This window comes from Leucoraja erinacea, chromosome 23 (assembly GCF_028641065.1).
Source record: "Leucoraja erinacea ecotype New England chromosome 23, Leri_hhj_1, whole genome shotgun sequence".
NCBI classification, from domain to species: Eukaryota; Metazoa; Chordata; class Chondrichthyes; order Rajiformes; family Rajidae; genus Leucoraja; species Leucoraja erinaceus.
Genome location: NC_073399.1, coordinates 8,643,275 through 8,787,453, shown reverse-complemented (window position 1 = coordinate 8,787,453; position 144,179 = coordinate 8,643,275). Strand labels below are relative to the sequence as shown.

The following is a 144,179-nucleotide window of genomic DNA, read 5'->3' as shown; positions in this document are numbered from 1 at the left end:
AAGTAGTGCCTTTCAGCTTCAAGCCAAAGCAACCAATCCACCATTTGCAGTAAGTAGTGCCTTTCAATTTCATGCCACCATTTGCAGTAAGTAGTGTCTTTCAACTTCAAGCCACACCCAAGCCATCATTTGCAGTTAGTGCCTTTCAACTTCAAAGCTCCCAAGCCTCCATTTGCAGTATAAGTGGTGTCTTTCAACTTCAAGCCACACCCAAGCCACCATTTGCAGTAAGTAGTGTCTTTCAACTTCAAGCCAAAGCAACCAAGCCACCATTTCCAGTAAGTAGAAGTAACCGGAAGTAGAAGTAGCCGGAAGCCTGCAGTCCGTTTCTTTTTACTTTTTTGTGTTGTTTTTTTTTCCGTTTTGTCTAGTTAAGTTTTTGGTTTTTTAGGTTGTGTTTATGTGGGGGGGGGGGGGGGGGGGGGGGGGGGGGGGGGGGGGAAACGGGGCTTGCTGCTGTCTCTCCCTTCTGGGGAATGCAACTTTCTTGTCGTATCCCTCTTCTCTGCCTCCGTCTGTGCTGAGGCCTAATGGCGGAGTTGGCGACCTCGAGACTCCGGAGGCAGAGCCAGTCGGGACTTGCCCTGGGCTCGCTCCCATGAGGGCGGCCCGGCTCGGGGCTGGAACGGCGCTCCCGTGAGGGGCTGTGACGCTCCCGTGAGGGCGGCCTGGTGCGGGGCTGAGACTCTCCCGTGAGGGGCTGTGACGCTCCCGTGAGGGCGGCCCAGCCCAAAGGTGGAATGGCGATCTCGTCGGGGCGGCCCAGCTCGAGGGTGGAATGGCACTCCCGTCGGGGCAGCCCAGCTCGGGGGAGGTACGGCACTCACGTCGGAGCGGCCCAGCTCGAGGGAGGAACGGCACTCACGTGAGGGCGATCCGGCTAGGGGCTGGAGCGGTGCTCCGGTGGCTGGGACGACTTTCTGGCAGCGGTGACCTGAGTCCGGGGTTCAGCCTCGGGCCAGCGGCTGCGTCCACTGGACTGGAGGGCGGCAGCTTCGACCACCCCGGGCCGCGGTGTTTGAGCCGGCCCGTTTGCGGGGTTCGGTGCAGAGGGAGAAGAGGAGGGAAGAGACTGCAGCCCTAAGATTTTTGCCTCCACCACAGTGAGGAGGTGCTTGGTGGACTCACTGTGGTGGATGTTAATTTGTGTTTATTGTTGTTTATTATTGTATTATTGTATGTATGACTGCAGGCACGAAATTTCGTTCAGACCGTAAGGTCTGATTGACAATAAAGGTAATTCTATTCTATTCTATTCTAGTGCCTTTCAACTTCAAGCCAATGCACCCACGCCCCCATTTGCAGTAAGTAGTGCCTTTCAACTTCAAGCCACCATTTGCAGTAAGTAGTACCTTTCAACTTCAAGCCAATGCACCCACACCCCCCATTTGCAGTAAGTAGTGCCTTTCAACTTCAAGCCAATGCACCCATGCCCCCATTTGCAGGAAGTAGTGCCTGTCAACTTCAAGCCAAAGCAACCAATCCACCATTTGCAGTAAGTAGTGCCTTTCAACTTCATGCCACCATTTGCAGTAAGTGGTGTCTTTCAACTTCAAGCCACACCCAAACCACCATTTGCAGTAAGTAGTGCCTTTCAACTTCAAGCCAAAGCAACCAAGCCACATTTGCAGTAATAGTGCCTTTCAACTTCAAGCCAATGCACCCAAGCCACCATTTGCAGTTAGTAATGCCTTTCAACTTCAAGCCAAAGCTCCCAAAGGAGGGAGGGAGGGAGGAAGGCTTTCTGGAGCGCTAGTATGAACCATTTTAGAACCAATAGATATTTTTCTGCAAGCTTTAGAACCAATAGACACTTTTTGCAAGCTTTAGAACCAATAGACATTTTTTTGCAATCTTTAGAACCAATAGACATTTTTTTGCAAGCTTTAGAACCAATAGAGACATGTTTTTGCAAGCTTTAGAACCAATAGACATATTTTTGCAAGCTTTAGAACCAATAGACACATTTTTGCAAGCTTTAGAACCAATAGACACTTTTTTTTTGCAAGCTTTAGAATCAATAGACACTTTTTGCAAGCTTTAGAACCAATAGACATTTTTTGCAAGCTTTAGAACCAATAGAGGCACTTTTTGCAAGCTTTAGAACCAATAGACATTTTTTTTGCAAGCTTTAGAACCAATAGACATTTTTTGCAAGCTTTAGAACCAATAGACATATTTTTGCAAGCTTTAGAACCAATAGAGACTTTTTTTGCAAGCTTTAGAACCAATAGACTTTTTTATTTTTTTTGCAAGCTTTAGAACCAATAGACATTTTTTTGTAAGCTTTAGAACCAATAGACACACTTTTTGCAAGCTTTACAACCAATAGACATTTTTTGCAAGCTTTAGAACCAATAGACTTTTTTGCAAGCTTTAGAACCAATAGAGACACTTTTTGCAAGCTTTAGAACCAATAGATATTTTTTGAAAGCTTTAGAACCAATAGGCATTTTTTTGCAAGCTTTAGAACCAATAGACATTTTTTGCAAACTTTAGAACCAATAGACACTTTTTTTGCAAGCTTTAGAACCAATAGACACATTCTGCAAGCATTTTAGAACCACTAAGGGCACTTACATTTGAGTAGACATGTGTTCAGTGTTATTCACAGCTCAGAGAAACGTGACCCTCTGCCTTCCTCCATCTTAAAGAGACTGTGTGGCACACCACGTCCTGGTTTTATAGTCCCTCTCCCCTGCCGCCAGCGGGGGCAGCAGAGAGAATGGGGAATTTTGTAAAAATATTAATATCTCTGTCATTTTTAATAGACCGGAAAAATCCTCGGCACATATGCGGCGGAGGGGGGCTCTGAGCAAGGTGGCCATAAATGACGGCTGTAGGTGGCGGCGTTCTCTCGGAAATCGCAGCACAGATGGCCAAAACCAGTCAAGAACAGACTTTTAGTAATATATAAGATTGTTAAGGGTTTGGACACACTAGAGGCAGGAAACATGTTCCCGATGTTGGGGGAGTTCAGAACCAGGGGACACAGTTTAAGAATAAGGGGTGAGCCATTTAGAACGGAGACGAGGAAACACTTTTTCTCACAGAGAGTGGTGAGAAATGTTACACATTCCTTCTCTCCAGAGATGCTACCTGTCCCGCTGAGTTACTCCAGCTTTTTGTGTCTATCTTCGGTTTAAACCAGCATCTGCAGTTCCTTCCTACACATGTGTAGGGAGCAGCACATTAGAGATACGTGTGAGACCATCTCTCAAAGTGCCACATGATGGGGATATCGGGGCTATTGCTGGCCACAAGGTTTTTTTTAAACTGCTATCACCATGCCCACCACCAGCGTTCACAGGCAACCTCTTACGTTGAGCTGCGAGGCGATTCTTGTTCTTCTGGAGATGCTGGTGGAAGACGGGTTTACGAGCACAGCAGTACACGGTCTCAGTGAATCTTGCTTTATAAGGTACGTGGGCTACCTATCACTCTGGGACCAGAACACTATAATAGATGTGTATAAAATCATGAGTTGAATAAATCAGTAGATGCACATAATCTCTAGCCCAGAGTGGGGGAATCGCGGACTAGAGGACATAGGTTCAAGTTGAAGGGGAAAAGATTTAATAGGAATCCGAGGGGTACATTTTCACACAAAGGATGGTGGGGGTATGGTGCGATCTGCCTGAGAAGTCCCAACGTTTAGGAAACAGACAGGTACATGGATAGGACAGGTTTGGAGGGATATGGACCTAGCACGGGCAGGTGGGACCAGGGTAGCTGGGACATGTGGGCAGGTTGGACCGAAGGACCTGTTTCCACGCTGTATCACTCATTGACTCTATTACAAAGTGTACTCACCTGGGCAACACTAACCGGGGTACTGATAGATTTCTGTAGCAAATGCGAACTTTAGAGAAAGCCTTCAACGCTGTGCTGAGAGTTGTCGCTCAATGTAAGGAACTCTAAGTGGATTGGCATGTTACGCCAGGATTCGGTACAGGGATGGAAACTAATGGAACATGTTCACGGCCGTCACACTGGAGACAACATGTGCGCACTCTTCAGAAGGAAGGAATTGCCCGAGACTGAAGACCGTTCTGAAATACAGGTCTCAGTGTCCGCGTTTAGTTTAAAGATACAGTGCGGAAACAGGCCCTTCGGCCCACCGACCCCCACACACTAACACTATCCTACACACACACTAGGGACAATTTACAATTTTACTGAAACCGATCTCGGAGAAAACTCACGCGATCACGTAGAGAACGTGCAAACTCCGTACAGACAGCCCCCGTAGCGGGGATTGAACTCGGGACTCCGGCGCTGTATTATTTTACTAGACAATTTTACAGCAAGCGCTGTAGGGCAGCAACTCTACCGCTGCGCCACCATGCCGCCCTGTAAAGGGCACTCACAGTTTTTAAAAGGGGCAATGGTAATATTTATTTCCTTCACAGCTATTTCTGGTTTGACCTCCCCCCCTCCCCTCCCTCCCCTCAGGCAACAAGGGTCCCGACCCGAAATGTCACCCATTCCTTCTCTCCAGAGATACTGCCTATCCTGCTGAGTTACTCCAGCAATTTGTGTCTATATTTGGTTGAAACCAGCATCTGCAGTTCCTTCCTACAAAGTATTTTAATACTAACAGACTACCCCAACATCGTGTAGGTCACAGTAGCGCAGCTGCCTTACCGCAAAATGCAGCGCCAGAGACCCGGGTTCGATCCCGACCACGGGGGCTGTCTGTATGGAGTTTGTACGTTCTCCCCGTGACCTGTGGGATATTATCCGAGATCGGTTTCCTCCCACACTCCAAAGACGTGCAGGTTTGTAGGTTAATTGGCTTGATAAATGTAAACATTGTCCAGTATAAAATTGTCCAGTGATGAGTGATGATCTATCAGCGTATTACATCTAGATCTAGGTTTCGGAAACAAATTTTACATTAACGTACAAACATGTACGTCTTTGGAGCGGGGGAGGGAGTGTCGGCGGTTGGAAACAAACTATGTTCACACCTGTGTCAGGTTTTTCATCTTTGAAATATGATAAATCTAGTTTTCTTCTTTCACTTTTGTTCCTTGCCTATATACGTACTGCGAAGTCTCTTTTTCAGCACAACAGGAAAACACTCTTCCTAGGCTACATATCAACGTTCGTGTCAAAATGTTGAGAGCTATCACCATGGTTTTAATGCTGCTGCTATGTAAGTTTATTGCAAAAGTCCTTTTTAGTATTTTGACAATGTAAATGTGGGAAGTACTGCACAGAATATATCTGCAGATGCATCTACATATGCAGAAGTCTTACAGGCATTTCGGGAACTAGAAAAGAGTCAAAAAGCAGTTAATTGAACAAACTGCAAAAGACAAAGTGCTGGAGGAACTCAGCGGGTCAGGCAGCATGTGAGGGAGGGAAATGTTTGCCGTCAGGACCATATAGAAGATGCTGATGAGTCCATTTCCTCCCTGGATGCTGCTGACCCGCTGAGTTCATCCAGCACTTTGTGTTTTGCTCAAGAATCCAGCATCTGCAGTTTCCTGTGTCGACATTGAAGTTATTAGTTGGTGGAGGGCTATCAGTATCGTATGCTTGAGACTAAGAAGATGCAGGAGATGAATGTGTGGCTGGAGGGACAGTGGAGGAATAAAAGCATTAGACTGAGATTAATTTGAGACCAGCTCTGTACCTCTGCAAATGACATGAGTTGTGCCACAATGGGACACAGTCCCTTAACCTCATGGTGAAATGTATTGGTACTGTTGGACAGGGTTTGAACTTGTTAAACGGGTAAAAATCAGAAGGGCGTAAGGCTAAGCTGGAAATGGGGCTTCAGAGAAGTGGGTATTTTGGACGGCACTTCAGTGGAGCACTGGACTGTATTAGGAAGGAGCATGAGATTGCGTTGGCAAATCGAGTCAGAGTAAGAAAAATTAATACAATTAAAATGGGATAAATGCAGACTGGCTAATTCTGAAAATACTGTCATAAAAACAGACAATAAACTGCTCAAAGAACAAAAAGGGGTGAAGTTGAGAAAACCAGAGAAAACAACAAAAGTTCCTGGAGACCGATGCTGATTAACATATGTTTAAGAACGAACTGTAGATGCTGGAAAAATCAAAGGAAGATAAAAATGCTGGAGAAACTCAGCGGGTGAGGCAGCATGTATGGAGCGAAGGAATAGGTGACGTTTCGGGTCGAGACGTCAGTCTGAAGAAGGGTCTCGACCCGAAACGTCACCTATTCCTTCGCTCCATAGATGCTGCCTCACCCGCTGAGTTTCTCCAGCATTTTTATCTAACATATAACTTATTTTCTGTTATAACTTATAAATTATAAACCTTAATTTGAAAGGTAGATGATAAGCAATAAATCGATATAATGGATATGATCTGATCGAGACGTCTCCAGCATTTTGTGTCTACCTTTGATAGAGACATGGTTGCATGTGAAAAATGCTGGGAATTGAATCCTCAGGATGTTTCTCATCTTGGAAGGATAATTTAAAGGGAAAAGGATGTAAGATAATTTAGTTTAGTCGAGTTTATTGTCACGTGTAGCGAACAAGATCAGTGGATGGAGAGTGATTTTGGCTCAGAAGCTCATCTTATTGATTTAGTTTGGGTGGAGATGTGATAGTAAGGATGATTGATCCGAGCAGTATATTGGCCCCTAACATTAAGTGAACTGCAAGGTTTTACTGGTAGTGTTGGGGAGGGTTTAAGTGTATTAAACGGGTAAAAATCAGAAGGGCGAAAAGCTCTAGGGTAAAAATCAAAGCTCACCTGCCCAAGTTCAATCACTGGGCTCCATATCTTTGCCTAACTCGCATGTGTTCTTTTGAACACAAAAGTATGTTTTAATAAAAAAATACCTGGAAACTGTTAAACATTCTTTATCTTAGGAAATGTGTTTCTGTCATTTTAAAATAAGTGTTTCAAAAGACAGTAAAAATGTTTACAAATATTAATGAACATGCGATTATTTATGGGGTTAGCCATGAAAGAATCAAATTTTCGTTAATATTTTGAAACTAAAATGCGTAAATAATTAAACAGAACTCGAGTTGTGTGCGTTACTGTTTTTGTGTTTATGCTGGTGCTCTCATCTCCTGTTCTGGTTTGCTCTTTCTCTTGCCGATCGCCTTATGTGTTTGAACTCTTTCTTTCAAGTGACCGTGGTTTCTTTACCATGTGGTCTGAAGAAGGGTCTCGACCCGAACCGTCACTCATTCCTTCTCTCCGGGGATGCTGCCTGTCCCACGGAGTTATCCCAGCTTTTTGTGTCTTTCTGTAGTTTCTTTAGCCCCACAAACCAACTTAATTTGATCTGATAGATAAGAATGGAAAATAAGTTATATATAAGTTATAGGTTATAGCCATGCTGCCTGTCCCGCTGAGTTACTCCAGCATTTTGTGTCTATCTTCAGCACCTGCAGTTCTTTCCCACACAATATTAAGGGACAGAAGTTTAGGGGTAACATGAGGGGGAACTTCTTTACTCAGAGAGTGGTAGCGGTGTGGAATGAACTTGCAGTGGAAGTGGTGGAGGCAGGTTCGTTGGTATCATTTAAAAATAAATTGGATAGGCATATGGATGAGAAGGGAATGGAGGGTTATGGTATGAGTGCAGGCAGGTGGGACTAAGGGGAAAAAAAGTTGTTCGGCACGGACTTGTAGGGCCGAGATGGCCTGTTTCCGTGCTGTAATTGTTATATGGTTATATGGTTAATATTAGCTCCTTATTCTTTTCACCTCAATAGCTGGATTTAATTGCTTGATTAATCATTGTAGTTATCATCGTATTGTTGTACGCATCATTCAACAGAGGTAAATACAGAAGATAATTACCTGAACTTCTTCTTTCGTGTGGCGTGCACAGCCTAAAGTTGTTGGACAACTTGTTCTATTTGATCTACCGTTTGTGCACGTCGAGTTGATTGCATTAGTCGAAACAGGGCGGACCACGTGAAGGTTGCAATCTTCTACCCCATTACCTAAACTACATTGTCTTTTCATTTTTCAGCTAAAGTCTGTAAATTAGACAGCCTTAAAGCAGACCTCCAGCAAGGTAAGAAAAATATCAAATGTAATTATCTAAAATTATTCCACAGCCAGAAATAGTGGTAGAGTTATACATCACAGGAACAGACTGTGATGTCCTTGCCGACCATTGTAGAATATAAAATGATATATCTTTTGTTTCCTTTTCCTCTGACTAATCTGAAGAAGGGTCTCGACCCGAAACGCCACCCATTCCTTCTCTCCAAAGATGCTGCCTGGCCCGCTGAGTTACTCCAGCTTTTTATGGCTATCTTTGAGTTCAGTGTTTAATGTTGTTAGTCATATTTTCAGCGTTTGTAGTTTTTTGGCATAACTATATTAATGTTGGCAAATAAACTGATTTTAGGACTAATTATCACTTTTATTTTCAAAAGGTCCAAACATTAGTCGAATGTGGCACTGACTACATTGACTCAGTAGTCTTATCTGATTCAAGTTGTGGACATGAGGAACTTTGTCTCCCATGTATTCCAGTCAGCATGAGGCATTCTACCTGATCTATTCCTCTCATTATCTTATACACCATAAGGTCACTCCTCATCCTCCTGGGCTCCAAGGAATAGAGACCCAGCCTACTCAATCTCTCCCTATAGGTCTCAACATTTTCTAGTCCTGGCAACATCCCCCTAAATCTTCTCTGTACCCTTTCCAGCTTGACGACACCTTTCCTATAACATGGTGCCCAATACTCTAAATGCGGGCCTCACCAACGTCTTATACAACTGCAACATCACCTCCCGACCACTCAATACTCTAGCTGATGAAGGCCGATGCGCCAAAGGCCTTTTTGACCACCCTATCTACCTGCGACTCGACTTGCAATGAACCATGCGCCTGCACTCCTAGATCCCTCTGCACTACAACACTCCCCGGAGCCCTGCCATTCACTGTGTAGGTCCTGCCCATGTTAGACTTACCAAAATGCAACACCTCACATTTGTCTCATTAAATTCCATCAACCATTCCTCAGCCCACCTGGCCGATCGATCAAGATCCTGCTGCAATTTTTCACAACCATTTCTCACTATCTGCAAAGCCGGCCACTTTATCTAGCAATGTTACAAAATTTTGAGATTTTAAAAATCAAGTCTGCAATTTATCCCATCAGATAAAGCATAAAAAGAAGTTTAATTTGACACCTAAATTCGCTTTCATATCTCAAGTATTTAAAACGTTATGGCCATTTTCATACTCGGAAAATAGCATCTTGTTCCCTATTGATTTTCTATGGACATAACAAAAAAGCTGTGATCGTGGACAGTCAAAAGCCCATAACTTTCATAAAAATTAAGAGAACTGAATGAAATTTTCAGTTATCATAGATTGAAGCATTCTGAAACAAATATAAATCAATCTTACTTGGATGACCTGAAATTAAAGCATATAATTAGTTAGTTACCCAATTGGAGCTAATTTCAAACTTCAATTACTAGATCTAAACATCTATCCATTTCTTAATAAATGATTAACATTTTTAAATAGCCTAAGTGTCCAAATAATATTCACAAATAATTCACAATAAAAACATGATTTTTAAATCTCATTTACACTAATTTATAGGCCAAATGGAAGTAATTTAGTGTTCAATTGCTGTAAATTAAAATCAGCTTTCTAGTGGGTTCCTGTGAACGCGCTGGTTTAGAACATTCGCATTGCGCTAGATTTGTGCCCTCAAATGACCAGAAAAATACTGCGGGATATAATGGGCCCAAAATGAGCTACTTGCAACATTAAACTTTGTATAAAAGGATCTTAAGAAGCCCTTTTCAATGTAAAAATAAACAGCCTACCTTCTGTTGTCTGCTGTATGAGATCCGGCCGGTTGCCGGTGGTCGCGGGTTTAGAGGTTAATTTTTAAACTACTACAACAATTATATAAAGCCTTTAAAACTAATAATAGCTAAAGCGACGGAATATTCCAGCGATTTTCCGTTAATAATTAACTAGGCTGAACATCCACGATTTGAACAGCCTAGTGAAAATCGCGTTTTAAACCCGCCCCCCTCTAAACGGCGCCAATATTGCGCACACCCGCAGCGACAGATTTTCAGCGACGCTTCAGGTAGGCTTTGCAACATACCTACTTTATCTAACTAAGCAAGCGCAGGTGGCACTAGAAACCACCTGCTGCCTCTCGCTCTTACATTCTCATTTTCTTGTGGCTGCGTATATACGGGATGTTTTTCTTTTATTAAGAACAAAATCTAATTTCTGTTCCTTTTCCGACCTTGCAGGTGTGACTTTAAACAATGTACAAATGAAATTCGCCCCCGAGACTTCAGCTGAAGTGGGAAGCCGTATCACCCTGACTTGTTCCGTGAATATCGTGGCTGCCTCTTCCCTGACGAGTCAGATTTCATACCTCTTTTACAAAGGGCCAGGGAGTGACGTCCTGCTGAATAGCACCGTGTCTTCAGAGCAAAGATCCCAGGTGACCATCGAGTCTGCTCGAGCATCACACACTGGATACTACTCTTGTGTCGTGAAAGTGGGAAATAAAGCAGCCAAGAGTGAAGTCTCACACCTAGACGTTGCAGGTAATGTGAAGCACAAAACATATTGTGCACTCAACATGAAGCATGAAGAAAAGAACAGGCTTTAGTCAAGAGTGTTTTATTGTCATATGTTCCAGATAGAACACTGTAAACAATATAATAAACAAGAGAGAAAAAGGTCTAAAGAAACGTAGAAATTAGGTGCAGGAGTAGGCCATTCGGCCCTTCGAGTCAGCACCGCCATTCAATTTGATCATGGCTGAGCACCTCGTTCCTGCCTTCTCCTCATATCCCCTGACTCCGCTATCTTTAAGAGCCCTATCTAGTATCCAGGGAAACGGCCTCCACCACCCTCTGAGGCAGAGAATTCCACAGACTCACAACTATCTGTGAGAAAAAGTGTTTCTTCATCTCCGTTCGAAATGGCTTACCCTTTATTCTTAAACTGTGGCCCCTGGTTCTGGACTCCCCCAACATCGGGAACACGTTTCCTGCCTCTAGCGTGTCCAAACCCTAATAATCTTATATGTTTCAATAAGATGCCCTCTCATCCTTCTAAACTCCAGAGAGTACATGCCCAGCCGCTCCATTCTCTCAGCATATGACAGTCCCACCATCCCGGGAATTAACCTTGTAAGCCTACGCTGCACTCCCTCAATAGCAAGAATGTCTTTCCTCAAATTTATCGCAAACTATCCCTTAACTCTAAATATTACTTATTCTGTAACTTATATCCTAAGTTACAACTGTCACCTTTCTAACCTCTCATATATCTCCAATATTATTACACCACTATTGATGGTAGGTTATTAGTTGTCTCCATCTGACAGTCAGGAATCCCTCGCTCTCCATCACCACTTTATTATGCTCTTTAACATCTACCTCTTGATCCAAACTTTTAAGCTCTTATACATCGGCGAGACCAAACGTAGACTGGCCGATCGTTTCGCTGAACGCCTTTGCTCAGTCCACGTGGACCTACCTGCTCTCCCAGTTGCCGAACACTTTCCCCCTCCCATTCCCACACTGACCTTTCTGTCCAGGGCCTCCTCCATTGTCAGAGTGAGGCCAAACGCAAATTGGCGGAACAGCGTCTCATATTTCGCTTGGTCAGCTTACACCCCAGTGGTATGACTGTTGATTTCTCTAACTTCAAGTAACCCCGGCACTCCCTCTCTCTCCATCCCTCCCCCCCAGCTTCAAAATTGTCTTGCTGAGTATCATTGAATTGAATTGAATAAATAAATGTTAGTAGCCAAGTATGCAAGGAATTTGCCTGTACTCATTTTCACCTGACACACAGCCAACAAAAGCCTGTTCCCTTTATCATCATTACTTTTTTGCATATCTTTCATTCATTTGTTCTCTATCTCTCTGCATCGTCTATATCTCTCGTTTCCCTTTCCCCCGACTCAGTCTGAAGAAGGGTCTCGACCCGAAACGTCACCAATTCCTTTTCTCCAGAGATGCTGCCAGACCCGCTGAGTTAATCCAGCACTTTGTGGCTATCTTTGGTTTAAACCAGCACCTGCAGTTCCTTCCTACACTGGTATCTGTTATGCCTGGTTCCAGTTCAATTAATATTAACAGCATCACTAATCTAGACAGAGAGTCACTGAATCGATCACCATACTGGCAAGAAACCTACGTATTGCCGAGAGTGATCCAAATGTGAACAAGTACTAGCATTGAATATAATGTGGTGTAAAATGGATGCTGAGGAGTTTTAGCTTAGTTTAGAGATACAGCACGGAAACAGGCCCTTCGGCCCATTGAGTCCGCACAGACCAGTGACCCCCGCATATTAACACTGTCCGACACACACTACACAATTTACACATACACCAAGCCAATTAACCTACACACCTGCACGTCTTTGGAGTGTGGGAAAACCCACACAGTCACGGGGAGAATGTACATACTGTTATCTGGAAATATCAACACCATTCCAGGTCCATACACTCCCCCAAGTACCCATGTGGTGTATGTCGTAAGGTGGTGAAGTGGAGGCACCAAGCCATTGAGTGGGTGGACCAAGTGTTTGTATTTTTGCAAATTCATGTCTCCTACTGTTGGATATGTACTACATGTGGCCTCACAAATTTCACCTCATCTATTTTTGACATGGATAGTTTTGAATTGTCAAATCCATTTGATCCGTTAGCTGCATTACCTGACTCTAGTGTTGGGTCTTTAGACCTTAACAACTTGGAGCCAAGAAGCATTCGCCATCCCACTTCTAGCCCCAAATGTAGCAGTGTTAGTCAAGGAAGAAAAACCAAACAGAAATCTAAATGCAAGCCCATCAATATTGTGAATATAAACTGCCAGAGTGTTAAAGCGAAGCGTGATCAGTTCCATGTGTTGCTTGACACGGAAAGTCCTGATGTAATAACAGGGCCAGAATCATTGCTGAGCAGCAACATTGCCCCTGGTGGAAATTTTCCCACCAAATTACCAAACATTCAGGGAGGACAGAGGTGGTGGTGATACACATCGGGGAGTTTTCATCGCAGTCAAAGACAATCTCATTGCAAATTAAGAAACAGACCTTATGACAGATTGTTTAAGCATGTGGTCGACATTTGTAAGCAAGGGATGACACCTATGTACATGGGAGTTCGCTTCCGCTCACAATCTACCAATGTTGACTATGTTGAAGCAGCTTGATTGTGCCCTGAGCAAAATCCCACGTCAAGCTTCAGTGTGGCTCTTGGGAGGTTTCAATCTTCCTGACATGGACTGGGAAAATTTCAAGTTCTGGACCTAGTAAACAATGTTGGAAGTTGCCCTCGATCACAACTTATATCAACAAGTAAAAGAGCCGACTAGACTTAACAGCATCCTTGATTTGTGTTTCACAAATTCACCATCTTTTGTGGGAAGCACGGAGGTAATTCCTGGTATCAGCGACCACGAGGCGGTGATTATGAACGCATCGGTGAAATCTAAGTTAGTCCGGCCAGCCAAGCGTAAGATTTTTCTCTACAAGAAAGTCAAGTGTGATGACATCGGGGACTCTCGGCTCAGAAACTCCGACGCGAAGTTGACTTCTGACTCATCATCATCATTCGTGGTCACGAGTATGACTGTCCTCTCATGGAGGACACCTGTGCGTGACTTTGTTTAACGTGGGGAGACTGGTGCACAGACAGCCACCCCTCGGTCCTTGACAGATCTGAGTCAGAATCCAGTGGCATGGAGTCCAAGACGGCCCGACCAGGCGCATCGCTCCAGACGACATCGTTCTCAGGATCTCAGGACCACACAAGCTTCTCCACCACGACAAGATAACAATCCACGGACACGGGTGACAATCCACAGAGATGTGACTTCTGACTACGTTGAATCAAAGACTGTCAATGAGCAAGTGGTACAGAAAGCTATGGACAAATTTATACCCTCCAAAATGACTTCTTCCTGATGGAAATTACCCCAGATAAATATTTCCATCAAGAGAAACATTTATAAAAAAAGAAGTACCTGTGCAGAAAAGCCACAAAACGGCTGTTCAGCAGCCTGGGACATTTGCAAACAGCATCCCAGACACACAGACAGCAAAATTAGGAAAGCCAAGAAGGAGTCTATCCATCATATCATTGGTGGGCGTTTGGAGAGAAGCAACACCAACAACAATAGTCGAAACAGCAAGAGGTGTTTGGTGTCTCAACATTGTCTTCATTTGATGGAACCAAAGTTTGCTCTGCTACAGACCAGGCCAATTCAATGTGTTCAACAGCCAATTTTGGTCAGTTTTTACCAACGAAGGCACAAATAATTTTCCTGATATGCCAGACTCTGAAATTCCTGACATGCCAAACATTGTTATCAGCAAGCAGGGTGTTGAGAAGCTACTGCAAGATGTGAATCCAAACAAAGCTTCGGGCCCTGACACCATTCCTGCGAAGATCCTGAAAGAATGTTCCTCTTCGATTGCTCCAGTGGTAACTAAGATTTTTCAGAAATCATTTGGATCTGGCTAGGTAGACAAAAATACTGGAGAAATTCAGCGGGTGAGGCAGCATCTATGGAGCGAAGGAAGTCTGAAGTCAGAAGGAAGTCTGAAGAAGGGTCTCGACCCGAAACGTTGCCTATTTCCTTCGCTCCATAGATGCTGCCTCACCCGCTGAGTTTCTCCAACATTTTTGTCTGCCTTCGATTTTTCCAGCATCTGCAGTTCGTTCTTAAACATTTAATTCTGGCTGTTTACCGGATGCTTGGCGTGAGGCTAACGTAATTCTGCTTTACAAGAAAGGCAATAGAAGTAACACTGGAAACTATAGACCAGTTTCATTGACATCAATTCCATGCATATCCTGCATCATCATATCATGAATCATTTTGATCAATACCATATTGTGGTCGCCATGCGACACTGTTTCCACAAGGGACGTTCCTGTGACACTCAATGATCTGCTCTTGTTGACGCCCTTGCAAAGATTTTGGATGATAAAGGCCTGGCGGATCTGATTATCATGGACTTCAGTAAGGCGTTCGATTCCTTGCCCCGCTGACGTCTTTTGATGAAAGTTCGCTACATGGGAAATAGAAACAGCAAATTGAAGTGGATTTCCTTACAAACCGCCACCAACAAGTTATGCTGGAGGGTGTTACTTCCAACAGAGCTAAAGTTTAATCTGGGTTTCCCCAGGGTACCGTCCTGGGACCCCTACTATTTTTTGGCATATGTCAATGATCTGCCTTAGAAGATCCACTCAACAGTTAGACTCTTTGCAGGTGATTGTGTTCGCTACAATAGAATACAATCCATGGAGGATTCGGAGAGACTCCAACAAGACCTTGATGCTTTAGTTAAATGGGAAGGAGATTGACAGATGTCAAATTCATCCAGTCAACCAACGACCAGGCAATCGGAGAGTTTTCAAATACAACATCATCCCAACAGATAAAGACTGTTATGGGTATTCATTGTACCTAAAGAAAATCCACGAATGGAATCGTCTCCACCATGACATTCACTCTGCACCCGACGTCAAGACCTTCAAGACCACGCTGGAAACAACCGATATTAAGACGCTGACTTCTCAGGCCCACTTTAATATTTAATTGCAACTTTGCACATGACCCTCCTAACCTATGCCACAACCAGTGATGGTGATTGTGCGTCAAGGTTCAGATACAGATACAAACTCCGTACAGACAGCACCCGTGGTCGGGATCGAACCCGGGTCTCCGGGGCCGTAAGCGCTGTGAGGCAGCAACTCTACCGCTGCGCCACCGGGCCACCTAACAATTGGCACCCAATCGGATGTGCTTTGAGCGAGAAGAAACGGTAAACTAAATATTGAACAAGTTTCAAAAGCCATAAAAATTGTTTATTTTTTGTGATTTTTACTTTAGGAAAATTACAAACGCCTCGAATTACCATACATCCATTGAAGGTGATAATGGGAAGTCAAATTGAGCTGCGCTGTGAAGCTGTTGAAGAAGTTCCTCCTCTTGAATTTATATTCTACAAATATAAAAAAGGACAACCTTCCCCCGTGGGCGATAAAACTGTAACCAGTAGAAATTCTGTAACCCACACACTTAAAGTAACAGAAGCAACAGATCAAGCCTACAGCTGTAAAATCAAAGGGAGAAGCTTGGAGACTTCCTCAAACTGCAGTGAAATAGTCGGCATAACTGTGCAAGGTAAGTTAATCGACAATGAAATGACCTTCTTCTTCTTCTTGCGTCTGTAGGACCCTAGGCACACAAAAATGCCGGAGGAACTCAGCGGGTGCAGCAGCATCTATGGAGCGAAGGAAATAGGCAACGTTTCGGCACGATATGTTGCCTATTTCCTTCGCTCCATAGATGCTGCTGCACCCACTGAGCTTCTCCAGCATTTTTGTGTCCCTTCGATTTTCCAGCATCTGCAGTTCCTTCTTAAACAAGTCTGTAAGACCCTGTTGTGACTAGCACAATGAGTACATGTCCGACATCTTAGAAACATAGAAAACATAGAAAATAGGTGCAGGAGTAGGCCATTCGGCCCTTCGAGCCTGCACCGCCATTCAATATGATCATGGCTGATCATCCAACTCGGTATCCTGTACCTGCCTTCTCTCCATACCCCCTGATCCCTTTAGCCACAAGGGCCACATCTAACTCCCTCTTAAATATTGCCAATGAGCTGGCCTCAACTACCTTCTGTGGCAGGGAATTCCACAGATTCACCACTCTCTGTGACAGATTCACCACTCTCTTGTAAGAAGAGTTTATTTCCAACAACTAACAGAAACTTCTAGAAGGCCACGTGTTATCAGTAACGAAGCACAGGCACACTCGCCACTTCTACTCTTGGCCTCAAGGGGCACTAGCATTGACACTACATTTACATTACAGGGCGGTACAGTGCAATAGGACTTTATTGACCCCAGGAGGGAAATTGATCTGTCAACAGTCATAAAAACACAAGATTTTGGTCTCCATTTATCGACATTACAAGTATAAGGTGCAACATAACTTGGAAAATAAATGGTTTCAGGACCTGGTGAGGGGTGTGTAAAGATACAAAGTAGGTATATCCCGTTTATCTTATTTTACTTTCTGATATCTTCTGTTCTCTATTTTTCTCTTTCTTTTTCTTTGGTTTTCTTTTTAACTCTTTTTCGTGTTTTACGTTTCTACGGGTCTCTCTTCACTCGTGGTCACTCTCTCACGCACTTACTATCCCATATAACTCTTTCTACTTTCCTTCTTTTTAAAGTTTAAAACAAGAAGTGGTACAGGAAATGTATTATGGTATTTTTGGCATATATCAATGTAATGTACATTACTTCTAATAAATTAAATATTTTAAAAAAAATCAAAGCACAAGATGGATAGTTATATGGACGGGAAAGGAATGGAGGGTTATGGACTGAGTGCAGGTAGATAGGACTAGGGGAGAATAAGTGTTCGGCACGGACTAGAAGGGCCGAGATGGCCTGTTTCCCTGCTGTAATTGTTATATGGTTATTCATGAAACATGAAATTAAAATGACAAGTGGTAAGGATTGGGGATGTGCAAAGATTGGGGGGGGGGGGGGGGGGGGGGGGGTGTCAGTCTACCCCACGACAGAAGGGGATGGAGTTGTACGGTTTGATGGTCACAGGGAAGAAGGATTTCCTGCGGTGTTCTGTGCTGCATCTTGGTGGTGCAGTTGTTACATTTGCCACATTAATAATCCCAAAACCTGGATTAACAATCCAGTGATTTGAGTTCAGGTCTTCCCATAGCTGCCATGAAAATTAAACTCAATGATTAATCTTTAAAGAGAAACACTCATCATGAGTAAGAATGACTCCAACACTACAGGATTGACATGAAAGCCGATCTCGTTCACTTAACTCTCTTCAAGGAAGTAAACCAGGCCTACATGCGCCACCTTGTGGTTGATTCTTAAATGGTTGAGCGAGACCAGAAGACATAATTGCAGAATTTAGGCCATTCAGCCCATCGAGTCTACTCCATCATTCAATCATGGTTGACCTATTTTTCCCACTCAATCCCATTCTCTTGTCTTCTCCCCATAACCTTTGACACTCTTACTAATCAGTTGAAGGCCAAGACAGGTTCAATACACTGAATGTGTAGGAAGGAACTGCAGATGCTGGTTTAAACTGAAGATGGACACAAAATGCTGGAGTAACTCAGTGGGTCAGGCACCATCTCTGGAGAAGGAATGGATGATGTTTCGGGTTAAGACCTTTCTTCAGACAGAATCCTTATCGGGAATAAACTCCATCTGAAAAAGCTCTTCGCATCTTTCCATCTGTATCTTTTCTAGCTTGCTGCGGACTTTGACGATCTTCCTTGCTATCCACACATCACCAATGTCCGTGTCATTGGCAAACATTGCTCCTCCATTCCCATCCAAGTTGTTTAATATATCACAAACGACAAGGGTTCTGGCATTGAACCTTGTGGTACACCACTGGTCACAGTCAGAGTGGATGTGGAGAGGATGTTTCCACTGGTGGGAGAGTCTAGGACCAGAGGTCAGAGCCTCATAATTAAATGGCACTCGTTTAGAAAAAAGGTGAGGAGGAACTTCTTTAGTCAGAGGGGAGTTCATCTGTGGAACTCATTGCCACAGAGGGCCGTGGAGGCCAAGTCAGTGGATATTTTTAAGGCAGAGATAGACAAATTATTGATTAGAACGGGTGTCAAGGGTTTTGGGGAGAAGGCAGGAAAATGGGATTAGGAGGCAGAGATCAGCCATGATTGAATGGTGGAGTAGACTCGATGGGCCGAGTGGCCTAATTCTATTTCTATAACTTGCGAACTTGTGAGAAAAGCATCCTTCCGCCTCCAGCCTCGGCCTCACATTGAATCTCACATCGGTTCTGGTGCCTTAACCTTCTGGGCCAGCCTAGCTCGTGGGCCCTTGGACAGAACAAGGTTTAGAATGATCAAACAAGACAATTACAAACACAGGAAGAGTAAGAGTCGCCCATTCCCTCTCTCCAGAGACGCTGCTTGTCCCGCTGAGTTACTCCACCATTCTGTGTCTATCTTAAGACCAGGTGTTAATCGAAAATATTGAACCATTCATGCATTTTGTCGGACTTATCATTTCAGATCCATTTTCACGTCATGCATTCACAATTGAACCGAAAAATGGGATTCACGAAGGGGATAAACTGACCATCACGTGCACAGTCAGGATGTCATCATTAATTACATCGCAGATGAAACCTCAACTAATGATCTTGAAGGGTGTAACTCTAATGAAGAGAAATTATAGTCTTGAAATAAAATATTCTAAAGTGGCAAGCTCAAAGGATACAGGCAATTACTCCTGTATCGCGATGTGGAATCAGACATCGAAATCTATTCAAAAGCAGGTGATTGTGGCAGGTAATTATTAATTCTTATTATTTATTATTTATTATTATTATTTATTATTATTATTTTTATTAAGCTTTCAAGATCCAGATAAAAGACGACATTACATTGAATACATTACATAAAACACCATAAAATACACATAAAAGCTTAGAAAATTACTTATAAGAGCATCATAAATTATATACAAAAAACACAACACATGGTATAAAATCCAGAATAAAAGGAAAGATCAGTGTCCTACAACGAGACAACTACACTAATGTCTCCACAGCTGGGATTGGTAAGGCCCATGTTTATTATAATTTATAAATGCATGAGATTCACCTCTGTTGTGACTGATCATAGAGATGTCTATCTGCACAACGCTGTGTGCTGGAGTCATTTAATGCAAGGTTCATACCAAGCTATGCTTCTATTATCAATGTTAACCTGGTAGTCCAACAGAAATGTTGAACAGAACTGGGCAATATTCTGATAGAATACTGCTATAACTTTTTCACATTGTGTATTCACAATTGAACCACATTATGGAATATCAGGAGGCGTTAAACTAACCATTGCAGAGTCCAGTCAGTTTATCGCGTCATATATTCCGCATTATTCATATACATTTACATCTGAAGTGCCTTCAGTAATGCGATCTTTTGTGGGGATTAGCAACCCATGCAGGGAATTGTGCATGTAGCCCAGGCCATCATGGAAACTTCTCCCTTCCATTGACTCCATCTACACCTCGTGCTGCCTTGGAAAGACCACTAGCATTATCAAGGATGAGTCTCAGCCCTAGACACTCCCCCTTCTCCCCTCTCTCATCAGGCAAGTGTCAAAGTTTGTTTCTTAAAAAAGCAGATAGCAACAAAATCTGTTAAAGGTAAAACATGGCAATCTTTAATTGATTCGTCAGATGGTAATGGCAAGATTATAATGAGCACAAACGTTCCTCGGTGCTTCTCGGGCTCCACTCACAGAACAGAGGAAAGTTAGCACAATTATACATTTTTCTTATCAGTAAAACACTCCTACCAAGTCTGAACATGGCATGACTGAAAGATTCTGCAGCCTTTCAGAATATAGGAAAAGTTGGGTCCAAATCAAGCTCATCCAATAACAAGTTATTACTTATCTCTGGAGCGTCAGCTACTTTTTTCAATCTTGGCTTCTTTATGGCCTTGAAAGAAGCACATGTTATTACTGCAGGATTCCATCTTAATGTCTTTATTGAAAAGACAATCTGTCCTTCATATTGTGTTCCATATAATTTACAAAGTCATTCAGACTTGGCACTGAGCCATTCTTTTGTTCTACTGGATCTTGCTCGAAGGTGACCGGACACGTCAGTCAATGATGCCGGCAGTCGCCGAATAAATGGCCAAGTGGGACAGGCCCTTAATAGTGCAATAATAACAATAATAGTCTATTGTAGTTCAGAGCTTATTGGAGGTTGTAGTGTTTAATAGCCTGATGGCTGTAGGAGCTAAATGAGCTGTTCCTGAACCTGGTCGTTACAGTTTTCAGGCTCCTGTACCTTCTTCCCGATGGCAGAGGTGAGATGAGTGTGTGGCCAGGGTGGTGTGGGTCTCTGACGATGCTGCATGCCTTTTGTTAACCTAATATTAAATGTAAGTTGCCGTCTACTCTGCTCTATTTACACAGACTCAACTCAAGGTACAGTGGCATCGATCAAGACTTTGGTCACCGCACTGCTCCTCGGTGCCTGCACCATTCACCCCGACTAACCAAGCAAGAACAAGGACGCAAGAACAAGGACGCAAGAACTAGACCCGGGTACAGGCCCCATCCAGCTGCTCGCTAACAATAGCATCACCATGAACCGTTTACCTCAGTGCTACTTTCCTTATCCCTTCATTTAAGTATTATACAAAAATTAAACAATATAGGTCCTGAATGTACTCAGACCTTGAGGTACTTTATGAGAATTTATTTTTCAAATGTAATTCTATTTTTATAACTTTGGGGGATGGAACAGCGTCAAGTCAAGAGAGTTTTATTGTCATGTGTCCCAGATAAGTCAATGATATTCTTACTTGCTCCAGCACAACAAAATATGTGACCATAATACAAAATGGAAGATAAAAGTTCAGTGTGCTCATAGACCATAGATACACAATAATATAAACAGATATAGTGCAATAATAATAATACTGTTTTTTGTTCAGAGCTTATTTGATGTTGTGTTTAATAGCCTGATGGTGAGCAACGGTGAGATGAGTGTGTGACCAGGATGGTGTGGGTCTTTGATGACGTTGGCAGCCATTTTGAGGCAGCGACTGCGACAGATCCCTTCGATGGTGGAGAGGTCACAACTTTTTGCAGTCTTTACCGCTCCTGGATGTTCAAGTTGCTGTACCAGGCCACGATGCAGCCAGTCAGTGTGCTCTCTACTGTGCACCTGTAGAAGTTCGAGAGGAACTCTCCTAGTGGCAGCATGCTGTAAAGGTTGTAACTTTGTTTGCTCCCTCAACTTTTAACTTCTTGCTTATCACTCTTTCAATGTTACTCGTTATGACTTGGTTTCAAGGCACGGTCTAACCTGTCTTAAAGTGTTGATAACACTTTTATACGCTTCAATCATGTAAAGGATGGAGACAAGAGGAAAAAAAGAGCTTCTCCAAGGAAGGAGTGTGGGGAAGGTGCAGCTTCTGATTCTGGTATCTTAGAAGCAATATCAAAAATGAACAGAGAAAGGAAAACAAGATTCTGCAGTTTGGAAGAAATGATGAAAGGAATTTCGAGCAAATTGAAGGAAGTTCAAGACAAGCCGATTATGTTACAAGATGAATCTCGTGAACAGAAGGAACAAATTGATAACTTGCAAACCTTGGGTCAGGAAAGAGATTTGAAGATTGAAAAACTGGAACGGAAAATGAATGAAAATACTCGGGCACTCGAACAATACAAGATTAAAAATATGGATCTGGAAAATGGATATTGGGATGAGGATAGGTGATTGTGAGTGGGATATTTGTTATACTGATTGTATTGGGAAGGGTGATTATACGGTGATGGGTTGTATATATGACTAAGATACTGTATAGTATATGAGGGTTTTTTCTTTTTTTTTTTTCTCACTTTTTTGTATGGCTTTGTAAATATTTGATTAGTGTATAAATGTAATTAATTTGGTGTGCATATAGCTGCTGGTGTACATATGGTGTATATATAGCTGCTAAAATGTGTATAAGATGACGGACTGCAGGAGTGATGCGCCGTTGTGTATGGTTGCTCCGCCTGCAGTCCGTCCTTTCACCCTTTTTTATTTTTATTTTTAGTCCTGTTTGTTGGAGGTCTTTTACGTGGTGGGTGGGGGGAGGGGAAGGGGGAAACTTTTCCTGGTCCCTACCTGGTCGGAGAGGCGGTTTCCCTCCGAGCTGCTTCTTCGCCCTTTCCTCGCGGCCTACCATCAGACTGTTGCAGCGTTTCCTGTCGGGATCGGCCGGGACTACAGCTTTGGCGGCGGTGCAGCGCTGGGACACCAACACGGAGTGGGTGATGCCTTACCGGGTCGCCGTGCGGTAAGCTCCGGAGTACTGTGACCGCCGCCCAACATCCGAGGAGCTGTGGCTGCGGAGCGTCCAGTCGCGGGCGGCGCTGGATTTAAACACCGCGGATTCGAGATGACCAGAGTCGGAGCTCCAACCAGCGCGGTCTGAAGACTTCGGGTGCCGCGGTCTCCGGGGAGGAAGCGGCCGCTCCAGACATTTCCAAGCCGCCGAGGAGTGTTCACCCAATGCCGGCATTCCAGCTTTCTGGCAAGAGGGCCTGAAAACATCGGACTGGCTGCGGAGGCCACAAATAGGCCCCGACCTCGGGTGATCACAGAGGGAGAGGACTGAACTTTCTGATGCCTTTCCCCACAGTGGAAATTTTTTATTCTGTTGTGGGGGGACGTTTGTGTTGAATTATACAATATGTTGTGTCATTTGTCTTAATTTTAATTTTTCTATGGATGTACGGAAGCTTAATTATATATTTTTTCTATGTAAAGCACTTTGGTCTCAACGCGAGTTGATTTAAACGTGCTATATAAATAAATGTTACTTACTAAGATAATTATAAGCAGTTGAATAAGGGGTTGGAATTAATAAGCTTTGGCTTCTTCCTGCTTTTCGGACACATACAATTTCATTTAGAGATATTGTTTATGACAATTTATAAATATTCTTGTTTTGTTTTTTGTATGCTGTTTCACACTTGCTTTTTATTCTTTTATTCTGTTCGAAATAAAGAATTTTTTTTAAAAAGAGAAAAAAAAAACAGAAGCCGTCAACTGAATTTGCGAATTGTTTGATTGCCTGAAGGTCAAGAAGGGGATAATGTTATAAAATCTGCCTCGAAAATGATAAAGGAGACTTTCAACACCGAGCACTATGAAAATCTTCCAATTTTGGATAACGCACACGGGATTGGGAAGAAATCTGGTCTCCAAGATAAACCGGGACATGTGATCGTTCGGTTTCACTTTTTACAGATGAAGGAGAATATCCTCCGAGCAGCAAAAACGTTGGGCATGGTTGAATATGAAGGATGCAAGTTTCGGCTTGTTCCTGATTACAGCCGTGAGCTTATGGGATTGAGAAAGTCTTTCCATAATGTAATGTCTGAGTTGTTTAAGAAACAGTTGCGCCCCGCCTTGCTCTATCCAGCTAGACTGCGTATACGACTCTTTAATGGTAACAACCGATTTTTTAACAATCCGCAAGCCGCTTCCAGCTTTCTGGAGGCTTAAGGGGCTGAAGCAGCAACGGAGAGTTACTGATAGTTGATTAAATTACAATTGGAGCTTTATTGCTCCTATTTTGACAATATATCGTTTTGTAAATGATTAAGAATTTAATTGGATGATATATTCTTGAATTACTTTTTAGAATTTTAGTATGATGGTATCAAACCATAACTTTTACCTTCTCGAAGATACTGTTAATTTAATGTAATGGTATTATATATTAACGTTTAAGATCTTCTTTGTCAGCTCTTCTATTTTTAAAATGTCCTATAGTTGAAGGATTTTCCCCCTGCCTTTAGACAAAGTGAAGCAGTTCTTGTTTTTCATATTTTGACCTTGAATAAATAATATGAAGTAGATCTTGTTTTTCACAGTTAACATGCACTTTTTAAACATAACATTAATTTGTTTTGGCTATTGAGTGGTAAATATGCCTTCTTTTTACATTGGGCGCTGTCATTAGGAGAGATGGGGGTAGGGCAGGGATTAGGTAGAGTACTGACAGTCTACTGGTCAGTTTCGGGGCTTTACATGGGTGGGGGTGGGGGGGGGGGACTTTTGCTTTCAGTTTAGTTTTTTCTATCTGAGCAGAATTTGAACTACAAAAATGTCTGAAATGTCGTCACTTCTGGCTCCGCCTTAGACTCTTCTCCTTCCAGTATCATGAACTGTTATGCTTTAAGAAATTAACCCTTTACATTCCACATGATTTTTACAAACAATATGGATAAAGTTATTAACTTCCTTTCATGGAATGTGAATGGTTTGAACCATCCCATTAAAAGGAATTTAAAAAAAAAGTTATTCGTAGACTAAATGTTCGGATTATCTTTGTTCAGGAAACACATGTAAGGAAAGATGGCAATCAACGATTTTTTAAGTTTTGGAGAGGACAGCAATTTCATTCAAATTCACAGGCTAAGGTGAAAGGTGTCTCTATTTTTATTGACTCCTCAATTTTGTTTGTTCAGTATGAAACAATTTCTGATCCATATGGTAGATTTTTGATGATCACTGGTGTTCTTCATAACCAAAAAGTTGTTATGGTGAATATTTATGCACCTACTATTGATCATCCTGAGTTTTTTAAACAGCTAATCGCATCCTTTCCTAATTTAAATGAACATCTTTTGATAATGGGTGGAGATTTTAACTGCTGTTTGAACCCTTCAATGTACAGATCTGCATCTGATCATGTGTTTCTAAATAAATCAGCTAGTTTTATCAATTCTTTTTTACTTGACTCTGGAATGTTAGAAGTCTGGAGATTCATACACCCAAATGATAAAGAATTGTCTTTTTTCTCTCATGTATATCATAGTTACTCTAGGATTAACCTACAAACCTGTATTTCTTTGCATAGTAGGAGGAAACCGAAGATTTTGCGGTAAGTCCACGGGGAGAACGTACAAACTCTGTACAGACAGCACCCATAGTCAGGATCAGACCTGAGTCTCTGGCGCTGTGAGGCATTAGCTCTACTGCAGCGCCAGCGTGCCGCCCTTGATCTGTTCTTGACTGGTGAAAGAGCAAGAAGTGATTTTGAGACGCGAGCACACTCCAGTGTACACTCCACATGAAGCAACGTTACAGTAATGTCTGGCAGGAGGCAACGGCAATGAAGCCGAGAGCAGAAATGACGGAGGTTTGGTTTTCGCACCTTTGCGAAAATCATGCAGTCAAAATCATTGCGCTGACTGACGCATTTGTGGGCAAAAGTTCTCAGACGTTACAATTTTTTGTTTCCGCTCCAGATAATCTCTTTGATTCTGTGTCAGAGGTAGTAATGATACTAAGTTGTGTAGGAAGGAGTTTGTACTTTCTCAATTTACCGCAAAATCTTCAGTTTCCTCCCACTATGCAAAGACATACAGGTTTGTAGGTGAATTGGCTTGGTGTAAATGTAAAGTTGTCCTTGGTGTGTGTGTGTGTGTGGGGGGGATAGTGTTAATGTGTGGGGATCGCTGGTCGGTGCAGAATCGTTGCAGGCCGCTGAAAATTTACAACATGTTGAAAATTCATCGGCGACCAGAAAGATGCTACGACTCTTTGGGGATTACAACTCTGAGGGGACTACTCACGACCATACAGGTGACCATGTCACGGGGTGAAGTCTGTATGGTCGTGAGTAGTCGCCCAAAGAGTCGTACCTTTTTCTGGTCGCCGCTGGATTTTCCAAATGAAAAAATCGCGTAAGTGGGACAGGCCCATGAAGGAATTAAATGATGTCAATAGTTTTTTAATGCCAAACAAGCAAAATACCCCTAGAATATTTTCCGAATCTCGTACACCTGCTACTTAAATGTACACATGGTACGTCAACATATCGTATATTTTCTATAATCCATGAAAATCAACTTGTTTGGACAGTCTTGTGGTTTAATGATGAAGAGTTGATAAAGACACCAGATGTTCTGCCAAAGGATGCAAGTGAAGCAGGTGGATGTTTACAACAGTCTAGTAAAACCCCAACCTACTACCTCTGCCAACGTAGCAGTTTAATTTAAGATGGTTTAACCAACAAGATTTAAATTCTTGACACGTTGTTGGTGGGTTTACACTGGTCACTGCGGTTCACACTTGTGGGTTACTTCTACCATAAGTTATCACATCTTCAGTCCTCATAGTGACGCCTAAACCCTATCTAATTGAATGATTCACTGAAAGAGACACCATGGAAACAGGCCACTGGTCTCCTGAGTCCATGTGTAGTGTGTTTGACCGTCCCGATGTCGGAGTTTCAATTATCCCGACGAGAGGGCCTGTACATCGGGCCGTCCGTAGCGGCATGAATAAAGGAGGAGGACTGGCTGAACTTTGTGCCTTCCACCACAGTGAACAATACACAGTAAGATTTAATACAAAATCTTTAGTGATGGATGTTTGTATTAAATCTGTGTGTTGTTTTTAATTGTATCGTTGCTGGTAAATTCATTTCTCTGCACCTTCGGGTGCATGTGACAAATAAAATTGACTTTGACTTTGACTATCAATCACCTGCTCAAACTTGGTCTGTGCTCTCCCACTTTGACATCCACTCCCTACACACCAGCAGCATGTACTACAAATGTGCACGTCTTTGGGCTGTGAGAGAAAATCACGGGGACCGCCATGAGGGGGTGGGGAAGAACAATGGAACAACGGGGAGGGAAGGAGGGAGAACAGGGACCTAGCGTGGGGGAACCACTGAGGGAGGGGAGGGGGGAACAAACGAGGAGCCGGCCTACTTTGTACCTTTGTCAATGCCGTAGGTGACCGACCGCTATTTGTATACATTGGGTGTACAAGCAAAGAATTTCACTGTGCCTTGTCACACGTGGCAATAATGTATTCCACTCCAACCCCAGAGCGAACGTAATAAGCACACGAGGTCGCAAAGAGAACGTGCAAGCTCCGCACAGACAGCACCCAGGTTCAGGATTGAACCCGGGTCTCTGGCGCTGTGAGGCAGCAGCTCTACCGCTGCACCACTGTGCTGCCCCTGATGGCTGAATCAAACACAGCTGTTTTAACATGTACATTCAAGGTCCCACATCAGGGCCCAAAACAAAATCTTTGAGAGTAATAGCAGTTTTATTGTTTGCAATCTCAACCTTTTTCTGCTACTTTTACTATTTCGCTGAAAATGTCACATTACGGCAGCAATTACACAGTTAATGGCTTTTATGGAACTAGATGTTTCTCTTATCTGGCACACACTAATTTAAGAATAATGTATGAAAAAAATGCTTCAATTTAAGTAAACAGCTGGTTTCACTTCCCAATTTTTGAAGCAAAGTATACCACATGACGTTGGGACAGATTAGGAGAACATTAGCATTTTATTTTTGCCGCAGTTGTCAGGCGTGTCACTTCTGCTTTCCAGTCGTAGAGTCACACAGCACGGTTGAAGGCCCTTTGGCCCATGTACCAGGGACTTCAACACAAAACAACCTTGATCAATACTCTAGTGCTGTGTCAAGTCAAGTCAAGACAACTTTATTTGTCACATGAACACATACAAGATGTACAGTGAAGTGAAAGTGGCAATGCCTGTGGCAAAAACAACAGAACAACAGAACAGAACCAGTATTAACATTCTTTTTTAATAGACACAACAGTAAATTAATCCCCGGTGAGATCAGAGTTGGCCTGTGGGAAGAAACTCCGTCTCATTCTCTCTGTTTTCGCAGAGTGACAGCGGAGGCGTTTGCCTGACCGTAGCAGCTGGAACAGTCTGTTGCTAGGGTGGTAGGGGTCCTTCATGATCTTGCTGGCTCTGGATCTGCACCTCCTGGTGTATAGGTCCTGTAAGGGGGAGTGTAGTTCCCGTGGTGTGTTCGGCCGAACGCACTACTGTCTGCGGAGCCTTCCTGTCCTGGGCTGAGCTGTTCCCAAACCAGATCGAGATGTTACCGGGACAGGATGCTTTCTGCAGCACCAGAGTAGAAGGACTGAAGAATCCTCAGAGAGACTCTGAATTTCCTCAGCTGCCTGACGTGGTAAAGATGGCATTTCTGAAGAAAGTTTCAACTGTTCTGGACACAACACACACTGCCGCACTGGTGAGAAAGGCCTTGCGGCAGCGTGTGTTGTCCAGAATAGTGTTGAAGATTTCTTCATCTGCCAGAAATGCCATCTTTTGCCTGAGAAGCTAAACTAAGGTTGCTCCACCCTCTCAAGTGGCGCTAATCATACCATGCCACTACAGTGAAGAAACAGCAAATGATCAGACGACATTTCAGGTCAAGACCCCTCTTCAGGCCGACTGTAGTAGGGTGGAGAAAGCAAGAAAAGAGAGGTGAGGCACGCGGAAACAAAGCCTGAGGAAACAAGAGGAATTGCCCATGTGTCGGAAGGAACTGCAGATGCTGGGTTACGCTGAAAATGGACACAAAATGCTGGAGTAGCTCAGCAGGACAGGCAGCATCTCTGGAGAGAAGGAATTGGTGACGTTTTGGGTCGAGTCTGAAGAAGGGCTGGTGATCATTTTCCAATGTTCTTATAGATTCAGGATCAGCTCCTGTGGATTGGAGGGTAGCTAATGTTATCCCACCTTTTAAGAAAGGAGGGAGAGAGAAAACAGGGAATTAGAGACCAGTTAGCCTGACATCGGAGGTGGGGAAGATGCTGCAGTCAATTATAAAAGATGAAATAGCGGCACATTTGGATAGCAGTAACAGGATCGGTCCGAGTCAGCGTGGATTTACGAAGGGGAAATCATGCTTGACTAATCTTCAGGAATTTTATGGGGATGCAACTAAGAAAATGGACAAGGGAGAGCGAGTGGATGTAGTGTACCTGGACTTTCAGAAAGCCTTGATAAGGTCCCACACAGGAGATTAGTGGGCAAAATTAGAGCACATGATATTGGGGGTAGGGTACTGACATGGATAGTAAATTGGTTGGCAGGCAGGAAACAAAGAGTAGAGATTAACAGGTCCCTTTCAGAATGGCAGGCAGTGACTAGTGGGGTACCGCAAGGCTCGGTGTTGGGACCACAGCTAATTACAATATACATTAATGATTTAGATGATGGGATTAAAACAAATTTACAGATGACACAAAGCTGGGTGGCAGTGTGAACTGTGAAGAGGATGCTATGAGGATGCAGGGTGACTTGGACAGGTTGGGTGAGTGAGCAGATACATGGCAGATGCAGTTTAATGTGGATAAATGTGAGGTTATCCACTTTGGTAGCAAGAACAGGAAGGCAGATTATTATATGAATGGTGTCAAATTAGGAAAACGGGAAGTACAACGAGATCTGGGTGCCCCTGTTCATCAGTCACTGAAAGTAAGCATGCAGGCACAGCAGGCAGTGAGTTTGCTGTTTGCAAAGTGGCTGTTGAGTGTATTTTACAAATACTTCAACTGGGGGCTCGTAAAAAAAGATGTCAAAAAAGGCAATAGGTATACAGAAGTTTTTTTTTCTCTCTCTGAGCAACTTGAGATTTGAACTAGTCCCTGGTGAATAGCAGTATTTTTATACCATCACCGGTCTTCCTCAGCTCTATTTACCCTTAAGAAGTTAGCCGAGTGGAAATTGTGCTTGTTCTTCTAATTCTAAGAATCGCTTCAGCTGGACAGATATGGTATATTCCTGTTTTGTTTGATAATCTACGTTGCTTCCTTAAAGGCGCATTTATCAATCTCGTTTTGTATCCTGCGACGAACTTTGGTAGCTTGAAAAACATTTCCTCTTTCAAAGCACTGCGAAGAACATGTCGAAAACCACCATCCTGTTTTTCACCCAGCTGCTATGTAAGTTAAATACTATTTTATTGTTTCAAAATGCCGAACATGTGAAATTTACTCCGTGTACTGCACATAATATTACAAATCCTATTGCAGAAGACATTTAGAATATCTTAATACAGTGGGAAAATATAAAAATTGTTCCTTCTCCATGTTCGACATTGAGTAAAACAACATGGTGCCTGTAATTTACACAACACAACGTTGTGTTATATAATTCTGAACATGGACTTTTAACTGAGTGGTTGTAAAGACTTAGTTAAAATTCACTCAGAATTATATTAAACAAATAAATCCCTCAAAAATGAACAAAATTCTGCAAATAACTTTGAACTGAAAATATCAACTCATGTCTTCTCATATCATAGTTCTTAGTTCTGCTATTCTTACAAAACACAGTGTTTGATTGAAGTGTAGAAACTCATGAGAGGTTCAGATAGAGTGGACAGGAGGATTCTATGTCCTTTGACAGAGAGGTGAAAATCCACGGACATAAATGTAATTGTTAGAAGGGTGGTAGCAAGACGTGGAATCATATTTTTAACTGGCGGGTGTTAGGGACATGGAACGCACTGGCTGAAGGCAAGATAGTGGTGCAAATGCTTGTCACATTTAAACAGTATGGATGCACGCTTGAAGAGCAGTGACATTGAAGGTCTGGACTTTGTGCTGAAAATTGACTGTCGTGGACTTTTTAAAACAACGTAGACATGATGGGCTAAATGGCTTCCACGCAAACTTTCAAAGACTCTATAAGGCATGATTATTCCCTGCATTTTGAACTGAAGTGAACACACATCTGAATTGTCTGAACAATATTATCTTTTCATTATTTCAGGTGGGATTGGGCATGTCCAAACAGGTAAGAACTGTTTACAATTAATTCCTAAATCTCTCCACGTGAGACAAACAAAAAGAACAGCTTAACTTCAGAAATTGTGGCGTTGATCTTCGTAAGGGAACTGTTTAAACTCCAATTTTAATCAATGTTGGTGGCAGAAGGAAACTTCTCGTGGGTCCCACAACCTAAAATTGTTACTCCGATCCATTGATTAAATGGACACCATTGTCCCACGGTTCTTCATTCAAACATGTCGGCTGGATTTTTGGATAAATAACACTTTGTAAAAAGCTTTTTGGCTTAATTAGCCTATATTTAATTTATGTCAAAGATTTACATGGCACATTACTAGTTGATGCAAAATATATTCAAATAGATTCTTTGAGAATGTAGGAACTCACCTGAAAATTATCTTTGCCTCTCTTTTGTCAGTCTTACATTTTGCCTTAATACAATCTCAGTAGATCGCATATCTACAATTAAATTGCAGTTGATGCATGAATACGTATAAATAACGATCACCCTTTCACCACATGTTATCCCCCTTTCTCATCCACTCCTCACACATTAGGGGCACTTTACAGAGGGCCAATTAACCTTCAAACCAGCACGTCTTTGAGATGTGGGAGGAAACCGGAGCACCCGGAGGAAACCCACGCGGTCACATGGGAGAACGTGCAAACTCCACGCCGACGGCCGCCGCGGTCATGATCGAACCACGGGTCTCTGGCGCTGTGAGGCAGCGGCTCTACCTGCTGCGCTACTGTGCACGTTATGTAGAATTAAAACTAATTTTCTGTTTTTTGTTCTCACAGATGTGATGATACGCAAGACAGAAATAAAATCTGACTCCGAGGCATCAGCACAAGTGGGAAGCTCCATTACTCTGACATGTTCAGTTAGTATCGTGGCAACGTCTGATCTCCAACAACAAATTACATACAGTTTATATAAAGGATCACAAAAGAACGTCCTGCTGAATACCTCCATGACTCCTGAGGATAAATACTCTTTTACAATACAATCTGCTCGAGCAACACACACTGGATACTATGTCTGTGTCGTGAATGTGGGAGATAAAACAGCTACTAGCGAAAAGTTATACATAGAAGTTACAGGTAATGTGAAACATGAAACATATTGCGACGTAACATGAGGCATGAAAAATAAAACTCAGGACTTCCCAAAGTGCCAAACAGCCAATGTGAAGCCTAAAGACAGACACAAAGTGCTAGAATAACTCAGCATTTTCGTTTTCGAGTCGAGACCCTTCTTCAGTCTCAAGAACAGGGTGATGAGAGTTAGAGATCAGGAGGAGTCACAGAGATGGAGCAGTGAGAGAGGGTCTTCCATCGGAGAGAACGTCTTCAAAGTCCAGTCTGAAGAAGGATCGCAACCTGAAACGTCACCCATTCTTTTTCTCCGGTGACTTATCCCAGCACTTTGTGTCTATCGTTGATATGAACCAGCATGTGCACTTGTTTGTTTCGACCAGGCGATGAAGCATTCATGCAACCTAGTCACTACTGTAGGTCCAGAAATGGAGCCCCATGTTCATTTCAGAAAATCCCTTGAACACCATTGTGATGATTACTTGATCATCTGTGTTCGACAAAAATGCTGGAGAAACTCAGCGGGTGAGGCAGCATCTATGGAGCGAAAGAATAGGTGACGTTTCGGGTCGAGACTCTTCTTCAGACTGATGTGGCGGTAGGGGGGGGCGGGAAAAAGAAAGGAAGAGGCAGAGACAGTGGGCTGTGGGAGAGCTGGGAAGGGGAGGGGAAAGAGGGAGAAAGCAAGGACTACGTGAAATTGGAGAAGTCAATGTTCATACCGCTGGGGTGTAAAGTACCTAAGCGAAATATGTTGCTGCTCCTCCAATTTGTGCTGGAACTCACTCTAGCCATGGAGGAGGCCCAGGACTGATAGATCGGATTCGGAATGGAAGGGGGAGTTGAAGTGCTGAGCCACCGGGAGATCAGGTTGGTGATTGTGAACTGAGCTGAGGTGTTGGGCGAAGCGATCGCCAAGCCTGCGCATGGTCTCACCGATGTAGAGCAGTTGACACCTAGAACAGCGGATATAATAGATGAGGTTGGAGGAGGTGCAGGTGAACCTCTGCCTCACCTGGGAAGACTGCTTGGGTCCTTGGATGGAGCCTCACCTGGCCAAGCGTAGGCTTGGCGATCGCTTCACCCAACACCTCCACTCAGTTCGCAATAACTAACCTGATCTCCTGGTGGTTCAACATTTCAACTCCCCCTCCCATTTCGAATCCGACCTTTCTGTCCTGGGCCTCCTCCATGGCCAGAGTGAGTCCCTAGTTTGGAGAAGGGCAAGTTATCGTCAAGTGGCCCAAGCAATATTTATCCTTTAATCACATTGCTGTTTGAGAAAGCTTGGTGTACACAACTCTCTGGCTGTATTTCCTCCATTACTTCTCCCCCTTCTGTCGTGGGGTAGACTGACCCCTTGCCGTGTCTCAGCTACTGTTGAAACCATTAACTAATTAGTACCCAACACCATTTCAGTTTCCACCCCTCCATCTCCACTATTGGCGGCATGACTTCAGTTGTTTAGGTTCTCGCCTCTGAATTCCTTGACCAATTTAATATGCTCCTTCAAGATTACCTCTTGATCCCGACTTTTGTTCATCTGTTCTAATACCGGTTGTGTTTGGTTCCAATGCAAATGGTTACTAAATCACTCAACTGGAAAGAGAATTGATCGCTATGGTGTAGCATTGTGCTGCCAAGCAAATGATGTGTTGTCCAAAGTGACCCAAATGCAAATGAATCCAGGGGGGGGAAGCATTGTTCACTGATGCAAGAACTATCAAAGCAGGATTGTACGAGGAGAAATGATAAACTGCGAATACCACAAGCTGAACAGGAACCAGGTGCAGAAAAACGCATTGGTTATGGTTTGTGAAAAGGATGTAGGCAGTCCCATGGCGGAATCATGAATAGAGTAACATCTATTAACTAGAGAAGCAGCAGAGAGATTTTTGAGGTGCAAAATATATGCCATCAGCAAACAGTACGAGTTGTACTAACCATGTGGTGAATTTGTGGTTGGAAGCTCTTGCCAAATGTCAAATTCTTAACTATTTGCTTCAGAGAAATGGTGACAAAACCATAACGTTTATACCTTTATATGTACTTTTGTACCAAAACTATAAAATCCTATGCTTTTTACTTTAGGACAAATACAGAGGCCTCGACTTACCATACAACCAATGAAGGTGATAGTGGGAAATCAAATTGACTTGCGCTGCGATGCTGCTGAAGAAATTCCTCCTCTTGACTTTACGTTCTACAAATATAAAAATGGAAAACCTTCCCCTGCGGGACAAAAAGCATCCAATACAAACTTTGTAACAAACACGCTTAAAGTTGAGGAAACAACAAACTACAGCTGTAAGGTCAAAGGAAGCAGCTTGGCAACAATCTCAATCGACAGTGAACCCGTCACCATAACTGTGCAAGGTAGGTTAAACCGGCACAATCACATACCTGCAAATTATAGATATTGTCACAATGTCGTGCAACAAGGTATGTGGTATGTAGCAGCGGTGGAGTAGTTAAATTGCCAGATCAAAAATCCCAGAATTTAAAATAATCAAGTCGAAGGTAGACAAAAATGCTGGAGAAACTCAGCGGGTGAAGCAGCATCTATGGAGGATAGGAATAGGTGACGTTTCGGGTCTCGACTGTCTACCCTATCTTAGGCCTCCTTCGGTCATGTCTGACCATGGATGTCTCCAGGGTGCTATTCCCTATATGGAGGACACCCGTGCGTGACTTTGTTTAACGTGGGGAGACTGGTGCACAGACAGCCACCCCATGGTCCTTGACAGATCTGGGTCAGGATCCAGTGGCATGGAGTCCAAGACGACCGGAGACCCTTTTCTGCTGCAGCCTTCATCCGCCTTCCCAGCCATTGTGACGCTCCACTAAGGTCAGCCATCGTCCTCCGCCTGTTCCACCATTGGTTGGATTGCGCTTTGTCACAGACTTCCCCCTCGACCTTACCGCCATGGGTGGCCCTACCAGGAGCATAGTTCCAGACGGCATCGCTCTCAGATTCTCAGGTCCACACAAGCTTCTCCACCACGACAAGGCGACAATCTATGCCTCTCATAAATGTTATATGTTTCTGCAATATCTATGAAATTATATTGTCATTTGCTGCAAAAGGTTTTAAATACAAGAGCAAAGGTGTCTTGTTGAGCCCAAGCTAGAGTATTGTGTGCGGAGCATTTGCACTAGTTCACAAGGTATAGGAGTAGAATTAGGCCATTCAGCCCATCGAGTCGATTCCGCCATTCAATCAGGGCTGATCTCTGCCTCCTAATCCCATTTTCATGCCTTCTCCCCATAACCCTTGACACCCGTTCTAATCAAGAATTTGTCTATCTTTGCTTTAAAAATATCCAGTGATTTGGCCTCCACAGCCCCCTGTGGCAATGAGTTCCACAGATTAATTACCCTCTGACTAAAGAAGTTTCCTCCTCACCTCCTTTCGAAAAGAGCATCCTTTAATGCTGAGGCTATGACCTCTGGTCCTAGACTCTCCCACCAGTGGAAACATCCTCTCCACATCCACTCTATCTATGTCTTTCATTATTCTGTTAAGTTTCAATGAGGTCCCCCCCTCAACCTTCTAAACTCCAACGAGTTGAGGCCCAGTGCTGTCAAACACTCATCACACGCTAATCCGCTCAATCCTGGAATCATTCTTGTAAACCTCCTCTGGACCCTCTCCGGAGCCAGCACGTCCTTGTTGTCTGCATTAGCACATATTTTGGAATTTAGAATGATCCAACAAGAAAAAATGAAATAAAAAATCAACTGTTCGCTTCATATTGTGATCAACTATTTCTCATTCCAGATCCATTTACTAGTCACCTCTTTACGATTGAACCACAACCTAGAATATTTGAAGGCGATGACTTTACCATGAGGTGCACAGTTCAGATGTCATCATTAATTCCATCCTCTACAAAAGCTGAATTAACAATCACGAAAGGTACAACTTCGATAGCCAACAGCGTTACTGGCGAAGCTAAGATTTCTAAAAAAGCAACTGCTGATGATACGGGACAATACACTTGCCACGCAGTGTGGAAGGAGACATTGAAAATTCTTGTAAAACAGGTGACTGTGGCAGGTAAGACTAACTCTGCTGGACAGCTGAAAACTAGGCAATGTTTCTTGGAGTAAGGAATTAAAATGTGCAGTAAAACCGGTTTACAGATGGTGAGGATACATTTCCTCAAGGTTTCTCCTGCTCCCCTGAGACCCCTGTCAAAGATACAACAGTGGGGCAGCAAAAGACTGAGGAATCACTCCAGTTATTTACTTACTTGTGCTAGATTTCTAGAAATCTGTAGATTACTTTCTACTTTTTACTGCCATCCATCCAGAGACTTTGAGCCTTCAGTAATACCGCATATTGTGCTTTTTATCAACATCTAAATGATATTATAGGAACATAGGTTTGAATAAAGAGCTTTCCTTTTGCTGGTAATTGTTTGGGTTTAGAAGTACTGTGGCACTTGGAAAGACAAGTAAAAGGTGCAAGGTGACCAGTGGGCAAATAAATATTTGATGCCAGGACCCATTACTACTATAAACAAGACTAAGAGTTTGTGGACATTACAATTTTAAGCATCGCTCCATTTACACCAATCTTGCAGTTAGGAAGAAGCATGATGTGGAAGGTGTCCCATTGTGAGATGTTGGGGGAACTCAGAACATCAAAGATCAGTGTAGGAAGAACTAAGTTAAACACAAAATGCTGGAGTAACTCAGCGGGACAGGCAGCATCACTGGAGAGAAGGAATGGGTGACGTTTCGGGTCGAGACTCTTCAGATTGATGTCTAAAGAGTTGGGCCGAAGGGCCTGTTTCCACACTGTATACTCTTAAGGGGCGGTCCCACTTGGGTGACCTAATTGGCGAGTTTAGTAGAGTTTGAAAAAATGACATGTTGAAGACCTCCTTCAACTATGTAGAAGACCTCCTTCGACTACGTTGAAGACCAGCTTCGACTAGCTACGACTAACTTCGTGAAAATTGGACACCAAATAGTGGAGAGTGAAGATGACCTCCTTCGACTATGATGAAGACTATCTCCGACTACCCTCGATTACCTACGACTAACATGCTGACCTGCTACGACTAAATCTACGAGTAAAAAAAGTATCGATTTTTTCCATGGCGACCTTTTTTTACTCATTGGCATTTTTTAGCATATTGAAAAAAACGGCGCAAAGTAGCTGAGGCCTCGAGTACGCGGAGACCACTCTCGAGCATGAAAGAGAGTTACAAAGATCTCCTACCACCTCGTGTCGACCATGCTGCGAGTATGAGTCGAGGGCAAACGCGCCTAAACTCGCGGATTAGGTCGCCCAAGTGGGACAGGCCCTTAAAGTGTCTCAACCCGAAACATCAAAGAGCAGGTCAGGATATTGTTGAGGAGAAGGGGTGGAATTGGGGAAGCGGAAGGCATTAAGTCTCAGCAAAAAGCCCTAAAATGGCACCTACCTGAACCAACCTGTGCCAGCTTCCTTAGACCACATAATCCCCTGCACGGAATGCCAAAGCAGGACTTGTCTGTTTTGTGAAAGCCTACTTCTGTATGAGGAGCCTTTCACACCTGTTATCAAAATTCATTGAATTTTAGTCCAGATTTGCACTACATGTGTACAATTGCACATCTGGGCACCTCTGTGAATTAGCATGTCACATGCACGGAAGATTCAGAAGAAAATTATTTATTTATCATATAAATTCTCTGGTGGGATGACATCTGGTAGAGCCGGCATCTGATATCAATAGGCTGGACAGTCCGAGTGTACCCCTGTCTGGAGTGATGCGAGTTGGAGGCACAGTGGCGTATCTGGTGGAGTTCCTGCCTCACTGTGCCAGAGACCTGGGTTCGATCCTGACCTTGGGTGCTCTCTGTGTGGAGTTTGCACATTTTCCCAGAGACCACCTCAGTTTCCTCCAGGTGCTCTGGTTTCCTCCCACATCCCAAAGACAAGTAGGTCTGTAGGTTAATTGGCCTCTAAAATTGCCCCCAGTTTGTAGAGGGTGGATGTGAAAGTGGGATAACAAAAAATGGGTGATCGATGGTCGGCATGGGCTCGGAGGGCCGAAGGGCCTGTTTCCATGCTGGGTCTTTCAATCAATCAATCATTTTAATAACTGACCCCTCCCCCGATAATGTTTGGTAAAAGGACATATCTAATTATTTCATTTGTTCTTCTTTTAAAACAGTACCAGTTTCCAAACCAAGTCTAAATTCAACAGCCTTTAATAGTATTGTGGTTCAAGGTGATCGTTTGAATCTCACATGTGCTGTGGTGAGGGGATCTTGGCCAATAATTTACACATTTTACAAAGGAACACCAGAAAACTTTTTGCATCAGTCAATTTTAAATGCTACTGCCGGAGTCTATACTATTCCATCGGCTGACACTGCAGACAGTGGAGAGTATTTCTGTCAAGCAGAAAACAATGCAGGTGTAAAACATCGAAGTGAAAGAAGTCAGAACATTAATATAAATGTAAAAGGTAAGATCAATATATCTATATGTTTGCTTCTGTAAAATATTCCAATTCACATTTTACCTAGAACCTATCAAAATGATTCCCATAGAAGCCTGCTGTGCGGCACAGTTAAATCTAAGAATTGTATTTAAATCGTTGCATTTCCATTTTTTATATAAATTCTGCTTCACTTGTTACATGCTTTTAGGTGTTAATGTTTTATTTAAAAAGGTCTTTAAATCTGACTTTGTTACTAAATGTATTAAGTGAAGGGCTGAGTTCAGAGAGTGTCTTATTACTAAACAGAATGTTCATTTAGCTATCAGATGGGCCACCACCTAAGCGGAACTTTTTGGAACAAAGATATGTTTGAAGAAATGGATAAGATAAGATAATATTACTGTCTCAATCGAGAGGCGTGTGTTGTTGGCAACTAACGGATTGTGCCACGTTTCAAAATACAAGCCTATCAACATCCACCCAAATATATACTCATCATGTATTAATTTTTTTTAAAGTTGGTAAACCTTTAGATCCAGAGGGATATCATATGCCCATATCCTAATCCCAATCCTAATGCCCATCTGTAGTGTGAACATTTAAAATCGGTAGCTGTAAACAGGAGGGTTATGACAAGGGGGTCTTAGACCCAAATATTAACTCTACTGATTGTTGTTGGCTCTGCTGAGCGCTTGAGGTGAGGAAGGGGGCTGTGGACCCCCACCAGGACCAAAACATGACCTGTCAAAGGGAGGATGAGCTCCATTGAGCTAACGGCCATCCACACTTCAGTAGAAGTTGCGATCACTGTTGGCCTCAATGCTGAGGACTCCAAGGGCTGTTTCCTCCTGTGCCACTGCCCGGTAAGTCTGTTCTGCCAGAGAATAATCAGGAATTGGGATTGTTGAATTTGTCACATTGCCTGCAAGATATACTGTAATCTTGGCAGCATCATCAAAGACCCACACCATCCTGGCCACACACTCATCTCCCCGCTACCTTCAGGTAGAAGGTACAGGAGCCTGAAGACTGCAATGACCAGGTTCAGGAATAGCTACTTCCCCACAGCCATCAGGTTATTAAACTTGGCTCGGAGAAAACTCTGAACATTAATAGCCCATTATCTGTTATTTGCACTTTATCAGTTTATTTATTCATGTGTGTATATATTTATATAATTGTATATGGACACACTGATCTGTTCTGTAGTTATGCCTACTATGTTCTGTTGTGCCGAAGCAAAGCAAAAATGTCATTGTCCTATCAGGGACAATAAACTCTCTTGAATCTTGACAATTGTGTCCGGCTGTTGCTTGCCACATGGCAAACAGCGCTATCAAATTAGACCTCAATCCCCAGAGTTTGGGACGAGCACATTGCAAGGTTGGTTGTGCTGCACTGTGCTGGATTTCATGCTTAATCGCGACTTGAGCCAACAAGTAATTAGTCAGGTAGCTGCTAACTTGACGCCGGTGTTCAGACTGACTGAGGCACTTGACTTTATTTTAACCCCTATATTATAGCTAGATTTGTTACTCTTTCCAAGTTTACCTGTTCCTTTGGTTTCAGTTCCAGTCTCAGAGCCAAAAGTACATCTCCTCACTTCAAGAACCACGTTAGAAATAGGAAAACGCATATCCATTCAATGCCACTCAACAAATGGGAGCTCTCCTGTGACTTACTCGTTATTCTTAAACCAAAGATTCATCCACTCTGTCAAGAACTGTACTACAGAGCCTGCGGTTTTTAATATTCTCATAAATAATACCAAAGATGGCGGCGTGTACAAGTGCAAAGCTGAAAATGAAATCCTAAACTCATCCAAATACAGTGAAGGAATCAACTTTACCATATTGGGTAAGATTTCCCGTTATTTAACTTAGCAGCATGAAGAGGATATTGCAGCATTTCTCTCTTTAATGAAATTGAAACAGAATTCTGCAATCATTTCCTACTCATTGTTGCAATCATTTCCCCTCATCTATACATATGATCTCCTTGGGTATTTAAAAAAAATATAAGCACAAAATATGATGCATGGGTTCTTAAAATAGATTAATAAATTTGCTGAAGACTGACTCAAAAAGCTTGAGGCTCTTGCAGTCAAATGAGGGCCATGTGTCCAATATCCAATACGATCCTGTGGCGGTACCGGGGGGGGGGGGGGGGGGGGGGGGGGGGGGTTTAGGCCACTCCTTGGGTCATCCCCCTTGGCTCTTGAGGGACAGGGACGATTGTCTGACAACGGGGTTTCCCGAGGGCTGCTCGCGGGCGTTCTGTGTGTCTGCCATGATTGATTAAACGACTTCTGAACCTGCCTGGCGCCTGGCCTTTTCCCCAACCACATCCAGGCCACGGCAACACCATCCATTAAAAACACCACAAACGCTTTCCACTCACTAACTGTGCAAAATGCCATTACTCCTACAATTTGTATTTTTATTTTTTTATTTTTATTAGAAGGAGTGTACAAAAGTATAAACCGCAGCATATGACATAATACATTTATAGTGCAGCTTCAATTTTAATTTTTAGCTAAAGATGAGAAAGAAGAAAGGAGAAAAAACAAGAGAGAGAGAAAGTGAGTGTGCAAGAATAGAACCCTAGACTACCAAATTGGTGTAGCCAAAGCGGGCAGTAAAAGATATAAGAAAAACGTATAGAAAGAAAAAGACAGAAAGAAAAACAAAAAGTGATGATATACCTGCTTCGTATCTTTTCCCACCCATCACCCAACCCGTAATTCGATTTAATTCCAAAATTGTGTTGCACCATACTATCCTTGTAATGAATCAATGAATGGTGTCCATGTCTTCGAAAACTGCTCTGGTTTTTCCGCTAAGACTAGTCTCATATTTTCAAGCTGTAACGTCTGTCCTACACTTTGTAAACGGACAAGTGCCTGCTGCTTGTTCCCTTATCATGTAGCTATACACTGTGAATGGCTCGATTGTAATCATGTATTGTCTTTCTACTGACTGCATTGCACGCAACAAACGCTTTTCACTGTACCTCGGTACACATGACAATTAACTGAACTGAAATGAGTTGGATGACCTGCTCCCAGGAAGCAGCCAACTGAAACAATAACGGACAGCGGTCAGACATCAGACAATACCTAGTTAAAGCATCAGTTTAGGATTAAGATATGAACTGTCAACAATGGAAAACACCAGAGAAACAATCACTGGACACTAACACATCGATGCCAGTCACAGATTAACGTTCAAAAGTTGGTTATGCATATATAAATTGTTCCTCAACTGATTTATGAGTAGATTTCATAAAATAGGACAAATATGAAAAGATTTAAGTAGCAAATTAAAGCATATTTGTGGAGATAATGAGACTTAGGTAGGATTGTTTATGCAATGGAAACATTGCAAGACTAGAGATGTATTCTAACAACAACTTTCCTGAAAGGCAGGAATGCCAAATTTTCACACTGGAGAGTACATGTCCAGAATTTCACACCTTCAAAGGATAATGATACTCAGACATCTTTGTACTAAGAGTTAGCAATCTGTTCTTCCGGAGTGGATTGAGATGGTAAGAATTAAGCTGAGATATCAGAATTGTTCTAGATTGTCCAGAGTTTCTTCATTGATTGTATTTGGAGTGTGATATTGGTCCCTTGGTCTTTGTTTTTGTTTTTCGTGTCTTATTTTTATACTGAGCCAGGGTTATACCCTGGCGAACATACTCAACAATTTGTAAGGTGAGTTGGAGTCATGCCTTTGCGCTGAAGTCATCCGATATTGAGCTAGCTACTGATAATCCACATTCCTATTATCATCCCTGATTAATAGCTTGGGTCGATTAGAATGTAAGTGGCAAAGCTGGTCGGTGTTGTATCAGTGCCAAGGTTAAATTCAGATGATATTTTATTCTCAGACAGGTTGACTGCCTTTGTTCCATCTCAAAACTCCTTGGGCGGCAAGAGCAAATTGGCGGATGGCCAGTTGAGCGTGGGGTGGTGAATCTGTGCAATTGTCACAGACGGCTGTGGATGCCAAGTCATTGGGTTTTTCACTAGGTGGAAATTGACAAATGCTTGATTAGTACGGGTGTCAAGGGTAATGGGGAGAAAGACGGAGAATGGGGTCGAGAGGGAAAGAGAGGCGGTCATGGTGGCACAGCGGTAGAGTTGCTGCCTTGCAGAGAATGCAGCGCCGTAGACCCGGGTTCGATCCCGACTACGGGTGCTGTCTGTACGGAGTTTGTATGTTCTCCCCGTGACCTGCGTGGGTTTTCTTTGAGATTTTCGACTTCCTCCCACACTCCAAAGACGTACAGGTTTGTAGGTTAATTGGCTTGGTAAATGTAAAAAAAAAATGTCCCTAGTGGGTGTAGGTTAGTGTTAATGTGCGGCGATCACTGGTCAGAGTGGACCCAGTGAGCCGAAGGGCCTGATTCTGTGCTCTATCTCCAAAAAAATAGATTAGCCATGATTGAATGATGGAGTAGGTGGGCCAAATGGCCAACCTGCTCCAATGGCAAATGAATTTATGATTTTATAATCTCAAGTTTTTGCTATTAGCATACAATAATGAAAAAATGATCCTTGAATTCTCACTGGGGATTGGATAAGAGATGTTTGCGTTTATTTTAATTTCACAATAGAGCAACATCTTCTACATCATTCTTCTCATTATAGTTCCCGTTTCGGCACCACTACTCTTTCCTCTGTTGAACTCCACCACGGCGCACCTAGGAGAAAACGTGACACTGCACTGCACTGCAAGCACAGGAACTCTTCCCATCACTTACACACTGTATCGGAACCACTCACGCCTTACAGCAATCTCTGCAACAAAACCAGGGCCAGCAGTATTTCATGTGACGATAAAGACAACTGAATATTCTGGGTACACGTGCAAAGCAGAAAATCTAATTTCTTCACAATGCAGTAACACAATAGAGTTTTTTATTTTAAGTAAGTATACTTGATGTTTGAATTCAACTTTTAAAGGTGACAGACTCAATGTAACTTGATATATTTGCAATGTCTAAAGGCTGTCCATTGTCATTGCAGTTAATGCAGTGCCTCATTGCTGCAGTGACTCCAGTTCAATTCTAAAGGGCCTGTCCCACTAGACGACTCTTTAGGTGACTGCCAGGGACTAGTTTTAATGAAATTCACCTACGACGCCTGGCGACTGTCTACGATAACAAAAATTGTCGCCACTGTTGCTGAAACATTTTCAACATGTTGAAAATTTTGCGGCAGTCGCCCAAAAAATCGCCTTAGTGGGACAGGCCCACAACCTCCAATGTTAACTGTGGAGATTGCATGTTCTTTCTGTTACCACTTAGGACTCCTCTGGGTGCATCGGCTTTCTCCAACATCTCAAATATGTGTTGGCTGTTGAGTTAATTACCCAGTATAAATTGTCCCTAATCCTTAAGTTTTCCCTCAGTCATGGCTGACCATGGGTGTCTCCAGGATTGGAGGACACCCGTGAGTGACTTTCTTTAACATGGGGAGACTGGTGCACAGACAGCCACCACACGGTTCTTGACAGATCTGGGTCAGGATCCAGTGGCATGGAGTCCAAGACGACCGGAGACCCTTTTCTGCTGCAGCCTTCATCCGTCCTCCCAGCCATTGCGATGCTCCACTAAGGCCAGCCATCATCCCCCGCCTGTTCCACCTTTGAGATCTTGGTTGGATTGCTCTTCATCAGAGTCCTCCCCCTCGACCTTACCGCCATGGCTCCAGGCGGCATCGCTCTCAGGATCTCAGGTCCGCACAAGCTTCTCCACCACGACAAGGTGACAATCCACGGAGAAGTGTCACAAATCAGGAGTGGATGTTTTCATCGTATTGTGAGGTACAGGGAAGTATATTGGGAAAGGGGAGCAGCGCAGACTTTGAGTTAAACAGCCCCCTTCCAATTCATACTATGACTAAATTTCATTTCACAGTCAATAAAACGAAATGTGCTATACATTGCACTCACTTCAAACAGATGAATCCAGAGACAGGGCTTCACAAGATCTATTTTTAACAAAAAAATACGATCCCGCTGGCTTTGCACTGATGCAACAAAATTCCTGCAGATACTTCCTGCATAAAGAAGTACTCACTCTATATTCATTGCCGGATAAAGCGGACACAGTGCGAACTCCACCTTCAAGTTCGCCGACAACACCACCATTGTTGGGCGAATTACAGATGGTGATGAGTCAGAGTATATAAGTGAGATCGACCGATTGACCAAATGGTGCCAGCACAACAACCTGCTGTCAGTAAAACCAATTAACTGCTTGTGGACTTTGGAAGAGGAAGGATGTGGATCCACAATCCTGTTTATATCAACGGGATGATGGTGGAGAGTCAAAAACGGGCGTGCATATTTCCAAAGATCTTTCCTGGTCCCAGCACACGGATGCAATGATAAATAAACCATATCAACGCCTCTACTTCCTGAGAAGATTAAGGAGATTCGGTATGTCAAAGAGGATTCTCTTAAACCTCTACAGGTGTACAGTAGAGAGCATATTGACTGGTTGCATCATGGCCTGGTTCGGCAACTTGAACATCCAGGAGTGGAAAAGACTGTAAAAGATTGTGAACACTGCCCAGTCCATCACCGGCTCTGACCTCCCCACCATCGAAGAGATTTATCGGAGTCGCTGCATCAAAAAGGCAGCCAGCATCATCAGAGACCCACACCATCCTGGCCACGCACTCATTTCACCACTGCCATCGGGAAGAATGTACAGGAGCCTGAAAACTGTAACATCCAGATTCAGGAACAGCTTCTTCCCCACAGCCATCAGGCTGTTAAGCACTACAATCTCAAATAAGCTCTGAACTACAATAGACTATTATTATTATTATTATTGCACTACTATTGTTTGTTTTTTGAGTAAGTGTATATTATATATATATATACATATAAATAAATGCGTGTGGGTGTGTGTGTGTCTACTTGTGAGTATGTGTATATATACACACTGAACTTTTTTTCCTCTTTTATTTTTTTTCTCTCATTTATCATATTGTTTACAATGTACTATCTGCACATATTCTGTTGTGCTGTAGCAAGTAAGAATTTCATTGTTCTATCTGGGACACATGATAATAAAACACTCATGACTCTTGACATATGACTCGCAGAGGGGCAACTTCACCAACTTATCACTCTTGACTTCAGAGCAAATAGCCACTACGCTGAAATCAACAAATTCACTAAGATAGACCGCACTGAAGATTTTTGAAGTGCACCAATTACTTTATTGAGATCTGAGAGTTGGGATCATCCGTCCTGGGCTGGCCGAAGAACCCAGATGGAGCCGTGCGTAGTGGATTCACTCATTATTTTACTGGAGTTGTTTGCTCAGCTCCCGTTGTAGTCATGGAGAGGTGACAGCTGTATCGCAGAGGGACCGATGGAACAGGAACAAATAATGGTTCGAGAGGGAAAGGGAGGCGGTCACGGCGGTGCAGCGGTAGAGTTGCTGCCTTGCAGCGAATGCAGCGCCGGAGACCCGGGTTCGATCCTGACTACGGGTGCTGTCTGTCCGGAGCTTGTACGTTCTCGCCATGACATCTTCGACTTTCTCCCAAAGTCCAAAGACGTACAGGTTTGTAGGTTAATTGGCTTAGTAAATATTTAAAAAAATGTCCCTAGTGGGTGTAGGTTAGTGTTAATGTGCAAGGATCGTTGGTCTGCGCGGGCCCAGTGGGCCGAAGAGCCTGATTCCGTGCTCTAACTCTAAAAAAAATAGATCAGCCATGATTGAATGACGGAGTATGTGGGCCAAATGGCCAACCTGCTCCAATGGCAAATGAATTTATGATTTTATAATCTCAAGTTTTTGCTATTAGCATACAATAATGAAAAAATGATCCTTGAATTCTCACTGGGGATTGGATATGAGATGTTTGCGTTTATTTTAATTTCGCAATAGAGCAACATCTTCAACATCATTCTTCTCATTATAGTTCCCGTTTCGGCACCACTACTCTTTCCTCTGTTGAACTGCACCAAGGCGCACCTAGGAGAAAACGTGACACTGCACTGCACTGCAAGCACAGGAACTCTTCCCATCACTTACACACTGTATCGGAACCACTCACGCCTTACAGCAATCTCTGCAACAAAACCAGGGCCAGCAGTATTTCATGTGACGATAAAGACAACTGAACATTCTGGGTACACGTGCAAAGCAGAAAATCTAATTTCTTCACAATGCAGTAACACAATAGAGTTTTTTATTTTAAGTAAGTATACTTGATGTTTGAATTCAACTTTTAAAGGTGACAGACTCAATGTAACTTGATATGTTTGCAATGTCTAAAGGCTGTCCAATGTCGTTGCAGTTAATGCAGTGCCTCATTGCTGCAGTGACTCCAGTTCAATTCTAAAGGGTCTGTCCCACTTAGGCGACTCTTTAGGCGACTGCCAGGGACTAGTTTTAACCAATTTCTCCTACGATGCCTGGCGACAATCTACGACAACAAAAATTGTCGCCACTGTCGCTGAAACATTTTCAACATTTTGAAAATTTTGCAGCAGTCGCCCAAAAATCGGGACAGTGGGACAGGCCCACAACCTCCAATGTTGACTGTGTGGAGATTGCATGTTCTTCCTGTTACCACTTAGGACTCCTCTGGGTGCATCGGTTTTCACCGACATCTCAAAGATGTGTTGGCTGTTGAGCGAATTACCCAGTATAAATTGTCTCTAATCCTTAAGTTCTCCCTCGGTCATGGTCGGGCGTGCATATTTCCAAAGATCTTTCCTAGACCCAGCACACTGATGCAATGATAAATAAACCACATCAACGCCTACACTTCCTGAGAAGATTAAGGAGATTCGGTATGTCAAAGAGGATTCTCTTAAACTTCTACAGGTGCACAGTAGAGAGCATATTGACTGGTTGCATCATGGCCTGGTTCGGCAACTTGAACGTCCAGGAGTGGAAAAGACTTTAAAAGGTTGTGAACACTGCCCAGTCCATCACCGGCTCTGACCTCCCCAACATCGAAGAGATTTATCTGAGTCGCTGCCTCAAAAAGGCAGCCAACATCATCAGAAACCCACACCATCCTGGCCACACACTCACTTCACCACTGCCATCGGGAAGAATGTTCAGGAGCTTGAAAACTGTAACGTCCAGATTCAGGAACAGCTTCGTCCCTACAGCCATCAGGCTGTTAAACACTACAACTTCAAATTAACTCTGAACTACAATAGACTATTATTATTATTATTATTATTATTATTATTGCACCACAATTGTTTGTTTTTTTGAGTATGTGTGTACATATATATATGTGTATATAATATATATATATATATGTATGTGTATATAATATATATATGTGTGTGTGTGTGTGTGTGTGTACTTGTGAGTATGTGTATATATATACACACTGAATTTTGTTTTCTTTCTTTCTCTCATTTATCATATTATTTACAGTGTACTATGTGTACATATTCTGTTGTGCTGCAACAAGTAAGAATTTCATTGTTCTATCTGGGACACCTGACAATAAAACACTCTTGACTCTTGACATAACTCACGGAGGGGCAACTTCACCAGCTTATCACTCTCCACTTCAGAGCAAATAGCCACCACGCTGATATCAACAAATTCACCAAGATAGACCGCACTGAAGATTCTTGAAGTGCACCAATTACTTTATTGAGATATGAGAGTTGGGATCACCTGTGCTCGGCTGGCCTAAGAACCCAGATGGAGCCGTGCGTGGTGGATTCACTCATTTTACTGCAGTTATTTGCTCAGCTCCCATTGTAGTCATGGAGAGGTGACAATTGTATCGCAGAGGAACCGATGGAACGGGAACAAAGAATGGTATTAGCTTACTGACACTATTAGTCCTTACATCTTCCTCCAACTTCCTCAAATGGCTGGATAAGCTTTAAAAAACATGAAAAAAACCATGAGCCCTTCACAAATGTGAACATCTAAAACCTTAAAATGGTCCACGTCGGGATTCTGCTCCATGCAGTCAAAACCAATTTGAATCTCAACATTCTATTACAGATAAATATCAGCTAATTGCTACCATTTCATTGTTAGTTTCTCAGACAACACCCACTTGAATCATTTTAGGAGGGTATTTGACATGTATATTGAAACATATAAGATTATTAAGGGTTTTGATCCTAGAGGCAGGAAACATGTTCCCGATGTTGGGGGAGTCCAGAACCAGGGGCCACAATTTAAGAATAAGGGGTAAACCATTTAGAACGGAGATGAGGAAACAATTTTTCACACAGAAAATAGTGAGTCTGTGGAATTCTCTGCCTCAGACTCAGGTGGATGCCGCTTCTCTGGATACATTAAAGAGAGAGCTAGATAGGGCTCTTAAAAATAGCAGAGTCAGGGGATATGGGGAGAAGGCAGGAACGGGGTACTGATTGGGGATGATCAGCCATGATCACATTGAATGGCAGTGCTGGCTCGAAGGGCCGAATGGCCTACTCCTGCACCTATTGTCTATTGTGTACATCGCACCATATAAACAAACAGAATGCAACGCAATGCTTAATACTGACAGACAATAAGCACTACTAGACACTTTAAAGATCTGAACTTTTTCAGGTTACTTGCAGTTTTATTCAAAACATTCTTTCAAAATATAGAAGATTGCCAGTTTCCCAGTCTACCTGAATGATCATAGATGAAAGCATTTTTTCCCCCCAAATGATGTGCAAATTAATAAATAAATATTTTCAAATCGTTCCTGGATAGTGGTTGAAATACTATTTATAGAACCATGTTATTGGACACAGTGAGAAAATTATGATCTTCCTTATGAATACTGCAGCACCATTGCTCACCTTGCTTCATGATATTCCAGCATATGTGACTATTTTTGAAAAATGAATCGTTTTTTTTCATAATTGTGTTATTAACAGTACAAACAGTATCATAAAAATGTAACATAAATATTTCGGGAACTGTTATAAAAATGAGTGAGAAAAAAACAATTTACAACGGATTTGTATTTGGTGTTTTCATGATAAGTAGCAATGCAAAATGTTGTTAAATCTTCTGAAATAAAACTTATTTCTTTCCCTTCAGGTACCAAATCCATGTGGTTGGAATATTTTCTACCACCTATACTTTTAATTTTATTTCTGCTCCTATGTTACTACATTTATGGTAAGTATCAATTTTATAAGACAATAAGACATAGAAGCAGAATTAGACCATTCGGCTCATCAAGTCTGCTCTGCCATTCGATCATGGCTGATCTATTTTTCCCTCAACACCATTTTCATGTCATCTTCCCGTAACCTTTGACATCCCTACTAATCAATAATCTATTAATTTTTAAAAATCCCACCATCTGTGGCAATAAATTCCCCAATTTTGTTACATTTATTGCTCAATGTTATTTTAATATTTTGCCAACTTAGTGATTTAAAATGTATCTTTATTGCATTTTCTTCTTTCACCAGTTAAATGCAAAAAGAAGAAAAGGTACGATTTCTTAATCCGTCATCTATAACCTTGTTACCCAATCATTTGTTGAACTTTTTTTCTTTTGTGAATGTAAATGTAAAGAGGTATTAATAGACTGGCACAATTATAGTGTTTCTTCATAATAAGTAAGTAGAGTCAGAGTGGAAACAGGCCCTTCGGCCCAACTTTCTCTCACCGGCCAACATGTCCCAGCTACACTAGTCCCACCCGCCTGCGTTTGGTCCATATCTCTCCAAATCTGTCCTATCCATGTACCTGTCTGCTTCTTAAATGTTGGGATAGTCCCTGCCTCAACTACCTCCTCTGGCAGCTTGTTCCCTACACCCATTACCCTCTGTGTGGAAAAGCTGTCGCTCAGATTCCTATTAAATGTTTTTTCCCTTCACCTCCTCTGGTCCTCGATTCACCTAATCTGGGCAAGAGACACTGTGCATCCACCCGATCTATTCATCTCATGATTTTATACACCTCTATAAGTGTATTATCCCTCAAGTATCCAAGTAATTATATGCCATTGCAGAGTTGCTTAAAGTCATTACAGTTATTAAACACCCATGTTGTGAAAAAAATGTTCCCATATTTTCTTATGACGTAGGAAGTTGCCATTCAGTCTCTCTCAGAGCAATCCCATCAATTCCATTCCCCTCTTTACTCCCCTTCAACAACTCCTTTCTCACATGACCATTGGTTTCCACTCTCCCCCAATTCTCCTTTCAACCATCTGCAGAAGTGGTAATTTACAGCAGCCAATTAACCTATCGACCAACGCGTGTCAGACTGAGGGAGGGAACCGCAGCATCCAAGATAAACCCTAGGAATCTCAAAGAGTCATGGAGTGATACAGTGTGGAAACAGGCCCTTGGACCCAACTTGCCCACGCATGTCCCAGCTACATCCAACATGTCCCAACTACACAAGTGATCACCTAAATCCACCAGGCAGCACCCGAGGTCAGGATTGAAGCAGCAGCAGCTTTACTATCTGTGCCACTCTGTGAATGATGTCAAGAAATGGAACAGAAAGAGTGGACGAGCAGATGTACCAGTGATGACCATCTGTAAAGCAGTTCATTACCAGCAAGATCAAAATAGTTTACAGAACAAAAATAGACTAGTTCCATGATCAATGTTAAGTTACTTGATCCATTCAAGTTATCTTTCCCTTAAATTTACACATGCCCATATTTAGATTTTACAGGTAAGAAATAAAGATTTTCTTCAATGGCAGTCGTCTAAATCTCATCTCTTGTTATTCAATTTTAAAATCTGATTTCAGACGCAAAATAGTGAAACAACAAAATCAAGGTAAATGTACTTGTTTCTTATTATGTCATAGCTCAGAAATAATTCTAAATCATGTTATTGAGTTTTTGGAAAATTATTGCATTTTGTTTCCAGGATCTGTGAAAGAAAATACTGTGGCCGTTTACAGTAAAGTAAAAGAAAAGGCACATCCAAGTAAGAATTACAACAAGCTCATTCTATTTTCCTCGTTGTACTCAATTTAATAGAACAGTATGGTCAAGGAAAAGGCCTTCAGCCTACAATGTCTGCCAAACATCACACCAAGTTAAACTGATATCTGTCAGGGTAGACACAAAATATTGGAGGAACTCAGTGGGACAGGCAGCATCTCTGGAGAGAAGGAATGGCTGACGTTTTGGGTCGAGACCCAAAACGTCACCCGTTCCTTTTCTCCAGAGATGCTGCCTGTCCCTGAGCTACTCCTGCATTTTGTGTCTATCTTTGGTTTAAACTAGCATCTGCAGTTCCTTCCTACACATTTCCTCTGCCTGAGTGACCCATATCCTCCATTCCCTGCATATCCATGCCTTTAGCTAAAGGCTTCCATCACATCAGCTCACACCAACCCTGGCAGCTGTTCCAATTCTCTGTGTCAAACACATGCCCGGCACATCTTCTTCAAACTTTCCTTCAAACTTTCCCTTTCTGACCTTAAAGCTGTGCCCTCGAGTACTTGGCAATTTTTTCGGTGACTGCCGGCATCATTGACTGACGTATCAGGTCACCGAAAAAGTTGCGGCGTGATGACATATGGCGCGCGGGTTTTTTTCAAGTATCGCAACATTTTTTTTGTCGCCGCTGGATTTTGAAATGTTCAAAATCTTTTGGCGACACTGATATGACGCCGGCAGTCACCAAAAAAAATCGCCAAGTGGGACAGGCCCTTAACATTTCCATTCTGAAACAAAAAGGTTCTGACTGTCTATCCTATTTTTCCTCTCATAATTTTGTATACTTTCATGATGCCTCCCCTCAGCCTCTAACAATCTAGAGAAAACAACCCAAGTTTGTCCAACCACTACTTATAGCTAATACCCACTCATCCTGGCAGCATTCTGGTAAGCATCTGATTCTGCCCGACCTGCTGAGTTACTCCAGCATTTTGTGTCTACCTTCGATTTAAACCAGCATCTGCAGTTCTTTCCTGCAGCATTCTGGTAAACAACTTCTGCAGCTTCCACATCCTTCCTGTAATGGGGTAGGGTCTGATATAAAAGTTCAAAGAAACTGCTGCACTTGAGGTGACAGTAAGCCAATTTCCCATCTGCCCACCTATTTTGAAGAAAATGAGTTGTTTCTTGTATCTGACCAATATGTATCATTGACTCCACGTTAAATCTGATCTTTCTCGTAATTGCTCAAAACATCTCTGTCTATAAAACGCTTGAAGTGTTCTGAAAAGATCACGTAGTCTGCTATATACTGTAAACGCAAGGCTTTCTTTAATTCTTCTTCTTGATGCATAACAACTGTAATTTTGTTCTTACAGGACTCGGTGCCAAAGATTCTTATGCACTTATGGAAGGTAACAGGCTACATGGACAGTCTAGAAGCTTTATCAATCTCTTATTCCAAACAGTATTCAATTTTCACTTTCAATTTTCAAGGGCTCTATTAAATTATTTCACATTGAGACAGAGCACAGTGTAGATTTCAAAGGGAATTCTAGTTGATTTATGAAAGCAATCAAGAAAAATATAAAACATACCAAGTTAACATACTAACTTTTGGTACTAGATTAACAATTGGAAGTCACAAAGTAGAACTTGCGTATACAATCAAACTAATCATAAAAGCTGCTAGGTTCTCATAAAATTTCTCTTAATATTATGATCATAACATTATCTTAATGTCCAGAGATCAGATGTAGAAAGGCAATAATGCACCACTATTGCCTCAGATACATGTTTTTTTTTTTTAAATTACGGACATGCGGAATTATTTTCTAATGGGTAGAAATTCCAGAAATTGGAGGTGCAAAGGGACTTGGGAGTGCTGGTGCAAGATTCCCAAAAAGTTAATCTGCAAGTCGAATCAGTAGTAAAGAAAGCAAACGCAATGCTAGAATTTACACAAAAACAGGGATGTAATGTGGAGGCGCTATAAGGCGCTGGTCAGGCCATATTTGGAATGATGTGAGCAACTTTGGGCACCATATTTGAGGAAGGATGTGCTGGCTCCGGAGAGGGTCCAGAGGAGGTTTCCAAGAATGATCCCTGGAGCGAGTAGGTTAACATATGACATATGATGAGCGTTTGACTGCACTAGGCCTATATTCTTTGGAGTTTAGAAGAATTAGGGGAGGGGGGGGGGGGGGGACCTCATTGAAACGTACAGAATAATGAAAGGTTTGGATAGAGTGGATGTGGAGAGGATGTTTCCACTGGTGGGAGAGTCTAGGACTAGAGGTCATAGCCTCAGAATTAAAGGACATTCTTTTAGGAGGATATGAGGAGGAATTTCTTTAGTCAGAGGGTGGTGAATCTGTGGAATTCTTTGCCACAGAAGGCTGTGGAGGCAAAGTCAGTTGATATATTTAAGGCAGAGATAGATTCTCAATTAGTACGGATGTCAGAGGTTATGGGGAGAAGGCAGGAGAATGGGGTTAGGAGGGAGAGATAGATCAGCCATGATTGAATGGTGGAGTAGACTTGATGGGCTGAATGGCCTAATTTTACTCCTATCACTTATGAAAATGATCTTACAATATACATTAATCAACACCAATTCAAGGTTAACATTGTTGTAGTAAAGGCACCACCGCAGTGGCTGCCTCACCAGCAGCTCGTTAGTCCTTCCACCCTTTTTGTCATTTTTTGTGTGTTTAAATGTATGTTTTAATGTTTCTTAGTATGTCTAATGTGGGGGGGGGGGGGGGGGGGGGGGGAATAGGGGGAAACCGTTTTTCAGTTACTTACCTGGATGAAGATGCTAATCCAGGATGAGCTGACACCATTTGACTATGTTATTTTAGTATAGGTTCTTTCACAATTTTATTATTAGTCAGTTAATAAATGACAGATGATTTTAGCAAAGTGCTATAACTGCTTAATTACCAGAGTAAAAACAATTTCAAAAAAAACTTTGTCCTTGCTTATATCTGATAATTGGCTATATATTTGCAAACCACAGATGAGAATAAGGACTACATTAACATCCCATCATCAAAAGGAACCGGTAATACGTTTTATATTTGATTGTCAATATGCTTAATTTGATTTACTTTTGATATATCAAAACTATCGTATTAGACTTTAAACTATATGTTAGTTTCATATTTTACTATTTCCTGAGAACTTAAGTGATAGTGATGCCGTTTCAACAGATCAAACAACTTTAATAAATATTTCAATGCAGTCTAAAGGTTGCCTACTTCAAAATGGTGGTAACCATAAGATCAGTCAATCAGTTATGTGAGAGTTGATACTAGTCACCACTGGCCTGTTAAAAGTAACCTATGGGTTATTTTTTATACTGGGAGAAAAGTTATCGAAATGAAATGAGACTAATTATTTCCTTGTACAATCACCTGATGACTATAAAATAAAGTGCTTAACAAAATTGCAGTTAGCCAGTATCTGTGATGACAGCTGTAGAGTGCAATTTCAGATTATGGTTTTTTCAACCGAAACTCTAGCGAAAGGTCATTGACCTAGAATACTAACTGTTTCTCTCTTCAGAGTTGCTTCTTGATCTTCGAATTGATTTAATTTTTTTCTGTTTTTATTTTTGCCATTCATAATCCCATGTCACATTCAGAGAGAGATGCAGCAAACAGCCCCTTCAGCCGACCAAGTCTGTGCCGACCGTCAGCCACACTTTTACACTAATCCCACATTAAAAGAAATTCTCCCCAAATTCATAGTGACTCCCCGCATAGTCTACCACTCACCTGCGCACTCGGGGCAATTTACAGTGACCAATTTACTTACCAACCCACAGTCTTTTGGATGCAGCAGGAAACTAGAACACATGGAGGAAACCCAAGTGACCCAAAGAAGAAAGTACAAACTCCATATAAACAACGTCCCAGGTCAGGATCAAACCAGGATCTCTGACACTATGAGGCAGCAGCTCCACTAGTTGCACCATTCGGCTGCCAAAATGATTTGGCTTTTATACAAAGTAAAGCATTTAGCTGCACATGGCGACATTTCACTAAATCCTAATCCAATCATTTTTTGAAGAAATGTTATACATTTGCGATATTATATATTGCATTCATAAAAATCAAGACATTCAGCATTACAATTCCACATCATTCAAACAAATGACAAGATATTAGAAAAATAAAAAACCCTTTAACATAAGGCTGCTTAGAGGAGACGCCAGCTATGTTAAACCCATGAGAACATCTATACCAAACCTGAAATCCTTTTAGGCTGCATCCCTGGAGAGAAGGAATGGGTGATGTTTCCGGTCGAGACCCGTCTAAAGAAGGGTCTCGACCCGAGAAGTCACCCATTCCTTCTCCCCAGAGATGCTGCCTGTCCCACCGAGTAACTCCAGCTTTTTGTGTCTATCTTCAGTTTAAACCAGCATCTGCAGTTCCTTCTTACACAATGAAATCTTTTTAAGCATTTCTCACATACCATGTTTTTTTGCAGGAACTGATTCAGAGTGTGATTGTGAAACGAACTATGTCAATATTGTAAGAAAAACAGCAGGTAATATCTGTTATTTATTTTACTCACACCAAGTTAACAGTGATCATGATAAGACGGACTCATTTAATTTATACAGGTCTGCCATTTATTGTTGATTTCATGTTGTGCTGAAATGTTTGAATAGCCCAGTAAAATTATTGGTATTATAAAAACACCCAAATACAGTAGGTAGACAATACTGTAGATCTGAAGAAGGGTTTTGGCCCAAAACGTTGCCTATTTCCTTCGCTCAGATAGATGGTGCCGCACCCGCTGAGTTTCTCCAGCAATTTTGTCTACCTTCAATACTGTAGATCATTGGGTCAATTTGGATAACAACCCAGTGATATGAATATTAATTTCTCCAACTTCCAAGTCAGAACTGGGGATACTCTAGGATGAAAGGGTTAAGTGTTCTGTCTTCTGGAGATTATGGGATACCTCGTGGTTTATTGAAGTTAAGTTTCACTTTCCTTACTGTTGACATCATCATTCTTCTAAAACATGTGATGTTCGATGCTATTATGATTGGGTAAGATGTATTATACTGTGTATGAATGTAATTGGGTGGAAAGATTGTCCCCACCTATATAACCATGTGATACTGTAGTTATTGGTTTAGAATTACTGCCCATTGTAAGTTACCTCCCACTGTATCAAGTATATATACATGCTAATTCCTTTGCTTGGGGAACACTTGGTTCTCTGCGATTGTACTGGGAGAATTTCCTTGGGCAGGACAGAGAATCAAGGTCACCATGGTGAAATAAAGGATGTTCAAAGTATTCTAGTCGGTGTTTTCACTGAACGAACTAAGGGGTAAATACTGGAATTATCACAAGTAACCCACTCTCTTCATCCCTTCTCCACCCAAGTAGCACCACCTTCTCGTTTTCACCCACAAACAGCTAACAAAGGCCTGTTTCCTTTATCATCGTTACTTTTTGGCATATCTTTCATTCATTGTTCTATTCAGCACCGAGGCACTGAAGAAGGGTCTTGACCCGAAACATCACCCATTCCTTCTCTCCAGAGATGCTGCCTGTCCCGCTGACTTACTCCAGCTTTTTGTGTCTATCTTAGGATAAATTGATCAATGTATCACCAAAGTGTTCCTCCCAAGATTATAACCTGCTAAATAACTTTTTAAAGAACTTCATAATTCAAGGGTGAGGATTTGACTTTCGATCTTACCTTTGCCTATCCTCCCTGCTGGAATTGCTGGGATGTTTTGCCAAGGTATGGCCCTATAGCTCCAAAAGGATGTCTACATGGTCAACGAGCTTGGCACTGTCTGATCTCCAACTATATCTCCAACTTGGTCTTTTTCATTAGACCAAGTTTTAACTCTGTCAGGTCAGCTGGCATTCAACACTCTGGGCTCATCCTTAAACTTAAGGGACGGCCTAAAATGACTAATACAAGAGAAATAAGAATAATTGAGTTATTCAGCACAGAAACAAGTCCTTTGGTCCATCATGTGCACACTGACCTTCCAGTATCCAACAACACCAAACCCATTTAGCAGCATTTGGTCCAGAGGCATTTAACATCTTGACAATTCAAGTAATCATGCAAATACCTTTTAAATGCTGCAATGTCTTGAAGATTTAACTGGTATATGTTATAACTTACTTCCACCTAATTATATTCATTTTGCTTTTGCAGCTACCAACATGGATTCCAGCACGGTAAGTAAAATATTACAGCTGCAAAATTTTCTGTGGATATTACTATGACAGTATGCAAGGTATTTATATAGATTACAGCTTTATGAAATTAGATGGATAAGTTTGAATGTCTTTTGCATTGCCTTAGCAAGTCCACCAGAAAAAACAAACTGATAAGGGCTGGGAAGAAACTGTCCCTGAATCTGGTGGTGTGCATTTTAACACTTCTATACCTTTTGCCTTATGGGAGAGGGTAGAAGAGTGGCCAGGGTGTGACTCATCCGTGATTATGCTGCTTGCCTTGCCGAGGCAGCGCGAGGTATAAATGGAGTCATTAGAAGGGAGGTTTGTTGGTGTGATGGTCTGGGCTGCATCCACAATTTGCTGCAATTTCTTGTGGTCTTGGATGGAGCTGTTCCCAAACCAAGCTGCGATGCACCCTGATAAAATGTTTCCCAAGCTGTTAAGGGCCTGTCCCAATTGGCGGATTTTTCCGCATTTGCCAGCATCATTGACTGACATATCAAGTCACCGAAAAAGTTGCGGCGTATTGACGCAGTGTTTCCTCAAGTGTAGCAACATTTTCTTTGTCGCAGCTGGATTTTGAAATGTACAAAATCTTTTGGCGACCATGATATGATGCCGGCAGGCACCGAAAACAATCGGCAAGTGGAACAAGCCCTTTATGCTTTCTGAGCTGTTAAATTTATGCAACAAGTTTACGTTTAATTATTATTGCAATGACAATGCAAAAACGGAGCACTCCGGAAATAATTTTGAGTTCTTCTCTTGTGACAGAATGAAGATGACGTTACATATACCGAACTTAACTTAGCATCGCCAAAGAAAAAGAACGTACCGCTACAAGAAGGAACATTATATGCCAGAATTAATTTGCAGCAGCAGTGATGGATGGCTACTGAGAAATCAGAACGTTTGTTGCACAGACGTATTTTTTTAGCTGGAGAATTCTCTGTGAAATGAGTTAAACAAAAAAAAAGTTATAAAAACAGGAAATGCTGGAAACTGTCAACAGGCCAAACAATATCTGCGGATGCAGAAAAATTATTTAAAATACAAGATTTTTCCTCAAACCTGAAACATTAACTCTGTTTCTCATTCCACAGTTCCAGCTTGACTGCTTTTTTCAGTTTTTATCCCAGACATTATTCTGATTTTTAGTACTTTTTTCATTAATTGAGCTTATGCTTTACCTCATTTTATGTTAAGTAGCTGGCCATCGTGATAATATCATGAAAGCAGATGTTTTATTTGTGATGTGGAAATAAACCAGCTTGCAACTCGTAGCAGAAGCAGTTTTGTGCATTGATGTTCTATGTTCTATAATGCCATGAAGAAATTAGTTGCATGTTTTTGCCTTAAGTCACTGTTCTTGGGTTTATCGTGTGCTACCACTGGTCCCATGATACCAAGTAGGAGTTGTTCGATTCTGGAGGTCTTCACTAGAGTCCGGACCTAATGAAGTCATAATATGTTAAACAAGGGCCAGGAAACCTCCCGCTAATTGGAACTCATCTCTTTCCCACTAGTGAATCAAAACTTTTCAATGTTGAGCAGCTATCCTCCATCATCATGCTTGCTACTATTGTTGCTGCATTATTGATTCATTAATGTCATGTGCACTGAGAGTGAAAATCTTTGCGTGCTATCCTGTCAAATCATGCGATGCATGAGTATGATCCAGCCCTACATAAATACAGCAAGTAGTGCAGAGAAAAATACCAAACTGCAGAATGTGGTGTTACGGCATTAATTGCAAAGAAAGTGCAGATAGAAAAAACATGCAAGGACACAATGAGGTAGGTTGGGAGAATCAGATTATACTTAAGTTATGAGAGGACCATTTAGTATAGTCTGATAACAGCAGGGAAGAAGCTGTTCCTGAATTGGATGGTAGGTGCTTTCAAGCATTTGTATCTTCTAACAATAATAATAATATATTTTATTGTCATTCCACATAAGTGCAACGAGATTTGTTATGCAGCTTCCGTCCGATGTCATAACTTAAATCTATATCACTAAAACTCTGTTCTTGACCGGTTTTGGCGATCTGTGCTGCGATTTCCGAGAGAACGCCGCCACCTACGGCCGTCATTTTTGGCCACCTCGCTCAGAGCCCCCCTCCGCCATATGTGTGCCGAGGATTTTTCCCGTCGATGAAATATGACAGAGATATTAATGATTTTACAAAATTCTCCATTCTCTCTGCTGCCCCCGCTGGCAGCAGGGGGGAGGGACTATAAAACCAGGAAGTGGTGTGCCTCATTCAGTCTCTTCAAGATGGAGGAAGGCAGAGGGTCACGTTTCTCTGAGCTGTGAATAACACTGAACACATGTCCACACAACTATGAGTAAGTACCCTTAATGTGGTTTGAAAATGAAAATATGGTTAAAGTAAAAAAGCACTGCCTGCAAATGGTTGTTTGAGTTGAAATAAAAAAAGGCACTCTCACTCTCCCCTCCTCTCAGCACACCCCCCCTCACCCCCCCCTCCTCCCTCCCCCCTCCCTCCCCTCTTTTTCTCCCCCCCCCCCCCCCCCCCCATCGTCCCACCCCTAAACCCCCCTCCCCTCCACACACCCCCATACCCCCTTCCCTCCACCCTCCCTGCTCCCCACCCTCTCCCCCTCCCCTCACCCAAACACCCCCCTCTCAGCACACCCCCTCTCTCCCTGCCCCCCCCTCTCCCTCCCCCCCCCCCTTCCCATCTCCACCTCCCGCTCTCTCCCCCCCTCCTCTTTTTCTCCCCCTCCTCTTTTTCTCCCCCTCCTCCACTCCATCCCCTCCCCCACCGTCCTTCCCCTAAACCCCCCCCCCCTCCACACACCCCTACCCTCCACCCTCCCTCCCTGCACCCCACCTCTCTCCCTCCCCTCACCTCCCCTCTCAGCACACCCTCCCACCCCTCTTTCTCCCCTCCCCCCACCCTCCCTCCTCCACACCTCACCCCCATCTCTCTCCCCCTCACTCTCACCCTCTCTCCTCCCCCCCCCCCCTCCCACCCTTCCTCTTCTCCTCCTCCCCACCCTCCTCTCCCTCTTGCCCCTATCTCTGTGTTTCTGTCTCTCTCTCTGTCTCTGCCCCTTCTCTCTCTGCCCTCACTCTCATACACCCGCCCCCTCCCCCCCTCTCTAGGTGTGACTGCAAGTTGGGGGCTATGCGTCAGTAGATATGGTGGTTATGGGGTAAGAGCAAATTAATAACATTAATATTATATCAAGGGGGGGGGGTAATTAGCGCGAGTGCGGGGGGAGAGATAGTTAGTGTGTGTGACGCTGCATGCCGCCTCCCCCCCCACAACCGCACGTTGGGGGAACAGACCCAACGGGTCTGCACTTGGTCTAGTAACTAATAAAATTTAGATTTAGATACCTTGTTTATCATTGAATTTACATGACAGCATTGTTCTCGAAGCGGATGGAAACTCCAGATGGAGTAGGGAAACGTTATTGGTGTCCACGAGTACACCTGTCAACTGATCCAGCATAGTTGCCGGGGACATGAGCAAAGACAAAATCTGGGTCAGTTGTTTTCTATATGTTCATCTCCAGGAAGCCGATCTAGCATGTGCGACAAAAACAATGGATACACGCACAACTAAAGCTGTCAGGGCGATGACATAATTCCACCAATAGTCCGTTGAACGAGAGCATAGAATGCATTGAGGGGCATCGGAGGGGCGGGAACTGTTATTCCCATCACGCCAAGGAAAAGCAATGTAACAATGCAAAATAGTGTAGCAGCCCAAATCTGTGTTTTCATTGTAGACAGTTACCCACCAGCAGCAACAGAATTCATTCCAATATAACCTACAACCTTGAGAAAGCATAAAGCTCAGGTTGTTTACCATGCAATCAGACCAACAACTCAAAGAGGAGTGCAAAAGAGCACACTAGGAGCAGAATCAGACATCTTTGGGCAGCACAGTGGTAGAGTTGCTGCCTCACAATGAGAGTTTCCGTTTCCAATTTTCAAACCAGAGATCGATCCTGACTAGAAGTGCTGTCTGTGTGGAGTTTGCAAGTTCTCCCTCTGACCACCTGGGTCTTCTCTAGGTGCTCTGGTTTCCTTCCACATTCCAATGATGTGCAGGTTTGTAAATGGAGTGTGTCGGTAAGAATTGATGCGAACGGATGATTGATGGTCGGCGTGGACCGTAGGCCCTGTTTCCACATTATCTCTAAACTAATCCTTAAACTAATCTAAATCGCCCAATAAATCCACAGATCACTCCTTTGGAAGTGCTGCATTTTAACCTTTTGCCCAACTCAATATATTCATTTTGCAAGATGTCATCCTTTTTCCTATCCATGTAATTTGTGCCAACATGCGCAACGACTTCTGGCTGCTCACTCTCCCCCCTTGAGAATGCCATGCAGCATCTCTGACATCCTGGACCCTGGCTCCAGGGAGGCAACACACCATCCTGGAGCCTTGATTGCTGCCATATAATCTTCTGTCTGCTGTCTACTATGGTCCTGCCTGACATTACCCATCCCTACTGATCCTCCGAGTCAGACTCTATGCCAGAGATCTGACTGCTATCGCTGCTCACCCCTGACTGGCCATCTTCCCTACAGTATCCAAAAGGGTACACCTGTTTTGAATGCCCACTGGGGTCATCTGCACTCTGTGTCTACTCCCTTTCCCCATGTAACCCACCTACTCTCTTCCAGTATGACAATTTAAAATAAATGTATGGAAAATGATCCTTTCTCAACTAAACAATGTATAATATTGGATTTTGCCTGGGCAGATTGGGCTTGATTTTTGAACTATATTTTCTCCATTGTGACAATCATTTTTTAACGTTACATTTACATATCTAAATCAATATTTCTTTAGGAGGAAAGGGCACAGTAGGGGTGGTGGCTGCAGGATGAGATAACTGTAATTCATTACTTGCAGGTATTCAAATAGTTTTAAACAGTTATGAAAATTGTGAAATTAAGCAATATTTAGGATCCTAAATGAGGTTTCAGATGAATGGAGTTGATCCAAATTAGTAACAGTTTTGAGTGCAGGTTAATAAGTTTCCTTCACCCCTGCAGCCATTAGATTTTATAATTCGGATTTTATAATACAGCTAGGCTGTAGGGGGATGCATTTTTGCAATTTTTAATTTTTAATTGTTAATTATTGGTCTTTTTAAGTATTTATTGCTCTCAGGTAGTGTCCACAGTGTATTCTATGTATTTTCTGTCTGCGTTCGTTTTGAATCTGGGTTTGTTGGTTGGGGGCTTCTGGACATCTGAATTTCCCCGAGGGGATCAATAAAGTATTTATTTAAATTTATTTTTAAATTTTAATAAGTTGACATTCTTCTCACCACAAGAAGATGATCATAACAGGAAACATGCATCAGAGCACAATCACCATACTTGAATCACCAGTATAAACACATTTCTAAATCTAAATTAAATCTAATTCTTGCTAACTGCATTATAAACAGAACAACTTTAAGATGTCTATATCTATTAAAAATAATGTTAAATGATAGTTACTTCCTGGGAGGTGTACAGCTATGTCACAATAAAGCTCTGCTACATACAAATAGTATTGCTAATTTGAATTGTTGGCAGGTTGAAAACATTTGGGCATGAGTTACCCCAAGTGAACCCAACCTAATACAAGGCAAATTATATGATTCATCTGGGGCATTGAATTCTGGAGGATATTTAATTTTAAAGATAGTACAAAAAATGTGACTACAGCTGAAATTCTGTGAATTTTAACAAATATTGTAGATATAGCTGCCCAGTGTTTCTTCACATGAAGTGGATAGCTTCTCTTCAAAGCTATATACAGATCGCCCCCAGAATATAGTAGTCTTCCGCTACAGCGAACTGTTCGTAACCCCACCAATTCGCAAGTTGAAAATGCGACCGTGAACCGACTTCACACATGTCAAAAGATACCTGCAGCTCTGCAGCAGCCAGCAGATCTTCTATCAATCTTCTCAGTTTTGTCATGTGCTTTTGTAGTTGGAGCCAGTTCCCACTCCTGACTGGCAGTCTTTATAAAATGCAGGAAATCAATTACATCACATCTGTTAGCAGCTAACTGAGTGATAAACAACTCAATTTTTAAATCATATACTTGAATGTATAAGTGCATATCAGAATATAGTTAATGACCTAAAAGATCACTAATAGTTTCATCACTGAAAGGCTTGATGGTTTTATTTTAAATTTTAAACAATCAGTACTATAGAGACATCATTTTTTCAAGATTCCTGAATGTACTTAGTGAGAAAGTCCCTCACTTCTGAGATGTGAACCATCTCTTTCATAGTTGTATCTCGGTTCCGGAGATGTATTAAGCCATTCTCTAGGGTAGTCTCACTGACAACAATTGTAAAAATGACTCCCATCTCATCATACCTGCCAGGAGAGAAAGTCAAGTGAATTTAGTGCCGTCTTTGAACAGTTTCTATAGATATTGAATTTTTTTTACATTCGCAAAAACAAAAACAAAAAAGCATTAGTGCCAGGAAACAACGTGGCTGCTACACAGTTGGAATTTCCCTTTGTGTTCTATTTTTAAACTTTCATTCTGAGCCAATTAAATGACATTTTGATTGAATACAAATTAAACATTATTCTTCCTCAAAGGTGCAGTATCATTTTTCAGCTACAAAAATAATCCTCCCAACCCTTGATGTAGTGACTATGCAAAATGCCATTATATAAAATCCATCAAAATTTAGAATAGTCTAAACCAGGCACATGCGATGACTAATTACTCAGGGTAGGCATTCAGTCGGCTTTTAAAAAATCTTAAACCTCGCATGTGCAGATTGTTCTCCTCTCCGTAAGCTGTCAGTCGACATTTAAATGATACTGCACCTTTAAAAGCCATATCTCTTAATAAAGTACCGTATTTCCCGACAATGGTCATCCATCTAAAATGTTTTTATTTCTTTTATTTCCAGATACTGCTTCACCTGCCCAGTATCCCCCATTTCTGTTTTCAGTTTAGAGTGAATAGGGAATTCAAGGCAACTAAAACACATCTCTTATTATACCAAGTATAAATATGGATATTATTTGTAAAAATTCAACTCAATATCTAAAAAGATGTAATATGACCATTGATCTATTTTTTTTGTAAAAAGTACATACAATTTAACCACATTAAACTTTAAAAAAAGTTTAACTTGAACCTTATCAAGATTCGCTCAATAGCAATGACAAAGTACTTCTTACTTTATAGCTAGCTGCTCCATTGACAAGTGCATAGTTTCGAGGTAACCAGGCCAGACTGTAATTCTTTTCTCCAATAACTCTCGTAATAATCCCTCACATACCTGAAAAAAAAACCCGCCAAAATGTCAAAGGAAACTAGAAAAATGCAAAAATAAATAAATACATCTGAAGAGATCTAATAGGAGACACAAAATTAATCAGAAGATATTTAAAAAGTGAAAAGTAAAAATGTTAATAATAAAAACATTTAAACAGAATAGAACAATTAATTAAGAATGTCCAGATCCATGACTTGTTTAGTGGCATAACTTCATGGTTTTTGTCATAAAAATACAGCATACCTGACGCAACTCAACCGTAGGTCCTTTTCCAGTGTCCAAAGCTACTTTGTATGGAGCTAGAAACGGATGAAGCTTTAGCACCTAAAAGTTCACATGAATGTTAATTTTGGCTATTTTCAAAGCAAACACCGAGCATATGTGAAAAATGTCAAATAACATCTTTAAATAAGTGTATTAAATTACACTAATGTAATTATAGAACCTAACCTTAGACTAATGCAGCAAGACAAGACTGATGGGACCCGACCCAAAATGTCACCTATCCATGTTGTCCTGAGATGCTGCCTGACCCGCTGAGCTACTCTTGCACTCTCTTCAAAAGAAGAGTCCATCCTTCCTGCACCAGTTATTTGCAAAAAAATGGCAGAATCTGGATATCTAAAGTAAAAACAGAAACCGTTGGAAATATTTGGCAGATCAGGACGAATCAGCGGGAAGAAAACAGAGTTAATATTCAGGTTGAAGACCCCTGTCAGATAGGGGCCAAAAGACGCTTTAAAACTGCAGGGAAGGGAATATCTCAAATTAAGTGAAACCAAGGTGATCTTCTACACAAGAGCTATTGGTCTTGATCCCACTGACCTTTCATCATGGCTTTGCAAATTTTTTTTTTTCAAGTATAGAGATGTAATTTTCTCTTTCCATTACTATAGTATCTGCTCTTGGATCATAACATTTCAATGCATAAAAGCATTTCTCCTAAACTCGCTACTCTGATTTTTTTAAGAATTACCTCAATTTAGTTGGTCACTGTCCCTTGCCCTCTCCCGTGTCCTTACCCAATTGCTGAGTCCTTCCAGTCCCAGAATATTTACTGCTCAAAGTCTATAGCCTACCCAAGAATGCTTTGAGAGTATTCTGCTGCCTGACTAATACTGTTCATCAACCCTCTTTGTCGTTTGCTTCTTCCTACTCAAGCATCAATTTTTAACATTGCCAAATCTCCCATTAAAAGTGGACAAAACAAATTTTTTAATGGAGTGTCAATAAAAATTTTAATGGAGTGTTCTGGAGCAACTGCTCATTTTATGGTAGATCTTATCAACCGGTAGATCTTATCAACCGGAAGATCAAAAGTCTTCCGTTTACATAATAAACCTGCGTGTTTAAGAACCTTTGCAAACAAAGTAAAATAGTAACAAATGTAAAACCAATGCACCCAAAAAGTTCTTGTCAAAACAAATTGTTAAATTAAAACTCAGGGAAATAATTCTCATAAATTTAAAGTCCTTTGCCGGTCAACCCGAATGTGAAGTTTACTGGTACCAATGAGATTGCATTTGTCAGAATGGGGTACTTTCCCAAAACGTCACCCATTCCTACTCTCCAGAGATGCTGCCTGTTCGGCTGAGTTACTCCAGGTTTTTGTGTCTATCTTCAAGCATTTTGCTTACCTTTTTTTGATTTTTTCTTAATTTAGAATCAACTTTCTCAATTAACTGCAGTGAATCAAAGAGAAATGCAATCACTCCTCGATCCAGATTCCCGTTCATCGATAGCACATACGGAATAACAGTTTTCCTCCCATCTCGGCCCTTTTGGGATCAATAAGCATGTTCTATAAGCATTGATTCGCCTTTCTTCTGAAATCCCTCATGATATACTTCCATTCATCTAAAGCATTTTTGTGCATTTCAGAAATATCATAAAAATATACATGTTATGCATTTAAAGTCCCCATTAATAGCAATGAGATAAATGATGTGTTAATGTTCTAGTGGTGTCACTTGTTTTCATAGTTTAGTTGGCAGGCTGTTGGTTGAACACCCGAGGAAAATCAATGCTCTTTGAACTGTGCCACAAGAATTCTTAAAATGTCATCTACATCATTGGCATAAATCCTCTGATTATGTGAAAAAGCTGGATGAAATCAAAAGTAGGCAAGTCACCGGGATCACATGGGACGCATCCAATGCCTTTGAGTGAAGTACAGGGAAGAAATCGTGAGGGGACTGGCTGCGATCTTCCAATGCTCCTTGGATGCAGGATGGTGCTAGAGAACTGAAAAGTAGCAACTATAGGCCCGTGAGTTTAACCTTGGTACCAAGAAGGTTTTAGAGGCATTAATACAGAATATGAATTAAAGTTATATTTAATCCAAGAGAAAAAGTGTTTTTTTTTTTAAAAGATGTTTGGTTAGAATATGAAATGCATCATCAGATGTGGTGAGGGAGGCTCCATGGCGGCCTTGAAGAGGGAATTAGATAAGAAAATGGTGGGAAAAAACCGGCAGGAAAAAGAACCAGTAAGAGGAACTAAAGAGATACACTGCAGAAAGAAAGCACTGACATGAACGATTAAATGGCCTCCTTCTGTGCTGCAACTATTTTATGATTCTCCAAGTGTCATTCAAAGGATGATACATCTGACAATACATTTGCTTTATATTACACTGAATGTATGTCAGAGATGAACTTCAACTTTGATTTAATTTAGCATGGTAACTGCTATTAAGGGATATGGTCTTAAAATGCTATTAAGGAATATGGCATGATCTCCGCCAATAAGGGAGCATTCATTATTGTCAGTCCTACGATTTGGCTCTCTCTTCTGCTGCAGCTGAACTCAATTGGAAGAGAGGCCAAAGATGAAACCTTTGTTCTTCAGCCCATATTTACTATTCTTAGAAGGATCTATAATTCTTAGAAACAACTATAATTACAGCCATTTTAAACAATATCTCTGTCCCATCTATAATTTACCAATGTTTTTTGAATAGAATTTCTGCAATATACACTACAAATAAACAATGGTCACACACATACTTGCAAGCTTGATTTATTTCCATGGTGCTCACGCAAAAGATCTTTGTCTCCCAGATTTACCAATGTCTCAATTGGTTCCTTCCCCCAAGGAAAACTGAAGTATAGTGTAGTTCCTTTAATTCCATAATTATTCTGGGAGTCACCGGCTGTAAAACTTGATGGACTTTTGGCAAACTATAAAACAACAATGATAGAATAAAAAACAATTCATTAATAAAATAACTTATTCCTTTCCCAATCTTTAACACTATCTAAAACAAGAGAAAATGTTTATCACCAGGTGTCAGGAACAAGTCTAAAACTAGGGAATCAGCTATTCATGACTGAGATGAAAATCAACTTTGTTACTCATAGTAGTGAATTTTTGAAAAATCTTTACCCAGAGAGATATTAAGGCTCGGTTGGTGAATATATTTTAAAAATGTATCAGTAGATTTTTGGAAAATATGGAAATCAAAGGCTTATGGTGCTCAAGCAGGAAAGTGACGCAGAGTTAAAATTTTAGCCATGATTGTAAAATAAGGGCCAAATGGCCCATGTCCTATTCTATTTCTTATGTTTTTTCCCCCACAAAGTTTGTACCCCAGAAAACAAAATTTAGTGCATACTTTTTGGACAATGTGAGATTTTACTTCCACATTAGACCCATTATTCCTGTAGGTCATAAGGTCATGTGAGAGGAGTAGAATTAGGCCATTTGACCCATCAAGTCTACTTCGCCATTCAATTATGGCTGATCTCTCTCTCCCTACTAACCCCATTCTCGTGCCTTCTCCCCAAAACCTCTGATGCCTGTACTAATCAAAAATTCAAGGTAGACAAAAATGCTGGAGAAACTCAGCGGGTGAGGCAGCATCTATGGAGCGAAGGAAACAGGCCACGTTTCGGGTCGAGACCCTTCTTCAGACTAATATGGGGGAGGGAGGGGGGCGGCCTCAAGTCGGCCTCTCTCCACTGGCTCCCAGTACGGTACAGAATCAACTTCAAGCTCCTCTTATTCGTATACAAAGCCCTTAACGGGCTTGCCCCCCCCCCCCCCCTCCCCCCCATATCAAAAATCTTCTAACCCACCATTCTACCTCCAGGACCCTCAGGTCGGCCGACTTGGGGCTACTGACTATCCCGCGGTCTAGGTTTAAGCTCAGGGGTGACCTTGCTTTTGCAGTTGCAGCACCTAGGCTGTGGAACAGCATCCCTCTCCACATCAGAACTGCCCCCTCCATCGACTCCTTTAGGCTCAAAACCTATTTCTACTCCCTAGCGTTTTTAAGTCCCTCCGAAGGGGCACTGTAATCAGTTTATGTATGTATTGTTAGGTCTGTGTACCATTGTATGTAGCACATTAGTACGTTCACTGATGTACAGCACTTTGGTCAACGCGAGTTGTTTTTAAATGTGCTATACAAATAAAATTGATTGATTGATTGATTGAACCTCACTTCTGGGATCATTCTTGTAAACCTCCTCTGGACCCTCTCCAGAGCCAGCACATCCTTCCTCACATAGTGCCCAAAATTGCTCACAATATTCTCAGCCTTACCAGCACCTTTTAGAGCCTCAGCATTACATCCCTGTTTTGTATACAAGCCCTCTTGAAATAAATGCTAGCATTGAGTTTGCTTTCTTTACTACCGATTCGACTTGCAGATTAACTTTTTGAGAATCCAGCACCAGCACTCCCAAGTCTCTTTGCACCTCCGATTTCTGGATTCTCTGTACATTTAGAAAATAGTCTACGCCTTTAATCCTAGTGCCAAAATGCACGAGTCCACACCTTGCTACACTATATTCCATCTGCTGCTTCTCTGCCAACTCTTCCAACCTGTCCGAGTCCTTTTGCAGAGTCTCTGCGTTCTCTACACTCCCTGCCCTTCCATCTATTTTCGTACCATCCACAAACCTGGCCACAAAGCCTTCAATCCCCTGGTCCAAATCATTAATAATCAACAAAATAAGCAAGTATCGAATAAAACCTGTCTCAAATTATTATTAAAATGGATATACACAAAATGCTGGAGTAGCAGCAAGATGCAGCATTTCTGTTTAGAAGGAATTCCTTCCATCTAGAGATGCTGCCTGTCCCACTATTACTCCAGCATTTTGTGTCTATCTTCGGTGTAAACCAGCACCTGCAGTTCCTTCCTACACATTTAAATGGTGTAACTGAGTGAAAAACTCAGAGAAAATTATTCTTAAATAAATATTGTTTAAGTGGGAACTTCTTACTTTCCTCCACCACAGCAAACGCTGACGCACCCAGTAGTCTAGCCAGCTTCCTGAAGTCCGAGGAGAACTGAACCATACCAATGATGCCAATTCCACTTCTGCAGTTCTTTAAAAATAATGCGAGATTAAAGTCACAAGAATCACTAAATTGTTAGAATATTACTCTTTTATTTAAGTGACATTTTATTTGTGGCTTGTTCCACGAAGCTACATTTTTCTTTCAAAGCAGTGAATTGAAATGTCCAAACAATCAACTGAATAGTGCCAATAAATCCAAAATAACACAGAAATAAAGCCGCAAGGGGTCATAATTCGGTGACAGGCAACTTACAACATTAGTAACAAAACTGCTATGAAAGAGAGAAACATTAAATGCGGTATTGAGCGGAGAAAGTTACAAACACATCAACAGAACTGGGCATTGCTTTGTTTGTAGACAAAAAGTGCCCCTGTGCATACACCAGTTAGCGCGACTCTAGTGGCTTCTATGCAATAATTTACTTTCACTTTTTGAGGAGCCAGTATGATGTACTGTTGCATTCTGTCACAAAATATAAAACACTACCACTGGGTACCTGGAGAGAGCAGAACATGCCACATATCAACAAATTCATATCTTACATCCTAATTGGGAGTTTACTATGCAAATTTGGGGTCCAAATTAACACAGGAGTTTTGAACGAATCGAGAGGGTCAGCGTAGACATAGTGAGATTTGAGGACCTTATTTCAAACAAAATAGAGTTTGCTTTATGTCTGAAAATACCTGATGCCATTTTACTGTTGATAAGTAGTGCCCAACTGTCTTAAGAGTGCCACCATCGTCCCTGTCCTAAAGAAACCAAACCCAGCCTGCCATAATGACTTTCGACCAGTGGCCCTAACACCCATTGTAATGAAGTGTTTTGAGCGACTAGTCATGCAGCACATCAAAAATAGTCTACCTGCCGACCTAGACCCACTGCAGTTCGCCTACAGAGCCAACCGATCCACAGAGGACGCAGTCTCAACAACACTGAACCTCGTATTGTCACATCTCGATCGGAAAAATACCTATGCCAGGATCCTCTTCATAGACTTCAGCTCTGCTTTCAATACAATCATTCCGCAGCAGCTGGTGGAGAAGTTGGAGCTATTGGGGGTTGATGCTGGCACATGCAACTGGGTCCTGAACTTTCTGTCGCAACGGCAGCAGACAGTCAGGGTGGGCAGTAGGACATCAAAAACCATAGCCGTGAGCACTGGCTCACCCCAAGGCTGTGTCCTAAGCCCCCTGCTGTTTAGTCTGCTGACACACGACTGTACTGCCAGACTCAATAACAACTTCATCAACAAGTTCGCTGATGACACAACAGTGGTGGGTCTCATCAGTGACAATGATGAATCGGCGTACAGGATGGAGGTGGAGCTGCTCACAGGTTGGTGCAAATCCCACAACCTCATTCTTAACGTGGGAAAAACTAAGGAGATGGTGGTTGACTTCAGGAGGGCGGGGAAACAACACCATACACCTCTGCACATCGACGGAGCTGATGTGGAAAGGGTCAGCAGCATGAAGTTCCTAGGACTACATCTGTCTGATGACCTAACGTCCACGGCCAACACCACAGCTCTGGTCAAGAGAGCCCAGCAGCGACTACACCCTCTCCGAAGACTACGTAAAGCAGGCCTCCCCACTACACACCTACGGACTTTTTATAGGGGGACTGTCGAGAGCACATTGACCTACGGCATCACTTCCTGGTTCGGGAGCTGCAAGGCGTACGAACGGCACCAACTAGACAGGATAGTGAAGACCGCCAGCAGGATTATTGGTGCTCCACTCCCCTTCCTGCTGGACATATACAGGAAGAGATGTATCAGCAGAGCCATCTCCATCATCAAAGACCCTTACCACCCATTGCATGACATTTTCTCCATCCTGCCATCTGGGAAGAGGTACAGGAGCATTAGCTGCAAAACCAGCAGGATGCTCCTCAGCTTCTTCCCACAGGCTATAAGACTGCTAAATGGACTTTGCCCCCTGCCAAGTATCGCGCACAAACCCCCAACCTGGACACACTGCAGCAGAGCCACTGTTGTGCCGCTGCCGGTCGGAACGCCTGTTGAATGTTTAGTAGAGTGTTAAATTTGTTCATGATACATGTATTTTTTATTTCTATTTATTTTTCATGCACACTGAATGGACACTGGTTGAGCAACGTTTTTTTGTTTCCTCTGGGTATGCGAATACACAGGAAATGACAATAAAGATATACAATACAATACAATACAATAAGTTATTCATGAAGCAGGAAACTATTGTATGTTTATTTGAGTTTCTTACCTTACTGCATTGAACTCAGTTGGAAACTCAGGTGCAGTAATGGGCTGATAACATACCCCAATCTCAGCCAAACCAAAAGGTAACTTCCTGTTGACAAGATTCAAAGATTTGGTATATTCACAAAATGCTCCTACAGTGGATCAAAAGAAACAAATGTGAGCTTCAAACTTCAAAAAAGTTCCGTTAGTTATATGTTAGAATTGACAAACTTCAATCTTAACCACCTTTAACTCTGACATTAGGGGTGACAATCAATACAATCAAGACAAAATAAAAAATAAGTTAAAATGATGTGCAATGGAGTTGTTTGAAAGTCCAGTTTTAATGCACACACTCATGCTTGTTCATTTCAAGTCAAGTACATTGTTTAACCAATAATTGGATTTCTGAGTGGCACCGTGACGGCAGCCTCGCCAACAGTCTGTCTGTCCTTTCGTCTTTTATTTTTGTTATTTTTAGTGTGTTTTAAAAGTTTGTGTTAATGTTCTCTGGTTTGTTTTATGTGAGGGGTGGGGGAGGGGGTCGGGGGAAACTTTCCCCCCCCCCCAATCTCTTACCTTGCCGGAGATGCGATTGTTTTCTGGGTCGTGTCTCCGGTCGCTCTGTGGCCTAACATCGTGGAGCTGGAGGCCTCTCTCGGGACTAAATTTGAGCCCCACCGCGGGGCCGTGGACTTACCATCGGAGCCGATTCCTTGCCTGGGATCGATGCTCCAACCGCGGCCTGCGGACTTTAACATCAAAGAGCTTGCAGTCTCGGGAGAGAGTCGGGATGCTCTAACGACGCAGGTTTGACTAGCCCCGACCCAGGATCAGATCGCCCGGACAATTCCTCACTCTCCTCCCTTCTACAAATTTCAGACTTTTAAAATCCCAATTATTTCCATATCACTATGTAATTTAGTTAATTTCTACTTCCTTAATTAGCGTAATTTAGCTCATTTCTACTTCCTGCTCTTAAAAATGGATTTCCCATCTTTAAACATATATCCCATAGCACAAATTCATTTTTTTAAACTGATAAAAAAAATGTTTTATAAAACTTAGAATCACAGCAAATAGGTCAATACTGCCATCACCTGTTGTTGTAGCAGAACTATCGTCAGGTTTTTAATTTCCTAACAGCCCATCTTCAATCAACTCCCAGATCGTAGAAACTGCACACAGATTTCCACAGTTCAAAAGGCGGAGCTTTGTAACTTTGTTAGCGTGCCGTAGGTTGCTGCTATTTGTATACATCGAGTATACAAGCAAAGAATTTCACTGTGCCTAGTCACATGTGACAATAAAGTATTCCATTCCGCATTCTATTATTCTATAGATCAGTGCATATAATTTGGATGAAATTAAATAGCTGGTTGTCAATTTATCATGCATGGAATTACAAGCAACGCTTCAATTTTGTAAACTAGCTTTAATTTCAGCATAGAAACATAGACATTAGGTGCAGGAGTAGGCCATTCGGCCCTTCGAGCCTGCACCGCCATTCAATATGATCATGGCTGATCATTGATCATGGCTGATCATAATTTATGCTCATAATTTATAAGCAACTTTATGGCTTCGTACTCCCAATCTATTATCTAACAAACTGAAGATTCGCCCTCTTTTAAGTTTCCTCCTCTCTTTCACTAGAGACTGCAAAGGTCCTCTTTCACTCTATAATTTCCACTACTTTCCAACTCTTTGAACGCGTTCTCAGTTTCACTATTTACCCTCTTCTCTCCCACATGATTTGTATCTGCCAATCAACCTCTTCTTACTTGCATTCACCTATTGCTTGATCGTGCCTCCACTCCACCTTTTTATAGTTGCTATTTCCTCTCTACTCATTCACTCCAGATGAAAAGTCTAAATCCGAAACATCGACAATTGATGCTGCTTGACACACTGACTGCTGCCAGTTTTTTTCCTCCTTGGAGAACATTACATAGTTCAATTCTTACATAGCTTCAGGAATTATTAATTGAACAGCAAAAAGCTGCAGATGCTACAAAGTTATAATTAACATAAGAAATCGTGTAAATGATTAAATTAGCAGGTCAAGCCTACTGTGGAGAAACATTTCAGGACGATGCACTTTCATTGATTGGAAACATTAACTGATTTATCTCTCTAAGACACTGATGAGCATTTTATTGTTTTGTTCAGGATCGATTAATTCTCTACAAAACTCACTGTCAGGCCTAACAGATTTCCACAATTAAGGAGACAACAAAAGCAAGGGGATAAGGAGAGAGGAAAGGGAGTAGTGGAGATACCAATTTAGTTGAGTTTATTGTCACGTGTACAGAGGTATAGTGAAAAGCTTTTGTTTCATGCTAACCAGTCAGCAGAAAGACAATACATGATTACAATTGATCCATTTATCAGGTACCAGGAATCGAACCGATACCATGTACTTTAAAATCAAGTACAGGTACTGCGTTAACTGATAAAAATAAATAGATTATTTCGTTCTGAACTGAACTAGATGATTTTTTCTATAGAAAAATCTACATCATAGACCCTCACCATTCTGGACATGCTCTCATTTCACTCCTACCATCAGGAAGGCACCAGGAGTCTGAAAACGACCATCAGGTCGTTACACAACACTAACCTCAACTATGAACAATTGTTAGTCAGAGGCTGGTGAATCTGTGGAATTCTTTGTCACAGAAGGTCGTGGAGGCCAAGAATGGATATTTTTAAGGCAGAGGTAGATAGATTCTTGATTAGTTCGGGTGTCAAGGATTATGGGGAGAAGGCAGAAGAATGGGGTTAGGAGGGATAGATCAGCCATGATTGAATGGTAGCATAGACTTGATGGGCCGAATGCCCTAATTCTGCCCCTATCACATATGACCATATGATTGTCTTTGGTTGCACTAAGGACTTCAGGGTTTTTGTTGCACTCGTATTGGGGTTATTAGTTTATTTAATTTTTATCTTTATCAAATATTATTTATGTGTATTGTATTGAATGATCCATTATGTTGCTGCAAGTAAGAATTTCAATGTTCTGGTTGTCAGCCGATATGACAATAAAACACTCTTGTTACCTCATTAAACATTCTGGAAGCAAAATAGAATGAAAAAAAAGTTTAAAGAACTAAAATGATGCCATGATACCTTGCAGAAGATTAGGTCGTAAAACGATGTATTCCTTCAATCTGTCTTTTAGTGAGAATATTCCTTCTCCATTCGTATCTTGCTTATCTAATGGCACTTGCAATGTTGCAACATCCACCAGTTTCATTGACTTGTTGTCAGAATTCTGATTCCCCTTCAACTGATGAGGACTCTGCACTCCAAATACTTGCTCCCTGGATAACACCATCGAGTCCCACCAGTTAGTAACCAAATTCCTCTTGAGTTCCATTCCCAAATGTCCGTAATTGAAATAACCGTTGACAAGCATGTCTTGTGTGATTTTATCACCAGATAGCAATTGCCTGTTCTGACAATGCTCAATCAATGTTTCAGTAAGTCCAGAAAAGTCATAAGTAGATTTACTATATTTTCTTAAACTCAGCCAAACGCTAAGAATCTTCCAATCATTTTGGAACACCTTATTGAAGATCTTCCATTGCTTCGTAATCATGATGCCAAATTTCATTTATAAAAGAACAGGCCAAGTGTCTTTCATCACTTCAGGATGTTCCAGAATTTAAAGTCCATAAAGTACATCTTGAAGGTTTCATAAAGGCAGAAAATACTGCAAAATGGTGCCGGTGATTTATCAATGTTGCATTTATCATATTGCCAAGAATAATCTTAATATGAAAAAACACCTGTGGATAAAAAATAATTGAATCTTGGTAACAAAATGTTTTAACCTTCTGATTTAATGTAGTAACATCTCAAACAAAACTAGATTCATCACTGCAATGATTACAGAAGTGTCTTGTCATCTCTAAACCAAACTAAACCTCTTCATTGAATTCAGAAAGTAGATTTAATATGGATGCAATATGTTACAAGAACATTATTTTGAAGTTTGCATTGCTAAGTAAGCACTATCACTGGCAGCCAATGGTTATAATTTGCTGTGGTGGGAAAAAAATCTCATTCTCTGATCTCTATACTTTTGTTATCTCTTGATTCGGATGTTTCTTGCCAACATTTTTCAACACTAAATAACTGGCTGGCTTTAGACTAACAGTGATATGGTGTTTTAAGGAGTGAGAGCGTCTTAGGAAATGATTTCTATAGCTCAGAAGAAAACATAAAATGCACAAGAGGCCAGAAAGGACGGAGTGAAAACACCTTTACACTGGCTTGGTTTGGAGGTAATATCAAAGTATGGAAAAACTCAGGTTTTAAAATCATTTAAAGGCAAGGATGAGACTTTAAAATTGATTTAGACTGGGTATTGAGTAATGAGGAAGGGTTAGTTAGTAGACTTGTTGTGCGTGGCCCCTTGGGCACGAGTGACCATAATATGGTTGAGTTCTTCATTAGGATGGAGAGTGACATTGTTAATTCAGAAACAATGGTTTTGAACTTAAAGAAAGGTAACTTTGAGGGTATGAGACGTGAATTGGCCAAGATTGACTGGCAATTAATTCTAAAAGGGTTGACGGTGGATATGCAATGGAAGGCATTTAAAGACTGCATGGATGAACTACAAAAATTGTTCATCCCAGTTTGGCAAAATAATAAATCAGGGAAGGTAGTGCATCCATGGATAACAAGGGAAATCAGGGATAGTATCAAAGCAAAGGATGATGCGTACAAACTAGCCAGAAAAAGCAGCATACCGGAGGACTGGGAGAAATTCAGAGACCAGCAGAGGAGGACGAAGGGCTTAATTAGGAAAGGAAAAATGGATTATGAAAGAAAACTGGCAGGGAACATAAAAACTGACTGCAAAAGTTTTTATAGATATGTGAAAAGAAAGAGATTAGTTAAAACAAATGTAGGTCCCTTGCAGTCAGAAACAGGTGAGTTGATCATGGGGAACCAGGATATGGCGGACCAATTGAATAACTACTTTGGTTCCGTCTTCACTAAGGAAGACATAAATGATCTGCCGGAAATAGCAGGGGCCCGCGGGTCAAAGGATGTGGAGGAATTGAGTGAAATCCAGGTTAGTCGGGAAGTGGTGTTGGGTAAATTGAATGGATTAAAGGCCGATAAATCCCCAGAGTACTTAAGGAAGTAGCTCCAGAAATAGTGGATGCATTAGTAATAATCTTTCAAAACTCTTTAGATTCTGGAGTAGTTCCAGAGGATTGGCGGGTAGCAAACGTAACCCCACTTTTTAAGAAGGGAGGGAGAGAGAAAATGGGGAATTACAGACCAGTTAGTCTAACATCGGTAGTGGGGAAACTGCTAGAGTCAGTTATTAAAGATGGGATAGCAGCACATTTGGAAAGTGGTGAAATCATTGGACAAAGTCAGCATGGATTTACGAAAGGTAAATCATGTCTGACGAATCTCATAGAATTTTTCGAGGATGTAACTAGTAGCGTGGATAGGGGAGAACCAGTGGATGTGGTGTATCTGGACTTCCAGAAGGCTTTCGACAAGGTCCCACATAAGAGATTAGTATACAAACTTAAAGCAAATGGCATTGGGGGTTCAGTATTGATGTGGATAGAGAACTGGCTGGCAAACAGGAAGCAAAGAGTAGGAGTAAACGGGTCCTTTTCACAATGGCAGGCAGTGACTAGTGGGGTACCACAAGGCTCAGTACTGGGACCCCAGCTATTTACAATATATATTAATGATCTGGATGAGGGAATTGAAGGCAATATCTCCAAGTTTGCGGATGACACTAAGCTGGGGGGCAGTGTTAGGTGTGAGGAGGATGCTAGGAGACTGCAAGGTGACTTGGATAGGCTGGGTGAGTGGGCAAATGTTTGGCAGATGCAGTATAATGTGGATAAATGTGAGGTTATCCATTTTGGTGGCAAAAACGGGAAAGCAGATTATTATCTAAATGGTGGCCGATTGGGAAAGGGTGAGATGCAGCGAGACCTGGGTGTCATGGTACACCAGTCATTGAAGGTAGGCATGCAGGTGCAGCAGGCAGTAAAGAAAGCGAATGGTATGTTGGCTTTCATAGCAAGAGGATTTGAGCATAGGAGCAGGGAGGTTCTACTGCAGTTGTACAGGGTCTTGGTGAGACCACACCTGGAGTATTGCGTGCAGTTTTGGTCTCCAAATCTGAGGAAGGACATTATTGCCATAGAGGGAGTGCAGAGAAGGTTCACCAGACTGATTCCTGGGATGTCAGGACTGTCTTATGAAGAAAGACTGGATAGACTTGGTTTATACTCTCTAGAATTTAGGAGATTGAGAGGGGATCTTATAGAAACTTACAAAATTCGTAAGGGGTTGGACAGGCTAGATGCAGGAAGATTGTTCCCGATGTTGGGGAAGTCCAGGACAAGGGGTCACAGCTTAAGGATAAGGGGGAAATCCTTTAAAACCGAGATGAGGAGAACTTTTTTCACACAGAGAGTAGTGAATCTCTGGAACTCTCTGCCACAGAGGGTAGTTGAGGCCAGTTCATTGGCTATATTTAAGAGGGAGTTAGATGTGGCCCTTGTGGCCAAGGGGATCAGAGGGTATGGAGAGAAGGCAGGTACGGGATACCGAGTTGGATGATCAGCCATGATCATATTGAATGGGCCCAACTCGAAGGGCCGAATGGCCTACTCCTGCACCTAATTTCTATGTTTCTATGATGCGCTGTTCCACTGGAAGTGACAGTGTAATGGGTAAATGCGGTTGGATGAACCACATTGTGCCACAAGAAGGCAATTTCATGAAGTGATTTGAAATCACGATCCGCGAGTGTGGAACCAGTCAGCTGGGACAGAAGGGCCCGCTGAGCTGCAGTTCACCGAGTGTACTCCAGTTGGCATTGCATGGCAACAGTCTGGGTCACGGGTCGTGACCTCAACTGCTATTCAACCTCCCTATTCTTCCTTGTGAACATGGAATTTAATCTCAGCAGAATCACAAAGATGTAAAGCCGATTGGGCTCAATCGTGTCATGATCTTTGATCTGAAGGATCTTGATCAGAAATGCCACCTACCCATTCCCTCCACAGATGCTGCCCGACCCATTGTTATTCCAGTATGCTGTATATTGTTCAAGATTCCAGCATTAGCAGTTCCTTGCATCTCAATACCCTGTCAGGAGTCCAGAATTCTAACATAATGGTTCCCTCTCAACCAACCACATTCTCAGGCACCCGTGGGTTGCATCGCAGAATCCTGACAACCCGTAGCAGATTACCTCTTCTACCCCAAAGATACACACAAAAAGCTGGAGTAACTCTGCGGGACAAGCAGTATCTCTGGAAAGAAGGAATGGGTGATGTTTTGGTGATTGAGTGGGTTACCCTCGTGCAGTTTGGCTGAACCCTCGTGCAATGTGACTGAAATAAGTTATGGAAAAGTTAGAGAATGTATTCCCAGTCTGTCAATCTACCTCGTTGTGGCCATTGCACTTTCTCTGTAGCTGTAACATTATATTCTATTCCCTTTCTCTTTTTGCACTACCTGTTGTACTCATGTAGTTTAACCGAACCCTTCTGCAATGAATGTGAACGAACTTTCGTGCACAGTTTGACTGTACACGTGTGTAGTATGTTTTAACCTGCATAAGCACACAGGGTTTTTCCACTCACTAGACGGCTGCAATGATCAAATCTGGGCGTTTTAAAAAACAAAAGCATTCACAGTTTAAAACAAGCGCGCACTCAAGACAGCTCCTACCCACCGACTGCCAGCAGCCGGACTCCGCGCTGGGCTCAGTTGACGGTTGAACCGTCCACCGCGCTCCAACTTCCCGCTCGCCGGCCAGTCGCCGCGCGACCTCACTGTCGTCACTTCCAGGAACAGCGGCCACGCTCCCCCATCGCGCGTCCATATTCACGCATGCGCCCCGCCCCGTTGGCGCCATTGCAATCGGTCGTCGTCTCACATCCGAGTAGGGATGCGAGTGCAGGCCGCACCATTCCAGTCATAGACAAAGCAAACCGCTTGTGTGTAAAAAAAAAACAATTCAATTTGTATCGCGGTGATTATTGTTCCTCACAGAGGGTAAGAGTAGATATTTATGAATTTATATATCCCAATTGTCCTATCTAAAGACACAGGAGCAGAATTGGGCCATTCGGCCGACAAGTCCGCCTGATATATTTGTCCCTCTGAATATTCCCTTGCCTTCACCCAGTAACATTTGACACCTTTACTAATCAAGAACCTACCAATCTCCACTTTAAAAATAGAAGAGGCAAAAAGCTGGAGTACTCCACAAAAAGCTGGAGTAACTCAACGGAACAGCGGGTACCTCTGGAGAGAAGAAATGGGTGGTTTCGGGTCGAGATCCTTCTTCCACTTCAAAAATGTCCATTGACCTAGCCTCTGCCATCTGCACCAATGAATTCCACAAATTCACCACCCTCTGGCTAAATAAATTCGTCCTCTCTATGTGTTAGTGTAGAGCCAATGTAGAGCTGAACCATTTCTGGAAGTTGATATATTTGTAATGGAGAGACACTGAGTGGTGATACATTTGAGGTGATCTTTAAAAATTAGTTGTAAATAAAATGTCAATTTTACATCCTTTCCACCTTACCAATGCCACTTTTCATTTCACTGCACATCTCGTATGTGACGAATAAACTTGCCGACTTGACTTGCTGAGGCTCGAAAAGGCGCTGGTCAGACTGCATTTTGAGCAAATTTGGGCCCCATATCTGAGGATATGCTGGCTGTGGAGAGGGTCCAGAGCTGGTTCACAAGATTGATTCCAAGAATGGGTGGGTTGGCATATGATCATTTGGCAGCACTGCACCTCTACTAGCTTAGAAGGTTGATGGGGGTGGACCTTATTGAAATTTACAGAATAATGAAAGGCATAGAGTGGATGTGGAAAGTATGTTTCCACTGGTGGGAGAGTTTAGGACAAGAGGCCATAGCCTCAGTATTAAAGGGTACTCTTTTAGAAAGGTGAGGAGGAACTTTAGTCAGAGGGTAGTTAATCAGTGAATATTTACAGGCGAGCCAAATTCTTGAATAGAACAGGTGTCAAGGGTTATGTGGAGAAGGAAGAAAATGGGATTAGGACACAGAGATCAGCCAATTGAATGGTGGAGTAGTCTCGATGGGCCGAATGGCCTAATTCTACCCCTGTAAATTGTAAAGACTAAAATCAGGGCGGTTGTAAAATGTTTGGCCAATACAAACTAGCCCATTCAACATTACGATAGAATTTTATTTACTTCTCTGAATATTTTTAAGAACGGTCACATCTTTAAACATAACACCTAAACATTTCATCATAGTGCTATGCTGCAGGTATTGAGCATTCAACCTGGCAGCTGGAACTCCAACCATACCCAGGGAATTATAACACAATATTGTTGTAGAAATACAAGCCACCTGTTACTGGAGCTCTGAAATATCAGAACATATTGGAAGTATTTGTTACATCTGCAACGTTTTTCCATAGATGCTGCCTCACCCGCTGAGTTTCTCCAGCATTTTGTGTCTACCTAAGTTCTAAGAGATCACCGATGTAAAACAAGAATTGAATTTATCTTCCTTGAGATTGCCAGACCTATTAAATACAGCATCAGCAGTTCCTCCCTACTCTATTGAATACAACCTGTTGTTTCTATTATAGCACAGCAATAACTCTATAACCAGTAAGACAATTAAACATCCCCATTCTCTCTGTTAAACATTCTCTGGGTTAAACTATATTTCTTCATTATTCATAATATGGAAAGTGCGCTTTAAAAAAGTAACCTACGGTTAAGCTCCTTCCATAAATTGTCACAGCCTGTATGTTGAAGGCTCTTCCACACAAGAGACCCAGGACTATTGAAATGTTTGACCTTTATTATCTGTGGTCAAGTCAGGATGGTATGCGACTCCAGATAATATGGTGGAAGCTCTCCACACCACATACTTGCTATCAAAGCAAGCAGGTAGTCGAATCCTCGAAGGCATTGATTTTTTCTTTTTTTTTGTAAGCAAGCAGATGATGTTTTAATGCACACCTGTTGTGTCCTGTAGACGATGGAAAGGTTTGTATTGAACGCGCCATGGGAATTGCCACAAAAATCTTTCTGCAGCCGAATGTAAATGCAGCAATATTAACAGTTAAGATTATCAGTCTCTTGAAGGCAGCCATTTGCTGCTGTTGTAGAGTCCAAATTTTGCTTGTCATTTGTAAACATTAAGTACATTTATAAAGTTTTAACTTTAAAATTAAAATTATTGCAAGTCTTAAATTGAGATCCAATTCAAAATTTGTCATATAATAGTAAAGTCAGATTTTCATCCATGGACCCTTCTGAATCTAACATGTTGCAATTTATTGGTGTCTATATGCATGGTTAAATGTTTAGCAAAAGCTGTACTTGATAGCAGTTAGGATTGAAATTATGGTAGGTTTGTGGCAAAATCCTGGGATTAGATTAATTCCACTTGGGTCATGATGTTTTGATCTGTTTAAACTCAAGCTGCTCCCACAACAGCCAAATCACCAATCATTAGACCAAATTATATTTGCACCAATGACCCTTTAATTTGATGTAGCATTTACAATGTTAAGCAGTTTAATAATTTAGTTTTGAATACTAGATCAATATTTGTGTCGAAATGTAGCATTTCCAAGCTAACAATAAAGTTCTGACGAGTACTCCCCTTGGAAGTCACAAGTTCCTATTAAATTCATGTCTACTTAGATGACTGTTGATTAACATAAAGGGGCTGTCCCACTGCGGCGACCTAATCTGCGAGTTTAGAAGTTTAAGAAGGAACTGCAGATGCTGGAAAATCGTAGGTAGACAAAAATCCTGGAGAAACTCAGCGGGTGTGGCAGCATCTACGGAGTGAAGGAAATAGGCAATGTTTCGGGTTGAAACCCTTCTTCAGTCTGAAGAAAGGTTTAGACCCAAAATGTTCCCCATTTCTTTCGCTCCATAGATGCTGCCTCACCTGCTGAGTTTCTCCAGCATTTGTCTACTGTGAGTTTGGAAGTTTGCCCTCGACTCAAGCTCGCAGCATGGTCAACACGTGGTCCTAGGAGATCCTATAAGATCACTGGAACTCTCCTTCATGCTCGAGGGAAGTTCCTGCGTACTCGCGGCCTCAACTAGGTCGCGGAAAATTTTTCAGCATGTTGAAAATTTTTCCGCGAATAAAAATGGGTCAGTTTGGTCCTTTTTAACCCGTAGTGCAGTGTGGTCGCTATGTAGTTACAGGCTGTCGAGGACAGCCATAGGCAATCTCCTTCACCGACCGGGCATTGGCTCATTGGAGGTGTTAAGGACTTACCGAATACTGTGCCTCCGTCTTTTCCCTTCCTCGTGTGTATGCACGTGTGTTAAATGGAAAGCAATTCAATTTCATAAGTTACTTCTGCATTTCCCCATATAATTAAGATGCAAAGCTATGCTGAGTTTGCAATTCATTGAAATTAATTTTTGGCTTCCTGATCTGAAAAAACATGGATTGGTTGAATTTTCAGAATTATATTACTGAAATAGGGATTGAAAGATGTCTAAGATTAATGAGTTTAAATACAAGATCTTAGGCACATTTTTAAAGTCCCAATTTAATTACTAAAATTGATGAGATTAAATGTAGCAGACAAATTCCCTTCCTATCAGCATCAACATCAAGCTTTCCAGCTGCATTTGCCAAAGTCTGTTGCAGAGGGGTGCTGCCGCTGGTTGAATCAGCGTATACAATTTCCTCTCCTCTAGCAGCTAGGGTTTAAATTGCACCTGGAGTTGTGTTTTGTGATATATTAGTTCCATCTCAGCCCCTTCCCCTCAGTCAAAGGTAACTCTCAGCTTCAAATTAATAGAAATTAATCAGGATAATCACATTAAATTGCCAACTGTTAAAGCAGACAATGTGGTTGTGTAAAACAAGCATCTTAATTATGTACTTCAGAATCCAAATTTTTATTTAAAATGACACTTTGGCAGTTACATACATACAGAACTCCAAGACGTTCAAACTTCCATATTGGAAGGACATGCATCTTTACATACACTGTGGTACTTTATGCATAAGTTAAACTTGTATAATATTAATCTGCCATTCTAATAGAAAAAGACTAACAAAAAAATTCCAAGGAATGTAAAGTAACAAAAAATTAAATAATGAGAAAAGTGCACCAAATCTACTGCTGCACTGCAGTCTGTCTTGGAATATCAATGGTTTCTAATATTAAAGAACTTTCTCATCCTCTCAAACAAAAAAGTTACAGTACAAGTCAGAAGAGAATGGAAAACTCAACATCTAGTTCAATAAGTTATTTCTGCATTCCAGCATACGCAAGAGGCATAGGATAACCAGTCTGTGTTTGGAAACCCATTCCCATCAATGGTGGGGGTGGATACTGGTATGGAGCTCCCACAGACTGTTGACCAATGCCATTGCTCTGCAAGGCATTAGTCCCACTTCCAAACTGCTGGACCTTGCTACTGACAGCCTTGAAACCATTTTGATTCTGAGTGCCAAATGCAGTGGCTCCCTGGGTCACAGATCCTGGAAAACTGGAAGTTCCAAACCGAGATAGACTTGGAAAACTGTTCGTGGAGCCAAATTTCCCAGAAACAAAGGCGGTTTGGTTGGCAGCTGCAAAATTCTGCGTAAAACCATTCTCTCTAGCTGCTGTTCCATATACTCTATCCAAACTATCTCTATTCCTAAAGCCATTGTAGCCCCCGATCCTGTTCGAACTAGAGAACCGGTCTCTTCTGTCGTCACGCCGATCATCTTTATAGCCACCTCTACTCCTGGAACGACCTGTTTAATTAAGATGTACAATTATATTATTAATTAAGAATAGCCTGCAATCAATCACTTAATTACATGCAGATTACTTACAAAAATGTTATTCACCCTCATCTTCTCTCAAATGGCTGGTCCAGATGGAACTGGATAGATTTAACCTAGACATACTACACAGCCCAATTCAAATCTTTTCCTCTATATTCCAGTTTTAATCTTTTCCCACAAATTCACACCTGGCTAATGTCCAAGTTGCAATATAACCTGGTCAGCCAGCCTTCCATCCTTCATAATATCTATACAATGAAAATCTAGTTATACACAATCATTCTAGTAATTTTCATTGCACAATTAGTTTATACTTCTGCTTCCCATTTCCCCAATTGCCTTAAATCGGTTATACATAATTATAAGGCCCTGTATATCCCATTTCATAGCTCCAGCCTCGGACTATCCCATAAGATCATATTTTTACTCCAGTTGCCACTAAATCTATTTTATCCTCCGCAACCCTTATCAATGATCTTGCCATATAGTTACCTGAACCTCTGTCTTCCATCATCTGAATTAGCTTTGGGTTGATGGCCTGATTTGCCTCACGAAGCACAGAGATAAGGTCATTTGCTTGCTTCATGTTGCCAGGAGTAAAGAACGTGTAAGCTGTGCCAGTTTTGGAACTGCGGGCAGTTCGCCCAATGCGGTGAATATAGTCTTCAGAGGAGTTAGGGTAGTCATAATTGATGACAAATTTCACATCTTCAACATCTGTAAAGTGTTGCAGTGTTGCAAAACCAGGTGCAATTTATGCACACCACAACAGTCAGATCAAAAACAGAGGTTAGCAAGTGAGCAACTAGCTGCAGCATCATGACTGTAAAGCAAATGTTAAAACAACCCTTAATTCAAACCCTGCGGGAATACTACTGTGGGAAGAGAAAACAATGCACACTCCCCTTAAAAAAAAAACCCCAAATCAGAGAGATATTTTGAGATCTTACCATTGGGAGTATGCATTCACTAGTCCATTCCCAAGTCAGCGAACTCCCCACATGTTATCAAGTGACATCCGGTTGCTTCTATACAGTTGGGGCCACTTTGTACATTGTTGCCTCTTCATGTGCCATTCAGGACCTTAGAACAGTCAGGCAAGGTCCTTCCTACACATTCATGAGAAGCTCAGGATTCAGGCCACACTGCACGTCTTGCCAAGACCAAAATAGACTACAATTAAACAGAGCCCAATGGACACCTGCATTCCTTGTACCCCCCTGCCCAGGTTTTCCTTTTGACATCTTGTCTAGGCAAGCACTTCTAAGAAGCCAGTGTTCACTTGAGAAAATGTCTCTGTTTGGCAGGTCCTGACATGACTAATGTGCACTAGGTGAGGGAGGAACTTCAGAAATTATGAGGGCATTACACTGCTAGATTCGGTGTCATCTAAAACTGGGCGCTACCAATCTTTCACTAACTTGTGCCAGTACTCACCACCAATTTCTGGGAAGGATCTTAGTGAGGTTAACTGGGCTCTATTTAAAAAACATGAAGCAATGAACAAAGTTTAACAATATGACACTTGTTCGACACACCACTGTTTTGGTAAACTCACTGACTTGAGAAAAAAAAATAAAATAATTTAGCTAACTAAAATGGAAAAATGAAACCAGGGCATAATGCTGAATAAACAAAGGAACCAAAGACTGAATGAGTGGTAAATGCTTCACGTGATCCAGGGCGAGAACAGATTTAGGGTGGCGGGTAAATGTTGACCATTCCGCCTTTTGAAGATTACTGGCACAATGCTCTCTGTTCAGCATCTTTGTACTCGACTGGGTAGCTGCCAGCCGATCACATCGATTTGTCCTCCTTCCCCCTCTCGAGTCCTCGAACTGTCATGCCTAGGCCCTGCCACAAAGACTGCACCTTTACACAACTTAGAAAAAAAAAACGCAAAGACATGTTAAAGAAAGCAATGGAATACTTTCTTTAAATCTTTGAATGAAGTGAAGAAAAATCATAATTTGGATTGGCATTACTAACCTAAACCTCTGGAAGCAACATCTGTCGCAATAAGGATTGGTGCTTTGCCTGACCGAAACTCTGTCGGGTAGGAAAACAAAATTAGATCGTGCATATTCAAAAATGATTAAAAGATAACTGTTTAAGCTAGTAAATTACTCACCATTTAAAACCCAGTCACGCTCTGGTTGACTCTTGTCACCATGAATGCACATTGCTGGCCACCTACAACACAAAAGATGATACAATGTGAAATAGTGCAGATATAGAATGAACAAAGACACAAAATCCTTCATCTTGCAATCTAAAAATTTTACTTGATTTCAATTAGCTTTTCGAAACCAGATGATAGGAACATAATTCATAGAATCTCTCTTCACACTAGCTCTATATTCTCACTATTGCTATTCCATTAGATAATTGTTGCAACACAATCCTTTGATGCACCAGGCATTGTATAGCTAACATTTCTCCCCCAACACCAGTCTGAAAGCTCCCGACTCAATACATCAGTCCATTCATCCAGAGATGCTGCCTGACCCCTGAATTCCTCCAATACTTTGCATTCTGCTTAAGATTCTAACATCTGCAGTCCCTTGTACCTCCATTGTAGTCTACAATGGCATGCTTTCTGGGTCTCCACAATGTTGGATAGCACATGTGCAGCATATTCAAGCTGCTTATGGCCATTTTAAATCCTACCCCATAGTCAGGACCACTACCACACAAAAAAACACCATGGCTTATACTAAAACATACCCACAAGTCAAATGGCCATTGCAAATGAACGGGGTCAATCATGAAATAAAACCCTGAATGGTGAGTTTTCACCAAAATAATCTAATCAACTGTTCAAACAACGTAGGTCTGACAAAGATAGGAAGCGTAGAGAAAGTTGTAGATAACACTTTGACCGGAGATATTAAAAGCTTCCGGCATATTTTAACATCAAGTGCTCACCCATCTCTCCTCATTCGTCTTGTGAGCTCATCGCATCTTCGCTTTGTTTCCACAAAAATTATAGTTTTGTTTTCTTTTTCACTCATTATTTCTTCCATCAACCTCAGCAATCTGATAAAGCAACAAAAAAGTTTGAAAGTGATAATTACAAAGACTGAAGATTTTTAGTTCAATTATAAAGGCATTTGCAGCTAATGAAACTCAATTTGATTATCCAAGCACACTACAAATCTCATGGAGATCATTAGGTTTGGCATCACATTCAAAATTCACAGCACTCACTTGGAATTACTTTCAGGAAAATAAGTTTTACAAATCACTAGGTTTGCTGCAAGACCACTCCAATAGTTTTAATTAGCATGTAGAGTTGGCGATGGGGTGAGTTTGTGAGCAAGAACAAGCTACATTAGATTCAAACCACCATAGATGGGAACGGAAAGAGTTTCAGAATTCAAAGAGAAAGGTACCTGCGCGTGCATTTAAATACCAAGTTTTTAAAACACAAAATGATATTGAAGAGGGTTATAAAAAAGTTTACTCAGTAATATCAGCAATCAGATAAACCTCGCTATACAAATCTCACTCACTTGTCATCCTTCTCAACCTCCTGGCATACATCTATAATCTGCAAGATGTTGTGGTTAGCACTAAGTTCCAACGCGCCTACGTTAATCTGAACATATTCCTTCAGGAAATCTTCAGCCAATTGCCGAACTTCTTTAGGCCAAGTTGCACTCCACATCAAAGTTTGCCTGTCAGGCTAGAGGGGAAAAAGGTCCACAAAGTGGTTAAGAAAAACACCTGAAAGCATAAGCACAGATTTCTAAACTACACACACTGCCCGCAATTTGCATTTAAACAGAAAAACAGGTCTTCAATAGTTCCTTTTGGATCTTTAACTGTAGGGACAATAACTAGTTTAAATTAAAAAAAATTTTTAAATGTTTTAATCAGTTGGTACAAATGCTTTTTTGGCATTTTGGTATAATGTATCCGTAAGAGCAGAGAGGCATGCCAATTCACAGCAAAAAAAAAAAATGAGGGTGTATTCAAAAGAGTCAATAGCTTCAGGGAAAATTCAGATAATATTCTATAACAGCTCTATAGTGACGCTGCTGGCCAATTGATGTACAACAGTTGTAACCAGCTTTAAAATGGCTTTCATCAGATCAATTAGTCAGACATTTTGAATTAAAACATGTAAGTTGCAAGCCTATTATAAACAAAATATTAAAAACACTTACCCTAATTTGGTCAACAATTTTTCGGATCTGTGGTTCGAAGCCCATGTCAAGCATTCGATCTGCCTCATCGAGTACAAGATATGTACATCTTCTAAGATTTGTCTTCCCAGCTTCCAAAAAGTCTATTAATCTACCAGGTGTTGCAATACAGATCTCCACACCTACACCATAGAAAGTAGGTAGTTAAGCCAATGAAAGGAAAGTGTAACAGAAATCCAGTTTTACTACATTCAAGACAATACCTCTTTCAAGATCCCGAATCTGTGGACCCTTTGGTGCTCCTCCATAAATACATGTTGATTTTAGACGGGATACTCTTCCATAATCATGTGCTACGTGTTGTACTTGTTGAGCCAATTCTCTTGTTGGTGCCAGCACTAAACACTAAGACAAGTAAAGCCAGTTAATGTCAGTTTTCAATCCATTAACAATGTTTTCAATTCAAATAAAATGCAACTTACTATGGGACCATCACCACGTTCCAGGAAAGGCTGATGATTTATGTGAACAATGGCTGGCAACAAGTACTGCAAAGTAGAGATTGAATTGTATTAGACAGTTCAAAAGGTGAGATTTAAAACTTACTAATTCCAAATTATCTACGACCAGCAGGAGAAATTCAATCCAGTTTCAAATATAAACTAACATCAATGCAAGTTATGCAATCTAATTCAATACAGCCTTAATTAGAAAACTCTTCCACAGTATCATTAAAATTCCTGATGCTTTATTACCTTTCAACACAATTGCCAAATACCAAATCATGCAATAACATGATCAGATTGGAGCCCTAGTTTTACAACACATGCCATCTTTTAGATGAGATGCAGTCTAATTTTAGCAGTGGAGAAGCACACGGATAAACATTACAGGAATTGCACCTGTGTAAAGTTGAGGTGCTCTTTGAACAAATTGTTTGAATATTTTCAAATGCTTGGTAAAGTAGGTAGCTTTGAGAAGAAGAGACATACCAAAATCGAGCATTTATAATTAAAGACATAGCTAGTCACCAAATTGCAAAAATCAGGAGGAAAATTAGAAACATCCAGTTGCAGAGTTGAACGAGATTAGAGATGGGGAGGGACCAGACCTTGGGTGGAAGCAAGAAGTGGTCAGCAAGCATTGGAGTGACAGATGGACATACTTTGGTGAGAGTTGGATATAAATAGCAAAGTTGCAGACGATTTCAAAACTGCGGGGCAGAGGGAATCAGAGTGCCTTATGGTAATGCAATTTTGGAGACGACATTGTCATAAGCGAGTGGCCATACAGAGCAGCTGAGAAATGGTCAGACAAATTTAGAAGCATCTCCTTGCTTTGGTGATGATACAGGTAAACACAACATGGTTGTTATTTAGTGTACTATGTTTACATATTCTGTTGTGCTGCAACAAGCAAGAATTTCATTGTTCTATCTGGGACATATGACAATAAAACACTTGACCAAGGTCATGAACAACTGTTCGTCATTAGAGAATAAGCCTTGATCAATCAAGGCTTTCATCTGGCGGGGGGGGGGGGGGGGGGGGGGGGGGGAAGATGAGGCGGCACAGATAATTTCTGGCAAGGCGTGGCGAGATAATATGTGCAGACTATTCTTCCAAAAAAAATGTTGTATGAAAGAAAATAGATTAAGGGACAGCAAAGACAATGGTTAAAATAGAAAAAACAGGTTCTGTTTGCCTCACCTGCCTTATATAAAAGAACCAGATAAACAATCATGCGGCTCCCAATGACATAACTAGGTCCCAAAGTCATGCATGTTAATAGGTTATATGACCACTGTAAATTGTCCCCAGAATGCAGGCGATCTGGAGGCTGGGGTGGCTAAAAATAGCAGAAAGTGGGGATTTGTGAAGATATTGCTGGAAGGTCTGAATAAACTCAGTGGGCCAAAGCAACCATTCCCATATTGTATAAACATGCACGTGGGGACGGCCTGGTAAATCACATTAGATGCTGCAATCTGGCATAGTTTACCCTGACAGAGAAACAATTACCCCAAATTACCACTATACTTACAGCAAGCGTTTTACCAGATCCAGTCTGAGCAATTCCAACCATATCCTTGCCACTAAGTGCAACCGGCCAGCCTTGTGCCTGAATAGCTGTTGGTTCTGTGAAATTTTGTTGCACTAAAACATCCAACACATATGCTGTTGGGGAAATGGAGGTGGGGAAGAGAGAGAAAGATATCTCTTTAAAAGTCCACATTTGATTCACAAAAGCAAAATAAACAGACATAAGCAGAAACGTTTAATCTACTGGCATTTTCCCCCCCTAAACCACTTCAGATGCTCGCTACTATCCCCCAGCAGCTTGTTTATTTCAACCAACCTTGGCAGCATCCAACCTTTCAACATCTGAAAAAGTTTCGCATTCCCTCTTATTTTGTAATCATCTACAGTTAAACCAGGCTAGTCAATTGACATGGCTTTGTTTTATGCAATTTACTAAATCTCATTTGGAAAGATTTTGCATTCAGTGCTGAAATATTAACAATTGCTAAATAGAACCATAGCATCAAACCCCACTTTTGAAATTGGACAAGAAGATTTAGAAATTACAATAATCAAAATTCAATTTATTTCATTCAAATCAATATAAATTGTGCTATTATGTCCAAGAACAAGATAAACAGAAAGATAAGATTAAGGTAGCCTGGTTTATTTATTTGTAGAGGGGCAGACTGCAGATTAGTATTCCATACTTACTTGGAAAACTAGCTTCAACAAAATTGAAAACTGGTTTTGGACAACCAAGGCCTTTGACTGTGATTTCTTTGGTTCTTCTGTACTGTTCAATGTCTTGCTGTATTGGTGAAAAGTATAAAGCTTTAATACCATCTATAATTCTGTTAATAACATCAATACATATCCTGACCAATGTGTAAAATGTTGTATGCAAACTTGCAATGGAAAGAAAGGACTAACTGCAGGCCACGTCAATTGGAAATAAAAAACACGGTTAACACTTGCGGTACGCTTTGAAAAAGCTTAATTTCCTTCACGTGGGTAAAATGACTGCCCCTCTCTCGTCCACCAGGGGGAAACCAGATATCAGACTGTAATCTACAGCGCAAATTTACTGAGAAATCTGCTCAATAGCCATGTAGATTTTAGTAGGCGGGGAAAGACAACCATGCCCCGGTGACTAACGGCCCTCGAGTCATCCCATTAGAACAACCTAGGACAAATCATGCGTCATCGCAACATTCGCCACAACTTTGGCCATATCTTGTTCCCAACGTTATAATCTTTTCCATTGCCGTCCTGGTACTAAGCGCAGTGACGCGTGACCTTGTCTAATTCAGTGCCTTGCGAACAAACCGGGGCGATTGTCAAGACGGCCGTACCAGAGGTCGGTTCACCAAGTCCATGTGCTCGACGTAGAAGTTCTTCTCGAACTTGGGCAGCTCGTTGAGGTCCCATTTCCTCTTCCTCAGCTTCTCTCCCGGCTGCCCAAACTTCCTACCGGCAACAGGCGCATTTCGGCTGCCACCGAAGCGAGGTGCGCTCCCGAAGCTGTAAAACAGATATTATTGTTGAAATATATCGCTGAAATATACATCAGAGATATGCCACACCTGACAATACACGTGGCCGGGTAGGGTAGGGTAGGAGATCCATTTTGTGACATACGCCCCATCACTAGCACCAAATCTCCCGGCCATTTTAGAGAAACCGGCACAAGGAAGAAAACTGCGACACACACTTAAATGAAATGTTAAAATTCTACGTTTACATCAATAATATGTTCAGTGGCAAATTACACATGGCAATTTTAAATGGTCATTGTTTGAATCAAATTCACAGCTTCCTTATAAACTCGTTGTTTCCATCTCCCCTTACGAACCATACTTAATTTTATATATTGTTTTTTTTTTTTTAAATCATAATTAACTGCTGTGTCGTGTTTTATAACCATCTGTAAGGCGGGCGGATGCTGGCTGACTGCCACCCGGCATTTTCCGACCATCGCAACGGAACCGGCTTTTTTTTTTTCTCTTCTCATTTCCTCATTGGGTTTTAAATCCTTCTCTCCTATTTAAAAGATTTTAAAAAATCGCTTACCCGCCGCGGTCTCTGCTGCGATCACCTCTGTCGTAACCAGGCATCATTGAAACGATGAGCGTTTGTTCAAATTAGATGCGAAGCGGGCCGGGGAAGGTGACAAACACGAGGATGGATGAAGAACTAAAATGCCGGCTCCTTGTCCGCCTTTAGTAAACGCCGGCTGGAGAGAGGGAGGCAGCCTCACCGCCCGGAACTCATTCCACCCTATCCCTCCGCAATTCAAACCCAACCTACCTACCCACCACCCCTACCCATTCACACCCCCACAGCCAACTGGGGACAAACGCGATCCATTGTATTTGTGCCCCTAAAACGTTCTTCAAAGCCATTTCCCCCCCTCATCGCTTCTCTCCATTGATGGGAACTACTTTGTCTCGCCGACGGTTACAAATGAGCAAGAGGCCTTTTTCCCCTTGACGACCGGTTGACGTCATTCAAACTATAGGTCCGGGTAGGGGAACCCAAAAGAATGCGGAAAAAAAAAACTATTCAGCGCACTCGTTTTTTTGTTTTGTTTTAGCCGATCCTAGAAGAGGGAAAAAGGTAGACGTTTTATTGTTTATTAAAGTATTTCCGAGCGATCGACTCCGCCTGTGACGCAGTTGCAGGAGTGGGCGGTTGATGACGCGGTGGGCGCCTCCATTGAGCGCCGAGGGAGCGTTTAAATGCACACGCTCTGCTTGTGCGCCAAGTTGGACCAAAACACTGCAACTTGGTTGCAGCTAACATGAGAAACCAACGCTTTGGTCTCAGAACACGCTATCTCGGCGGAGGGGACTATAATATCACTCGCATTTCCTAAGACAGGATGGAACTCCCTGATGAGAGAGGTAAGGCCGCTGTTGACTGCCTCCAGCACTAGGCCGGCTTGTGGCAGCCACAGCTGCCGCTGACAGTTGTCTGCATTCCACTTAGTTCAAACTCCACTTTTCACGAGAGAATGAATGGGTGACATTTCGGGCCATGGACCCTTCTTCAGACTAAGAGTCGGGGGAGATTGAAACTGGAGATGTGGAAGGGTGCACAGAGATTGTAAGGTGTGAAAACGACAGATTAAACCAGACTGTCACTGGCAATTGTCTGTATTCCGTTTAAACTTGTCTTGCGTGACAGAAGGCATGGGTGGCGTTTCGGGTCGACACCCTTCTTCAGACTGGGAAGAAGGGTCTCGATCCGAAACGTCTTTCATTCTTTCTCTCCAGCCAGATATGCCGCCTTTCCCGTTGGTTTACTCTAGGATTTTGTGTCTATCTACGGTTTAAACCAGCACCTGCAGTCCCTTCCTACATATTTCGTAAACTTATCTTCAGTCGTTTAAACTTCTTGTCATCTGACTCGTCTATGTAATTGTCATTGTGCTTTTTCTTTTAAACGGCGATTGATTAGACTTGATTGTGTGGACCAGGAAGTGTTTCTTTTTTTGCCCACACTCTCTTTTTGTCTCTCAGCTGTTCAATGGTAGTGTCAAGGAAACCAGAAGTTTGTTTACAGGCGCCAATAGAAGCGGGTAAAACGGACAGAGTGGGGGATTGATGTTGTCGAACGCAGTTTGTGCGCGTTAGGTGCTTAAATAAAATTGTCAACTACTCTTTTGGCACCGACCTATGTTGTGTTTTAGTTTTGTTCCAGTGTCGACTTTTGCCTGACGGCAGTAAGAAGGTTTTTTCAAGTTTCTCCAGCATTTTGTGATTTGTTCAAAATTCAGCATCTGCAGTCCTTTAGAAACATAGAAAAATAGGTGCCGGAGTAGTCCATTCAGCCCTTCGAGCAAACATTGCCATTCAATAGGATTGAATGGCTCCTCATCTAAAATTAGTACCCTTTTCCTGCTTTCCCCCCATATCCATTAATTCCTTTAGCCCTAAGAGTTCAATCTAACTCTCATGAAAACATCTAGTGAATTGGCATCCACTGCCTTCTGTGGAAGAGAATTCAACAGATTCACAACACTCTGGGTGAAGAAGTTTTTCCTCCTCTCAGTCCTAAACCCCTTATTCTTAAACTGTGACCCCTGGTTCTGGACTCCCCCAACATCGGGAACATTTTTCCTGCATCTAGCCTGTCCAATCCTTTAAGAATTTTATGTTTCTATAAGAGTTCCTCTCATCCTTCTACATTCCGGTGAATACAAGCCCAGTCGACTCATTCTTTCATCATATATCAATCCCACCATTCTGGGAATTAACCTGTTGAACCTACCCTGCAACTCCCTCAACAGCAATAAAGTCCATCTTCAAATCATGAGACCAAAATTGCACGAAACAGTAACAAAGTTAAAAAAAAAATATTACAAATCGATTATCAGATTAACATCCTCGTTTTGAAGTGGAATCTGGACTGGCTCTGCAACTTCCATTTGGGGGGGAGGGTGGAGGAGTGTGAATCACTTTCATTTACATTGGTTGTTGAATTTAAATTGCTAATGCAATTCTATGGCGTTACTTCATTACACCTCCTGGGCTTGGTTCACAGATTTTCTTTGGGTGTTGATTATTACATTTCCAGAGCATGGCAATCCTTTGTTTATATAGGGGTGTTGCACGTAACGTCATTGGGTCAAAGGGCGTGACGCATGGAGCAGCTCAATCCATGTGGAGTACATGGCAGCTTCCGGCATTTACTGTTAATACGTGAAACTCGTTCTTTCTTACCCGTCAAAAACCGCCGAAATGGTCATTTTTTGCGTGGTAAATAATTATGGAAATCGGGGTAAGCGTGATGTCCTACTTCAGATTTCCAAAAGTGAAGAGAAAAAATGGTAGAGAGAAGCGACAGCAGAAGGGACAACTGCTAAAGTGGTTGGCGAACATTGGCCGTGCAGATATCAAGATTGAAAATATCGGCAATTATCGCATTTGCTCACTGCATTTCATCAACAGTAAGGCATTATTTGTGTATTTTCTTGATTCCTTTGGCATCTAAAAAGTTTCAGAAGTGATAAATCTGGCTGTAAAATTTAAAAATCACCCATTGGAGCCAAGTCTTTATGTAATAGTATTGAGACAATACAATAGCATACTATATATTGTATGCTATACAATAGTATTGAGGCAAATAGTATTTGCCTCAAATTAATTTTCAGTGCATACTTGAGTCTCCCCACGCTGACAATAAATTGAAGAGTTATGGATGTAACCCAGTCCATCATACAGCTCGCCCTCTTCACCATTGGCTCCATCTAGATATCATGTTGTTTTGGGAAAGCAGCCAACATAATCATCCCTCCCCCACCCTGGTCATTCCATCTTCTCCCTGCTCCCATCAGTTTGAAAGCACATACCACCACCAGATTCATGAAGAGCTTCTTCCCTGACATTATCAGTCTATTGGATGGTTCTTCCATTAGCTAGGGTGTAGTTCCAATCTACCAACCTACCCCATTGTGGACTTTGGACTTTTTTTCTGTAACTATAATGCTTTAACAATGAATTCCACACTTGTATTTTCTCTTGGCATAACCTGTTGTAGTGTATGGCTTGATTATACTCGTATAGAGCATGATTTGACTGGATAACATGTAGACTAAGCTTTTTGCAATATCTTAGTACATGTGACAGTAACTAACGAATACCACAATTTTTCTATTAGAGCTATAATTTTGTTCCATGTCATAAATATTTTGTTTGCTGTAAAGGTCGTTTTATTGCCCTCGGGGCAGGAAGATGACTTGCTTCCATGCTTTGTCAATATCAGTTTGTGAAGGATGCCAGATTTTGCATGCGGATTCTGTTTAAGCATTGATCATAATTTTCTGGGTTTTATAACTATGCTTTCATTTTGACAACTATTTATCCTTAAAGCATGGATCATATACCCAATATTCTGCTGAGTGATTATCAATGTTGTTGTAATGATAATGTTCAAGTGCTTTGTTTTCCACAAGATCTAAAAAAAACGATTGAAACTTGTAGACCCAAGTCATTTCAAAGATGTACTTCCAAAGGTGTATTTCAATGGATTAAACTGTGCTTGTGCTCTACTATAGTTAATTCATTTGCACGTGGGCCTTAATTCAATGTATAACAGACCCACTTCTGAAGTTAATTGTGATTTTTGAAAGTTCACCTCCAGAAATTCAAGGCCATAATCTAGGCTAACTTTTCCTTGCAATACTGTTAGAACTAGTTTTGTATATGCCCCTTCATCTTATAAATACAGTAGTTATTATCTTGCAGATGTTTATGTGACAAATTGCCTGCTGTATTTTTATTTCCTTTTCAACAATGACTAATCTATAGAGGGAAATCCCAGCTTCGAACTTAAACACTCCTACATTGTTGTGCAATTTATTGGCATTAATATACACATGCCTTTTTTCACTTTGAGATGACCTGAAGTTATGAAAGTGTTGTATGGATTGTTCTTTTAATATTCTTCCATTTGTTTATCCCATGATCCTTGCCTACTTGTCATGTTATGCTTTCGGCCCATTGTCTCCTTAATTGCAGTAGTTTGACTCATTATTTAAATCTTGGCATGAGTGCTTGTTTGTGTATTTGAGGAAAGAAACAATCCTGAAAAATTGTAGGTGCAGAGAAAATATTTTGCTAGGGATGTAAGTTAACACACTACTGACTCTGGCAACCCCGGTTTGACAGATTCCATAGCAACACATGGTTGCATTGAAAATTAGTACTCTTGGGTGTGCTTAGCTTGAAGCTTCCGAAACTAGTAAATTGCAGATTATTTTAACCTAACATTTCCTTGGGATTACATGTTTTTGTTTGAAAGACTTCCAAAACTGTTTGAGTAAGTAATATGACACTGGTCACTCGGAGATATCCTATGTGATTTGATATGGTTTGGGAGCCATTGAAGGCTGGCATGTGAGAGACCTAGCTGTCTAAATCCATATAATTCAAAAATAAGTTTCAAATTTACACAGTGTTGGAAGTGTCTGATCTTGCAATGGATCATAATGTTCTTTAAAAATAAACATATCTCGTCAACACTTGACAGAGCGTCGAGTCACATTTTTAAATAGCATTTGACCTTTATTAATTGCCATTTAACACATGACCAAGAAGTCTTTTTTTAACTGAGATAAGGATAGGAAGAACATCAGAATTAGAACCGGGCATAGACCATTTTGTCTCCTGGTGCACCCTTCACCATTCAATAAAATAATGGCTATTTTTCTTTATTTACCCCATATCCCTAGAATCTTTACAGATCTCTATCCTAAACTTGGTGAACCCTTAACACCACTATTGAGTGGACTGGCCACCCCCTGAAAGAAACTTTGCTCAACTTAGGCCTAGATTTTGACCCATAATTATAGACCTTCCTGCCAGGGGAAAATTCATCCCAGCTTCTACCTCGTGAAGATCTGTAAGAGATTTGTATGTTCAATAGAAATCCTCTTCCGTTAAATTCTAGGGGCCCAGACTACCTAATTTCTCTTTGTAAAATGATCTTCCTGCCACTATTCCCTGGGATCAGAAGACCGAGTGCTGGAGTAGCTTAGCAGGTCAGGCAGCATCTCAGGAGAACATGGATGGGTAACGTTTTGGGCCGGGATGACTGCGGAAGGGTTAGGATAAACCCACCAACATGAAATAGATAGGCAAGCTACTTTGTGTGAGAAAGAACTGCAGATGCTGGATAAAATCGAAGGTAGACACAAAATGCTGGAGTAACTCAACGGGTGAGGCAGCATCTATGGAAAGAAGGAATGGGTGACGTTTTGGGTCGAGACCCTTCTTCAGACTCGAAGAAGGGTCTTGACCTGAAACATCACCCATTCCTTCTCTTGATAGATGCCTCGCCCACTGATGTTACTCCAGCATTTTGTGTCTAGCAGGTAAGCTACTTTGTTTGATGGTAATCAGAGTTGGGTGATAAATGTTGTAAGGCCAGTGATGCCAATATCTTGTGAACAAATAAGTTTTAAGAATTTACATTCAGCATGTCCTGATAAATCATATACTCTTACAGATGCTGTGTTGTTAATTGAAGACACAAGGAATTGCAGATGCTGGTTTGCAAAGCAAAAGGTGTAAAGAGCTGGAGTAACTTACCAGATCGGGAGCATCTCTGGAGAACATGGATAGCCAAAATGACGGGTCTAAGGAAAGGTCCTGATTTGAGATGCTGCCTGACCCACTGAGTTACTGTAGCACATTGTGTCTTGTGTTGTTAATTGTGTTTGTCTCTCTCAGATATACATGTTTGCATGTATGTTCTCTGTCGTGCACTGAATTTACTGGGTTTTTCCTACCCTTTTTAGATTGGATTTCTGTTGCCAATGATCTTCTTAACAAGTGCCATATTAACCGGAAGGTGACAAAACTCTGTGAGTGTGATGCAAATGTGTTTGTTGCCCTCTACAATGCTATTCTCGGTGAGAAGGTCCCAGGTAAGTGAGCCAATGTTGATGATTTGTATGAAAGAAATTCAACTCTGTATTGAAGTGATTTCAACCACATCTGCACATTAATGAGCAGAATTGATTGTATCCCTTTTGCTCCATTACAGATTACATAACTACCCCCAAAAACCAAGAAGATGATGCCCATAACGTGCAGGCTGTGATAGATTCACTGGCTTTGGATTACTTGCAAATTAGTTTGTCTCATATAACAGGTCAGTAATCGAACAACTTTGTCCAACTTTTTTTTTAAGTCGCTGTGTTTCAATTGTACAGAAAGAATGGTGTCTTGTGTTGTGTGTGTTCATGAGTTCTGTGTTCTGGGAACCCATCTCAAAGATTGAGGGGAGGGGAGGGGAGGGGGGGGGGGGGAGAAAGGGGGTTGGTCTCGGTCTACTCCACTTCAGAAGGGGGAGGAATTGTACAGCTTGATAGCCACAGGAAAGAAGGATCTCCTGTGGCATTCTGTCCTCCATCTTGCTGGAATCAGTTTGTTGCTGAAGGTACTCCTCGGGTTGACCAGTGTGTTATGGAGGGGGTGAGCTGTATTGTCCAGGATGCTTTGCAGTTTGACGAGCATCCTCCCCTCCAAGACCACCTCCCATGAATCTAATGCGTCCCCCAGGATGGAGCCCACCTTCCTGATGTGTTTGTTAATTCTATTGCCGTCCTGCGACCTGCTGCCCCAACACACGGCAATGAAGATGAAGATGGATCAAGTATTGCTTGACAAATGACATGTTTCCTTGGAGATGTAAACATAACAATATAGCTAGATGGCTAAACTGAAAAGTAATCTTTCTACGATAATCTGATTTGTGCTTTTGTTTCCCCTTGCTTGCTCAGGAGAGAATATTGTTCAGAATAACAAAGAAAGTATCAAAAATCTGTTGGAAATCTTTGATGGTTTACTGGAATATCTTACAGAGCAGATAAGTGAGGCCTCTTCACAGCACGGTAAGCATGTCAACAATTTGCTTCCTGGTCTGACAAATCTATTTACGGGATAGGGGGTGAGGGAAATAAACTCTATTGGGTCACTGCAATCAGCTGATAACAGTTTTTGAGATAACTGCAAAAGAACAAAAATCCGAACTTTGTCCTACTGATATCAATTCTGTGTGCTTTATCATTTGAAAAGTATCAAATTGCTATCCATCAGCTACTGACATTTTTAAAGTTTGGATAAATGGGCTCATTTATTTAGTTGCAAATTTCCTTTGTAAAAATGGACTTGTAAATGCATGTAAGCTTATTATTTTGGGGATGTGAGCATTACTCGTAAAGCTTGATATTATCATTGAAGAGATTGTGATCCTCCTGGTAAAGTTTGCAAGTCATAGGAGCAGAATTGGGCCATTCAGCCCATTGAGTCTACTCTGCCATTCAATCAAGGCTGATCTATCTTGCCATCTCGACCACATTCTCTTGCCTTCTCCCTATAACCTTTGACATCCTTGCCAATCAAGAACCTGTTACTCTGCTTTAAACATACCCAATAACATGGCTTCCACAACTGTCTGTGGCAACGAATTCCACCCATTTCAAAGATATATTCTCAAAGTGCCATTTAGTAGGGAATTTCCAGGATGTGGATCCATTGATGATTCAGGAACAATTGTTTCCAAATCAGAATGGAGGAGCGTCTACATACGGGGGCATTTTTAACCACGTGCAGCTCTCATCCTTATAGTTACAGTCGTACGTCGAAGAGATCGCATGATGTTTTTGGTGGTTTCAATTATACATTCACTATTATTAGTGCATTAGGGGGGGGGGGGGGGGGGGGGGTAGGCTTTTCAAGCTCCAAGGAATAGTTTGCAGCTTCAACACTGGTGTGATAAATAAAGGCTAAATTGTCTTTCTATGCTGTACATCTTATCTAATATGATATCTATACTTTGAGCAATATTTTGTGATAATAAACACATTAGTAGAGCAAATGCATTATCAAACCAAATGTAACTTGTCTAAATAACATAAATTGTTTGTAGTTATACCTTCCATAAACCCATGTTTTGGTTTTTGTCTTGTCAATCTATATAGTTGGAGAAGGCTAGTGTGAAATCTAAGCAGGGATGCGAAGGCATGCCTGGTTACCCCACAGTTGTTATTCAGCTGTGCATTAATCTCTTTGGCAAGAAGGTAGTTTAAAAAAAACAAGAGGAAGAAATAATACAATTATTTTGCCCAGTCCAAAATATGTTTTGCATTTTGCCCAATTTTTTTTTGCCATTTCTGATATTATTTATATTTTTAATAGATGATCCTGACCTGCTATCCAGTGAAGCAATCTCTGTAATTAGAGGTGTACTTCAAGAGGAGCTGGGAGCTTCACTTAAAGAAAATTTACCTGGAACAGGAGAACACTTGTCAAAAGAGTTGAGTCCATTTTCTGAATGACATTCAAGCCCTTCTATAAAGAAAGGAATTGTATACTAGAGTCCGTCATACATCAAGGAAACGGGGCCCTTTGGCCCACTTGTCCATGTCCATCAAGATGTCCCACCGACGTCAGTCCCACCTGCCCATCAGATAGCACTAATACTAATAATCTCAATTCTTAAAAATCTTACCTACCAAAGGAGTGTTTGAATTTGTTGTGAAGAGAATATTTTGACTTGCAAAGGCCTGAAAATTGGTTGGTTGTTACCATGTCACATTATACATTTACTATATGGCAAGTTCCCTAGTTTCCTTGAACACTGAATCAGTCTAGAGGTAGTTTGTGGATGGGGAGGAGGGCAAGTGTCTGATTAGGTTGACACCATATTGAGTAGGAAAGTGTTGGGTCGACTAGTGGAGGGGTTCCATCAGAGATGGGCATGGTGGACAAATTCAACCAGTTGCCAGTTGGTGTGGCTGTGTGTTTTTCAGGTAATGCTCATTGTTTTAGAGCTACATGTGGTACCTGAGAAAGAGAACAAAGTTATTCGATGAAAGAGGACCTAGGACTGCGAGCTTGGAATTTGAGTGTCTGTGGAGCCTATTTCAGCATCAGACAGCAGATTATGCAAGCAGAACTGAAAATTGCAGAAGTGATTTATTTTGCTTTATGTTGAACAGCACTGTGCGTGTGTTTGGAAACCTCTACTTCAGATTTGCGAAGTGCGCAGAAATAAAACCTTTAGTTTGGGATGTTCCCCATTTTAAAAATTGGATTGTGGCGAACACATTCATACAGTACGCTGTGGCATGATCCAATTTCTCAACAATTTGAATTGATTCTCTTCCAAAAAAGCTCGGCTCGGGAAGTGAATGCTGCAGTAGAATCCAAGACTGCATCTATAGCAGACTCTAGTTTGTATCCATGTTATTGTGATGGTTTTTGGAATGTACTGATCAACCTGGGATAATGGTCCAACATAAACTCTTATTTAGTAACTTAATTTTAGTCATTATTTGCTCATTCTCAATGCCCAAAATCTTGTAACCACACAGAAAAGAGGCCATTCTGCCCATAGTGTTACTGTTAACCAGAGGCAAGCAATCCCATCAGTCCTATTTCGGTGGGAACTTTTTTTGCACTCTTGTCATTAACTTTCCCATTTGTTCTTTTGCCTATACCCATGCTCGGAGTTAAATTGCAATAGCCGATTAACCTCCTAGCAAGTCTTTCGAAGAAATGGATGCACCCATTAAGAATCCATGTCTTGGGGAGAACATGCAAACTCCACATAGAGCGCACCCAAGGCTAACATTGAATGTAGCTCTCGGGAATTATGAGGTATAAGCACTAATTTCTGCATTACCATGCTGCCCTGTTGCTTAAACCTGTTTGAAGCTAAGGATGTGATCTCGATTATCCTGGTCATTTAAAATTCAGAATTCTCTATTGATTCTGTTCAAAATCAATAAAAAAAATGTTTGACTGTTCTAGCTCATCTTCAGTTCCTACCTGGGATGGAAATGGATCTGAATCTACCAATGAACTCATCCGACTTGGTGAATCAGCTTGTACATATAGCCACAGAATTAGCACAGGTAAATTTGAATATCACTGTACCTTAATTGGTACGTGACAAAAGACCTTTGAAACCTTTGAAATATTGTACCTTTGCTCAGTTGGAGGCCTGTATTGTTGTGTACAGCTGTATTCCTCCTGTGTGCTTTATTTAAAATAAGCAAAACACAACAGCATATGATTCAAGACCCTGGAGGCCAGACTCCACTGCCACAAAATGATCAGCGACAACAGCAACACATTCCCCAATTCAACAGCCAGAAACAACTTCACCTGTGGTGGGGTCTGCCTGTCAAGGATGGGCCTGGTCGGCCACAGCAGGAACTACAACCATTAATGACACATTCCCCTCTCCAGACAGGACGACATCAAATCTGCACCGTCATCTCCCACAAATGGACAGATGCCAACTAACTAATTTCCACTGTTCACATTCTTGTATCCCTTTGTTATCACCTCTTCTGCAGCCAACAATGGGCTCCACCCTTCCTTGGTCATCTGTTGCTGGCCCTGTTTTGTTCTGGCCTTTTCTTATGTCCAGTCCTCCTCCCCCCTCCACACCTTCAGTCTGAAGGATTCTGACCTAAAACGTCACCCATCCTTTTTCTCCAGAGATGCTGCCTAACCAGCACTTTATGTGTAACTAATTTCTCTCGGTTTCAATTTTTGATATTGAAGCCTCCAAATATTATTTTAGTGTTCTTCCAATTTTTTGTTTGCACTTTGAAAATAGAAATTGTCTCTCAATTCCCTTTTAAGACCTACCTGAATTTCAATGGAGAAGTGGTCAGCAATCAGAAAAAAAGTTAAAGCTGAGGACCCAAGGGCAAAATGGGATCTGCTCATTCCCTGCTAGTTCTGTTCCGCATGATGCCAACCAGGAAGAAATTCAAAAATCGGCAAGTAAGTATGAACATGTTTGTTTAGAAATGGGAAAGATCCTCTGGGTAGGTTGCTTCTATCTCCATCGTTTATGTGGAACATTCTATAATTATTTATGCCCTGGAGATTTATGAAGTAGAATCCCTAGGTTACAACTAGTAAGGCTGCCTTAAGATTTTTTCCGTCTTCCAGGTGAGCCAGTTGTTTGTTTCTTATGCAGAATGAGGATGCTTGCTTTATAAAATCGGAAAGCTGCAGATGTTGGACAAACAACATTTCTGGCATAGAAACATAGAAATTAGGTGCTAGGCCATTCGGCCCTTCGAGCCTAATTCAATCGGAATCCAACTCAGCCCGTGCAGATGTTGCCAATGAACTGGCCTCAAAGAGAGTTCCAGAGATTCATTCTGTGTGAAAAAAAAGTTCTCCTCATCTGGTTTTAAAGGATTTCCCCTTTATGGGCATTTTGTGTCGGACAACATTTGTGGCATGAGAAGCTGTTAAATATATTGGGTCAACTTCTGACAAAACTGTGAAAAAAAAATTATGCTTTGATCAGTTTGTAGAAATACAGATACAAGTGGATTTGGCCTGGAAGAGAGAAGCAAGGAACTGCAGATGGTGGACTTTTGAGCATAACAGAAAATGCTGGAGTAACTCAATGGGTCAGGCAGCTTCTGTGGAGGGAATGGACAGACAACGTTTTGGGTCTTCAGTCTGATAAATAGTCTTGACCTGAAGCATTTTCCAATGACCATTCCCTTAGGAGATGCCATCTGCCCAATGAGTTACACCAGCAGGTACACAAAAATGCTGGAGAAACTCAGCGGGTGCAGCAGCATCTATGGAGCGAAGGAAATAGGCAAAGTTTCTGGCCGAAACCCTTCTTCAGACTGATAGGGGGTGGCGGGGAGAAGGAAGGAAAAAGGAGGAGGAGCCCGAGGGCTGAGGGATGGGAGGAGGCAGCCCGAGGGCTGAGGAAGGGGAGGAGACAGCAAGGGCTAACAAAATTGGGAGAATTCAATGTTCATGCCCGCAGGATGCAGACTCCCCAAGCGAAATATGAGGTGCTGTTCCTCCAATTTCCGGTGTTGCTCACTCTGGCCATGGAGGAGACCCAGGACAGAGAGGTCGGACGGGGAATGGGAGGGGGAGTTGAAGTGCTGAGCCACTGGGAGGTCAGGTAGGTTCTTGCGGACCGAGCGGAGGTGTTCGGCGAAACGATCGCCCAACCTCCGCTTAGTCTCACTGATGTAGATCAGCTGACATCTAGAGCAGTGGATGCAGTAGATGAGGTTGGAGGAGATGCAGGTGAACCTCTGTCGCACCTGGAACGACTCCTTGGGTCCTTGAATAGAGTCGAGGGGGGAGGTAAAGGGACAGGTGTTGCATTTCTTGCGGTTGCAACGGAAAGTGCCCGGGGAGGGGGTGGTACGGAAGGGAAGAATTGACAAGGGAGTTGCGGAGGGAGCGGTCTTTGCGGAAGGCAGACATAGGGGGAGATGTGTGGTCAGTGGTGGGGTCACGTTGGAGGTGGGGAAACTGACGGAGGATTACTTGTTGTATGTGACGGCTGGTGGGGTGAAAGGCGAGGACTAGGGGGACTCTGCCCTTGTTGTGAGTGGGGGGATGGGGAGAGAGCAGTGTTGCGGGGTATGGAAGAGACCCTGGTGCGAGCCTCATCTATGGTGGAGGAGGGGAACCCCCGTTCCCTGAAGAATGAGGACATTTCAGATGCCCTGGTGTGGAACACCTCATCCTGGGAGCAGATGCGGCGTAGACGGAGGAATTGGGAGTAGGGGATGGAGTCCTTACAGGAAGCAGGGTGGGAAGAAGTGTAGTCCAGATAGCCATGGGAGTCAGTGGGTTTATAGTGGATGTTGGTCAGAAGCCATGGGAGTTACACCAGCACTTTGTTTCACACATGAAAGGGGGGGGGTAAAGGGGAAACTGGGTGAAATGGCCTGGGATAATGATGTATCATACAATGCCTCTTAATTTTCTAGTTCTGTGAGACTGCATTTGTCTCTGCACAGATGTTGCTTTGTTTGCTTAGGATTTTCAGCCTTTTCTGTTTTTATTATGGGTGGAAGTGCTGAATAAACAAAACCTGTTTATCAAGTTTAAATCTAGTCAATTAAATTCAAACATTGACAATGGATTGGAAACTTTTCAATTGACCATTGCCCCAGTAACCTAAAGCACAGACATATTGTACACGGGTTGGTACACAAAAATGCTGGAGAAACTCAGCGAGTGCAGCAGCATCTATGGAGCGAAGGAAATGGGTAACTTTTCGGGCCGAAACCCTTCTTCAGACACGGGTTGCTTGTCTCAGTTTTGTTAATAAAATAATGTGGACATTTAGTTTTTTGCTTTCTCTGATTTTCAATTGTGTTGTTATTCATTGTGCAAATGCTTATTTTTTGGGAATAGGGTCTCCGGATATCTTCCCCTTGAGAGCTCCATCCACTGGGCCAGGCACTAATGCTCTGCAACTTGGAGAACCCATCCGGCCTGCTATTCCCTTGCAATCCCCATACCACCCTGCCAAATATCCACTGCAAGGTGTAGAATTGATCAGTTCTCAGCCCAGATCCCATTTGATGGTCAATCGAGAACAGCAACTTGATACTTCGAGAAAAAGTCCAATTCTTGCAGAAGGGCCAAAAGTGTATCCAGCATCTACAGGCCACAGCGTGAGTAGGCATCATGCTTTGAATGTACTTTTCAAAGCAAATCATGACATTCTGATATTAATGGAGCATGCTTCAAACATTATCTTGCTTGCATATCATGAAACATTAATATATCTGTTGTAGATATCTGACACCTGAATGTTCAGATTAGTTATGTCAATTTGTATACCTATTTGTTTCTATATGATGATGATAAAACTAAAAGGTTGACCCTGCAAACCCTATGGCACTGTATTTTATTTTAATCTGTAATACTTTCATTTGATAAAATGTTAACATTTTGAGAATGAAAGGGGAAAAGAAGCAACAGACATTGAAAGTTAACATTTTGAGTGATCCACAAACCTTTAAAGAAGCAGGGAGCTTATACAGCTTGAGCAGAGGGACTTTTTTATATGTGACATATAAAATTTCAGGTAAAATACAAAAGCAAACTCTTACTGTATTAGAAATCTGGCATTTAAAGCTGCAAAACGTATGGTAATAAGCCAAAATATTTTTGAGGGAAGAAAGATCCATTTCTTTTCACCAGAATAAGAGCATTTTGGAGATAAATGTGCGGACAAGAAGCGGGGAACAAGAAACTGGAGAACAAGGGGAGCCAAGTCTGAGTTTGCCTAAACAAAGAGTTAAATGAAAAGTGATTGTGGTGGATGGTAGGTCGATGCAGGTGGATGGTAATGCAAGAGGCGCCTCCCTGTTGCCAGGGACAACTTTTCTTGGCTACTAAAATTTTGAAATTATCCACTGTACTTTATCACCTTTTGCCTTGTAGTATCAAACTGAACCTCTCTACAGATTCTGTCTCTTTTTCTAATTTGGGAAATTAGATTAAATAAGTAAACCTAGAAAATGACCCCTGGGCACAAGAGAGATTAATTTATAAAGGATACATTTGTTGCTGTAATATAAATAAGATGAATTCATTGCATGGTAACTCATTGCTTGATGCCTTACAACAGACATGTGGGCATTGTATAAGCCTTCTGTTCTAACCTGTCTTCTATGATGCAGGATTTTCAATTATTGCTTGTCAATTGACTGTGTTGGGTTAGGTGTTCAGGCGATCATTGAAAAATTCTGCTCATTCATGGTTAACTTCTTAATTAATAATGTTTTGCTTGCTCCAGATTAAAAATAAAATACTTTAATAAAATGTTGTCCTTTTTCCTTTATTTTAAATTGCTCTATTCTCAAGTTACCAGAAAGAACTGACAGATGTTCTACAAGCAAGTTACTATCAAGTATACCCTTGGGTAAGAATGTTTATTATATCACATCTACAGTTTACATATAGTCTGCACTTTGAATGTAAAGGAGTAATTCCAGTATTTGCCTCGACAGAAGATTACAAAGTATTAGGTTTCCGTTTATCTGTGTAAAACATCAGGTGATGGAAATCGGTGATAAACAGAAAGAGAAGTCTGAAGAAGGGTCTCGACCCGAAACATCACCTATTCCTTCGCTCCATACATGCTGCCTCACCCGCTGAGTTTCTCCAGCATTTTTGTCTACCTTTGATTTTTTTCCAGCATCTGCAGATATTTCTTAAACAATAAGGGAATGTATGCATGTCTGTCATCTGGTGTTCTGGTTGTGGCCCCTTCACAGATTCTTCCAGGGACCTTAAGCTGGACAAAATGCAGATGGGGGGGAAAAAAATGAAATAAAAACAAATGGGGAAATACTCAGCACTCGGGCAGCATTCTTGGAGAGTGGCAGTCATTTCAGATTTATTTTTTTTCCATCTGACATAATCATCACAGATTTGTTTTCAGCACCTTTTTTTGCTTACAAAGAATTGATTAATAATTTGTTGAGCATTGAGCCTGCAGAAAGCTGCTGACAATATGAATTTCATTGTTCCCTTCCTGGTACATATAATTGGACACCCTCAGACCATCTTTAATCTGAATTTACTGAACTTTATCTTGCACTAAACATTATTCCCTTTATCCTGTATCTGTGGACGCCTTGATTGTAATCGTACAGTCCTTCCACTGACTGGATAGCATGCATCTAAAAAGCTTCTCACTGTACCTTGGTACACGTGACAATAAACTGAACTAAATTAAGCACTCTTGGTTATTGGTTTGGTCCCAAACAAATTTTTGGTTATGATCAGCACAAAGTGCTGGAGGCTCGAAGGGCCGAATGGCCTACTCCTGCACCTAATTTCTATGTTTCTATGATAGGCACAAAGTGCTGGAGTAACTGAGCAACGGTGTCAACCTGAAACTTCACCTATTCCTTTGCTCCATAGATGCTGCCTCACCCGCTGAGTCTCTCCAGCATTTTTATCTACCTTGGAGTAATTGAGCAGGTCAGGTAGCATATCTTCAGAGGGTTTAACTCCTTTTCTTTAGTATAAACCAGCATCAGCAGTTCCTTCCTATTACTTTGTTTTTGTCTCTTTTGTCCACCTCCTCACTCTGATGGATCAGTATGTGCCCATTTGCCTTAACTTTCCAGGAACTCTGATTCTACCATTTTTTATTTTTTTTTGTGTTAGTGAGTTCCATATCTTTAATCCTCTATCTTTTTGTTCTAATACCACTTCATAACATTCTGTCCAATGGAAAACATTTGTAGTTACTCAAATATTTTAACATATTTCATTCCTGATAAGCTTCTGCATCACCTCAAAGGCCCTGACACTTTATAATATACAGTGATCAGGACTTTACATAATTTCCATGACTTGCTAGAGTTTTGTTCGGTTCAGCATTACAGCATTTTAATTCTCCCTATTCACAAAGTCAGGTAGCCCTTGTGCTTCCTTAATTGCTGTTTCAACAAAAACTAGTTCATGAGCAGTTCCAATTGTCGCTCTTGTGGCTTCAGTTTTATGTGGAGATATTTAATAGAGCAGGGAAAATCTGAGAGGAATTTACATGATCAGCACAGTGCTTGACGATGTCTAAAAAATGTGTATATTTTAACGAAACTAAATAAAATTGTGAAGAATTCCACACTTTACCCATTTTTCAAAAACGTTTGTATTTGTTTTTGAGGAGCTATTCAACAGTGTAAGTGCAGAGCAGAGCTGGCAAGTAGTACGGATTTTCCATATTTTGTATGGAAATGCGATTAGAATAAGGATGTACGATTTTGTGTTGTTAAATACGGATTTTAAATACGGAGTTCAGTTCAATCTCAAGAAGGGTCTCGACCAGAAACATCACCCATTCCTTCTCTCCAGTTGCTGCCTGTCCCATATAACCATATAACCATATAACAATTACAGCACGGAAACAGGCCATCTTGGCCCTACAAGTCCATGCCGAACAAATTTTTTTTTTCCCCTTAGTCCCACCTGCCTGCACTCATACCATAACCCTCCATTCCCTTCTCATCCATATGCCTATCCAATTTATTTTTAAATGATACCAATGAACCTGCCTCCACCACTTCCACTGGGAGCTCATTCCACACCGCCACCACTCTCTGCGTAAAGAAGTTCCCCCTCATATTACCCCTAAACTTCTGTCCCTTAATTCTGAAGTCATGTCCTCTTGTTTGAATCTTCCCTATTCTCAAAGGGAAAAGCTTGTCCACATCAACTCTGTCTATCCCGCTCATCATTTTAAAGACCTATATCAGGTCCCCCCTTAACCTTCTGCGCTCCAGAGAATAAAGACCTAACTTATTCAACCTATCTCTGTAACTTAGTTGTTGAAACCCAGGCAACATTCTAGTAAATCTCCTCTGTACTCTCTCTATTTTGTTGACATCCTTCCTATAATTGGGCGACCAAAATTGTACACCATACTCCAGATTTGGTCTCACCAATGCCTTGTACAATTTTAACATTACATCCCGGCTTCTATACTCAATGCTCTGATTTATAAAGGCTAGCATACCAAAAGCTTTCTTTACCACCCTATCTATATGAGATTCCACCTTCAAGGAACTATGCATGGTTATACCCAGATCCCTCTGTTCAACTGTATTCTTCAATTCCCTACCATTTACCATGTACGTCCTATTTTGATTTGTCCTGCCAAGGTGTAGCACCTCACATTTATCAGCATTAAACTCCATCTGCCATCTTTCAGCCCATTTTTTCAAATGGCCTAAATCACTCTGTAGACTTTGGAAATCCTCTTCATTATCCACAACACCCCCTATCTTGGTATCATCTGCATACTTACTAATCCAATTTACCAACCTTCATCCAGATCATTGATCTTTGTTGTTTGTCATGTACAACATGACAAACAACAAACAACGATAAACAGCCATCCACCATTACCCTCTGGCTTCTTCCATTCAGCCACTGTTGAATCCATCTTGCTATTCCTGCATTTATACCCAACAGTTGAACCTTCTTAACCAACCTTCCATGAGGAACCTTGTCGAAGGCCTTACTAAAGTCCATATAGACAACATCCACTGCTTTACCCTCGTCAATTTCCCTAGTAACCTCTTCAAAAAATTCAAGAAGATTAGTCAAACATGACCTTCCAGGCACAAATCCATGTTGACTGTTCCTAATCAGACCCTGTTTATCTAGATGCTTATATATATTATCTCTAAGTATCTTTTCCATTAATTTGCCCACCACTGAAGTCAAACTAACAGGTCTATAATTGCTAGGTTTACTCTTAGAACCCTTTTTAAACAATGGAACAACATGCGCAGTACGCCAATCCTCGGGGACTATTCCCGTTTCTAATGACATTTGAAATATTTCTGTCATAGCCCCGGCTATTTCTACACTAACTTCCCTCAATGTCCTAGGGAATATCCTGTCAGGACCTGGAGACTTATCCACTTTTATATTTTTCAAAAGTGTCCCGCTCCAGGTTTAAACAGAGCACTGTCAGTTTAATGTGTGGGAATTTAAACTAAGAGCTGTCGGCGACAGCGCTATGGGTTCTAAAAATAGCGCTACCAGCTGGAGCGCTAAGGGCTTTACACATAGCGCCATGGCCACAGCGCTATGGGTCACAGACTGTTCAGGAAAATTCTCGTATAACAATGAGTCTTTGGAATTCTTTCTCAGTGGTAGTTGAGCCTTTGATTATTTTTCAGGCCGTGGTAGAATTCTGGATAAGCCTAGTGGTGAAAGGTTACCAATGGGATTGCAGTTACATTGGGATTGACCTTGATTTTACAAAACAGTGGGTAGGCTTCAAGGGGGAAAGAGGGAGGGGTGGAGAGATGGAGAGGGGAGGGAGGAAGGGAATAAGGGGAGGAAGAGATGGAGAGGGAGGCTTCCAAAATGGCTTCTACATCATCATCTGGTGCTAAAAGCAGGAAGCAGCCGTTCAAACAGCAGTATACAAAGAGATGGCAATGAATGCACTGTCAAGTAAGGTGCGTAGAAGACATGTCGATTGGTAGCAAAGTTATGCATTCTTGTACTCTTACATGGCTATGACCACATTTAAAAAAAATATATATATTTTTTTTTTCTCAGCAAATTGGCACTGTAATAAATACTGATTTCCTCAGCAAAATACTGATTTTCAGGTACTAGAAAACTGAAATGCTCTGATAAAACTTGGCAGCTCTGGCAGAGACTATTTATCTATTCCCTCAGTCTTCACAATGTAGTTTTCCACTTCTGTGCTTGTACTCCCAGAAACAAACTCTCTGTCCAGGAGATAATTATGATAAATGGGTTTCCCCATCCTTGTCCTGGAGTCTGGATGTATCTGTTTTGCTGGGCAATGTACTAACTTGAATGCATCGACCAAGAAAACACACCAATGCCTCTTCTATTTCCTTGGAAGGCTTAGGAAGTTTAACATGTCCCCTACAAATCTCACCAACTTCCACAGATGCACCATAGAAAGCATTTTATTTGGATGCATCACAGCTTGGTTTGGGTGCAACTCCATCCAAGATGACAAAAAATTGAAGCAAATGGTGGACACTGTGCATGCCATCATACAAACCAACCAATGTACACCACCAGATTCGGGGGACAGTTTCTTCCCAGCTGTGATCGGGCAACAATCATCCTACCACAACCAGAGAGCAGTGCTGAACTATTATCTACCTCTTTGGTGACCCTCAGACTATCCTTGATCGGATTTTATAGGCTTTACCTTGTACTAAACGTTATTCTCTTGTGTATCTATACACTGCAAATGGATCGATTGTAATCATGTATTGTCTTTCTGCTGAGTGACTAGTATGCAACAAAAGCTTTTCACTGTACCTCTGTACGCGTGACAAACTGAACTGAACCTATGGAAGGATTTTTACATTTACACCGTCAATTAACCTACATACCTGTAGGTCTTTGGAATGTAAGAATGATGTTGAGTCTGTATTGTGTGCAATTCACATCACTTCATAATTTGAACTCCTTTAAAGAAACCAGTTCTTATAAATGTGTTTTATTTTGTAGATCCCTTGAAGGAAGGTGTGCTGCAGGAGTTGCAAGATTCGGAGGATGTTTTGGAGAGGAATCTGGAATCTCTGAGCACTGTAGAAACTGCTGCAGTGGTTAGTATTGCATCATCTTGTCTTTAAGGGCCTTTTAACGTATAATGTTATTAAATGTGCTGACGCGAGTTTTTAATACAATTTGATTTCCTGACTTTGGATGTTTTAACCGTTTACTTAGCTTTCATAATAGAAGGCAAATCTCGGGAAATAATTTGGCTTGTACAAATCACTGATTCCAAAGTAGTTGCTTAAGAGTACTGTATTATATGTTGAGGTCTGTGGGCTCCTGTACTTTGTAGTGATGTACAATGCCAGCGTGAGGAACAGCACCTTGTTTTCTGTCTGGACACAGTGGCCTCCTGAACTCTTAATTTGGTTTAGTTTAGATGCAGCATGGAAACAAGCCTTGGGCCCATTGGGCCTACACCGACCAGCGTTCCCTGTAGACTATCACTATCCTGCACGCAATTCACAATTTGTTATCAAAGCCAATTAACCTACTTTGGATTGTGGGAGGAAACCGGAGCATCCGGAGAAAACACACGGGGAGAATGTATAAACTCTGTACAGATTGTACTCGTAGTCTGGATCGAATCCTGGTCTGACGCTGCAAGGCAGCAACTCTGCCCTGATGAATTCATGGAGAAATTATGTGCATGGAGGGATAGAGACCATGAGCTCTTGGATGGGGTTAGTTTAATTCGCCAAGAACGCTGTTCTGTAAAATTTACAATAGTAGTTCTCTCTTTACACAACATCTTTAAGCAGCATCAAGATATGCAAGGCATGTTATTTTATACATAGACAGAAGTAGGTGCCTGCATTGTACTGCTGGGGAAAGTAGTAGCAGATATGATAGCAGCAGTGCCTAAGAGGCATTTCAACAGGCACTTGATCTGGCATGGAGATGTATAGATATTGTGTAGTCAGATGGGATTAATTTAATTTGGCATCATGGTCGGCACAGACATGAAGGTCTTGTCCCTGCCCTGTGCTTCTATGTAATTTCTATTGGAAAGGTGATAATGAGGAAGTGAAGACCCCCTGACCCAGCTATGTTCCCTCGATTTTTAAAGCTGGTGAATATGCAAAAGAACAATAGGCCAGCAAACAAAGTAAATGTGATTTGGAAATCTTTCTGCTTGCCCTTGCAGAATTCCAACAGCGTACAGAAACGAGTTGCATTCCAAACGGAACCGGATATCAGAGTTCTGACCATGCAGAGTAAAACTGATCAATGGGATGAGCTGTTGGAAGAAGAGGAGGTGGCCAACCAGTGTGAGCATTCGGCTACAAGCAACTCGTGGCGGAATGACATTGGGAATGAAGAAAGTTCCTTTTCAAGGTATATAGACATTTAGAATATATTTGGAATATATTAGAGAGTGACAAAGATAAATTGCACTTTACATAATCGCTGATCTTAAAAATACTTAAAGGATTTATTGTTGTGTGGTCATACTTGTAAAATGAGGAAGCTAGGAAGCCAATTTACATACAATACCCCTCAAACAGTTATTCTTACCAAATAATCAATTTTAGCACTTTGTTGAAACAAGGATCTGCAGGTGCTGGTTTACAAAGCAATAACGCGGGATGCTGGAATAACTCAGTGGGTCGGGTGGCATCACTGGAAAACATGGATAGTTGACGTTTCAAGTTGAGACCCTTCTTCAGTACTGCAGTCTGAGGAAGGGCCCTGACCCAAAATGTTGTCTAACCATGTTCTCCAGCATTCTGTGCCTTTGTATATTTTTGGAACTATTGGTTGAACCTTTTCTGGCCAGGACATCCGGAGAACTAGCTTGTGCTCAAGTGTGCAATAGGGCTGGTGTTGGCGGATGACAAACTGACCAGTGAATGGATACAACTGGTGTCCTTTCCCACCTGTCTAGAGTCTCCGGAATTATCCCATACTTGCTGTCGTCTTACCAAACTGACTACCTTTTCATTCTTCCACATGAGCTGTCTAAAATTCAAGGACTATAGACTTGGTGTTTCCATGCTGCATCTCTAAATTAAACAAAACAAACTGTTGCTTCCTTAATTGAACATCTCATCTGATTCTGATAATCACGCAACCCTTGCTCAATTACTCCAGGATACGCCTCGCCTGCAGCTCGAAGTATTACAACATTAACGATGTATTAGTCACTAAACCATAGTCAACGTTTAATTGTGCTCCTTAATGTCAGCTCCTTTTAATCATTATTTAAATAATGCTGAATAGGCGGGGAAGAAATGGGTGGTAGTCGGGATTATACCTGGACTTGTATCTCTGTTGCCAACTCCAGTCACGATTGTAAAACAAAGTCTGACCCCTGTTGATGGTTTTGATGACAATGGGAGAGGATGAGTTTTAACTGTGTGCGTGCGTGTGTGCTTTTTCCCCACTTGTTTTGAAGGTTCCATGCTAGTGCCTGGATGGAGGCTTCCGCACTCACTCGTCTTGCATTTAAACATCAAGATGCTTTCATTGATGTCATACTCATGGTGTGCAGGATTAAAGCCATGCAAATGTTAGCCTGATTAAAACATTTTTGCCAAAAATGTCATAAGGATTAGGAGTAGAATTAGGCAATAGGTTCAGAAGTAGGCCATTCGGCCCTTCAAGCCAGCACCGCCATTCAATGTCCCACAATCAGTACCCCGTTCTTGCCTTCTCCCCATATCCCCTGACTCCACTATCTTCAAGTGCCCTATCTAGCTCTCTTGAAAGTATACAGAGAACTGGCTTCCATCGCCCTCTGAGGCAGAGAATTCCACGGACTCACAACTCTGTGTGGAAAAAGTGTTTCCTCATCTCTGTTCTAAATGCCTTGCCCCTGATTCTTAAACTGTGGCCCCTGGTTCTGAACTCCCCCAACATTGGGAATGTTGGGCCATTCGGCCCATCAAGTCTACTCTGCCATTGAATCATGGCTGATCTATCTCCCTCCTAACCCCATTCACCTGCCTTCTCCCCATAACCTCTGACACCCGTACTAATCAAGAATATCAGGTGTCAAGTGGCAGTTAGATTTTTAAGGCTGCTCCTTTTGTTTAAAATTAATTCTGAGATTATATGAAAATGCTATTGCCTAGAGGTATTAAAGACAAATATATGAACATCTTTTTATCTTTTGTAGTAAAATTGAAAGTCAAAGGGTTTTAGTTCGAGATGAACCTCTTTCTCACCGAAGAGCCCAGAACATTCTTGCAGAAGAGGAACTACATGAGATGTCTGCGAAGCTGTCTCAGAAACTGCATCAACTCGATACGGTAATGTTTGTCTATGGCAATTCCTGCAATTAGTGACGTCAGATAATATAAATGTTGGATGTTTGCTGACGTATTGAGTCTCTTGGCAAGTTCTGGTTATTTTGAGATTGGTCATCGCTGGAATGTTCAATTGCGGGCGTTACCCAATGAAAGCTTTGCTGTGTTTATGGCTAGTTATGCTCTTTATTGCCTATGTCTGTTACTGATCTTTAGAAATTTGTTTACAAGTCATTTAAAAAAAAAGAGTTTGTTGGCCGAACAATTTTACTTTTATAAGATTATTGGTTTAATAAATGGAAACATTTATTTGTCTTTACAAATTGTTTAGGAGAAAGTCTTTTCAGAAAACAATTTTAGATGGTTTAGAGGCGGTTTATTAAAATTGTGCCGCAGTTACATGGAAAGACCAGGAATGATGGTGACCAGATGAAAAAAAAAAAGACAAAGGTGATTAATGAGGCTGTGATAAAAAATAACCAGAATAAATTTGAACAGTCATAGTGTTAAGCAGAGAACACTGATATCAAGGTTGTTTTTTATTTAAAAAAAACATGTTTTTTTAAAAATTGTGGTTGTGTCGATAGTGAGGAGGATGGTCACTCCTCATTACAAATTTCACTGCACCTTAACTGGTACATGTGACAATAAACTGACCTTGATATTGATTAACTGGTAATTTATCGGATGGAATTCATCTTTGAAAGTGTGAGGTGATGGATTTTAGGATTTCAGGTGATGAAAATAATAACATTATCTGCCAAGCTTTGTCCTGAACCTCCTCTCTTCCTGTTTTCTTCCCTGAGTCCCATCTTTCTATTTTGTCCCTTTCCCTCTGGCATTGCATTTCACTCCTCTTTGATTAGTATGGGTGTCGGAGGATATGACGAGAAGGCAGGAGATTAGGAGGGAAAGATAGATCAGCCATAATTGAATGGTGGGGTAGACTTGATGGGCTGAATGGCCTAATTCTATGCTTCCTTATGACCTTGTCACTCCTATCTGATAACCTCTGTCTCAATTTCACCTCTAGCTGTTGTCACTTATGGGCCTGTCACACTTAGGCGATTTTTCAGCGGACTGCCAGCGACTGTCAAGTTGCCGGCAGTCGCCTGAAAAACCGGCAACTGGATCGGCGACTGTTAGGGTAGAACACGCACACACACACATCGCAAAGGCGGGGGCCCAGGGCAAGCAGGGGGAGCACTGTCTGAAATTCCAAGGTGATACAGACACCGCGATGAACAGGAAGGTTGGCGCTGTAATTAAGATGGCTAGTACAGTGAACAGCAAGTCCTTTAAAAGAGGGAGGGGGAAAAGGAGTGGAGCCAACTGTTAAGAAGCCAGAGATATACAGCTGTGAAGTTCAGCGGACATTTAACATTACCAGTCGGTTATCTTTGGTTTAGAAGACTACTGCTTTTTATTTATTTATTTTTTTCCCCCAATGAGCCAATGAAATTCACCGGTCAGCACTGGCTACAACCTACGAGAGCCTAAGCGAACATTCGACCACCTGGCGACCCACCTACGGCTCGAGAACTCTCGCTACTCTCCATGGCGGCTTCATTCTAGTCCCCGCTAATTTTTCAACATGTTGAAAGATTCTCGGCGACCATAATGAGGCCGCAACAAGGTACCAGAATGCGGGAACTCCTCACGACTATGAAGGTGACTCCCCAGCAACCACCCGCGAACATGTGGCGACTGCAAAATCTCCTACAGTTGCCTAAAAAGTCGCCTAAGTAGGGCAGGCCCATCACTCTACCCATCTGCCTATCACAACCCCCTTTGCACCTATCCACCTATTGCTTGCCAAGCTTTGCTCCTCCACGTACTATATTCCATTTTTCTCCCCACTACATTGGTCTGGAGAAGGGTCCCAGCCTGAAATTTTGTTTGTCCCATCTCTCTGCAGATGCAGCCTGACTCACTGAGACTTGTGTTATGGAAAGCTGGTGACATTGCAGCCAATTTACACACCGCTTAACAATTTGATGACCTGCTAAATGCTTTTGTGCTGTGGATAAAGGGATAAATATTGTCCTAGCTGCTCTAACGTAAGCAGAAAAAGCTGACACAATCGGCATGCAAGGCAACATTGATCGTTTCCAGTTGACCTTTTGTCAGAATTGGAAACATTTTCGAAAGCACATCAGTTTTAAGTAGCTGAGAAAGAGGAAATGTGGGCCGAGCAAAGGGAATGACTGGTAGAGTGGAGACCAGAGTAAATGGATTAGGAGGAGGAATGTAGAGAGAGAGAGGTGGGTTTTTTAAGCCAATATGTAGAGGAACCGACTAGAGGGCAGGCCATCCTAGACTGGGCATTGTTTAATGAGGTTGGATTAGTTAGCGATCTTGTTGTGCAAGGCCCATTGGGCAACGGTCACCATTTATATGGTGGAATTCTGCATTAGGATGCTGAGTGACACTGTTAATTCGGAGACTAGGGTCCTGAACATAAAGAAAGGAGACTTTGAAGGTATGAGACAGGAATTGGCTAGAATAGACTGGCAAATTACACTTAAAGGGTTGATGGTGGAAATGCAATGGCAAAGATTTAAAGACCGCAAGGATGGACTCCCAAAATTAATCATCCTTGAGGGAGTGCAGCGTAGGTTTACAAGGTTAATTCCCGGGATGGCGGGACTGTCATATGCTGAGAGAATGGAGCAGCTGGGCTTGTACACTCTGGAGTTTAGAAGGATGAGAGGGGATCTCGTTGAAATGTATAAGATTGTTAAGGGCTTGGACACATTAGAGGCAGGAAACATGTTCCTGATGTTGGGGGAGTCCAGAACCAGGGGCCACAGTTTAAGAAAAAGGGGTAAGCCATTTAGAACGGAGACGAGAAACACTTTTTCTCACAGAGAGTGGTGAGTCTGTGGAATTCTCTGCCTCAGAGGGCTGTGGAGGCAGGTTCTCTGGATTCTCTTAAAAATAGCGGAGTCGGGGGATATGGGGAGAAGGCAGGAATGTGGTACTGATTGGGGATGATCAGCCATGATCACAATGAATGGCGATGCTGGCTCGAAGGGCCGAATGGCCTACTCCTGCACCTATTGTCCATTGACGAAAAAATAAAACTGAAGTCAGCTCAACCGTGACTAACGAGGGAAATCAAGGATAGTATTAAGTCCAAGGAAGAGGCATATAAATTGGCCAGAGGAAGCGGCGAGCTGGAATACTGGGAGAAATTTGGAATTCAACAGAGGAGGACAAAAGGGTTAATTAAGAGGGGGGGGGAAGAGCATGAAAGAAAGCTTGCGGGGAATATAAAAACTGACTGTAAAAGCTTCTTTAGATATGGAAAAAAGATTAGGGAAGACAAATGTAGGTACCTTGCAATCGGAGGCAGGGGAATCTACAATGGGAAATGGCAGAACAGTTAAACGAGTACTTTGTTTGTGCCTTCCTCAGTGAAGACATAACCAATGTCCCAGAAATACTAGGGGACTGAGGATCTAGTGAGCGGGAGGAGCTGAAGGCAATCCACACGAGTCAAGAAATGGTGTGAAAACTATTGGGACTGAATGCAGATAAATCCCCAGGGCCTGATGGTCTGCATCAGAGTACACAAGGAGGTTGCCCTAGAAATTGTGGATGCATTGGTGATAATTTTCCAATGTTCTTTTGACTCTGGATCAGTTCCTGTGGACTGGAGGGTAGCTGGTGTAACCACATTTTTGAAGAAAGGAGGGAGAGAGAAAACAGGGAATTATAGACCAGTTAGCCTTGCATCAGTAGTGGATTATTAAAGATGTAATAGCAGCGCATTTGGAAAGCAGTGACAGGATTGGTCAAAGTCAGCATGGATTTGAGAAGGGGAAATCATGCTTGATAAATCTTCTGGAATTTTTTGAGGATGTAACAAGTAGAATAGAGATGGGAGAGCCAGTGGATATGGTGTATCTGGACTTTCATAAAGCCTTTGACAAGGTCTCACACAGAGATTGTTGTGCAAAATGAGAGCACATGGTATTGGTGGTAGGGTACTGACATGGATAGAGAACTGGTTGGCAGACAAAGCAAAGAGTAGGAATTTATAGGTCCTTGTCTACAAAGCCCTCAATGGGCTTGCCCCCTCCTACATTAAAAGTCTTCTCACCCACCACTCCACCTCCAGGTCCCTCAGAACGGCCCGAGGAGCTGCTGAATATCCCGCGGTCTAGGCATAAGCTTAGGGGTGACCGCGCCTTTGCGGTTGCAGCTCCTAGACTGTGGAACAGCATCCCCCTTCCCATCATAACTGCCCCCTCCATCGACTCCTTTAAGTCGAGACTAAAATCTTATCTATAATCTCAAGCCTTTCCTGATGTCCACTGAGCGAGGGTTATATGTATGTAGTTTGTTTGTTTATACTATTCTTATAACAAATGTAAAGCACTTTGGCCAACGAGAGTTTTTTAAATGTGCTATATAAATAAATGTGACTTGACTTGACTTGTCAGAATGGCAGGCAGTGACTCGTGGGGTGCCGCAAGGCTCTGTGCTGGGACCCCAATTATTTACAATATATATTAACGATTTAGATGAAGGAATTAAATGTAACATCTCCAAGTTTGCGGATGACACAAAGCTGGGTGGCAGTGTGAGCTGCGAGGAGGATACTATGAGGCTGTAGAATGACTTGGATAGGTAGGTTGGGTGAGTGAGCAGATGCATGGCAGATGCAGTATAATGTGGATAAATGTGACTTTGGTGGCAAGAACAGGAAGACAGATTATTATTTGAATAGTGTCAGATTAGGAAAAATGGAGGTGCAACGAGACCTGGGTGTGCTTGCACATCAGTCACTAAAAGTAAGCATGCAGGTACGGCAGGCAGTGAAGAAAACTAATGGCATGTTGGCCTTCATTGTGAGGATTTGGGTTTAGGAGCAAGGATACCTACTGCGATTGTACAAGGCCCTGGTGAGGCTTATTGAAACATATAAAATTCTTAAAGGATTGGACATGCTAGATGCAGGAAAAATGTTCCCGATGATGTGGAGTGCAGAACCAGGCATCACAGTTTAAGAATAAGGGGTAGGCCATTTAGGACTGAGATGAGGAAAAACGTTTTCACTGAGAATTGTGAACCTGTGGAATTCTTTGCCACAGAAGGCAGTGGAAGCCAATTCAAGAGGGAGTTAGATTTAGCTGTTGGGGCTAAAGGAATCAAGGGATATGCGGGGGGGGGGGGGGGAAATCAGGAACTGGGTACGGATTTTAGATGATCAGCCATGAGGATACAGATCCACAAGGACAAGGACAAATAGACTACAAAACAGTTTTTACCCCACTGCTATAAAAGCACTAAATGTGGCCGCCAAGGAACGCAGGGGCGATACAGACTAAGGGACTGTGGTAACGGTGAAATCGACAGAAGGATGGAGGGTTGGGTGTGTATGCGTGCTTTGTCTGTGTTTTTTATTTATTGCTTATCTTTATTATTTTATCGTGGATGTTTCGTTAGCTTTAGAAATGTTTGAATGCTGCACTGACTGGCTGACATTTTAAATTTCGTTGTACATGGCCCATGTTACAATGACAATAAAGAAACTATTCTATTCTATTCTATCATATTGAATGGTGGTGCTGACTGATAGGGCTGAATGGCCGACTCCTGAACCTATGTTTCTATGAGAGAGGGTGGTGATGGCCTGTTAATGGCACCCAATTTGTCTGGAGGGGTTGAAAAATTAGCAGGTTTGTGGAGAAACAAAACTAAGCTGACAAAACTGTAATCTCGAGGTACCCTACACAGCTGCCGGAAGTCTGAAACCAAGGAGAATGATGGGCAAGGTCAACAAGTTTGGAGGCAACTATGGAGGAAGGAAAATCTGCTTTAGCATTGCAGATCAATGTTTGCATCTGTCCACACATACCGTCTGACTTGACTTCAAATTCCAGTTTATTTCAGCTTTGTAGTATCTGCAGGGTTTCTTGCTTAAGGTTCATGCCAACGCTTGTTTTCAAATGAATCATAGTGAGAATTGATAATTATCTGACATGTCTTATCTGCTTACAGATTCTGAAACGAGCCCTGAATGACAAGAGTGAAGCTCGTGATTTTAAAGAAGAAGATAAATTATCTCAGCACAGTGATAGCATCACAGAGTATAGAAGAGTCCACCGTTTACCAGGTATGAAACGCACTTCATGGCTTCAGATCCGTGAAACAGCAGTTCTTAAAAATCGTCCAGGCCCATGCTGGCAGGTCTAGAGAATAGAGTGCTGAATCCAGCTAGGTTATGTGATGCTACACCATAGAAAAGAGGTATTGCTAATCCATGTCAACTTTAACATGGATAAAATAGTCACATTATTTACATCTACATCTAATTCTTATTACATTTAATCTCTGTGCAAACAGTTTAACCCCTCAATTTACTCGTGCTTATCCAGCTCATCCTTCAATATTTCCAAGTAAAACATTTCATTTCCTAAAATGTTCAGCCAGTTTCCACAAGCTCTCAAACATCAGAATGATATTTGAATGGTTATGGGGAGAAGGCAGGAGAATGGGCTTAAGAGGGAATGCTAGATCAGCCATGATTGAATGGCAGAGTGCACTTGATGGGCCGAATGGCCTAACTCTGTTCCTAGAACACGTGAAGACATTCCTCCCAGAGTCCGTATTGGACTTGCATATGGCACTAGTTTTGGTATCCTCCAGCGTTAACTGCTTGTGTGTCATTCCCCTCTGACTTGTGAGAAAGGGTTTCCTGAAATGGCAGCACTGTTTCCCTTCCCGCAGGTGCTGCCCGACCACCTGAGTATTTCCAGCATTTTCTGTTTTGATTTCATTCCCCTCCTTCACAGTTTTAGATTTTTCACAGATGTCTCCAAAAGGATTCTTGCTAGTTCAATTCAGCATGTTCACTTTTAAAAGTAGCACATTCATAACAATAAGCAAGGATTCAATGTTGACCTGCTGAGTTCCACCAGCACATTGTTTTGCGCAAGATTCCAGCATCTGCAGTTTCTTGTGTCCCACGTCTCCAATCTGCATTGTTTGTTCTGCAACTGCTTTAAGTCGGCTGTTATCATTGACACTCACAAAACAACAAATCCTGTTTAAAAAATAAAGTCATGTAAAATAATAGACCTCAGCTAACTAGCGAGGAGATAGGAGAACGCCTGTGGTGTTTTAAAAAAATATATATATACTTTACCGTTTAATTCTGCCATTAACAAAATACTTTGTAATATTTTTAGGCAGAAATAGTTGCATAATTATAATTTTATGCATTAAGAACAGATTTGAAAATTTGATCTTCCATAAATTCAGTTCCACGGTGTAACTGGTATAGGTGCACTGCCACAGAAATGCTCAATATACTCTTTAATGTCACTTGTATAAAATACAGCTCCATATTTGAGACCAGCACAGATAATTCACACACAAGCAAGACACAAATGCTGGAGTAACTCAACGGGTCAGGCAGCATCTCCGGAGGAAATGAACAGGTGATGTTTAGGGTCGGAACCCTTTGGGTCTGAAGAAAGGTTTCCACCTGAAACGTCATCTATTCTTTTCCTCCAGTGATGCTGCCTGACCTGCTGAGCTACTCCAACATTGTGTATCTATCTTCGGTATAAACCAGCATCTGCAGTTCCTCCCTTCACACACAAGCAAGTCTTTACTGCAGGACTAAGACTAACATTAAAGCGGACCAGCATTCCTAGCCTGCTGCTGTCAAATCCAAGGCTATATTCTGACTGACCCCGTTTGAGAATTTTTAAGATATGAGATAAGAAGCAACAAACAAATCCACTTGAGGACACAGCGTGTCAGGGAGCATTTCTTCTCATCTCCAACACCTCTATTTGAAATGGTGGAAGTAGGTTTTTTATGTGCAAAGTCTGTTCTATTGTGCTCGCTGTCTTGCACGATAGAACATTGCTGTTAGTTGGCCTGGCACAAAACCGGGGCAGACTGCCACACAGCTTTCGCATGCAATGCTTTTTTAGGCAGTGTAGTAAGGTTCTAATCAGTATGTCTTTTGTGGGTAAGGAGGAGTATGACGCCTGTACTTAGCAGTATAATGCTATAAGTAAGTGACATTCCCTGCAAAAAAACCGGCTGAAATTCATTGACAGTTGGTAGAATGATTCTTTAACTCATCGCCAACGCCCTGCTCTATGCGGAGAAGATCAAGTGGAGAAGGATGAGGCTCGCTGGTCACTGCCACCGCCACCCAGAAATGCCTGCAAACAAGGTTGTGCTGTGGGAACCCACCCGTGTGACCCGGAACGGCTAATCAAGACAATGCTGAATGTTGATGGAAGACGCATGTGTAGAGACGAGGAGCTTGCCAGCTGCATGGAGGACTGAGATTTGTGGTGCGTCCGTCACCGTCGGGAACCAGCACCACTGCGTCGCTAATGTTTTCAACGATTTAATAATTAAAAGAATAATAATAATGTACGTCACTCTCTCCCAGCTCACAACCTGGTTCACTGAGGACCTCTGCTGGTAGTGACTCAGTGTTGCAATTACTGCAGGGTGGAAATGCCAGGAACTGGTTTGCCAAGAGAGACACAAAGCACTGGAGTAACTCAGCGGGTCAGGCAGCATCTCTAGAGTACATGGATAGATGACGTGTACTGTGCATGGTGGTAGTTTGCAAATGGACATGGTTATCTTGACCATTCTGAATTCCCCAGCAGAGATGGTTGGTGGAGGTGTACCACCACCCTGAGTCTGAGTCCTGACCTGAAACCTATCCATGATGTCCTCCACAGATGCTGCCTGACCCACTCAGTTACTCCAGCACTTTGTGTTCTCGGCATCTACAGATCCTTATCTCCACTACGTTGACTGTGCAACCTTTCTGCTGAAGATGCTGTTGGGCAGGGACTTCCATTTAAACCCAGTGACAATGAAGGAACTGTAATCTGCTTACAATTTGGGGTCATTTTGTAGAATATGTATAACCTGAAAACTCTCTTCTGAATGCTGCAGTTGCAGCGATCTGCACCTCTACACCTGGCATTGCGCTCCATAATATGGCCACATGCTGTATTTTTAAAATAAATATTGGAATTGTTCTTGGGCTTTGATGGTTACCTGGAGGTACTAACTGTTGCTGCTGCCTTTGTCTTTGGTAATGGAGGTCATAGATTTGGAGGTTGCTGATGGAACAGCCTAGATGAACAACTGCTGTCCATTTGTAGATGTCATTTGTTGCCACCATACTAACCACTGATTACTTGTAGTTGTCGACTCGAGCCAGTACCTGCAGCCCTGGAGAAGGTGGTGGTGAGCTAATTCCTAAACTGTTAATTCCTTGTGCTAAAGGTCTCTTGAGGAGGAAGTCCTGGAATATGTTATGAATGATTAAGGAAGATTTCTACTGGATTGGAGTGTGAATTGGAGCAGATTTGCAGTGGATGGAGCAGGTCCAAGCGGTCGTAACAAATTGCTGCAGCACTTGTACACAGTCGGCACGATAGCCTGGTGCACAATGCTGAAGGAACAACACTGAGCAATACAGCATAGGAACAGGCCCTTTGGTCTACGATGTCAGTGCTGAACATGATGTCAAGACCAAATCTTATCTGCATGCACATAATCCATATCATTACATTCCCTGCCTATCCATGTGTCTATCTCAAAGTCTCTTAAATGCTGCTCTAATATCTGCTGCCATCACCACACCTGGCAGAGCAGTCTAGACACCCACCACCCTCTGTTTTAACTTTGTGCCCTTCACCTTCAAGCTATGGCAGTATTTGATATTTCCATCCTGTGGCAAAAAAATGGACTATTCACCTTATCAATGCCTCGCATAATTTTATGTACTTCTATCAGGACTCCCTCAACCTCTGATGTTCCATAAAAAGAAAAACAAGCCAAGTTATGTCTAACCCCTCTAATTTATGACCCCTAATCCAGGCATCATTCTAGTAAACCTCCTCTGCAATCTCTTGAGTGTCCACATCCATCGTCTAGCGGGGCGACCAGAATTGCACGCAATACTCCAAATATCGTGTTTAAGGTTGTTGATATAGTGCAGCCGATCAGGATGTCTCCTGGAAAAATTCAGCACTTTGAGCTGCATTCATCATTCCTTACCTTACAGTGTAGATGATGGCAGGCCATTGGGGATTTGAGATCTACTGCAAAAACAGCATCTGACCTATTTTTTTGCAGCTTTGGTATTTGTGTGGCTGAGTTAAGATTCTAGTCTGTGGTGATCCTAAAAGTGTGGATGAAAGACTCTGCATTGGGAATCCCATTGCATGTTATAAAGTGGCGGTTAGACTCTCTTGATGTGGGTAGACCTAGCCTGGCACCAAAAGAAGCCGAACAAGAAACTGAAGGGATATAGGTTTTGTCACTTGTCAGGCCATACCTGCACATTATCAACAGACAGCCCCATCTCCTGCCCTTTTATGATGGGAAGAAAATAATTGAGGAAACAGCCAAAGATGGTTGGGCCGGGCCTGTTCCGCTTACACAATTTTTTTGGGCAACTTGCCGGCATCCGCCATAGTCGCGGCAGGTCGCTGAAAATGTTGAAAACCCAGCAGTGGCCAGAAAAGGTACGACTCTGAGCGACTACTCACGGCCATACAGGCGTCACCCTGCAAACTCTAGGTTGAGCTGTGCTGAGATGATTGACCTCTGACATCCAGCTGACATCCCAACTGAAGACATGCATCCTAGAGCTAGGCGTACACCCACCAAACTCATTCGGTACATTAGCACCATCATTTACCTGACAACGTTGGGTGTTCTGTTCACAAGGAATGACATATGAGTGAAGAATAAGGCAGATGGGAGAACTCTGGGTGACAGACGAAATTGAGGCTCTGGTCAGGAAAAAAGAGATAAAGGTCCATTCTAGGCAAGTGGAATAAAATGTGGCTACTGAGGCTAGTGGTGTGCCACTGGGATCAGTGCTGGGCGTATTGCTGTTCGTCACCTGCCTGTGATGATTCAGATGAGAATAAGGCGTGATTAATAAGTTTGCAGATAGGATAGGGAGGATTTGGAGTGATGTGCATTCAGAATGGGCAAATTGGACTAGCTTAGATGAAGCATTTAAGTTAGTACATAGGTGCTGTTTCTGTGCTGCATGAGTCCAAATCCATTCCAGCTGATTATTGCCCAGTCATTCCTCTCTATTGGCAGCACAAGGGAAGGTGCTATCAAGTGGCACTTAACAGTAACCTGCTCACTGATATCAATCTGAAGATGGGTCTCGACCCGAAACGTCATCTATTCCTTCTCTCCAGAGATGCTGCCTGCCCTGCTGAGTTACTCCAGCAGTTTGTGTCTACCTTCGATTTAAACTAGTATCTGCAGTCCTTTCCTACACTGGTATCAAGTTGGGTTTTGTCAGGGCCGAAGATAGACACAAATGCTGGAGTAACTCAACGGGTCAGGCAACATCTCTGGCGAAAAAGGATGGATGATGTTTCGGATCGAGACCTGGTCCCAACCCAAAACATCACCTATCCATGTTCTCCAGAGATGCTGCCTAGCCTGCTGAGTTACTCCAGCACTTTGTCTATCTTTGATATAAACCAGCATCTGTAGTTCTTTATTTCTACATTTTGTCAGGACCAGGCTCACTCCAGAGCTCCTCGATGCCTCACTTAGACCAGTGGTGCCTTGATGTCAACAGCTATCAGCCCCTTCACCTCTGGAACTCAAGAGCTGTGGTGTCTTTCCCTCGAGACATTGCAGCTCTTGTGTTGCAGACATCAAGGCACCACCTGTCCAAGTGAGGCATCGAGGAGCTCTGGTAATACTGAAAGCAATAGACCTGGAGGGGAAATGGTCAGAGCCATTATGGGCACCAATGAAAGTGGTTGGAGTTATCCACCTTCATTCAGGGTGATGTCTTGGGCCTGGTCTCGATCTCCTTCTCTTCACAAGATGAGATGTATGTCCATTGCGTAAACTTCTATTCTAGTTGCAATTATTCAGCAAAAAGGATAAAGTCTAATTAATTCTGTCTCATTTATAAATATTTGGAACTGGAGGGTAAACGCAGCTGTCTGGACCAAAATAAACTTCCATTAGCAATTAAGTCATTTAAAACCAGCAATTTAGGAAATGCAAATAGATGAGTGGATTTTCAGGCCAGTAGAAATGATTCTCTATTTTCAGCATAGATCTTTAAGTGTTGGTATCGGTTGTAAATTATCAATGTTTGGAGCCTAGCAATTTCTAAATGAAAGCAATTAATAACATAATAATCATTCAAACTACTCACTCGTGTCTGAAAATATTAAATCGATGTAATTAATCTTTTTGTGTTTTCCCCAAATATAAAGCAACGCCACTGCTCAGGAAGACTGGCCGAGCCAGAGCTCGCTCTCTTTCTCCTTCTCCACCTCGACAAACTCCACGAGCTGAATTTGAAGATGCTCTCAACAAAGATTCAAAGGGCGAAATGCGGAAAATTCGCAGAGATCTACAGCAGGAAATGGACCTACAAAGGGTGAAAGCCAAGGCAAGTTGGCAATAGCCCCAAAATCTGGCAAATGCTTCAAGCACAGCTTGTGGCACCCCAAAAACAAACCACATTACACAACGTGTTACTTTCATAAGACATAGCTTTGAAAAAATATTGTGTTGTATTACACAAATGCTGCAGAGCTAGTCATGTTGTAAATTGTATTTCACATGCATGCAATAGAATTTGAACAATTTACATTTGCATTGTTTCTTTACCTTTGACCATAGTAAAGCTGCAATAATCCAGCATGCTTTGATGCTGGACTGGCAAATGTTCCAACTGGAGACAGAAGGGACTGCAGGTGCTGGTTTACAAATCAAGACAAGGTGCTGGAGTGACTCAACGGGTGAGGCAGCATCTCTGGTGAACATGGATGGGTGACATTTGGGTCAGGACTCTTCCCAGTCTGAAATGTTACCTATCATTGACGAGAATGATTCCAGGAATGAATAGTTTATGATGAGCGTTTGATAGCACTGGGCCTGTACTCGCTGGAGTTCAGAAGAATGAGGAGGGACCTCATTCAAATATATAGAATAGTGAAAGGTTTGGATAGAGTGGATATGGAGAGGATGTTTCCACTAGAGGGAGAGTCTAGGACAAGTGGTCACAGCCTCAGAATTAAAGGATGTTATTTTAGGAAGGAGATGAGGAGGAATTTATTTAGTCAGTGGGTGATGAATCTGTGGAAATCTTTGGCAGAGATAGATTTAAGGCAGAGAAAGATAGATTCTTGATTAGTTCAGGTGTCGGAGGTTATGGGGAGAAGGCAGGGGAATGGGGTTAGGAGGGAGATAGAGCCATGATTGAATGGAGGAGTCTTGATGGGCCAAATGGCCTAATTCTACTCGTATCTCTTATGATCCGTTTTCTTCTGAGATGCTACCTGACCTGAGTTACTCCAGTTATTTTCCAAACTGTTTTTTGTAATCTATTAATATACCAGTATTTTCAATTTGTGTTTATAAAAAAAAAATTAAAAAAAATTAAGTAGTATGAACCGTCTGACTAAGGGTCTCGACCGGAAACGTCACCTATTCCTTTACTCCATAGATGCTGCCTCACCTGCTGAGTTTCTCCAGCTTTTTTATCTACCTTTGATTTTTCCAGCATCTGCAGTTCCTTCTTAAACAAGTGGTATTCTAATTACCCAGTGAATTTAAAGGGAGTATGGGAATTGGGGTCCCGGCTAATTGGAAGGAAGCATGGGAACTGGAACCCTGGTGAGGCAAAAAGGAACCTGAAGACCAGCTGTCAAAACTGACGCGGATTCCAGATTATTGTTAATACTCTAAACATACATATTGTCATTGGGCATATTGAACACGTCATTCGGTTCCACAGTGTAGTGACTTACTCCAGGTAAGTCCCGGGATGGCGGGACAGTCATATGCTGAGAGAATGGAGCAGCTGGGCTTGTACACTCGGAGTTTAGAAGGATGAGAGGGAATCTCGTTGAAACGTATAAGATTGTTAAGGGCTTGGACACGCTAGTGGCAGGAAACATGTTCCCGATGTTGGGGGAGTCCAGAACCAGGGGCCACAGTTTAAGAATGAGGAGTAAGCCATTTAGAATGGAGACGAGGAAACACTGTCTCACAGAGAGTGGTGAGTCTGTGGAATTCTCTGCCTCAGAGGGCGGTGGAGGCGGGTTCTTTGGATGCTTTCAAGAGAGAGCTAGATAGGGCTCTTAAAAATAGCGGAGTCGGGGATATGGGGAGAAAGCAGGAACGGGGTACTGATTGGGGATGATTAGCCATGATCACATTGAATGGCGGTGCTGGCTCGAAGGGCCGAAAGGCCTACTCCTGCACCTATTGTCTTTAAAAACTAATATGCAAAACGCCTTGGTGTTAGAAAGTCCAGAGTTAGAATTTATCTTTTTAATTGGGGTTCTGTCAAGAGAACACTTCTACATTTGTTTCCTGCTTTATGCCATTTATACCATTTTTGGAGGGTTTTCTTGAAGCCTTAAAAGTTAGGCAACAGCGTTTAAATTCCAATTTTGGGTTTTCTTTCTGTTCTCAGGTCTTCTGGGTGAAATGAATAATGTATTAAAAGCTGAGAGGGATACAGATTCCAGTTGAGTCCATTGGACTGTAAATATTGTATGTTTGGGTCGTTCACAACAGGCAGCTGAAGAATATTCAATGTCAAAGCTTGTGCTTGGGACATTCGTGGGCAGGGAAAGCAAGAGTATGTTGCCGTGGAAACAGTGAATCATCTGACTGCAACTTCCTCAATGTTATTTTCTGTTGTGCCTTCAGCCAGCGTAACCTTGATAAGGTGGGCTGATAGAACCATGTCAGATAGCCTATTGCATCTAGTGCAGATCACAAAACTTGCAATATTAAGGAAAAATGTACATTTGAGATTTAGTTACTTTGCAATGGTTTTGAATAGGGCTGATGCCAAATCTCTAACCTCTTGTTGTGGATGGTGCAAAGAATACTTTTTAAAAATTGAATTAGAATGAGGCAGTTTGGAACATCAAATATTGCATAATAAATGCAACCTTGTCTGTCTCTATTCCCTGCACTGTTTGTTTATGTTTAGGACAGAGATGCAGCACGCTATGCCCACACTGACCATCGATCACCCGTTCACATTAGTTCCATGTTATCCCACTTTCTAAAGCACTCCCTACACACTGACAGCTATTTTATAGCAGTCAATTAACATACAACCCTGCATGCCATTGGGATGGGGGAGGAAATTGAAGCACCCGGAGCCGAGGAAACACACACGGTCATGGGGAGAACGTTCAAACTCCACACAGACAGCACCCGAGACCCTGGCTCCACCAGCTGTGACACAATGCCATCAGTGTTGCAGAGGAAGTCGGGGATGTGGAGGGGCCAGATTAACTGTGCCAGCAGAGGAAGGCCTGCTGTTGCACTCGTCTGTGTAACCCGGGGGAATGTCTGTTTGGAGCAATGATCATACACTGTCCTGGTAGGACACACTCTTCTAGTGTTTGGTGCCCAGTGCATTGAACCACTCATGGTGCATATTCAGTGCCCTTGGGCTTTTACTTTTGTTGTTGAGTTTTTAATTCTGCGTGTTTTGATTTGATAAAGGCCTAGGTACATGAAATATGGATTGGATGATAGTTTATTCTTGATGGTGCTTTCTCATTTGGTGACCTTCCTCTAAATCTAATTATCCAATCGCGTATAAACCAGCAACTTGGCAAACAATTACCCGGATTTGGGGCAGCAGTTTGCGGATCAGCAGCATAAAACCCAAGTCATCGATGCGTTCCTCAAGTTACTTGGATCACGGCCTTGAAGCATCCTTTTTCGTTATAGTTATAGCCAATAGCCCACTAATGTATATAACACAATCTTATCTCTAATGAAATTACTTGCTTCATTCAGTGTGCTTTTTAGAACATAATTGAACAAACGTGGTGAAATCTCCCATTCCATTTGAGGATGTTTCTGTTTAAGGACACTTTAATGAGCTGTATACTTCCCATTCCGCCAAGAAATGAATTTCCCTTCAGGGAGGTTGCCAATATTAACCGTGATTAGCAATTTGGCTGTGTAGTGAATTGTTCTTTAAGTGACTTTCCCCACAAATCTTCAGAGACATTTTCTTTACGCTTTAGGCAGTGAGTGAGTGTTACAAAGACGAACTGGAACATTACAAGAAAAAAGAGAAAGCTAAAATTGGAAAAGAAGTAACAAAAGTGAAGAAAACAGTAAGTCATCAAATGAGTTCAATTGATTTTCTAAATTCACATGTTCTGTTTGGGCAATAAACCAGAGTTATAACCATTTAGCTGAAGATTATCTTGTTTTGTAGAAATGAATGACTCCATGCTTTTGACTAGCAATCGAGTTGTTTTTTTTAATTCCTGTTCAAAATATGCTAACTCATGCCATGTTCCAATGGGTAAATAAAACAAGCAGACTATTCCTGTCGGGTGCTTGACATCTGTTCTACATCTGTTATGAAGGAGCAAGAGTATAAAGAAAACATCTTCAAAGAGACTCCAAGAACTCCGCAGCCAGCAAAAGTTTATTCTGCAAAAACCACACCACGAAAGCCAAAGCCGGGCCAGTGGACGCCAACAGGAGTGGCAAGGCCAAAGAAAGCAATGCAGAGTAAGAATTCAAAGAAATCGCTTGAGTTTTGCTGAATGGAAAGTTGTGATTTTTGAGAGAAACGTGTTAACTTGTGGAACCACCAAAGATAATTGTACAGCATTGCAGTGGAGCCAAAGTACACCGGATCAAGCAGCCCTCCCCCACCCACCCACTCTCCCCACCATTGAACTTTACCCTGGTATGTGCCACTGTTGTTTTAATCTCAGTTTCATTGAGTTCAGAGAAAAGCTGGTCTGGGTAGAACAGCCATCAACAAGTTTCTTTGGCATAAAACAGCCTACCCAGCTGTTGGTGAAAGTAAGGGAGGACAGATGAGCAGACACTAGGCCGGTGCCTTGGGGAAATGATCAAAGATGAGGCCAGGTTTTGAACTTGGACAATGATGACACAGGTGGGAAGGATGCTGGAACCGAATCAAGCCCTTGTTCCCATTCAATGGCCAATCCAGATTGAATCTGGATCCGAATCCCAGAAGGAGCGGCACTAGACACGGCTGCTGATGATCAGAGGGAGAATTGTGGGATGGAAGGTGAGGACTGGCAAGTGGGACCCGAGATGGGACAAAGGAGATCTAGATAGGTTGAGCTACAAACATTGGGGCTTCTCCGAGACTTGGAACACGGGAGAGGTGAATTGGATAACTGGCTTCCTATTTGATCAGGCTTTGCCACTGAATGGGGAAATAGTTCATTAAATGGCCGCATTCCCCATTCTAGCTTTCGATCTAGTGGTTCTGCTGCTGACAGCAGGATGCTTGTTGGCCATAGAGTGACGTAGTGAGATGTTGCTTGTTCTTCCTCGCCACCCGCTCTCCATTCAAGTGTATGAAGTCCTGCCTCTTGTCAGGGGAAATCTGGTACTCGACTGGTGGACAGTGTCTCCTGTGTCAATTGTGTGGTGTCTCAGCATGTTCCGATACTGCTGCTGGACCTCACGGGGAATCCAGGGGGCATGCAACAGTCAGGAGGGTTAAGACTCCTGCTTTTACATTGTCCTTTTATGCTGGGAAATGCCAACAGTTCTGCCCAGGCTCATTGTGTTTTTTAAACCAGTATGTCTAGTGTAATTTCTACAACTGGCTACTAAATTGTCAATAGTCAAATACTGATTTTATTTAACCTTGCTCTCCACCCCATTAAAACTACAGTGAAAGTATCAGATGAAATTTGGTGACGACACACATCTGCTAAAATTGGCTAATTACATTTGGAAAAGCATAAATGCCACCACACAGCTGTTGAACCTTTGTCTACAGGTAACAAAGGAATTAACTTTTCCAAACTTCCTTGACAAAGAATCAATTTGCGCAACAGTCACCTCCTCACCAGCCTCAATGTTAACTCCATCTCATGCAATGCTTGCTCCCATCCCCACATTCTCTGATTCGGTGACCACTTAACATTGCTTCAGCCCTGCAGATTTTGTGGTCATTTTTATTTGTTAACAAGAGAATTGATAAGAAGCTATCTGGATTAACTCTGTCAATGACCAATACTTTCTTTAAACTTGCTTTTTTCTTTTTCCTACTCTCTGCCTGAAACCAATACTTGCCTCGCTCTCTCCCAACCCAACATCAGAAACACAAATGTTGTCATTGAAATCTGATGGGGAAAATTGTAGGCATGTTCAGAATCAAACCTGGGTGCATTAAACCAAAATGTGAGCTGAAACTCAAAGGCACATTGGCAGCAGAGAAGCAAGCCATTCAGCTGGTTGAATTGATGCTGCCTCATGTGAACTTTGCAGTGGCTCGTCCTCAGAAATGTTCAGTTGCAGCCTGTGCTCTCATTTAATGATTCTAATTCATCATTGTCTCTTCATTCTCCATGGCACTCTAATTTCTATTCTCCGAATAGTTCTAATTGGAAAAACATTTGGTGTGGCTGCTTCGGCCTGTTGTTTTCAGCCAGAGCACAGCTGGTGACTTTTTTCCCTCGTGGTATTGAGGTGGGAATCGAGAAAAATCACACTAGCTTAAAGTTCTGTCATGCAGCACCATGTTTGTGTAAATAGCTGACTAGCTATTTAAAAGCACTCGGGATGGTTGGGATGTCCTATGAAGTCTGGGCTCTTCCTTCTGCAATTCAAGTGCCCTGACGCAAGCATTGACAGCCGTGCCACCCAACACGAGCTCCCATCCTAGACCTGTGGCAAGCAGATGGTGTGGGCAGCTCCTCAAAAAACAGGTCTTCAGGGCACAGGGACAGCTTTGGGACACTCCAAGCTCATGGAATCCATCAGTGGCAAATCCTTGCTCCTGATGAGTGGTCCACGGAATGCCTCTTCCTTGTGTTCTTCCACAATCGGGTTGTGATTCTCCACCCCCACCGCACCAGCTAAATGGCTGAATCTTGGGACAACCCAGTGCTCCAATCCTTTTACACTTTCTGCAGATCAGACCTACAATGTGCATATTCCTCTTCCTCAACACTCCAAAAGCCCTCTCGCCCTGCGATTGTACGGCCCACTTGAAGGTGCACGATGTCTTGAGCATTGTGTTAGCTCGTATTATAGCAGGTCCTTTAGAAAAGGTCATTGGTCTACCATACGTTGATGGTTGACATGCCTTTTGAGTGTCCTTGGTCTCCAGCTCTCTACCATTCACTGTCTATGTGAATGAGAGATTGAGGGTGTTTGGGTCTTTGTTTCTGTGTATTCATTGAACAGAACTGTCTAGACACAGGCTGCTCAGCCCATAGTGTCTGGTCTGTGCCGAACATGATGCCACTACACACTAATCTCAAGATAGACGCAAAATTCTGGAGTAACTCAGCGGGACTGGCACCATCTCTGGAGAGGAGGAATCGGTGACGTTTCGGTTCGAGACCCTTGGGTCTGAAACATCACCCATTCTTTCTCTCCAGAGATGCAGCCTGGCTTGGCCTGATTTTGCAGTGGTGTTTGAATCATGTGCTTCTCACTGCCCTCTGGTGGGGGACTATCATAAATCACTCTGTTTGCTGACACCTGGTGGCTTTCTTTGGATGAACAAATGTTCATCTGCTGCTCTGTCTGTCTTTAAGGTGTGCTGTCCATATCTAATATACACAAGAACTATCACAAATTTAACAACAAAAATTCCTTAGAGCAATTTAAGTTTGATCTCTACAAAATGCCATCTAAATGTTTTGTCTGTTGCAGTGAAGATCCACGATAACGACCTCCTTCCTTTACTACTGGAAGAGTTCCCCTATCTGTCCGTGTCTCCGCACACAATGAACAAAATGTGGAAGCAGCAGTTCAAGCAGGTGGAACAGCTGACCAAGTCCAGCTCTGAACAAGACCGGAACCAAGCCAAGCTGCAGTCCGCTGTGAGTTGCATTGCCTACCTCGTATACACAGTCCTTGCAGGACAGTCTTCAATGTGGTGTTTTCAAATATCATGTTTGAGTTTCCAGACTAAGTGACCCTTTCTAACACCTCCTGCTTCCACTTTGTTAGATTGAAGATGCCCAGAGGAAGCATGACCTGCTGATGGACATCATTAAAAAGGAACAGGATCACAACCACAGGCTGGTGAGGCTCACAGATCCATTTTAATTACATAGCACCTCGAACAAACCAGAAATGTACCATCTAATAATTTTTGATTAACCAATATAGTACAAGTAGATCCGCCATGAAGGCACTTGTTGTCACATCATAGAACACCGGGTTATAAAAACAATTGTGTCAATGGGGAAAAGAGGATTCGAGGTGAGGCTTTCAGACTCTCAATAACAATGGTCTTATCCCCATAGGAATTTCAAAAATAAAGCTATTTTTAATAGCCATAAATATTTGTTACTGCAAATTAAAAATACTGACAGAATTGTTACATAGTTTAATAGAACATCCTGGCACAAGCTAATTTCCCTTGACTTCCATCGTCTGTTGAATGTGAGTTTGCAGCGGTGTGTCATCCCTCTGTCCTCTCGGATAGATATTCAAACATCCCGTGGCATCATTTTCCTGGCATTAAGATTTCCTGAAATAGTGTGACTTAAAACCAGTCATTTGTCACTAAAACATGTTGTGGCACCTTGCCACATGCATATTGATTATCCCATTCCCAGCAACAGAGAAGCTCGACCTTTCAAAGGCTTTGGGACATTTGAAGATGTGACGGGCGCTAAAGACTACAGTACTAACTCAACTCATTTTCTGTGTGTTTAGCAGCTTCTCCATTAATGTCTCCTCCATTGTCACTGGTCATATGCTGTTGACGACCATTACAAGATATTCGTCCCGTACCAACTACTTTTCTGCTTCGCTTTCAGAAAGAGTTTAAGGGACGCATCCGGCAGCAGAAGTTGGCCCAGAATAAGATGAAGGAGCAAAGACAGCAAGTTGCTCGTGCCAAGAAGTACTACAATGACTACCATGTTCAACTCCGTGCCAAGATGATGAGGGCGAGGACTCGTGAAGAAAGGGTGAGATGTGGGCATTTGTGCTGCACTTGTACCCATACCAAAGGGCACCTGCATCGTTCACTCATTAACCTTTCATTTGGGTAACAACTGCTTAACTGGAGTGAAGCAGATTATTTTGCAGTAACTTTGTGTATCAATGGAAAGCAGACTTCGATGATGGCCGTCAACAAAGTTGATCTCCTTGGTCTAGGTTTGTGCAGGTGCTTTAATCGTGCCAGTCCATTGCAACAACAATTTCAACAAATCCACTTAGCGCAAATGATCTTATGCCTTTTCTGTAATATTTGCTAACCCTCTACAGAAGTTGGGGAATTTTCTAACCATCTTTTGCGCCCTCTGCTGTTAAGCCTCAGTGATGTTTCAGAGGTCACTTAAAATGTGGATCCTTCCGTACATGGTTGATACCTGACATCCCCACCTAAACCTGCTAGTATTCTGACATCCTTCTGCATGAATGCTAGTTGCTTAAATTGTGATGGGGGCTTTCAAACTACCCTTTGAAAGTTCCATTTCCACAGCTTCTCACTCCGACTATAAATTTCATGCAGAGCTGAACTTGACTCATTATTACTTTAAAAAAAATCTAAAATTTCCCTGTATATATTTGATCTGCTTGCAGTGGTTTGAGGTATTTCGGCTATTCCGAGCAGCATGACACAGTGCAGGGCCTAAGTGAAATGTAATCCAGACTTATGAGAAGGAAGAAAAGTAGCAATCACTACTGACTGTCCTTTTGTGATTCTTTCTTGTTACAGCTATCCTGTAAAAGGATTGTTAAACTGAGTATTTGCACCTTGGTTCCCCAACATCAATGCTGGGAACATTCATAGCCAGTACCTATACTTGAACAAAAAAATGTGTAAAAATCCATGTCAGTCAGTATGAATTTCTAGGTACAAATAGCTGGAGTAACTCAGCAGGACAGGCAGCATCTCTAGAGAGAAGGAATGGATGACGTTTCAGATCGACACCCTTCTTCAGACCCGAAATGTCACCCGTTCCTTCTCTCCAGAGATCCTATCTGTCCCGCTGAGTTACTCCAGCACTTTATGTGTATCTTTGGTTTAAATCGGCATCTGCAGTTCCTTCCTATAGCATGTAACGTTTAAATATTGAGGAATCATCAATCAGGATTGATGGGACTTGTACATTTGATGCTGGGCTAGATGTTTGATAATATCTGGATCCATGACGCGATGGTAAAATTGGCCAGTGACAATGAGTTAATAGACAATAGGTGCAGGAGTAGGCCATTCGACCCTTCGAGCCAGCACCGCCATTCAATGTGATCATGGTTGATCATCCCCCATCAGTATCCCGTTCCTGCCTTCTCCCCATAATGTTGGAGCCATGATCAGGATTACAACTTACAAATTAGCAATGGTGATGGTGAAAGCTATAGACTGCAGGACGATGTTAGACACTATTATTGAAGCTGTTTGGTGGGGTACCAAGCAAGGTTATCATTTTTTTTAGACATTTATTTAATATGGGCCTATTAGCTTCCATTCCAGTCCTTGTGAGCTCTGGGATGAGAGGCTGAAATGCAAGCTGTAGAACCTTCCACATTCCGGGCCAGTGCGTATTTGTGAGGTGGAACACTGTCTGCTGGATAGGCTGAGCTTCTCAATGAATGGACTATATTTCCTGAATGGGGATGTTGCGTTTTGTTTTGAAAAGGAGTTTGACCACATCCTTGAATCGTTTCCCTGTCCCATGACAGTAGTGAGTGTGTATGTCTGGGGAGTCTGGTTAGGACATGCAAACACTGACCTGCGTGTGGAAATGCTGGGTCCGGTGGAGTGGGAGAGGTCACTGACACTGGCTCCTTTTATTCCTCTCCACACACGGGAGAATTTTTCAGAGCTGCTCAGGCAAAGAGTCAACATGGTTTTGTCAACGGGAGATCATTTGACCAATTTATTGAAGTTTTTTTTGAAGAACTAAAGTGTTGTGGGTGAAACAGAAGAGGGACAAAATGTACTATCATTAAATTTCCAGAGTGCATCTGTTGGGATGTACATCTGGAATTATTGTATTTAAAAAAAAAATTGCTGTAGATTGTAATGTATTAGTGAATAGAGTGACTTCTAAGAGTAAGCATAAGGGGTTATTTTCTTGTTAGGGTGATGTAGCAAGTGGTGTGGTGTTGGGATCACAGTTATTCACAATTGATTTGAACTTATTCGCTCAGTAACCCAGGTTCAATCCAGGCCTTTGGTACTGTCTGTGCAGAATTGATTAATTCTTTGACAGCATGTGCTTACTTCAGTTACTGCCACAGATGTGTTCGTGAGAAATTGTCTTAAGGAATATGAGTGAATTAATCAGCTATAGATATGATTATCTCAAATGGTTTTGAGACTAGCCTCCAACAGTACAGTTGTAACACCAGTGAGAACTATTGTCATAACACCTCGGCAATCATTATTTCTAGTATAGATACTGCACGCTTGTTTACTGTCGTGACTACTCTAACATGTACATTATTTACCCAATGCTAAAGATTTTCAAAAACTTGTTTGAGGGTGGTTTGGACATTCAGAAGCAGAGATTGCGTGAATTGAAGGCTTACGCTAAAGAGAAACGGCAAGAACACAAGATACGGCAAAAGGAAGAGTTACAGTCAATGGAGAATTATTATCGAGATCAGGTATTTGGCAACCATTGTAATCTGAAACTGCTATGTGTAAAAGTTGACCATCAAGAATAACTTTAATTTACATTGAGCCTTTGAACTTCCCAAAGTCCTTCATACCCAACCAAGTACTTTGTGTAGTCTGTTACAGCCCTAGGTCCTGTCTAGTTTTTGTCACTAATTGCAGGTAGATTTTGAGTATCATATGAAACCTTAGTCATGAAGTCGGTATAACAGCATATCTTAACAAAAGCAGAATTAAGTTTTATGTGATAAAAATCATTGTATTGCATTGCAATTAACATCACAATTTGAAAATTCACTTATTTAACGGAGATCTATTTTTCAATCTAGTTTTTAATGTTGGCGGAGACTCTGGCACAAGAGCAGCAGAAAGTTCACATGCAAGAGACGGCACAAAATAAGGTACTGTCATTTCATGGCACAGGATTTGGATATCTGTCTTTTGTTGGCTTTCAGCAAAACAATTCCATCAGTCCTCTGCAGAGAGGATAGCAAAAAATCATGTCACTGTTTGAGAAAGGAGGGGGCGATCTGAGTCATTAGTAAACAATGGAATATTAAAAAGGATGTGATCAAAACATTCAGACCACGATTGAGTTAAGAAAAGGAAATCCTGTTTAATTAACTGGGTCAATTTTACCAGGTTGTATGCAAAACTGTCACTTGCAGTGAAATGCTAAGTATAATTGAATCATTAATATTTTTGCAGTTCTCAGGAGAGTAGTTGAAGGGGGACAGTCAATGCAAGCTATTAAACCAGTGTGGAAACATGCCCTTCGGCTCAACTTGCCCACACGTCCTAGCTACACTAGTCCCACCTACCTGCGTTTGATCCATATCCCTCAACTTGTCCTATCCATGTCCCCGTCAAAATATTTCTTAAATTTTGCAATAGTACCTGTCTCAACTACTTCCTCTGGCAGCTTGTTCCATGCAGCCACCAATCTTTGTGTGAAAAAGTTACCCCTCTGATTCCTATTAAATCGCTTAAGCTTTAGTGTGAAAGCTTTCAAAGATTTGTGAAATTTAACTATAAATGTGAAAAGAATAGTTAGCATCTGTAAATTGTAAACTTGGCCTTTAGTACAATATTTCACTGCAAGGAGTCGTCACAATAAATAGACACAAGGAACTGCAGGTGATGGAATCTTGAGCAAAACGACTGCTGGAAGAATGCCAGAGGTCTGGCAACATCTGCAGAGGGAATGGACAGGCAATGTTTCAAGTTTGGACCGTTTTAGTGCGAAATGTCACCTGCCCATTCCCTCCACAGCTGCTGAGCTACTCCAGTACTTTGTTTTGCTTGCTGTAATAGACCTACTTTTAGTTGGCATATCTTAATAGTGTGAATAGTTATTGATATTTAATTTCATTCTCTGATTAAAGCATTATTGAAACATTCACAGATTTGAGATTTGAATCACTAATATTCTAACCACAGAAACAAGATGTTGCAGGTGAACATTGCTAACATTTGTGGTCTGTGTTGTCAATTGTTGCTTCCTTGCAGGCACTCCAAAAGTTGAAGAATGAACTGCGTGCCAAGATGGAGAAAGAAATCCGTGAACTGCAGGACATGATTACCCGGGATGATGACAACGTGTACTTCAGAGAACTGGAGGCCGAGCGACTTCAGAGTCAACTACAGATGGCGTCATTTCAGTACAGCAAGACTCCATCACTGTAAACATTTGCCACACAGTGGGCTGAGTGCTTGTGCATTTTCTTAAAGGGCTGAACTAATGAAAGCACAATAACTATATCTCGGATGTACATTCAACTACAGCAGGGTCAGATGGTGGACTCTGATTTAAATTCTTGCTTTTCTTTTAACAAATCCTCAACTTAAAATATAAATAGGACCAGGTAATTTCAGGTCGTCTAAGTTTACCGCTGTACTCTCCATGAAGACTTTATGTACGATGTTGGCGGCAGAGATGTTTTAATAGAAATATTGAAATTCTCCCAAGATCTATGCTGAATTAGTGCTCAAATCTTTTTGCTCTAGTAGGAGCCTGAAGCACTGGCTGGATTTCAGCCATGCTTTTACCTGTTCGACCCTGGTGTTATCTATACATGGATGTTTACATAATATCTCCATTTGACAATAATACTGCATAGCTCAAAATTACTTTGTACATTTATCTTGTACAGTGGATAACTAGACTAGCTTATTGAAAGTTGCATTAACAATTTTTCTATGTGATCATGTTTTATTAAACTAATTTATTAAATTGTTTTGTTACCCATATTTCTAAGTAAACACTTACAGTGATCTCAAGGTAGTACACTTTCCGGGTTTGTTTTTACGCAGGGTCTCGGCATCGAGGCAAGCAAGGACATTGTTTTGCAAGGTGCATCAGTTTGGAAAAACTCACTATTATCTAATCATCCACTCAGATTTGTACAACTTTGTCTAACCACACCATAACCACATTTTCAAATCAATTAGATTATAAAATATTAATCAGAATATTTGTCATGAGTTTGTATTGAAGGACACAAAAAGCAGCATTAATCAAATGTTACTGTAACAGGTAATTGAGGCAGGTGCCTTATGTGAAGCAAGTAAGGTAGGTGACCTATCTTGTCAGACCCCCCCCTCCTTCAGTCTGAAGAGACCTGGCCTGAAACATCACCTATCCATGTCTTTTAGAGATGCTAATCAAGCACTTTGTGTTCCACCCACGATTCCAGCATCTGCAGTTCCTTGTCTTTATTTGAAGTTTTGTCTATGTCCATGTTGTATGCCTGAGCCAGGTCATTGCCTCACATTTGGGCTGACAACAGCTGTTCGGCTATTGTTGAATAAGAGCAGAGATATTGTCACCCATTTGTTGGAGGGAAGATGATAGCAGACGTCGGTTGAAGTATCTGGTCAGACAGATAGGGCTCTGGTGAGACCACATCTGGAGTATTGTGTACAGTTTTGGTCTCCTAATTTGAGGAAGGACATCCTTGTGATTGAGGCAGTGCAGCGTAGGTTCACGAGATTGATCCCTGGGATGGCGGGACTGTCATATGAGGAAAGATTGAAAAGACTAGGCTTGTATTCACTGGAGTTTAGAAGGATGAGGGGATCTTATAGAAACATAAAATTACAAAAGGACTGGACAAGCTAGATGCAGGAAAAATGTTCCCAATGTTGGGTGAGTCCAGAACCAGGGGCCACA

The 144,179-nt window shown here is 41.9% G+C and overlaps 5 protein-coding genes across 7 annotated transcripts; 3 read left to right on the top strand and 2 right to left on the bottom strand.

Moving 5' to 3' along the window:
• The first annotated feature begins 4,548 nt into the window (after positions 1–4,548).
• LOC129708180 (platelet endothelial cell adhesion molecule-like) lies at positions 4,549–22,649 on the top strand. Its single transcript, XM_055653794.1, has 6 exons — positions 4,549–5,161; positions 7,984–8,028; positions 10,256–10,558; positions 15,878–16,171; positions 19,089–19,367; positions 21,012–22,649. The coding sequence occupies exons 1-6, from the start codon at positions 5,122–5,124 to the stop codon at positions 21,092–21,094; spliced, it is 1,044 nt and encodes a 347-aa protein (XP_055509769.1). The 5' UTR covers positions 4,549–5,121; the 3' UTR covers positions 21,095–22,649.
• Positions 22,650–29,142: 6,493 nt separating this feature from the next.
• On the top strand, positions 29,143–59,137 carry LOC129708179 (platelet endothelial cell adhesion molecule-like). Of its 3 annotated transcripts, XM_055653791.1 has the most exons (16): positions 29,143–30,345; positions 31,178–31,201; positions 31,996–32,298; positions 34,384–34,668; positions 36,074–36,352; positions 38,466–38,762; positions 40,308–40,595; positions 49,806–49,886; positions 50,186–50,207; positions 51,486–51,514; positions 51,608–51,667; positions 53,004–53,039; positions 54,647–54,691; positions 56,122–56,181; positions 57,829–57,851; positions 58,629–59,137. In XM_055653791.1, exons 1-16 carry the CDS (start codon positions 30,306–30,308, stop codon positions 58,737–58,739), a joined length of 1,983 nt encoding a protein of 660 aa, XP_055509766.1. In that variant the 5' UTR covers positions 29,143–30,305; the 3' UTR covers positions 58,740–59,137. The 3 variants fall into 3 exon arrangements, with proteins under 3 accessions (XP_055509766.1, XP_055509767.1, XP_055509768.1); XM_055653792.1 differs by lacking the exon at positions 54,647–54,691; XM_055653793.1 differs by lacking the exons at positions 49,806–49,886; positions 50,186–50,207; positions 51,486–51,514; ... (4 more) ...; positions 57,829–57,851; positions 58,629–59,137 and adding an exon at positions 43,396–45,606.
• Positions 59,138–63,930: 4,793 nt separating this feature from the next.
• polg2 (polymerase (DNA directed), gamma 2, accessory subunit) lies at positions 63,931–80,581 on the bottom strand. The gene is made up of 9 exons (XM_055653786.1): positions 80,439–80,581; positions 75,830–76,491; positions 72,717–72,846; positions 70,392–70,497; positions 68,166–68,339; positions 66,795–66,935; positions 65,401–65,481; positions 65,060–65,160; positions 63,931–64,234 (listed from the first exon to the last, which is right to left on the bottom strand). Exons 2-9 carry the CDS (start codon positions 76,314–76,316, stop codon positions 64,078–64,080), a joined length of 1,377 nt encoding a protein of 458 aa, XP_055509761.1. The 5' UTR covers positions 76,317–76,491; positions 80,439–80,581; the 3' UTR covers positions 63,931–64,077.
• A 4,048-nt stretch (positions 80,582–84,629) lies between these two features.
• ddx5 (DEAD (Asp-Glu-Ala-Asp) box helicase 5) lies at positions 84,630–93,938 on the bottom strand. Its single transcript, XM_055653784.1, has 13 exons — positions 93,774–93,938; positions 93,056–93,224; positions 92,415–92,511; positions 91,723–91,856; positions 90,162–90,227; positions 89,943–90,084; positions 89,701–89,861; positions 89,044–89,216; positions 88,457–88,567; positions 87,660–87,721; positions 87,518–87,577; positions 86,021–86,245; positions 84,630–85,495 (listed from the first exon to the last, which is right to left on the bottom strand). The coding sequence occupies exons 1-13, from the start codon at positions 93,818–93,820 to the stop codon at positions 84,999–85,001; spliced, it is 1,944 nt and encodes a 647-aa protein (XP_055509759.1). The 5' UTR covers positions 93,821–93,938; the 3' UTR covers positions 84,630–84,998.
• A 68-nt stretch (positions 93,939–94,006) lies between these two features.
• Positions 94,007–143,257, top strand: LOC129708173 (centrosomal protein of 95 kDa-like). The gene is made up of 22 exons (XM_055653782.1): positions 94,007–94,606; positions 100,006–100,134; positions 100,254–100,361; positions 100,993–101,103; positions 102,410–102,527; positions 104,027–104,130; positions 104,870–105,013; positions 107,429–107,691; positions 108,890–108,947; positions 114,056–114,153; positions 115,251–115,441; positions 117,225–117,357; positions 123,367–123,481; positions 129,633–129,815; positions 133,435–133,523; positions 133,782–133,929; positions 137,074–137,243; positions 137,374–137,448; positions 138,192–138,344; positions 140,851–140,997; positions 141,337–141,408; positions 142,517–143,257. The coding sequence occupies exons 1-22, from the start codon at positions 94,585–94,587 to the stop codon at positions 142,691–142,693; spliced, it is 2,808 nt and encodes a 935-aa protein (XP_055509757.1). The 5' UTR covers positions 94,007–94,584; the 3' UTR covers positions 142,694–143,257.
• Positions 143,258–144,179: the final 922 nt, after the last annotated feature.

Bases quoted from the DNA above. Each gene is read 5' to 3' on its own strand.
- LOC129708180 (XM_055653794.1), top strand. From the start codon at position 5,122: ATGTTGAGAGCTATCACCATGGTTTTAATGCTGCTGCTAT. The intron at 5,162-7,983 runs GTAAGTTTATTG...TTCATTTTTCAG, and splicing joins GGTTTTAATGCTGCTGCTAT to CTAAAGTCTGTAAATTAGAC. The intron at 10,559-15,877 runs GTAATGTGAAGC...TTTTTACTTTAG, and splicing joins CTCACACCTAGACGTTGCAG to GAAAATTACAAACGCCTCGA.
- LOC129708179 (XM_055653791.1), top strand. From the start codon at position 30,306: ATGTCGAAAACCACCATCCTGTTTTTCACCCAGCTGCTAT. The intron at 31,202-31,995 runs GTAAGAACTGTT...TTGTTCTCACAG, and splicing joins GATTGGGCATGTCCAAACAG to ATGTGATGATACGCAAGACA. The intron at 32,299-34,383 runs GTAATGTGAAAC...TTTTTACTTTAG, and splicing joins GTTATACATAGAAGTTACAG to GACAAATACAGAGGCCTCGA.
- polg2 (XM_055653786.1), bottom strand. From the start codon at position 76,316: ATGAAATTTGGCATCATGATTACGAAGCAATGGAAGATCTTCAATAAG. The intron at 72,847-75,829 runs GTATCATGGCAT...GATCCACTGTAG, and splicing joins ACGACCTAATCTTCTGCAAG to GAGCATTTTGTGAATATACC. The intron at 64,235-65,059 runs GTAAGAAGTACT...CTCTCCTGGCAG, and splicing joins ATGGAGCAGCTAGCTATAAA to GTATGATGAGATGGGAGTCA.
- ddx5 (XM_055653784.1), bottom strand. From the start codon at position 93,820: ATGATGCCTGGTTACGACAGAGGTGATCGCAGCAGAGACCGCGGCGG. The intron at 91,857-92,414 runs GTAAGTATGGAA...TTTCCCCAACAG, and splicing joins TGTTGAAGCTAGTTTTCCAA to CATATGTGTTGGATGTTTTA. The intron at 90,085-90,161 runs GTAAGTTGCATT...TACTTGTCTTAG, and splicing joins AACGTGGTGATGGTCCCATA to TGTTTAGTGCTGGCACCAAC.
- LOC129708173 (XM_055653782.1), top strand. From the start codon at position 94,585: ATGGAACTCCCTGATGAGAGAG. The intron at 137,244-137,373 runs GTGAGTTGCATT...CCACTTTGTTAG, and splicing joins AAGCCAAGCTGCAGTCCGCT to ATTGAAGATGCCCAGAGGAA. The intron at 138,345-140,850 runs GTGAGATGTGGG...CCAATGCTAAAG, and splicing joins CGAGGACTCGTGAAGAAAGG to ATTTTCAAAAACTTGTTTGA.